This window comes from Chanodichthys erythropterus, chromosome 18 (assembly GCF_024489055.1).
Source record: "Chanodichthys erythropterus isolate Z2021 chromosome 18, ASM2448905v1, whole genome shotgun sequence".
In the NCBI taxonomy this organism is placed as follows: domain Eukaryota; kingdom Metazoa; phylum Chordata; class Actinopteri; order Cypriniformes; family Xenocyprididae; genus Chanodichthys; species Chanodichthys erythropterus.
The window spans coordinates 14,818,826-14,963,004 of NC_090238.1; the positions used below are offsets into that span (position 1 = coordinate 14,818,826).

Sequence of the window (144,179 nt, forward strand, 5' to 3'; positions counted from 1 at the left end):
ATAATCCTGTGTAAGTCTGTCTGTGGCCTGCTTTTTGCCTAAATAAATCCTATGGATCTCTTCCTTCAGTTGCTTTTAAGTGGAATGTGTGCCACATTGAACCTCACGTAACGTACTGTATACAGGAAGACTGTCAGTGGGACAAATGTTTAATTGGTATTTCATACTAGCTCATGAAAAAAGTAATGTATGTTATGATCTGTACATATTGACTCATTGCACCGCAATGCTTCTGATCATCATCTGACTTTACATTTTACTGAAAAAATACTTTATAATTGCATGCATGGAATTAGAGTGGGATGTTTATCCAGCCCTGATAAATCTGTCTGAGATGTAAGATTTGTTTGATAATTAGTGCTCATTATGTTAATATTCTTGTAAGCTAATTTGATGTTTCTACTCAAATCAACCCTTGAAATTTGGCAAGACTTCCACCAATGAAATGTTTTTATCTAATATAACAGAAACTATTGTAGTGATTCAGAGTTATGGAAAAAAGCTTTGTGACAACATTGGGATTATTAAAGGGTTAGTTCATCCAAAAATGAAAATTCTGTCAATTATTACTCACCCTTATGTTGTTCCACACCCACAAGACCTTTGTTAATCTTCGGAACACAAATTAAGATATTTTTGTTGAAATCCGATGGCTCCGTGAGGCCTCCATAGGGAGCAATGACATTTCCTAAAACATATTTAAATCAGTTCATGTTAGTACAGTGGTTCAATATTAATATTATAAAGCGACGAGAATATTTTTGGTGCGCCAAAAAAAAAAAAAAAAAAAGGACATATATATAGTGATGGCCGATTTCAAAACACTGCTTCATTAAGCGTGTTATGATTCTTCTGTGTCGAATCATGATTCAGATCGCGTGTCAAACCGCCAAACTGCTGAAATCACGTGACATTGGCTCTCCGAACCGCTGATTCGATACGCTGATTCATTATGCTCTGAAGCTTCATGAAGCAGTGTTTTGAAATCGGCCATCACTATATAAGTCGTTATTTGTTTTTTTTTGGCACACCAAAAATATTCTCGTCGCTTTATAATATTAATATTGAACCACTGTACTCACATGAACTGATTTAAATATGTTTTTAGTACCTTTATGGATCTTGAGAGAGGAAATATCATTGCTGGCAATGCAGGCCTCACTTTGATTTCAAAAATATCTTAATTTGTGTTCTGAAGATTAACAAAGGTCTTTTGGGTGTTGGAACAGCATGAGGGTGAGTAATAAATGACAGAATTTTCATTTTTGGGTGAATTAACCCTTTTATTTTGGCATTCACATTTCTAAAATCAGCACAGAAGGATTATGTTATCTTTGATTTAACATTTTATATAAGATATATTAAAATTGTCTAATACTGTATAAATGTTAGTTAAATGATCAAATTATAGTCCATGTACAATATATAAATAAATGTAACTTAGTGTATAATGTATATTAACAAAGGCCTCTATTAATTTACAGACTTACAACCTTCTATTTTTATCTGTTTATGAGCAATGCATGTCATTAATTAATTTTAATTTTTAAGTGTGGTTTAAATGTCCAAATAGTTTTTGTGTCCACTGCCTGTGGCACTTTCCCTCACAAAGAGTAGGCTTACTACATTTCCCATATAAACATGCGGCCCTAACGTTTGCGCATGCGCAATAATTGTCAATCCCAAAGTCTAAAAGGGATGACGTCACCTGCCTGCTGGGTCGTGCTGTATTGTTACACCGGGGAATGAGGGCGCACGAGCTCAGAGCGTTCGCGGGGAGGATGGGACTGTTTACCAGGTAAGTTCTCAATCTCAGACGTCAAACTGACAGCTACATGACACGTCCAGAAAAACAAATAATATAAATACAGCCGACTTTGGACTTATTTTTAAGTGATTTGTCTTTAAAGGGTGGGACGTAGAGATACGCGAAATCGGCGGTTCAATGGACGAATGATTCTAGTCTGATTTATAAATCAAATGAAACTCATTTGTTTTCAGTTTCAGTACATTTGTTTGCATTCAAACGCTGCCTGTTTGTAATTATTTAACTACTTTGATCTAGTTCACTTAAAAAAACTGCACTTTATACCATGTTTGTCTTACCAACTCATGACAGTTTGATTCAATGTTGCCATTTAAACTCCTTTACACGCAAGATTTACTTCAGTTGAATTCACAGTATTTGTTACCGTTTTTCCAGCTGTTCTAGTTCATGAAGGACAAAGAAAAGTTAATGATTAAGCAAATGAAAATCTACTTTTCATGAACTGCAGAAGAAATGTTGAGGGTTTCTTTTGATGTGAGTTGTGTGTTAGGATAATGAAATGTTTTTCTAACTAAAACCCACAGATAAAACATTAGGAGAAAGATAGTGTTCATTCACAACACAGCAGAAGTATAGTGATTGTTAGTACACTAACTTGTGGTCTGGACAGAGTATGTATTGTTTTTTGTTTTTTAGCACATTGTGTTTCCTGTAATAAGCTTTGATACTGTGGTTGTTGTGACTTGTATAACTGAGGACAAAACTGAGGCTATGGTATTTTTTGGGACAAGATCAGATCCATGCACACTCCTGAGTTTTGTGGCATTTAGTCTGAGTTAATGTAATATGTTTGTGTGCTCCACATCAAAGTTAACATTTTGTAGATATATGCATTTAAACCTAACTACTTTTCCGAAATATTGATCTTATCCAAATTTTTGGTTCAATTAAACCCTCTCCCTGATTCCACCTGCCTGTAGCTACTAATATGTCCTTCTCAGTCGTCCTTTTTTTTTTCAAAAGTAGGCACGTAAATCTGGCAAAGACTGCTTGTCAAGCTATAGGTCGTTTGCATTACATGCAGTAGCTTTACCAAAAAGATCTTGGACTGATAGGCATCTGTGTGTGAGGTCTGTTTTCTGATTGTTTAGATGAATAAAATATTGCTCCTGGGACTTGTGTGGTATTATTTTCTCCTTTGTCATTAATTTTACACTAAGTTGAACGTTTACGTCTGCACGCGATTCACCTCAGCATTTTAAATTATTGCAAAAACAAGCAGTTATAGCATTCTTCTGTCATCAAGCTCACAAGCACAGACTTGCAGTGACAATGTAAGTATTAAAGCGTGAGTCTGATGCGACTGAAATTGCTGCTCGCTCATGGATGTAATGCAGGTTCGCTCGCATCGAAAATCATTGCCACATTCCTTTTATATCCGCGACTGCTCATCCAGGGCCGTCTGACCTTATTAATTTGTTGCATCGTGCAGTGTTCAGCGTCTCTCGTTTAGTCACACCTCTAGTGCTTAACATGCTGGGCGATCAGCCAAATCCCTCCAGCAGGGCCCAGAATTCCTGCCTGCAGTCCCAGCACTTTTTTTTTTTGGGAGAGGGTTGATGGTTTATGTGAAGGGCGTGTGAGCATGTATGTGGTCGAGCTCAGCAACGAGAGTTTGTTTTGCCTAATTAGGGAGGCTGGTAGAGATGCTGACATTAGACGTGTGGGAGATGTCTTTAATTACAGAGGTGGGGTCACATTGACACATCTTCAGTATCTCAGGGCTAGAGAATGTCAAAATAGTGCCAAGATGTGATACCGGGACTTCTTTCAGAGTGCAACCGATACCAGACGGAAGACTCCACCCTCCTGTGGACTCTGCCTCTGTCTGAGCTAATCTGTTTTTTTTTTTTAGGTTTTAAGTGCTGTTTATGTGTAGTTTCTGTGTCTCTTTGAATACGTAATGTATGATGAAATATGTTGTAAATAGAAAGATGTTAAATATGTGTGCTTTTTTTGGGGGGATTTGGAGCTGGTTTTTACTTTTGCTGTGCATACAGAATTGAAAGTAAGAGGACGAGCTCGTTTGGATATTCTGGTCTGATAATCACATGCGCATGTTTCTTTGATAAGATAGAGAAATTGTAATCTAGTTTCAAGTTTAAAGACAACACCTAAAACCCTCAGTCCATGACAACCCCTCTGCTGTATCCATGGCAACAGAGATGTCTCTAAAGCACTGTGAGAGATGTTTCTTGTTTGCCTAAAGTACTATGCTACACCTTTATTGTTTTTTTTATTTATTTTTATTTTAATTTTTTTTTATCCCAGATTGACATTCTTAGTTTGCCATATCTGCAGTAGGTAACTTTAAAAGATAGAAAGATAAAACCCGTCGAGAAGATGTCCGGGTCATATTTCACTTCAAAATCAAAAGAAATGTTATTTATTCTTACATTTATTTTATTTAAAGAAAATATATCTTGTTTTTAGGACCACTGTTAGCATTGTGACATGCAAAATAATGCATTTTTTTTTTGTCATTATAAATTATAATATAATATGATATAATAGATTTATTTATATTATAATTGTGTATAATCAATGATGGCTTTTAATAAAATTATTATAATGATAATTTATGCAATACAATATGCTTGTAATATTTTAATCAATATTCTAATCAATCTATATATATATATATATATATATATATATATATATATATATATATAATATGAGGGAGAGAGATAATTATTTAATCAATTTAATTTAATAATATAATGTAATATAATTTGTTGATTTATGCCATACAATTCTAATCTAATCTTCCTTTTGATTTGGTGGTAAAATAGGGTAATTAAATTAAATTTCAATTAAATTGAATTGAAATAAAATCAAATTTAAAATCAAATTTAAAATATAAAATCAAATATAAAATATCAAATCAAATATAAAACTAAAATAAAATAAAATATTAAATAAATAAATAAAATCTAAAATATAATCAAATATAAAATCAAAAATATTAAATAAAAAAAAATATATGTATATTTTAAACACATTTAATATATATAAAGAAAATATGAAATATATATTGAAATAAATATATATATATATATATATATATAGATATATATATATAGATATATATATATAGATAGATAGATAGATAGATATATTTAGTTTTATAGATAGATAGATATATATATAGATAGATAGATATATATATAGATATATATATATTTATATATATATATATATATAGATATATATATATATATATATATATATATATATATATATATATATATATATATATAGATATATTTATTTATTTATTTTTAATTAGATTCACCCTTTAGGTGATTTTCAGTCATTTCAGTTTCATTATGAGGTTTTTATATTGTCATTGTTAAGACACGTATTGTTTGTTTCTCTTTTGATCTGTTTTTTTATCAATGGTGGCATGCTTGTCTTCTGGTGCCAGCCTCTTCTTCATTGGGTTGTATTTGAGGTTGTACTGCACTGCACAAGCCTGCGGAAGTCGTGTGAGTGATTGAGTGTGTGTGTGTGTGTGGGTGTGGATGTGGATGTGCCTCCGGGTTTGTGTGCCTTGGATAAAGGAGGTGTTCTGGGAGGCCTATCCCAGCTCTGTCCAGTGTAGTGGAACAAAAGCCCAGTGTAGCTGTTTAAATTTGCCATTCTCTCCTGGATAAAGCTCGGACAATGCTCTGATCTCATGCTATTCATATTACGGTCTTGCTTGGCACCCCAGTGCTCCAAAAAGCATTGCACCTCTAACCACCCAGAGGCAGGAGGCTCTCAGCATGGGCAGGAGACACAAATACCATTGAGCTGATCTGTCCTTTCTACAGGTTCCTGTAGTGTCCATCATTGCCACAGCCCATGGCATCCTGTTGCAACATACAACTGACGCCCTAAAAGAGCCCTAGTGGCATTCCTTAATGGAGATCGACTAAAGGTTTGCTTCTTTGACTCATCTTAGTTAAAACCATTCAGTGCAGTTGTGCTTGACTTGTGTTTCTTGCTGTATAAGTATACCCAGATCTAGAGTTTGAGCTTGACGGTAGGTGGAAATGTGCCAGTATAGATGAACAAATCCAAAGCCATTTCCAAATGTGGTAAAAAAATTGCAAGAGTGTATCTAATGTTTACACGGGACAGGTGTGTAACACATACTGTATGTTTTTTTTTTTAAAGGTATGTAATCTCTCATATTACTTTATACAGTCCAAGCCATTAAAACATTCAAAGCATTTAGCCTTTGAATCTAATTGGATTTAATGTAGATTTTTATCCAAAGCCAGGGGTTTTCAAACGTTTTGATGCCACAAACCCTCAAATACTAAATACTAATACTAAAATATCTCTAAATATGCAGCTTTATATTTTTATGTATAAAGTATCATTAATAATTTATTTTATTTCATTTTATTCTATTAGATAAAATATTATTAAAAATTATATTATTTTATTTTTAATCATCTGTGGAAGTAGCCAAATATGAGAGAGATTCTTTTTTTTATAAATTTTTTTTTATAAATTTTTATAAATTTTAATTGTATTTAATTAAATTTTATTTAATTTTTAATTATCTGTGGAAGTAGCGAAAAGTGAGAGATTTTTTTTTCTTTTCTTTTTCTCTTCATTTTCTTGTTTGATCCATTGTAGGAGAAGCCGGAAGTTTTTATTTTATATTTTATTTTTTTATTTTGTTTTTTGTTTTATTTTGTTAATCATCTGTGGAAGTAGCCAAAAGTAAGAGGTAATGTTTTTTCTTTTTTTCTTTTTCTTTTTCTTTTCCTTTTCTTGTTTGATCCATTGTAGGAGAAGCCGAAGTTTTAATTCTATTTTTATTTTATTTTATTTTATTTTATTTTATTTTATTTTATTTTATTTTATTTTATTTTATTTTATTTTATTTTATTTTATTTTATTTTATTTTATTTTATTTTATTTTATTTTATTTTATTTTATTTTTAATCATCTGCAGAAGTAGCCAAAAGTGAGATATTTTTTTTCTCTCTTCATTTTCTTGTTTGATCCATTGTAGGAGAAGCTGGAAGTTAGAGATTTTATTTTATTTTATAATTTTATTTTGCACTGTCTTTCTCCAGCTTGAAACCCTATGTCCTCAGTGACACATGGGAAGGCGTGACAGTGCTTCTACATGGAGTGGGTTTTAAGTGATGGATTCGCCAGATGGAGAAGGTGGTGGCCAGCAGCCATTGTCCATTGAATCCACATCAGAGGCTCAAGTAATGTACCAAAGCAGCAGAAACGGCGTAGCCTTGAACTCTTCTTGCACCAGGAAGACAGGCCGACATTTAATACGCTTGGGGATTGAAACAAAGATGTTTTGGAGGTCATTGTGTTCAAGAGCTGAGGGCGCTAGCTTGCATTGCAGAAGGGAATGCCTGTGACCTGCCAGCGTTAACTAAACATTTCAGTGGGCCATGAAATGTGTGCAAATGTGGGTTTAACTTAAGTGGAAATGCAAGTTCCCAACAAGACCGCTGAGGCTGAAAATGCAATCAAGTCTAAAGGTCTCTAATTGGCTCTGGATTGGTGCCGGCACATGCGGTAGGGTGTTTCCAAACAGTAGCCAGTGGCAATGTGATTCTCGGGGGGAATTTTATTGCCCTTTTTGTTACCAGGGTGAACCAGTATGCTTCTTCTGGTTTGGCAACGACTAGAAGCCCTTCGGGCACACATTAGAGCAATAATGGTGGGGAAAACTGACTACATTTATCCTGCGGCGTGGAAGAAAGGCCACAGAGCTCTCAGCTTCATCCCCTAGACTACGGACAAAAGCAAGACTGTTTGTGCCACCAGTCTTGCCAGAACTATTTCTGAAAAAAAAAAAAAAACTATTTATTCACTCTCTGCTATATTTAATGAGGCCGATAATAGTTGCGGTAGGGTTAGGGAATGCTAGGTCATGTCTCGGACTTAATTATTTCCATGTTAGCTACCACTAGCTGTCAGAATGAATGGTTAAATGGTGGTTGTCAACACTTGCTGTCATGTGCAGCTATATGTTTAAGTACAAATAAATCACATCTTGTTTCTTAAGGGCGAGGCTCTGAGTTGTCACACCTTGAATTCATCCGCCTGTGTGTGACACACCTACTGTATAATGGAAAAGAAAAAAAGATTTCATGGACCCAAAACATTGACTTTATTGTCCATTTAAACATTATAGACACTTTGAATAAATTCTACCCCTTTTACATTAAAACAGAAAGCTCAGGTTGTTTTGAACTGCTGTGGATTAGATTTGGGTCATATCAAATAAAGAAGACAGGACACTGTGTCCGATTTGCACTGGCTGCTGTGTTTTCAACAGCTTTCTGGCAAACTTTACTATTAGAATTTGACTTTGTCTGTTTGGACAGTGACTTTGTGCGTTTATTTTGAAGAAACAGGATATCCCTTCTTTTATGGCCACAAAAGAGGTTTGGTTGCTGTGCAATGAGTGGGTGTGTTGATATGACTCTTGTGTAAATGAAATGAGTGATTTCTGCTGGCCTTTGTAACCTTGATACTTTTTCTATGCATCCAGTCCTGATTTATTAGAGCCAAGCTTTTATCCATTCCGTCATAAGCGGTTTTTGGCCGAAGCGAAAGTTTCTATTTCTTCACTTTGTTCTAGTATTTTGAAAAGAGCAGGGGATAATCTGGGTGAAGGTCAGTGGTGGGTGGTGGAATAGCCCTCCGCAGATAGTGTGTGGTCATACTTTAAACACTTTCCCATAGGCCCATAGGTTTACATGATGCACATCCTGTCATCAGGCACACCCACTTCCCACACCCGTCGCTTTACCTGACAGTCTAAGGGTGTGTGAAATCCCTCAGAGAGGATATGGCTGTATTTTCTGAATGTTTACTCGAGACACGCCTCACAACCTGAAGAATCAGATCTGGTTCTTTATCATACTTGAGTTTGTATCTGATTAAATGCTTTGCATTTTGTGCTGCACTGATTGAAGAAAGAAAGTAAAAATATTAAAATGGTGTCCTCGTTTCACAGTGCTGGTGTTCAGATATGTTGAGGCATAATTAACAGGATAGTTCACCCAAAAATGAAAATTCTGTCATCATATACTAGAATTTGTTCTAAACCTGTATGAGCTTCTTGGTTCTGTTCAACACAAAAGAAGATATTTTGAAGAATGTTGGTAAGCAAACAGCTGCTGGTCCCCATTGACTTCCATAGTATAGAGGAAAAAACAACAACTCAATCAATGGGGACCAGCAACTGTTTGGTTACCAACATTCTTCAAAATATCTTCTTTTAATTTCCACAGAACAAAGAAATGCAGATTTAGAACAACTTGAGTAAATGATGACATAATTTTTAGGTGAACTATCCCTTTAAAAGCTGGTGATGTGATGCACTGTAGGCTGTACGTGACGAACGTCCCCTGCAGTTTGTCAACCAAGTCTTTTTATTAATGTAAGATTAACTCATAATATATATTATTATTATTATAATTTTTTTTTTTAAATCTAGTCATCAGTGACTGAAAGTGCAAAAGGTCAGCAAGAGCAAGAGTGTGTGCACATGTCATTTCTGTGGAATTAGCATCATTAATCATGAATACATTTCTGAACTTTATGGGAGCAGTCATTTAATTTAATTTAATTTTTTATTTTATTTTATTTTGACATGAATAAAGATTTGATACAGATATGGCAAAACAAATATAATGAATTTACAGTGCTTGCAAGGCGAGCATGTAAACACCTTTATAAAACCTGGCAATTTCAAAATCTCCCAAAAAGAAAAATGACCCCATGATTTACTCACCCTCAAGCCATCCTAGGTGTGTATGACTTTCTTCTTTCAGCCAGACACAATCAGAGTTATATTAAAAATAGCCTGGCTCTTCCAAGCTTTATCCACCTGTTTCCGCGGGGCGCTACTGTAAAAGAGAACGTGGGTACAACTTCCGGTGAGGCGGCGGAAATAGCATACCAATGGTATTTTGTGTTCTAATTAGCGAAGAGGCTGTTTTTTGGATCATTGTTTACTTTGTAAAGTTGCAAATCTTTATGAGAGATGTCGTTACGGTGTTCAGGGACAACATCTCAGTTTACTACATTATTAGTTAATAATATCACAATACAATAAACAGTTTTCGTGTCCTTAATTGCTCTTTACTTTACTGACCTTCCACAAAAGTGCTGCTGCATGACTAGAGCATCCTGACCCTGCAATACTTGAACAACCCGCTGTCTGTACTTCCGTCACTGATGCTAGCACAAAAGCCTTATGATGTTATATTGGCTCCTAATGTGTCGTGCGTGCCAGAGCCAGTCGCGTTTCCACAGTATGCGATGCTAAAAGGCTACACACGTTTATGGGAAATATCAGAGACTGCTTGAGGAATGAAGACAGTTCTTATGTGATTATAATCGTGTATTTATTTGGTTTAATGTTTTATCTGTCTCTTCCCTGTGCCTGTTGATTCCTGACAAATGCATATTTCACAGATTCACACTCCGGTTAACTCGTATAACTCATAACTCCTGTTGTCTTCTCATGAGCTCCCTCTGTTGCTCTGGCTGAAAGGATCAGGATCAGGATAGATAGATAGAGAGATCCCGCAAACATCCTCGGATATCAATCATCGCATAATTTAGAGGAAAATAAATAGAAAGTCTCAGAAAAGTGACGTAAACATAGGGTATGTTATCAATATATTTCTAAATGTGTAAGACTTTGGATTTAAAAGCTTTAGTGGAGTTGTTTTTTGCATTCTTGTGATCGCAAATAAATGGAAGCAGGCGTAACTGAATAGGTCTGTGTTTTCTTTTTATGTCAGTATAAATATCAGTTAGATTTAGCATGATTGATGTGCACTCCTGACATAAATGAATACATTACTATTACTGTAACATTTTTTATTGTAAAACATTGTTCAAATATTGATGCCGGAATCTTAAATCTTTAAGTAAAAAACAAACGTTCGCAAGTTTGGATCGTTAAATCTTGAATGACTGTCAACTGTTGAATGAATGAGTGTCACGTCCAGCTTGTTTACTTCGAACCGGAAGACGCTCCCACGTTTGACGCAAGGCCTCATGGGGCGTAGGAAACTTGTGGATAATGGGAGTGATTGGAGGATGAGATTTTAAAGCCCCAAAAAAGTGCATCCATCGATCATTAAACGTAATCCACATAGCTCCGGGGGGTTAACAAAGGCCTTCTGAAGCGAATCGATGCATTTGTGTAAAACAAATATCCTTATTTAAAACTTTATAAAGTAAAATAACAAGCTTCTGGCACAACATATGCATACGCATTTGACTTGCATCTAAAAAGCACTAACTTCCCTTCCGTGTCAGTACACAATGACATGACTATGAACGATGGATGCACTTTTTTGGGCTTCAAAATCTCATTCCCATTATAAAGCTTGGCAGAGCCAGGATATTTTTAATAACTCTGATTGTGTTGTTTGGCTGAAAGAAGAAAGTCATATACACCTAGGATGGCTTGAGGGTGAGTAAATCATGGGGTCATTTTCATTTTTGGGTGAAAATCCCTTTGGGTATTTATTTATTTATTTATTTATTTTTTACTACCTGGTTTATTTAGACTTAAAATCCTTTATTGCATTCTGAATTGCACATCGTCGCTATTAAATTTATTTGCATACTGAACATCATCTGCACTGCTAAGGAACAATAATGTGTTGATTCTCATCAAAGACTTTATATATAGAAAGAGAAAGTGCAATGTCAATATGGCAGAATAAGTCCCACCTTCTAAATAAGAGGCAATCGCTGATTGGTAAAGTCATCGCATCACTCTAGCTGCCTGTAGAAACTGTTCCTATAGAAACAGTCAGACGCGCGCTTTCTATAGAGACGCTTGTTTAGACTGCGCGTTAGCTTGATCCAGCCTGAATTTTATTTATTTATTTATTTTGTGATGATTTGGGAGTTTAGAAACAAAATTTATAAGACAGTTGTTGTCAGATTTCATTGGTGATTTCAAATATGAATTTTAATCGAAAGCTTGGCGAACAGTTTTGGAGAATTTGAACTTTTTTTTTGTTGCCTTGCAAGCACTGCTGTTTCCATCATAAAATGTAATTGTATTTAGGAGAAATATTCTAATATATAACCAAGAGATATTGCAGTTAGATATTGTATTAAAAATGTTCATGTTAACAAAATTGGCATAGACTCTGACCTCAGATGATAGCTGTTGTTGTGCTGATGGAGTCAAGTGAATGTATTTGTCCTCTGATGCAAAAGAGCAAAGTTCATGATCAATAATTGCTGTTGACAGACATAGAGCCCCATTAGCACTACCCACACTTCCTGACAACGACCCTAACCTGACCTCTGTGACCTGTGCTCAGCACAGAAGAGGAAAGAGCCAGATACACTCTGGTTCGTGTCCTTTAAACAGAGGAAATTTGATCTGCTCTTGGAAACCAAGGCTTTCATTATTGCTTCCAAGTGATATTCTGGGAAAATAATGGCATTTCATATCTGAAGCAGATTGCTCAAGTAAGGTAGACACTGTGTACGTGTTTTTGTGTCTGTGTACAAGAGCACAGCTGATTGGTTGATGGAGATCAATGGAGTGACGTGAATTAGTGATTAATCAGTCGCTGGAGTGATATGGGCTGATGCTAACTGAATGATCAATCAGTGTGTATTATGTGATCAGATGTCTGCTGTGTGAGTGTCGGACAACAGTTTATGTCAACATGAAATGAAAACTTTGTGAACTTTTTTAATACATGTTTCTGGTCTTATTGTGCATGATTATATTATTATTCCAAAGACATTTTTTTTGGTCTTCATAGCCTTTAATAAAAGTGTAATAAACTGTTCAGTCTCTGAAACAACTTTCCTTTTCAGCGGGTCAGTGTTAGACAATGTCAACAACCAATATCCGGAAATTCTCATCCAGGTCTGGCTCCATTCTGCTATTGAACGCTTACTTTTCACAATTTAATCAATCCAGTTTAACGCAAAAATGTCATTACGGATGTAAAATTAGTTGATGCTTTGCCATGTGGAATTGAACATGTTTTTTTTTAAACAAATAACAAAAAGTATTAAGATTTATTCATAGTCTATGCAAACAGTATTTCCAGCATTCCGCCAGATAGGATTTGCATGATATGCCTGAAAGCTGGTAGTTCTTTGCTACAAAAGGTCAGAACCAAAAAATGGAAATAATCTCTAGCATTTCTGCAGTAAAGATGTTCTGTGACAGCTGTTCAGCTTTTTAATCGTCGTCTCCAGCTTTTTTTTTTTTTTTTTTTTTTAAGCTAAATGTTTGTAAACTGGAGTTAATAGACAGAAGGCATTCAGAATTTTGATGATTTCAAATCAAGTCTTGCATAATCTGCTTTAACTTGTTTACTATCTTCACTGAACCCACTTTAACAAAAGCAGGCTTTATTTGCAGGCACGTAGAGAAAGCTAGTAAAGAAAACATCTTTATTTGTGAGGATTAGTACATTGCTGGCAGTGGAAAACATTTTAATATGTTTATAAAGGGTTTAAAGTTTAAACAGTTCTAGATTTTTATGTTTTCCAAAGAAAACGTGTGGTGCTTGTTTACGCAAAACTTGCCGACACAATACTAGTGTGCTGCTGTGTGGTTTCTAATGTGTTCTGTGTGGTTGCTAGTGTGGTTGTCTATTATCTTGAGTCAAAAGAGCCCCCAAGTCTTTAAGATATTCATGTTAATAGTATTGTTTTGCTCATTTTATGGCCGCTTATTGAAAATCCTAAATCTAATTGCTTTTAAAAAAAATAATAGCACACCTCCTCCCCAGTAAACATCATAATTTGTGATTGTGACAGTTGCCTTAGTGTTATTTTAGTATTATTTATATACTCTTATAATATTTATTCATATTTGGAATTAGCTTTTATTTTTTAGATTTTAATTTTAATTTTAGTTTTAGTAAATTTCTTATGTGCTCTTGTCTTTTTCATTTGTTTTTGGTTTTTTTAGCGTTTCAGCTGTCATTTTTTAGTAATTTTAGTACTTCAACATAAACCTAAATTTATATAATTTTCATTTGAGTTTAATTTTTTATCCAATATTTATATTTTATTTAATTTCAGCTTTATTTAAAAAAAACAAAACGTTTTAGCTAATGCTGGCTAGTGTTTGGTCCTCCAATTCATGTTACCGTTTTAACATCTTAGATTCTTTTTCACTGTACACTTGTCAGCTCTCCCAGTGGACAGTGCAAAAAGGAGGTGTGGCATACAGGAAGAGGGCGGTCCCAGTTAGACCGGGAACATCTGTCTGACTGTGTGTGTGGACGGAGCACTTATTCAGACTCTGAGCTCAAGCTTACAGTTGTAGTCAGATATTAAAATATTCAAACTGCTTCTACTGTAAATCCAGTGGAGAATTAAACCCGAGGCTGTGCTGTTTCAAAGAGTGCTTTTTTGTGTTGCTCTTGTGGAGTAGAGGGAGTTTCATCCGCTATTTCAGGACCAGCTCTCTGATTTGATGGTGAGAGATGTATGAGCCGTTGCGGTCTGCGTGCTTCCCACACCGCAGCATTCAGGGCTGAGATCAACACGGCTCTCGCTGCCTGGATTTCACGTGACAATGTGCTCTTGATGTACCTTTCTGCCAGGTGAGCATGCTTTAGAGAAATCAGAATATGATGTCACTTTAACATTGACGCTTTAGGGTTTTTTTCTGTATTTCTCAGCTAGTGTAGCTCAGTTAGAGTTTGTTGTGTGGGTTGCCATGTGAAGATACATGGATCACTGCAGATAGATAAGCTTTATGCATACTTACCCTTTGGCCCTAGGGTAGGGTTGCATCAGCCATTAGTAATTTCTTACTTAAGTTGAAACGTAAAAGTCCACACTAGAGTAAAGTAATGCATAGTCGCACAAGATGACATTTACCCTCAATATTCCAATAGCAGCTTTCAAATATATGAGCAGAAGTTGTGTTGAAATGCAGTTTCATTCTAACCTTTGCCTTGTGTAACTAACGGTAAAAATAAGTTAAGTACGATACTACTTAATCGTGATCATAATAGGTATTTTTATATGTAATAGGCTAAATTACATTCAGAAAATGTATTTGAAATGAATAAAGATCAATAAATAAATACTGATACAAAGAAAAAAAACATTGACATTTGCACATTTGACAGCATTATCATGTCTAAAGTTCAAGTGCTAGTGCAACCGGCCCCAGATGAACTGTTGTGTGTGCTTGTCGTTTTTGTCCCATAGCTAAGTGACTCAGATGAAGCAGCCGTAAAGTTTTGACCTCAACTGAGGAACTATTGTGAATGGAATGAGACTGGTGTGCATTTTTCCTGTGGGTGTGCCAAGTGACATAATGCTTACTTAATCAGCTATACGTAAACAGCCTGTTGATAATTTATTTATCTAATATGTTACTGTCCTCTCTGATTCATGTTTGTCCATTGTGTACTGATCTGTTTTTGTTGGATGAGGGTCAGGGGTTGGGCATCTGTGTGTTTGTGTGTGTGTGTATATTATGTTTACTACAATTCACTCTTAGAAATAAAGGTTTATTATTGATACAAAAGGTCTTTTATAGTGGAAAAGTGTTCTTTAGATTATTAAAATGGCTAAGAAAGAAACCGTTCATATTAGAATTGTTCACTGAAAAGTTCTTTGGGGAACCCAAAATGGTTCTACTATGGCATTACTGTCAAAACAAGTAGAAGCTTTATTCCTTTGTTGTTTTTAGTAGTGTTTTGCATTGTGATTTTTCACCATGGTGACATTTGGACTGCGTTTTTGTTGATGACCCTCTAATATTAATTAATAACAAGTACCAGCATGTGCTATTTGCTATTTGCTCATCCAATCACAGTTGAGCTTGAGGAAATTCATTATATACTCAGTGCATCTGCAATCCCCAGTATTGAAGCCACAGGATTATCACATGTAATGCGGCCTGCCGAATCACAAACAGGGCTGGCAAAAACAGACAGTGTGCATGTGTTGGATAATACTGGTTCTCTGGACTCTGGAGGAGTCTGACCCTGGGGATTCAGGCTTAAATGTGGCTGTGGAATGAAGTTAATGTGGGTCAGGGGTCTGTATTTTGAAAACTATTTGGCTTGTCGTCTGCCTGATGGACAGCATTTTTGCCTCTTTCCTCTCTAGTTGACTTTCTTGTTTTGTCTAAGTGCTCAGATCCCTGAGGGGTGCGGCCTGTGACCCCTATGGGATGCCTCTGCTACTGTCCTGATGTTATTGATTACACATAAAGTCCCATTGAGATACCCAACAACCTTACTATCTCTAACTTAACAGGGACATAGATAATGTTCTGTGTACGTGTTTAACATCACTTGTTTTTGGACGTTATCTTATTTGAATGTATACATGCATAGATAAGGTCTTAATATTTTCTCTCTTAAATCTTGAATAAAATCTGGAAAATTAAAACCTAATGATAAATTAATCTCTTTTACCTGAAAAGAACAAGGAAAATGTTATTATTTTTTCATAATATGTCCTCTTTCACTAATTTCTGTTCCCATTTGAGGCCCAGCTAAGAGGCTTTCCCAGTCTTTGAGTTATTATTTTTAAATTGGTTTAAAGGTGCCATCGAATTGAAAATTGAATTTATATTGGCATAGTTGAATAACAAGAGTTCAGTACATGGAAATGACATACAGTGAGTCTCAAACACCATTGTTTCCTCCTTCTTATATAAATCTCATTTGTTTAAAAGACTTCCGGAGAACAGGGGAATCTCAACATAACACTGACTGTTACGTAACAGTCGGGATCATTAATATGTACGCCCCCAATATTTACATATGCCAGCCCATGTTCAAGGCATTACACAAGGGCAGCCAGTATTAACGTCTGGATCTGTGCACAGATGAATCATCAGACTAGGTAAGCAAGCAAGAACAATAGGGAAAAATAGCAGATGGAGCAATAATAACTGACATGTTCCATGATAACATGATATTTTTAGTGATATTTGTGAATTGTCTTTCTAAATGTTTCGTTAACATGTTGCTAATGTACTGTTAAATGTGATTAGTTACCATCGTTTATTACTGTATTCACGGAGACAAGAGAGCCGTCGCTATTTTCATTATTAAACACTTGCAGTCTGTATAATTCATAAACACAACTTCATTCTTTATAAAACCCTCCAACGGTGTAGCATTAGCCATTAGCGGAGCACTATCAAACTCATTCAGAATCAATGTAAACATCCAAATAAATTCCATACTTATGCGATTAGACATGCTACATGACGAACGCTTTGTAAAGATCCATTTTGAGGGTTATATTAGCTGTGTGAACTTTGTTTATGCAACGATAGAGTCGAGAGCTCGGGAGGGGGCGGAGAGCGCGAACAATTAAAGGGGCGGCAGCCTGAATCAGCGCATTTCTAATTATGCCTCAAAATAGGCAGTTAAAAAAATTAATTAAAAAAAATGGGGGTATTTTGAGCTGAACCTTTACAGACACATTCAGGGTACACCTTAGACTTATATTACATCTTGTAAAAAAAACGTTCGATGGCACCTTTAAAGTTCTAGTATTGTTGATTAATATCTTTTTTAATTTATCTGTTTGTAAGTCCTTGCAATATACAAGAGTTTATCCAAAATAAATATCTAAATAACTAACTACACAACTGTATCTAATTTTAAATAAATAACTACACAACAAACAATTACATTCGGTTTTTGTTTTATTGAATTTAATTAATTTTAATTCATTCAAATTTAAAGTTAATTTTTGAATGTATTATAAAAGGCGTTTATATTAGAGATGCACTGATACTACATTTCTCTGCCGATACTGATAGCAAGTTATTCTGAACGATATCTGTTGATACAGATAGTGTGATTTTCGTAAGGGGAAAAAAAACATCTCTCTCAACTAATGCTGTTAGGGGAACGGTCTCATTTGGTACATTACTATATCATTATGACATTATGCTTTGAGTACTGTTGAGTGGATTCATTAACACCTCTGATTGGACATTGTGTTCACGTGCTCATCAGATATGGCTGTGATTGGCTACAATGATCAATGCATGGGATCGTGTGTATCTGCGTAAGTGCTTGGTGATGAGCATCATTGATGTCTATTTACAAAATGTTTTTGAAGTGTTGATCATTGTAGCCAATCACAGATATATCTGATGAGTGCATGAACACAATAGCCAATCAGAGGTGTTTACGAATACGCTCAACACCGCTCAAAGCATCACATTTTTTAAATTTCAGTACCGACTTGGTATTGCGGTTGGTACTTTTGACAATACTATTATGCATATTTTATGATTTAAAAATTACGATTAAAGTTGTTTAACATACCTGAACTACAGTTACATTTGATCACTTACAGATCAAACATAATTTTAACAAAAATAATTCACATTATTTTATTTCATTTTAATGAAACGGCCACAAATGTTGAATTACTACTCATACAGGTCACTTTATTTGAAGAATTAAAATTGTGGGGTAACCCAGCGCTGTTTTAAAATCATTCTAAAACATGTTTGAATGTGTTGAAGTATGTTTAATATATTATTAATTTCATTGTTACATATAATGTGATTCAAAAACCAAGTCATTCCGTTTTGTTTTTTTCACCTTGTTTACTCGAACGACAACAACAGATAAATCTCATGGTTGCATATGCCAACAACGGACATAGCATTGCTTTGATTATTTCAGTAGGGATCAATACTGTAACTTGCCATTAGGAAAATTGGCTTGTGACTGCTAGACCAAAGGCCAGGGTTTGTTTTCTAGTCGATCCTAGACTGGCCTGAGAGCTGCACTGGCTGACCTCCATTATGTAAACTCTAAAATGGAAACCCATCCACTCTTCTGCAGCCCCACTGATCAAGGCTTCTAGAGTAATGGATTAGCTTTTAATGAGAGAGGCAGAAAAATTACAGACAATGTTGCAAGCCTGCGGAGATGTTGGTTTAGTGTTAGTTTCATGACTGCATTTGATATCAGAGCACTGATGATGGATTTTTTTCCATTCCAGATGACACGGGCACAAAATAAATGGTGCAGGGAGAGAAAATGTCACACAGCAAATAAGGAAAGACAGACTAACAGCCACACATTCATTAGATTATTTAGTGAGGTCTGTTGAGAGAGTCTGGTGTTGAAGTGCTGTTGTCTTTCCCAGGGAAAAAGCTCTTTAGGTCACATCCTGGAAGAGATATGACTGCTGACTTCATCATGGGACCTCAAAATCGTGCCTCATCTGTTCATACAATTGCTGTGCAATTATGCTATTATGGAGCGCCAGGGCTTGAGTGATATTTGCTCTGGGATGTATGCATTAGTTTTGGTTTGGTTTAAAGACACAGTATCTATTAGGACTATCTATGAAGGTCTTTAGTATGCTCTTTGCAATCAACCTGCATAAGAACACTACTGTTACATTATTCAATTATTATTCAATTATCACAAATTTTTTTCTATTGTAATATATTTTAAAATATCATTTATTTCTGTGATGGCAAAGCTGAATTTTCCGCATCTTTACTCCAGTCTTCAGTGTCGCATGATCTTTCAGAAAACAGTTGTGCTGCTTAATAATTTTGTGGAAACAGTGATACCTTTTTTTTTTTTTTTAGGATTCTTTGACAAATAGAAAATTCAAAAGAACAGCATTTATTAATTTTTATAATAATGTAAAAGTATTTACTATAATTTCATTATTTAGTATTTATTTGTAATTTGATCAATTTAATGCATACTTGCTGATAGGGCTGCACCTATATTTTATATATCGAAATATCGCAGATGTACATATCGTGATATGCGTATTGCAACGGCTTGCGATAAATTAATGATTTTAATACTTCAAAAGGTTAGGAAAAGTGTAATTTTTATGTCGCTGCAGAACAGAATGGACATGTGACAATGTTAAAAACGGTTATTGCAACAGTGCAATGAGCTGCTTAAAAAAAACTCAATGCGGTACTCGCATGCACAGAAAGCCGAATCTTGGACAGGTTGTGTATTGAAGTTGAATATTTAAAAATCTTTACTATAACTCTATAACTGGTACTGTTTAATACAACAGTACAATTAATATTTTACACTTTTTTTAAGCTAAGCTAAAATATGTCTTAAATAAAATGGAATAAAATACAAAAAATGTCCAATTATTGGCATAAATTAACTTAAAATTAAGACTACTCATCCAAATATCTTGTTCCTGTCACAACCGTTGCAATAGCAAAGAAAGAATATGCAAATTTCTCATGAGCAGTACATATCCCATGACATCACTTGAGTTGTGTGCCTCTTTGAGAACTCTCCCCTTTATAAATCCAACCGCCTAAACTCTTTAGACGGTGCCTAAATGTGGTGAGACTTTTAATGAAACTGATTACAACTGTTTAGTTTAAGTACACAAAGCTGAAACAGGCACGTTTGTCTTCCCATGTATTTGAAGAATGCACATATTTTATTAATCTTTAGAATGCTTATCTTTGCTTTCAAGCTATGCATGTCAGATTTGTTCATTCTATTGGCGATTGACCAATAAGCCGTTTGCAGTGAAAACCAACAAACAGGACAGATACAATTTTCTGTAGGTTCCAGACATTCTGTTGACACTGAAGACAAAGCAGTCTGTGATCTGAAGCTCAGGAAGAGTTTGTGACCACAAGTAATTACCAGTATTTTGTGCAAGATTGGTATAAATTCTAGTTGCTTCTTTCACTTTATTTCTCTTAAAGGGATAGTTCACCCAAAAATAAAAATTGGATGTTTATCTGCTTACCCCCAGCGCATCCAAGATGTAGGTGACTTTGTTTCTTCAGTAGAACACAAATGATGATTTTTAACTCCAACCGTTGTGGTCTGTCAGCCGTATAATGTGGGTCAATGGGAACTTCTTTTATAAGAGTAAATAAGGCATGCACAGACAAGTCCAAATTAAACCCTGCGGCTCATGACAACACATTGATCTCCTAAGACACGAAACGATCTGTTTGTACGAGAAACTGAACAGTATTTATGTAATTTTTTACCTCTAATACACCACTATTTCCAACTGCATTTAACACAACAGAAGTGATGTCTAGCATTCATTGAAGTATACGCGCGAGACATCACTGCCATTGTCAGAGCGCGATCAGACCGCACTAAACGAGTTTTTTCACAAAAAATAAAGTGCAGATGATGAACGAAAGACAAGGAAGCACAAAAAATGAACATACAGTACACAAGAGTAAATGCAAACAAGTGTTCGTTGTTAGTCTCAAACAGCACAGCAACTTTAGACATTCAATGACATTCAAACTCAGTGTTACTCACTTGTGGAGCGGAATCAAAGCACGGAGGGCGTCTGTTTTCAGGCCAATATTGAACTGACTGTATTGTATAAAGTGCTATATAAATAAAGGTGACTGGACTTGAAAGTGTGGCTAAAGTTGTCATATATTTTTTTATGGCCCACTGCATCATATTTGCTTTTGATTTTCATTCTGAAACCATTAATTTTAAGCAGGAGTGTATGTACAGTGCTTTGTGATTTTGTTTTATTCTCTTTTACTCCTGATCCAGCATGAATGGGAATTGCTTCCTGATGCATGATACAGCCGTTCATAAAGATAGAACTTTGCTTACATAATGAGGCCTGGTGTATCAGATCAGAGAGGTGGTGTAAACGTGTGGAGTGAATGTCAGCACATGCCCTGCTGAAGTGCGGTCACCAGGGTGGGGCACGGAGATACATGGGCTGGGCTGGGCTGTCATGGATAAGCTTCACTGGTGAGAGAGAAAGAGAGAGAGAGATTTCATAAGACAAGTGTGTTATGGAGGCATTTTCATGCCAGTTGCTGCACAGACATGCACATCACTTGAGATGTACCTTCCTTCAGGTGTTCCCTCCCAATTCTTTTATGTGCTTGTTGTCATTATTTCCTTTTATACTCTGTTTATACTTTTATAACTGTTGTGTGCATGTTTTTTTGTATTGAAATATCAGTCTTGTCGTGGATAGCCCTTGATTTTAGTCTCCTGGGCCTGACCTTTAATATAGACTGTACAAGGTTTGCAGAAATTGATACTATTCCCCTCCAACAATTTGTCTGAATTGCTTTGGAAGAGGATGTTGAGAGTATCTGGACAAGTATTTAAAGTGTAACGTCACTGATTTTCAATCCATTTTGTATTGCTACAATGTCGTTAGTATATGTAAATAAACAATGTTTACTCGTTCTCCGTGTAAATGTGAAATTCACATTTATTTGTCACCAAAAGTCCACTGGACTATCCTTGAACACATGCAACTGAGGGTTAACGGAAGGTAGGTTTATCACTGAAAATTGTAAACAGGATTATAGTATGACTATGGCAACAGCTTTCATACCTGTACTGACAGAACAGGGAACTGACAGGACGGCAGTTTCTTTTAGTTTTTACCCTCTGTTTTACACTGTGTTTTTGTTGTCATCCTGTTAGAAATGGAGACTGCAGATGCTATCACAGTTGTGAAGTTCACTGTGGCTCTCACATTATATGATGTAGCAGACAACTAGCTGTCCAGGGGTGCGTTTCCCGAAACCATCGTTAGTTAACTATGATCGTAAGTCCCATTGACCTCTATTGGTAACGATGGAACTTGCGACCATAGTTCGCTTTGGGAAACGCACCACAGTGCAGTTCTGTTCATTCAGCATGGGTTTGCTGAAAATGATGTTGTGAGTCCTAATAATGTGCAGGTGTCTGTTTGGTTATAGAATGCGGTTGTCACGCTCATAAAAAAAACAAAAAACAAAGCGCTGTATGAACGCAACCATATTAAGCGGCGCTGCCATACTAGCCATTAGCATCTGCTCTGGAGTTTTGTGTGAAACATGACAGGGGATTAGGGATGAACATAAACCGCGCATAATCGACATAATCGGTTATGTCGATGCGTCATTCTAGCCCTACTAAAAAGTATTTCCTACTAAAGGAAGGCGGTATTTGACTCTGGTCACACGTATGCATAGCAGACTGGTGGGAGAGGCCTTGGATGGCAACATGGCCAGTGCATTATGGGGGTTGAAGTTTTCCTACCTATTTGTCAAAGACAATAGCGTTTTTTTCCCTCTGTTTTCTCTAGTCAGGTTGCACTGATTTCAATTTTAGTACGCCTTTAATGCTGTGAGGTAGGGCTGAAACGATTCATCGAGTTACTCGATTAACTCGATTACAAAAATTCCTCGAGGCAAAAACTCTGCCTCGAAGCCTCGTTAAATTCCTATGGCGCGCACTATACGTGCAGGGATCTGGTTCACACAGACCGTGGTTCAATGTTCAGGAAGCACACCATAGCGCGTGACATTTTGAATTTAGTTGGCGCAATGGCGGAGAGTAAAGATAGATGTTTAGCTTTGATGTTTTTAAGTAGTAAACGTATTCACGTTCAATTTTAAGAGAGTATAGCCTAAAAAAAAGAACCCCTTCACACACACACGCATGCACCCTCGTCTCTCTCACGCGCCAGTCAGACCATCACACATGTATCACATATGCTTAAACTCTTAAAATTTTTATATAGCCACGCAACAATAATTTCAGCATGCATTCACTGAATACACAGGGACGTGATGTTGTGACGCGATTTTTCGAATGGATGCTTCACCTAAAATGCACCGGAATGCATGTGATGCAAGCCAATTGCAGCGTTCTATTGAAAATGATTGTATGTAGGCTATTTCTGCCGTACCAAACTGCAATGAAGCAACTGGTCTGACTGGGGCGTCACTTTTCCTCACACACGGCATGTGTTTTTGTTCTCAGGTGGGTAATTTGCAGAAGGTGCAATCCTTTTTTTGTAATATTGTATTAAGAAGACAAAACTAAGGCCAAATGGTTCATTCATAGTTTTACATGTTATACATGTTTGCATTGTTATATAATTGTTGGCACTGGCACTTATAAACACTAAATGGGTAAAAATTGCAATAAAAAGGCTTAGTTTTGGAGCCAAATGTTGGAGTTGGAACCAATACCTCTGTTTTTTTTTTTGTTTTTTTTTTAAAATAAAAGCCAAATGCTTGATCATTTTACAGCCACATCATTTTCGCTATGCATTATTTGTTTGGGTTGTAAAAAAAAAAAAAAAAAAAAAAAAAAAACAGATTACCGGTAATCGATTAATCGACCGATTAAGTGCTAGATTAATCGATTACAAAAAGAATCGATAGCTGCAGCCCTACTGTGAGGTAATATTAACAAGATGTCCATTTTCAAGACCAGTGTTATTTTACTATTATAGTATTTATTAATATTCTGAATTATTTAATTATTTAATTATTATTTTTAAATTAAGATTCAGTAATTTTTATGTGCTTTCTTGATTTTTATTTGCTATTTTTTCCCACATATTTCTGTAGCATCAATTTATTTTATTTTACGTATTTATTTTAGCTAGTTGTCAAGGCAACATTTTTTTTTTCATCTAATATTTATATTTTATTTAAGCTTTATTTTAAATAACTTTTTTTTGTTGTTGTAGTCAACAATAACAGCACTGTCAAGGATGCATGTTAAATGAAATGGACTTGAACCTGTGACTTTTTTCAGTTGTCAGTTGTCCATTCAGTAAAGACAAGCTTATACATAAACCGGTTGTTTTATGCATTTTACAAGCACAGCGAGACTCTTATTTCATTTGGGCTTTGGGAAATACGTCATTTTTTATTAGGGATAAAATGTTAAGCTCCGTTCATAGCACATGTTTGCTTTCATTTAGACTAGCTGCTGATTCTTTTACTATTTTAGTTGTAAATATTTTAGTCACCTGTCTCGGTGCAGACTGCGGTATCCCATAAGCCTGTGAGCTGAAAGATGAGGAGCAGTCGATCTTTTTTTTTTTTTAACATTCACACATTTGTAGGTTTTGTAATAATAACTTTCCTGTTCTAGTCTTTTTTATAATGTTTACATTTTAGGGGTTTCCCAGGATGTAAAGATTATTTTGCTCCCAGGTGATCCCAGTGCTTTGTTTGGACAAGATGTGGATTTGGATTACCCATTTTTATTTCGGCATTTGTCGGATAAGCTCCTGCATTGTATTGTGTTTGAATTGCAAAAGGAAGAGAATATTTGCTTAGCGGTGTTTTGTGGGTCATAGTTTGGATCAGACCTTGGGAACAAGGACATCCAGCAGTGGCACGTGGGATTAAAATCTGACGCTTGTGAATGATTTACAGTGACATATAGTAGTAAGTAGTAAGTAGTATTTGTTGTACTGGATTTAATTTAATTAGAATGTAATTGTCAGGTTTATGTTCTGTTTTCATGGACTTTTAGTTTGTATCATCCTGTGTTCTGTTCCTGTTTGCTTTATTCCCTTTGTTCCCCACTTTCCTGCTCTTCATTTGTTTCTAAGGTTACTGATTTCATTGCACACCTGTTTCTAGTCTGATTTAACCTGTGTATATGCAGCCCTTAGTTACAGTAGTTTTTTCTTGCATGTTTTGTAATTTGGTTATTTTGTAAATATGTAAATAAACACATTGTGTGTGTGTGTATATATATATATATATATATATATATATATATATATATATATATATATATATATATATATATATATATATATATATATATATATATATATATATATATATATATATATATATATATAAAATATATAAATAAGTTTCATGATTTAGCACATTTTTCTTTTGTCAAATCACCCTAATGTGGTTCAGATAACATAATAGTTTGAGTTTCTGTTGGTTAAACCAATCACCTTCATTGTATTAACTCAATTTTTTAATTTCAATGAACTAAAAATTTTAAGGCAATCAGGTTTCTTTAAGGTTGCTTGAAGTTAAAGGGTTAGTTCGCAAAATGAAAATTATCCTATGATTTACTCACCCTCAAGCCATCCTAGGTGTATATGACTTTCTTCTTTCAGTCGAACACAATCTGAGATATATTAAAAAAATATCCTGGCTCTCCAAATATTTATAGTTGTAGTGAATGGGGGGTGTTTTTTGAAGCCCAAAATTAATGCCTGCATCCATCCATCATTAAAAATAATCCATATGGCTCCAGTGGGTTAATAAAGGCCTTCTGAAACGAAGTGATGGTTTTTTTTAAAGGGTTTTTTAAAGAAGAGTGAACTCTGACCTGACGCGTGCGCAATGATGAACACGGACGTGCAGAGGAAAGAGCAAAACAAAACACCGGTCACAAATTAGAAGTCTGCAAAGAGAAATTTTAAAGAGAAATATTGGAGGATTCCGATATAAGAGAAGAGGAGCTTCAGTTTGTTGCACAGTCCTATTTGTTCGAACCGCGAGAGGTGTCTAAGCTTACGATACTCCTACATCCTGCGTCATACATCGTGTCAGAAGAACCCTTTTGGTGCAAGTCGACTTGCGCAATATGCGCACAGTCGTCTGGTGGAAGCTAGTTATTTTAAAGTTTTAAATATGGATATTTTTCTTACGAAAACCAGCTCGCTTCAGAAGGCCTTTATTAACCCCCTGGAGCTGTATGGATTATATTTATGATGGGCGGATGCATTTTTTTGGCTTCACTACCATTGTAAATCTTTGGAGAGCCAGGATATTTTTGAATATATCTCCGATTGTGTTCGTCTGAAAGAAGATAGTCATATACACCTAGGATGGCTTGAGGGTGAGTAAATCATGTGATAATTTTCATTTTTGTGTGAACTATCACTTTAAACTAACAATTTATTTTTTTACAGTGTATATCTGCTGCAACTAGATCCAGCATCTGCTGTGCCTTGCTGTATCCCACACTTTGACCCAAATGAGAACTGAGTATGAATCAGTATGATGGGAATTACAAAATACAACTCAAAATTAAAATGACTAAATGCATTACAGTAATGAGAATTTGGGAGGAATGTGCTTAAATGTGATTATTTTTTTATTTTATTTTTTTTAATGCCATCATGCAAAACTAATGGGCTATTAGGCTTCATTATCATTATGTAAAATGTTCTTGTCATGTTTTCGTGAGATTTACCCATTTTCTAAATGAATAAAAGTAATATTAATAATAGGATTATGCAATATAAGTTGCTCTGAAAAAGAGCACAAACCAAGATGCTGTTGTTTCGTGTTCAGACTGATCTAATAATAGATCTGGAATCCATTTTTTGTGGTGTGAAGTGTGTGGTCTTTGCCCACTGATCATTTGACCAGCTAGCCAGGCCGGAGCTATTTTCACACCATTAAATAAACCCAGCGGTGAGAAAATTCCCAGCCATGCTCAGAGGAACAGCTGTGTCTGCTCTGCTGGGTTATCGCTACTAAATGGTTGCAGTGTGAGAATCGAGATACTCTTCCTTGTTGGAAAATTACTCAAGGCCGTGTTAGTGTGAACATCCACTGCAGAGTGAATCATTTGTTTCAAGGCTCAGAAAAAAAAACAGAGTTTCCTCTGCAATTTTGCTTTCTCTTAGCTTCCTTCTTTGCTTCCTTCCTTCCTTTTTATCTTCCTCATCTGGATGTGACTTTGTAGGTCCTGCATAGGCCTATTATGAGTTTACAGAAAAAAGCATTAAAATGTCTGTACCTTGAACTTAATTGTTTGAAAGATTTTGCTTACCTAAATTAATGGCTTGAAATCATGGTCTTCTCTGAAACTATAAGTATGCAAACAAAGGCTTTCCTTCCTTTTGAGATAATAGTTTAGGATTGCTTAAACTAAGTCGCATCCATACTAATTTACTGTATTTTAACTACATTTCTCAGTAGCATGACAGTCTTTTAGATATTTTCTACTGTAGCTTTTTCAGCATCATTCGGTTTTCAGAAGTGTAGCTTAACAAAATGCTGACAAACCATTTTTTTTTTTTTTTTTTATGTTGAACTGTGTATGTAGCCTGACAACCAAAGTGGAGGCAATCAAACATGCACACAAAGCCATTCTTGATTTCAAGAATCGTTGGGATGTCCTATTGATTTTAGTGAATCATTGTGAAGATTCATTTTAAAGAACCAGTTGAAAAGAAATGATTCACAGATTCATTTTTATAATCTCTCAATGGTGTTCACGGATGACCCTGCATGACACTGTGTTTTTAGTTGTATTAGTTGTCTTTAAAAGTTATTTGTTCACCCATGAGTTTGCGTCCAGCTTGAGTAGGGGTGTAACGATACACTCATGTCACGATTCGATACAAATCCCGATAATGAACTCATGATACGATCGCAATATTTTAATAAAAAATAAAGAAGAGAATAAATTAATATTAATGAATAACATTTTTATTATTATTACTTTATTATTATTAAAATATTATTATTATTATTATTATTTTCTTTATTATTATCAGGACCCACAAATATTCCCCCATTGCATTATTATACGTTATATTTAGTAATTTAATGTAGTAGTGTGACTCATTTTTTTCCTCATGCAGTACTCATGCTTTCAATGCAGGCATTCGTTGGATCTCTCTATTAAAACACTATACATATATGAATAAACCATTAAACACTTTGAATAATCATACTTCTAAAACTTAATGTGATGGTGATTTAAATCAATGCAATCACATCAATCACAGTTCTAATCGAAAGAAAGCATGTCAAAATGGTTAGTTCATCCAAAAATTTTAATTCTGCATTTGCTCACTCTCATGTTGTAAATCTGTTCATCATATAAAGCCATCATGTCTCTTCAGAATTTGGATTAGACTGCTCAATTGATTATTTTCTTTTACAATTATTGATTATAGATGCCTTTATGACATTTTTTTTTTTTGATCTTTTAAGTTTTAGAGGAATGGACAGCAATCTCTCAGGTTTCATAAAATATATTTTCAGTTGTGTTTGGAAGTTGAACAAAAATCTTATAGGTTTGAAACTGTGTGAGAGGGAGTACATGATGACAGAATTTACATTTTTGGGTTATAAATACAGTAAGCTGAGCCTTGGATAAAACTATCGCAAATCATAACATTTACATCAATGATGCATATTGTCGCACTTTTATATCACAATGTATCGTTACAACCCTATGCTTGGGCCACTTTTTGGCCCATTTTTCTTGTCATGTAAAAATGACAAAAGCCTCCAAAAATTGCATTTTATATTCTAATTCTGATGGTTGATGGTCTGAAACTGCTCCTTTAATTATTTTGTGTCTCTAAATTGATAGAATGATTTTCAGCAGTTTCTTAGATGAGCTGCAGACGAACATTCAGAGGTCAAACTGCATAGCAGATCATGTTTGGCATCACCATTTAAGTCTGTGTTTGGGTATGATGGCACTATAAACCTGAGCTGCAGGGTCAAGTACACTGAGCAGATTTTACACAAACACACATACTATAAACTCCAGTCTAATCCTGAAGCCATTTAAGCCTTTATGTCCCTGTTCTTCTAAAGGGAAACATCTGGTCACTTTGAGCTTCTGGGTCTGATCATAAATTCAGAGTGAAGTTTATGTTTGACGACTTCTGGGTCATGATGGCCTTAGCTTAGCGCTGGAGCTAAGGCTGGTGTACTCATTAAAGCTGGACTGGATGAAGATAAAGTTGGGCATGGTAACTTTCTGTTATTCCTAATATGGAGAAAGCGAAGATTCAGTCTTTTGAGAGACGAGGGCTAGTTTCATTGTGTGAGGTCTGGGATATAAATTACAGACAGACAAATCTTTGTGTCTGTGTGTGTCTTTTGTGTGTAATGAAATCTGGGACATCTGGGGATCTAGATCAAACAAGGTGATGTTGTGGTTAAGTAGTAAGTAGTCATTTGGCGGGCGCTTTTAATATGAAAACACATGAAGGACAGCTGCCTTGTAGTAACCTGGTGTTAAATGGATTCAAAGAATCATCCAAAAAAATTTTAATTTCAGTCATCATTTAATCACCCTCATGACGTTCCAAATCGGTTTAAAAAGAAGAAAGTTCATTCAGCCCAAAAAAGGATATAAAAAGCACTATAGAGTTGGTTTATGCACTATTTGTCAAGTCCTCTGAAGTCATACGATAGCTTTGTGACTAAGTAAAATAAGTCTTATCTTGATATGCAGAAGCTCAAATTTTACACTTTGGTCTGTTTCTCACACAAAGCTATCCTATGGCTTCAGAATGCAATGCAAACCCATTTTTATGGTGCTTTTAGGAGCTTGTGCAGCCCCTTTGTCATTTTGGTTTCACTGTAAGTAAAAGAGATGTGTGAACATTTTTAAACTTTCTTCTTTTGCAGTGGTTATTGTTTAATGTATTGGCCTTTTTGGTGTTCAAACATACATTTCGGTTGATATTCACACATAAAGCCACCACACCTTTAAAAAAACGAACTGTTGTTTACATGATATTTTTTAATAATTTCATTGCGTTTTTGATTAATCCTTGTGAAGAGCTTCTCTATTTTCCCATGCAGTTGCCTTTCACTGACTGACACAGACCCACTTAAATACTAAATTATAGGCTAAGCACATTATAAACAATGTTTAGTGTCAACGTGGTTTGCTTTTTTCTGTAAAGTGATTCACATATAAAAGCACCAAATAGTGTAATGCTCATTTCTTTTATAGCTATCTGTCTACTTGACGCTCTGCATGTCAAATCATGTTGCTGTGTGTTTCTAGAGTTTATGAGGCTTGAGTGATTGTTGTAATGGGTTATAAGATCATACATTGCTGCATATTATGAGTATCACTGCATGGAGACACAGACAATCCCATTTCTCATTTTTACCGTTCAAAAGTCTAGGTTTAGGAAGTCGCTTATTCTCACTCAGGCTGCATTTATTTGCTCAAAAATACAGTAAAATCAATAATATTGTGAAATATTATTAAAATATATTTAAAAATAAACAGAAAATGTTATTTATTCCTGTGGTGGCAAATCAGCTTCATTACAACAGTCTTCCTCTTCAGTGTCACATGATCCTTCTGAAATCATTCTAATATGCTGATTTTGGTGCTCAGAAACCATTTCTTATTACTATAAATGTTGAAAACAGTTGTGCTAATATTGTTGAAACCATGATACACCTTCTTTTCGTTTTTCTTTTAGGATTCTTTTATCAATAGACATTTTAAAAGAACAGAATTTGATATGATTTTTTTTTCTGTCACTTTTGATCAATGTAATGATCAACTGAGTAATCAATGAGTGCTGCATAAAAGTATTAATTTCTACATAGACCCCAGACTATGTACCTTTGCAAAATATGATGAAGTATAATCAAAGCTTTGATTGTTTCATTGCAGTAAGATTTTATACAAGAATACGGATACTTTGCAATGCATATCACTACTCGTCTACAGTTGGAGGTCCAATGTAACCTGTTAGTCAAGAGTGTATACTCAATACATTAACATTTTAGTACCTCACACTTCTCATGTGACATATAGCTGCAAATAGCCTTGGGTGAGGATATGATTTTCCGCCTTGTTGTCATGTTGTCATGTTGTTCTGTTTTTTGTTGAGCTGCATCCCAGTACAGCCATTCACGTTTTCAGTGACCTAAGAAAATTCCCTGTATCCTTTTTTGGTAGCTTTTGATTGCACCCCTTTTCATTTTCCCTTTTTGTTTTCTCTTGGACAGGGGGTCGTAGCTGAAGCGAGACATATTTGACTGGCTGGGGCTCTGGCTATGATGGCCCCACGTAAGCGAGGAGGGCGGGGCCTGTCGTTCCTCTGCTGCTGTCTAAAGGGGCGTGACCATCCCGAGATCACCTACCGCCTCCGCCATGACAGCAACTTCACACTGCAAACCATGGAGCCCACCCTGCCCATGCCCCCCACCGAGGAACTGGATGCCATGTTCACTGAACTGGTGGTATGTGCCATGACCCCAAACTTTTTCTTTTGTTTTCTTTCTTTTGTTTTATTTATTCCCCATACTCTCAGATAGATAGATAGATAGATAGATAGATAGATAGATAGATAGATAGATAGATAGATAGATAGATAGATAGATAGATAGATAGATAGATAGATAGATAGATAGATAGATAGATAGATAGATAGATAGATAGATAGATAGATAGATAAAAGCAAACATGTTATTAATAACTTATTAATGCAGAAAGGAACTTGTCTTTGTATCGGATGGATGGGTGGGTAGATGGATGCATTGGTGAATAGATAAGAAGTGGGTTGATGAATGGGTAAGTGGGTGGGTGGATGGATGGAAGGCTAGATAGATGGGTGGATAGATGGAGCACTCATTATAGTCTAATTTCCTCTTAGTTTGCTATATATTTTATTAAACTGATACTTTAGGTCTTTGGACCCAGGCCACTTTGAAAGTCAAATCTGGTCTTTGGTTTTGTCAAACATTATACTAACAGACATGTTAAGGATAACTTATTAAAGCAGAGAGGAACTTGTCTTTGTATCCCATGATGGATGGATGGGTAGATGGATGGATGGGTAGATGGATGGATTGGTGAATAGATATGTGGGTGGATGAATGGGTAAATGGGTGGATGCGTGGGTGGATGGATGGGTGGATGGATGGCAAGATAGATGGAGCACTCATTGTAGTCACATTTTCTTTTAGTTTGTTATATAATTTATTAAACTGATACTTTAGATCTTTGGACTCAGGCCACTTTGAAAGTCAAATCTGGTCTTCGGGTTTGTCAAACATTATACTGACAGGCATGTTAAGGATAACTTATTAAAACAGAGGGGAACTTGTATTTGTATACCACAATGAATTTTCACCATTGCCTTTTTGATAAGACAGAACATTCAAAGTTTGTAATCTTGCACACCCACATGGCCAAAAATCACAGAGTCTGTTAACTGGGTTCACTCAAAAGAATCCCATCAGAATAGTTAGAAAAAAGCTTATTCTTTATTTAAGAACTGCTTTGCTCGACCATTCCTCCATTTGTGGAGTGAATCAGTGCTTGTCTTGGATTCCATAATATGGGGAATCCAAGCATTCCCTGCTAATGGTCCAGTAAAGAGTATGTTAGACAATGCATGTCCCCTCATTAGCTCTGCAGACTTCATTGAGTAGAAGAACGTCTGTATGTCTCATGCCCACCAGCGCATGACCAGCAGGCATTTGGCACAGATGGGCTCATGGATGACTTGCATGCACCAGACTCCATCCCTTACGCAGCCTGTCCCCTGCTGAGCCTTTGAGCTTTCACACAGAGACACAACTGAGGTGTCAATCAGTGTCATGTTAAGTTGATTTAAAAGGAAAATACTTCTGGCAGCTTTTGATTCTGCATCGATTTGAGGTGAGAAAGCTGTCCTCTTCATGAAGGAATACTGAACTTTATCTTTGAAATTTTTTTTGGCCGAGTCTGCTTTCACTGCAACTTAAACAGAAAACTGGTCTCATAGTTTAACACTGTCACAACAATATGCAAGAAGTGTGCAAGTACACTGCTGTCACTGCTTGAAAGCATCCAATTATCATTTGTTGCAGTTTTGCAGAGCTGTTTCTATCCAAATGGCTTTCATTGAACAACATCTTGGGTTCAGGTTTGTCTGCAAAGACATAAAGAGGGAGAAAGTATGAGAGAATGTTCTGGAGAAGATCAGATTTTGACCTGCCTACCTCTTCAATAGACGTGGTGTCTGGATGTGATGTTCTCTCTCTGGAATCTCTGCTCAAATATACATGAGTACTTACGAGTTGGATTAAACGATTTCCCTGTATTTTTCATTCTTTTTATCCTCATTATTTCCTTATGCAGCCTATTAAAGTGGTCTCTGGACCTGCTTGTTGTGTGTCTCTCACATGATGTTAATTAACTTGTGCCCGAACATCTGGACTGAATATGACCAACTTAGTCCAGAGCTGCATCATGGGAATGCACAGAGGTCACAGGAGTGTGCAGGCATTAATTGATGGTTTACGTGGCTAAATCTTTTCTTTGCTGTGAGGAAACAAGAAGTCTCTCTTTCACACAGAATTGTGAGAAATTAACCCCCGCTTCAGGGTCAGTGATATCCAGAGGCTGATGTCAGACTTTAAGACATGTTGGTTTTGTCAGTTCTCATGGCTGACTTGATAGGATGCCTGTGTGTGTCACTGCCAAGCTAAATATTAAATGCAACAAATAAATAGGCAATAAAATATTTTGTCTGATTTTTGCATGCACAAGGAGTCTGACAACAGCTGGTACAGAGATCTGATCTCAAAATCATCGAGTCCGTCTCTGATTACATGAAAAAAACAGAAAAAAAAAACTGCAGCAACGTCTTCAAGACACTTGAAAAAACCTACCTCCAGAGCTACCTGAAAAACTATGAGCAGGTGTACCTAGGACAAAAGCAGTTTTAAACGCAAAGGGTGGTCACACCAAATAATGATTTGAAATCTATTTATGACATTATTTTTGAAAGCCTCTTCACTTTCCAGCAAGTGCCTAAAACTTTTCACAGTACTATACCTTTGGAGGTAGGATTCTTCAAGTGTCTTGAAGACGTTGCTGCAGTTCTTCTGGATTTAGTCTCAGTTTTTTCTGTTTCTAAATGTAATCCCAGATGGACTCGATGATGGTGAGATCAGATCTCCGTGTGAAGCATACTGGCTGTTGTCACTCCTTGTGCATACAAGAATCTCAATGGATTATTACAATTAATGGCAAAAGGAATGTTTGGAAATGTAAACTGATTTTCCTGTCTCATAGATGTTTAATAAACTTCCATTTAAAAAAGAAAGAAATATATATATATACAGTGAGTACGGAAAGTATTCAGACCCCCTTAAATTTTTCACTCTTTTTTATATTGTAGCCATTTGCTAAAATCATTTAAGTTCATTTTTTTCCCTCATTAATGTACACACAGCACCCCATATTGACAGAAAAAACACAGAATTGTTGACATTTTTGCAGATTTATTAAAAAAGAAAAACTGAAATATCACATGGTCCCAAGTATTCAGATCCTTTGCTCAGTATTTAGTAAAAGCACCCTTTTGATCTAATACAGCCATGAGTCTTTTTGGGAAAGATGCAACAAGTGGATTTGGGGATCCTCTGCCATTCCTCCTTGCAGATCCTCTCCAGTTCTGTCAGGTTGGATGGTAAACGTTGGTGGACAGCCATTTTTAGGTCTCTCCAGAGATGCTCTATTGGGTTTAAGTCAGGGCTCTGGCTGGACCATTCAAGAACAGTCACAGAGTTGTTGTGAAGCCACTCCTTTGTTATTTTAGCTGTGTGCTTAGGGTCATTGTCTTGTTGGAATGTAAACCTTCGGCCCAGTCTAAGGTCCTGAGCACTCTGGAGAAGGTTTTTGTCCAGGATATCCCTGTACTTGGCCGCATTCATCTTTCCCTCGATTGCAACCAGTCGTCCTGTCCCTGCAGCTGAAAAACACCCCCACAGCATGATGCTGCCACCACCATGCTTCACTGTTGGGACTGTATTGGACAGGTGATGAGCAGTGCCTGGTTTTCTCCACACATACCTCTTAGAATTAAGGCCAAAAAGTTCTATCTTGGTCTCATCAGACTAGAGAATCTTATTTCTCACCATCTTGGAGTCCTTCAGGTGTTTTTTAGCAAACTCCATGCAGGCTTTCATTTGTCTTGCACTGAGGAGAGGCTTCCGTCGGGCCACTCTGCCATAAAGCCCCGACTGGTGGAGGGCTGCAGTGATGGTTGACTTTCTCCAACTTTCTACAACTTTCTCCCATCTCCCGACTGCATCTCTGGAGCTCAGCCACAGTGATCTTTGGGTTTTTCTTACCTCTCTCACCAAGGCTCTTCTCCCCCGATAGCTCAGTTTGGCCGGACGGCCAGCTCTAGGAAGGGTTCTGGTTGTCCCAAACGTCTTCCATTTAAGGATTATGGAGGCCACTGTGCTCTTAGGAACCTTAAGTGCAGCTGAAATTTTTTTGTAACCTTGGCCAGATCTGTGCCTTGCCACAATTCTGTCTCTGAGCTCTTCAGGCAGTTCCTTTTACCTCATGATTCTCATTTGCTCTGACATGCACTGTGAGCTGTAAGGTCTTATATAGACAGGTGTGTGGCTTTCCTAATCAAGTCCAATCAGTATAATCAAACACAGCTGGACTCAAATGAAGGTGTAGAACCATCTCAAGGATGATCAGAAGAAATGGACAGCACCTGAGTTAAATATATGAGTGTCACAGCAAAGGGTCTGAATACTTAGGACCATGTGATATTTCAGTTTTTCTTTTTTAATAAATCTGCAAAAAAGTCAACAATTCTGTGTTTTTCTGTCAATATGGGGTGCTGTGTGTACATTGAGGAAAAAACAAAACAAAAAATAAATAAATAAATAAATAAATATTATATATATATATTATATATATATATATATATATATATATATATATATATATATATATATATATATATATATATATATATATATATATATATATATATATATATATATATATATATATATATCCTTTTGATCTTTAATTCATAAAATTAGCAAAAGTCTAACCTTTCATTGAAGGAAAAGAATTGAAAGTGGGGGGAAATCACATTATGAAATATGTTATGTTTCTCCAAAACACGTTGGCCACAATTATTAGCACCCTTTTATTCAATACTTTTTGCAACCTCCTTTTGCCAAGATAACAGCTTTGAGTCTTGACCTATAATGCCTGATGAGTTTGGAGAACACCTGACAAGAGATCAGAGACCATTCCTTCAGATTCTCTCCAGATCCTTCAGATTCCAGCTCCATGCTGGTGCTTCTTCAGTTTACTCCACTCATTTTCTTTAGGGTTCAGGTCAGGGGACTGAGACGACCATGGCAGAAGCTTCATTTTGTGCTCAGTGACACATGTTTGTGTTGGTCTTGATGTTTGTTTTGGATCATTGTCCTGATGGAAGATCCAACCACAGCCCGTTATTGGATTTATAGCAGAAGCGGTCAAGTTTTGATTTTTTTTTTAAATTTGTTGGTATTTGATAGAATCCATGATACCATGTATCTGAACAAGATGTCCAGGACCTCCAGCAGAAAAATAGGCCCACAACATTGAAGATCCAGCAGTATATTTAACTTTTTTTATCCATGTGTGCACCGAAATCATCTGGTGGGTTTGCTGCCAAAAAGCTATTTTTTTTTTTTAGTTTCATCTGACCACAGAATCAGGTCCCGTTTGAAGTTCCAGTCGTGTCTGACAACTGAATATGCTGGAGATTGTTTCTGGATGAGAGCAGAGGATTTTTCTTGAAACCCTCCTGAACAACTTGTGCAGATGTAGGTGCTGTTTGATAATTTTTTTTTTTTTTAAGGCTTTCTGAGACTCAAGACTCAACTAATCTCTGCAGTTCTCCAGCTGTGATCCTTGGAGAGTCTTTGTCCACTCAAACTTTCCTCCTCACTGTGCATTAGGATGATTTAGACACACGTCCTCTTCCAGGCAGATTTGTAACATCTGTAGTTTATTGGAACTTCTTAATTATTGCCCTGATAGTGGAAATGGGGATTTTTCAATGCTTTAGCTATTTTCTTATATATATATATATATATATATATATATATATATATATATATATATATATATATATATATATATATATATATATATATATATATATATATATATATATATATATATAGTTGACAATATATTAAATATGTACAGCCATTGTAAGATATTTATTTATTCGCATAAATATAATAAATATTCAGTACTACAGTATTATTATATTGTATTGTATTGTATTAATTATATTAATGAGAACTTTATATTATTGTATTATATTTTATTATATTGAAATCAAGGGACTTAAAGTCTAAATTTTAGGTATTTAACTGTATAAGAATGTGACATTAAACTATTTATTAGGCTTGAAATTATGGAGTATACACTTGAAACCTCTCATCATGTCTCCTTCTACAGGATGAGCTGGATCTCACAGAGAAACACAGAGAGGCCATGTTTGCTCTTCCTGCTGAGAAGAAATGGCAAATCTACTGTAGCAAGAAAAAGGTAAGACATTGCCACTGGATGGGACTGGGCAGGGACCTTTTCCATTTTCAGAAAAACCTGCATGTCAAAGCATTTTCCTGGCTTTAAACATCCATAGCAGTTTCCTAAAACCAGTTTAATCTGACTTGACCATAGAGCTTGAAAGTGAGCAGCTAGATGTATGAACACATCGCACTCTTACTGTACACCCAAAAAAGGGTGTAATGTAAACGCTGCTTCTCTAGCATAGGCTTGGCTTCGGGACAGAGAAGTGGTGTTGAGTAAAAGGGTTTATTTTCACAGTATGTGTGATTTGGGTCTGAGGAGTGAGAGGTAACAGAACCCAGGCTTGCCCTGACACACTCTGTAAACCCTCATTTATAAGAGGCATTTACACCTGTGGAACTAAAGAGCAAACCACACAGCGGTGGCCTGGGGATTGTCTACGGCTGCTGGAGTTCATGACCAGTTACCTGGTCACAACCCACCAGGGGACTGCTCTTCAGCTGCTGACCTAATGTACTCCAAAACCCTTAAAAAAGGAATACTGTCAATCATTATGATGTTAGGAATGAAGTTTATTCTCATTCATATATTAAAGCAAACATTTATGTTGGTATTCTGTATGATGGATCAAAGCTTTGTAAGCTTATATTCTGGTAGAGATGGAATTTCAGCTGGAAATCTTAATAGCTTATGTCTGTCAGCTCTCAACTTAAAGGGATAGTTTACCCAAAAGTGAAAATTCTGTCAATTATTCACCATCATGTCATTCCAAACTTGTTTGACTTTTTCTTCTATAAAACAAAAAAGTATTCTTTATTCTTTTTTCTTTTTTTCTGTTTTTGGCCATACAGTGAAAGTCAGTGGGGTCCCACAAATGTCTTTTTCTCCCCATTGATGTTGTCATTGTATGGCAAAAACTCTACAAAAATTAGTGCTGTCAAAATTGACGCGTTAAGGCATGAGAATTTTTTTTTTTAGTTTAATTTTAGTTTAATGTGTTTTAGTTTGTGTTAAAAATATTTAACGCAATTAACACAGCATCTATTTTTTTCATCCTTTAGCTGGTATTACAGTATATGATCAAGTTCTTATTCATGCAAATGCTTTTAAACCATTCAAGCACAACAAGACACAAAAGAGAACTCAGTGCGGTACTGGAGCGCTCTCTGTAAGTCTCCTGTCTGTGTGACACACACATGACTCATGCACACATAAAGCTGCTTCAATTCGACAGCGAAAAATGCTACCTATCAGATTGTGCTACCAACATATTCATGTGGTTTGTGGCTTTAATAACATCAATACCTACCCCTACGCTAAACCTACCCTTAAAATAATGCTGGTAGCACAATCTGAGCCACACCAGATTATGTGAAAATGCCCATTTTGTAGAGTGTCTTAAAGGGGCGGTTCACTGTTTTTTTTTCTAGGCTTAATTGTGTTTTGGGGGCACAGTTTTTTTTTTTGAAAACGCTGTATTTTTCATATATTTTACCTTTATATTCTACACCTCTGTTTCCATTGTCATATGAACGGCTCGTTTGACTTCCTGCTTCTAATTAAGCCACTCCCTCCGAAATACGCAGTGTGCTCAGATTGGTTAGCAGGTTGGTAGCTGGCCCAGTGTATCGTGATTCACTGAAGCGTCCGGAAACGCCACACCCCTTACCGTTCGTAGTTAGTGCTTCAGAGGAAATGTAAATAATGGCGTCTATATTACTGTATCAAATTGAGCCGAATCAGACCCAGATGAAGAGGGTAAAGCAGAAGCTCTGCAATCGCGGCTTTTAAAGGATGAATGAATGGTATTTCATTTAGTATTTGTGTCAAAGTGTTTAGATATGCTGTCACTGCTGTTTGTTAGCTTTCAATATACAGTTTTATCCTGTTTAAAGCTTTACTGTAGCCGAATACATGACTGAGTAGTCGCATTTTTGTAAAGGTATCGTTTAATTTATGGCATGAACAACTGTTTGTCTATGAACATAGACGTTTGTTGGTGTTTGTTGGAGAAGGATGCACTATAATACAGCTAACTGGCTAGCAAAGCAAAAACGAGTTGGTCTTTGTTTACGTCCTTGATTGCAACCAAAAATAGCAACAGAACTATACATTTAAAAGACATGTACAAACAATAAAACGTACTTACATTTTGAAGCCAATAAACAGCAGCTTCTGTTTTTAAAGTGGGAACTGCTCCATCTTTCAGTAGCCTTTGTGCAAATCCAGCATTGAACTCGTGTAGATTCTGGAAGCTGTCTTCAGCGCCGCATTCAGTGTAGAAAATATCACAGATTATAATGGGTTCCATTATCTTTTGATGCGTCGCATCGCGCCGCTCGTGTCCGGTGTACACAACTTTTCCACTTTCATTATGCTGTACCACATGGCCTCGCCCACTTTGTTCAGTGTTCCCGGGGGCAGTGTTTATGTTAATAGCAAGGGTTTATGATGTCTCCAACCCGGGAAGAAGCTCATTGTAGTCCATACCGCCCGTTTTTGTAGGCATTAAACTGCCATAACTTTAAAAAACAATATCTCCGTGTGCATTGAACTTTCAGCGCTGTAACTTCGCAGATACTGTTTATGCTCAACCAGCAACATTACACACTAACTAAAGTTAAAAAAGTGAAATCGCATTGAACCACCCCTTTAAAGGCCTGCTGAAGTGTCTTGGAACACGCAGCATTATTCAATGTGTTGACGTAATTTCAACTAAAACGGGAAGACGGCGATGTATCGAACAGCCCCGCCCTTTTTTTGAAATGGCCAATAGCGTTTTGTTTATATCACAGCTCGGCCAGAACCGTTAAACTCAGTAAAAACTCAGTTTCTCCTCCTAATCTCCTCTTTATCACTTTAAAATACAGCATTCTGTGCAGAATTGAACTGGGTCCGATACCTTTCGTGGTCTGAGCCGGCTCGCAGATATGATCCACTCTGTGCTCTCGTGTCTCTGGGCCAGACCAGACAGTGCTCGCGCTGCGGCGGTTCACATTAAACTAACGCGGAAACGGACTTCATTTGCGTCTAAGGAAAGCATATTTACACTGTTTGAATCGTTCTCTATGCCCTATATAGTGCACTATGACCCTGTCCCATATGGCACACTTCATGTGCACTTTCGGTCTTGTGGACTTACAATGGCCGCTGCGTGCACGTGTCCGTTAAGTGCACAAGACTGTAGGGTGTTCCATTCGTCATTTAAGCTTAAAGAAGGGTGCTCGTGAGCGCCCCCTTTGCGGCTGCTATGCGCCCTCGATGTGCACTTCTGCTGAGCCCGCAAAACTGAGCTACGCAGAGGATTCTACCCGGCAGTCAAAGTGGCATTACGTTGTGAAAGTGCGGACTCAGAGGAAGACCGTGAGGGTTTAGGGTGCCATTTGGGACAGGGCCTATGTGCCATTCACCATGTAGAACTAGTCAATGTGTGAACAAATGGCCGATTTCAGCTGAAGCTTCAGTGTCTGTTGATAGTGTAGGAGGGGGCTGGACTTCATTTTCTCGTCAAATCTTCTGTCTAATCAAGTGCTCTCTAGAATCTGAAGTGTGATGTGATATGAAAATCCGTGATCCATTTTAGCGAAAGTGAGAGACTGTAAGTTTTGAATGCTTAAATCTCATAAATGTGAATTTTGTCATTGTTTTGAAACACACCAGCTTATTCATAACATTAAGGCTAACATATTCATACTAAAAGCTAAAAAACTTAAATTTTGACTTCAGGGGGATTTTAAATGAGTCAAATAAAGGTTTAAATGTACACAAAGAGTTGTGAGAAAATAGTGTAGCAGGTCTTAAAGTGAAAGCAGCCTAATAAACCTGCTACAGTCTGCCAATAATTATAATCAAAGAAAAAAGAAAATCACTCACTGCTCTTAACTGAGTACCTTTTGTAGCTTTAATAAAAATTAACCTATTTTTTAATCTAAAATATGCAGTGAAGACTGAAGTGTTTGATAACTGCCTTGATTCCAGATATTTCCTACCTGTTAGATCAAATATTTAAAATACTGTCTTTATGTTGTTTCTACATTAATTTGGAGATTAAATGTGAAATTATTACAATAAACAAATATTAAAAACTTTAATGTTAGGTGCAATTAATCGCGATTAATTAAAGAAAAATGTAAAATTAGTTAATATTTGTAATCAATCAGTTGACACTATTAAATACATGTATGTTTGTGTTACCCAGAAGAAATACAGGTAACACTTTAGTTTATTAGTACTTATTAATGTTTTATTCTGCATGACCATATTCTACATCTCTTAATCCTACCTAAAGCATTAATTAGGAGTTTATTGAGGCAAAAGTAGTAGATAATAGTTAGTTAATAGTGAGAACTGGACCCTAATCTAAAGTGTGAAATACAGAAGATCCAGTCTGAAATACAGAAGTCTGAAATACAGAAAAGAAATAAAAAGACAATAAAATATTTTATTTATTTATGATAATTTACTCAATTTTTATTCAGTAAAACAGTATATCCATTTTTTATTTTATGTTATTTTATTTTGTTTTAGAAATACAGATTTGCAGAACTTTGCAGAAATGCTTCAACCCAAACTGTCTCAGAAAAATGAGTATGCTGTGTAATCCCAGCTCAATAAAACACTGCATGCAGCGTGTCAGCCAACTACACCTGCAAGGCCTGGATCAAATCTCCTCCCAGTGGAGTTTTGAGGTCTGAGCACATGTGGAACCAACACCGTGCAATATAATGAGTGCTAAAACTACTGTCAAGATGTTGAGGCAAAAGAACTTGTGAATGTCTGGTATGAAGTATTTGTGTTCATAATAACTAATAATGAGAACTTTCTCACCCCTTCTTTTTGGTTTCAAGCTATACTTTTATTAATCTCCGAGCCCCTATGGTCCAAAATAGTTTAGTTAAATTGTATAATTGCAGAATGTGGTTATAAAACAATGGGTGGACTTGTTAAATAAGATTCCTGGAAGCTTATCGGCTCATGCGGTGCGCGAAACCCCCCAAAACAACCCCAATTCCCAATTCCAAACTTACCCTGGCCAGCATAAGTCAATCTCAGTCTGAAAGAGCAAGCAGCTGTTATATTATAGACACTTGAGCATAGCATAAAACACTGTGGTATTGTTTCCCAACCCCAGGCTTTGTATTAAAAGCTTTAAAGAATAAGTTACTATGGGAAAAGGCATGTTTTGGACTGAATCGTAGCCTTTTAGCACTCTGCCAGAGCGTTTAACTCAAAATTGTGAGTGGAGTAGTGCCGAAGTGCAGAGTCTGTGTCTTTTTTCAGGTAACAAGAAGCATCTCAAACAAGGAGTCAGCTGTGGACACTCACACACACAAATCATATCCGTTCACAAACACTTTTGGATTGTTGGATGCGATTTCTCTGGGAATTGCAATGGTTAGATAAGCTATGTTCTCACACACCGTGGCTGTTGAAGTGCATGAGAATGTGGCGGTACAAAGAGATCTCTGTTGGTGTGGAGGACAGAACGTTGATGTTTTTGTGTCAAATGTTTGCAGTTTAAAATGTCTGTCTATCTGTCTATCTGTCTGTCTGTCTCTCAAATATGTGTTTATATGATTCCAGTATCCAAGCTAATCTTTATTTTTCCCATAGGAACAGGAAGAGAATAAGGGGGCGACCAGCTGGCCTGAATTCTACATCGATCAGATAAATTCTATGGCTGCTGTAAGTATGACTTGCCAGCTAGATGGCAAATACTGAACATTTCCCTGACCATACTAATTGGACATAAAAGAGGGAGTCATTAAACTCACATATGTTGCCTTGAGGAAGTCGTTTGGGATGTAAGAGTAGTAAACAACTGTAAATATTTCATAGGGCAAAGAGCGCTGATGCTCATCAAACCTGAGATAATTGGTGAAGCTATAAATTCCTTCACACATTTTTTGAATTATGTACTTTAACAAAACTCTGACCTGGTAAACTTTGGTCAGTCCATTAATTGCCTTTACATTAAATATCACCACCAGAGGAAGTCCCTGCTGGCCTTGGAGGAGGAGGATGTGGAGGAGAGGAATAAGACCATAGAAAGCTTGAAAACAGCCCTCCGCACACAGCCAATGAGGTACTGCCTTTAGCACACACTCACTATGGGTCATTTCATGACAGTATAATGTAATATTTCCTCAAATATTCATGTATACTCTGTGTGTGTGTGTGTGTGTGTGTGTGTGTGTGTGTGTGTGTGTGTGTGTGTGTGTGTGTGTGTGTGTGTGTGTGTGTGTGTGTGTGTGTGTGTGTGTGTGTGTGTGTGTGTGTGTGTGTGTGTGTGTGTGTGTGTGTGAGTGTGTGAGTGTGTGAGTGTGAGTGATAATACCGATACTAAATTTCTCCAGATACCGATAACCAATTATTCAGAATGATACCTGACGTTACCAATAGTTTGATTTTCTTAAGGAAAAAAAACTCTCCCAACTAACACTGTAAACCTTGCCGGGAGCCCTCTCATTTGGTGCATTACTATAATATTAGATAACTGAAAACATGATTAAAATTAATAACAGAGCCCAAACTATTATATTCAGCTGCTATTTATTTTCAGATATAATAATTGCACTCAAATAAAAACTGAAATGTTTGTATACAAATAAGGTAGTTTTCATAAACACTTATCTTCATGACAAATTTATTCAAACATACAAATATAATTAACAAGTTCCTCTTTGGAGTTTTTATAGCTAACTAACAAACTGTGAACACTGGACAACTTTCCTGATGTAAATGCAAGGTTAAGTGACATTGTTCATAAGCTGTTTTAATAATATCTTTCTATGGTTGAAACACTGATTGAGCGATTACATGAGACATGATATATTTTGGTAAGTTGCACTGTATCTTTCAAAATACCTTATGATGGTCATGCATGTTTATTCATGCTATAAGTTGTATTAAAGGGTTAGTTCACCAAAAAATGAAATTTCGGTCATTACTCACCCTCAAACCTGTAAGACCTTTGTTCATCTTCAGAACACAAATTAAGATCTTTTTGATGACATCCGAGAGCTTTCTGACCTCCCTATATAAAGGAACGTCATAACCAATTTCAAGGCCCAGAAAGGTAGTAAAGACATTGTTAAAATAGTCCATGTGACTATTGTGACTTATGTGACTTTCTGGGCCTTGAAATTGGTTATGACATTGCTGTATATAGGGAGGTCAGAAAGCTCTTGAATTTCATCATAAATATATTAATTTGTGTTCTGAAGATGATGAAAGTCTTACAGGTTTGGAACGACATAATTAATGACTTTTGGGTGAACTAACCCTTTAAAATGGAAGAGATGACTTACGCTCCGAGGTGCTACAGCGATCTGTCACATCACATTAAGAGTGTCAAAATGCCATTGTTTGAATTTTGTGATAAAATACATTATTTGAAATCTAAGAATTTGTTTCTTATCAGAAGTAACAAAGCACAACGCTCTTTGTGATTATTGGATGGGAGGCGCTACAAATAATGTTTAATTGTGGAGGGAAAAACTGAAGACCTGGCAACCCTGGCTTGAACTATGGGTGATTCATTGGGTCAAATAGAGCCTGCTTTAACATCGCTTTTTTTTTTATTTGTTTTTTTTATTGTTAATGCGTTATTGTCTCGTTAACTTCTGAATTCAAGACCAGAGACATTTTCTTCACATACAGTTGCAGTCTGACACATTTTTACATCCCCTCTTGATTGACAGGATATAATCGTCCCTGATCATCGGATAGTGAAAATAATTGCTTTCATCAGCAGGGTGGTTATTGGCAGACACATAGTGCATCCCTGATATATACAGTCAAACCAAATTTATTTAGACACCTTGAACATTTCATTCATTCAATACAGTTTATTCACTATAGTTTAAAAAAAGGTAATACAATATGACAAGATCTCAGAGTTAAACCGTGTCAGAAAAAAATCTTAATTATGTCAGTTAACACTTAAGCAAAACATGGTCAGGTCAAAGTGTCTGAATAATTTTTGGTCCCAAATTTTTATCAATTTTACTGTTAGTCCACTGTATAAAGAATATTTGGGTATAATATATCACAGTTTACTTTATCTTGCTATCCTCACTTACATAAATGAGCTATAGTGTCCTGCACCCACTAGTAAAAATATATCAAAAATGTATAAAAAATGTCTGAATAATTTTTTGTTTGACTGTATATATGCTTTGGCTTCAGCACTTTGTCTTTGAGTATAGGTCTACTTTCATGTATGCATTCATGAAATTTTAATTTCATACTATTGCATACTCTTTTAATGTATTCTATTGATTTGCATGTTTGTATGAAACTGCTTAAAAAAACAGATGTGAAATATTTGTAATCCAATAAATGCACACTAAAATTGAAATTGAAAATGTAAATAAAGCTTGTACAAAAAATGTTAATGTTGGCCTGCTTTTACGCATATTTAGTTGTAATAGTTTTGTTAACTCCCAGTTTTAGAAAGTAACACGTGCATTTAAATGCACTGTAACAGCTGCAGAAGTGATTATGAATTTCTATTGCTGTCCCCCAGAAACCGTTTACAGGGCCAGCAACCGTCTCTAAGCTACAACAGAAAATGCGCTTAAAATTCAGGACATTAAGTTTTAAATTTTCCATGTGTTCTCCTACCTATGATTTGAAATGTCTTTTCATGCGCTTGGCCTGACCTCTGTCATGCTCCTCAAGGTTTGTGACACGCTTCATAGACCTCGATGGACTGACTTGCATCTTGAACTTCCTGAAAACTATGGACTATGAGACCACCGAATCTCAGATCCACACCTCACTGATTGGCTGCATTAAAGCCCTGATGAACAACTCTCAGGGACGTGCCCATGTACTCGCGCATTCAGAAAGCATCAACATCATTGCTCAGAGCTTGGCCACCGAGAACATCAAGACCAAAGTGGCCGTTCTGGAGATCATGGGTGCTGTTTGCTTGGTGCCAGGAGGACACAAGAAAATCCTGGAAGCCATGTTGCACTATCAGAAGTTCGCCTGTGAACGGACGCGATTTCAGGTGGGCAAGAGAATTCAAGACTTTTCTCTCATAGTCACATTGGGCCTCATTATTCAAACACAAATCATTCATAAAAACCAGTTGTACATAAATTGTCCCTTTGAATTGAATGCAACAATTTACACAGAGAAATTCGTTCTGCTTGTGTTTCATGAATAAGTCCATTGAGACTTGTGAATGAAATATTAAGAGGTCTTTCTCCTTTGTTGTTCTCATTCTTTCTCCCCATCTTCTCGGTTTACACACAGACCCTTCTAAATGACTTGGACAAGAGTACGGGCCGCTACAGAGATGAGGTGAACCTCAAGACGGCAATCATGTCCTTCATCAACGCGGTCCTTAGTCAAGGAGCAGGGGAGGTAAGCGCTACTTTCTCCACATCTGCATCTCATTAGATTCAAATCATCCAAGAGTTTCTCCCTGACTTCCAACGTTTCATTTACAGACCAGTTTGGAGTTCAGAATTCATTTGCGGTATGAATTTCTAATGCTGGGCATCCAACCAGTGATTGATAAATTGCGGTCCCATGAAAACTCCACGTTAGATCGGTAAGTGCTGTATTTTGAGACGCGCTGTCCTCAAGTACTTGGCCGAGTTCTGTTGAACTTAACATGCAGTCGTCTTTTATTACTCTTCAGGCATTTGGAGTTCTTTGAGATGCTACGAAATGAAGATGAATTAGCCCTCGCTAAGCGGTTTGAAAATGTAAGCTTGCTGTCTTAATTTGTCTCTGAATATAGGCACTTTGTTTCAGTAGTAATTTCAAGATTGTCTCTCTGTTCGGTTCAGGTTCATATAGACACTAAAAGTGCCACTCAGGTGTTTGATCTCATCCGGAAGAGGATAAACCACACGGACGCCTTCCCGCACTTTATGTCTGTCTTACAGCACTGTCTTCATATGCCTTGTGAGTGACGTCAATTCCCTTAACCCCTCCATATCAGTGTGAACAAATAAACATCATAATGTTACCTCAAAATACACAAATAGTGCCACTTACAAAATAATACCATGGTAAATAGTTTTGGACATGCCACTACGGTAATACCATGTTTTATGGACATTTATTGCTCATGCACCATGGTAATATATTTTTTTAACAAATACAAGTATTAGTAAAAAAAGTGGTTCTCTTTTTGTGAATTGTAGTCAGCATTAGATTTTATTATGTACATTACTGTACAAAAGTTTGGGGTCAGTAAAAATATATATATATTTTTAAAGAAATTAATAGTTTTATTCAGCCGGAATACATTAAATTGATCATAAGTGACAGTAAAGACATTTATATAAAAGATTTATATTTCAAATGAATGCCGTTCTTTTGAACTTTCTATTCATCAGAGATGTACCACATTTTCCATAAAAAATATTAAAGGATTAGTTCACCCAAAAATGAAAATTCTGTCATTAATTATTTACTCTCATGTCGTTACTTATCTGTAAGACTTAGTTCATCTTTGGAACACAAATTATTATATTTTTAATGAAATCCGAGAGGTTTCTGTCCCTCCATAGAGATCCAATGCAACTACCACTTTCAAGGTCCAGAAAGGTAGGAAAGACATCATTAAAGTACTCCATGTGACTGCAGTGGTTTAACCTCAATTTTATGAAGAGTGCTTTGTTTGAGCAAAAAAAAGTTTATTTACAAAAACAACCTGCATGCGTTGTGATGCTCTCATGAACGCGTGTTGCAGATCAGTATTTTCGTAAATACAGTGATGAATAATGTTTATTTTTTGCGCAAAGCACTCATAAAATTGAGGTTAAAGGGATAGTTCACCCAAAAATGAAAATTTGATGTTTATCTGCTTACCCCCAGGGCATCCAAGATGTAGGTGACTTTGTTTCTTCAGTAGAACACAAATGATGATTTTTAACTGCAATTGTTACTGTCTGTCAGTCAAATAATGCAAGTGGATGGGAACTCTTTGATGTCTCGCGCATATACTTCAACAAGTGCGAGACATCACTGCCATTGTTAGAGCGCTATCAGACCTCACTAAGCGAGTGCTGAACGCAGTTGGACATAGCGGAGTATTAGAGGTAAAAAAAATTATATAAGTACTGTTCGGTTTCTCGCACAAACCGATCGTTTCGTGTCTTAGGACATCAATGAGACTTGTCTATGCAAGTTTTATTTACTCTTATAGTAGAAGTTCCCATCCACTAGCATTATTTGACTGACAGATGGCAACGGTTGGAATTAAAAATCAGCATTTGTGTTCTACTGAAGAAACAAAGTCACCAACATCTTGGATGCCCTGGGGGTAAGCAGATAAACATCAAATTTTCATTTTTGGGTGAACTATCCCTTTAAATCACTGGAGTCACATGGAGTACTTTAATGATGTCTTTCCTACCTTTCTTGACCTTGAAAGTGGTAGGTGCATTGATCTCTGTTGAGGGACAGAAAGCTCTCAGATTTCATTAAAAATATCTTCATTTGTGTTCTGAAGATGAACGAAGGTCTTACGGATGTGGAACGACACAATGGAGAAAAATTAGTGACAGAATTTTCATTTTTGGCTGAACTAATTAATCCTTTAAGCAGTAAAACTGTTTTGAACATTGATAATAATAAAATGTTTCCTGAGCATCAAATCAGCATATTAATGCTGAATAATGATTAAATAATGATTTCTGAAGGACCATGTTACACCGAAGACTGGAGTAATGATGCTGAAAATTCAGCTTTGATCACAGGAATAAATTACATATTAAAATATATTAAAATAGAATATAAGATAGCATAAGAGACTTCTTTCCAAAACATGAAAAAGCCTTACAGACCCCAAACATTTGAACAGTTGCGTATATATTTGCATTGTGTGGGCCATTGCCCACTTTGCTCTCTACATATCGGCATCAGCCCTTAAACACATATTAGTTGATTACTATAGTGAAGGCTGTGTAGTTTGCTTAGAAGTGTTGACATCATCTTTGCTTTTCTAACAGACAAAAGAACTGGGAACACTGTGCAGTACTGGCTCCTTCTCGATCGAATTGTCCAGCAGATTGTCCTACAGAACGATAAGGGTCATGACCCCGATGTGGCTCCCCTTGAGAACTTTGACGTGAAGAACGTGGTGCGAATGTAAGTGAGGCACAGTCCAGGAATTTGTGTACCCTGGTGTCCTCAGTTACTCTCATTTATTAATATCCTGAGCTTTTAATACCATCCAAAACTGCCTGCCATTTGGTGAATTTTGCAATTTCAGATATTTAGCTCTGCAAATTAAAATCCCAAATACATAATCCAAAGTCTCAAAGTCATTTTGGAGCTAGCCACCCATCCACCTGTATCTCATCACATTTTAGGAAAGCGCCAGACCGTAGATTTTGGTGTCTTACGGTTTTAAACCTAGACCCTTCCTGGATATGATTGAACATGACAATCATAGAATGTGTACAGATTGTACAAAAGTTGCTTCTTTTTGGTGGTACAAGAGTTAAAATAAACACAAATTTGTGTCATCTTTCTGCATGGGATTAATTATAAGTAAGACACAACTTCATTCTAGTTCAAACAAGTTGAAGGCTAAGAGACGGTCTGGGACAGTTTCAGTCAAATAAAAACAAATATGCAGAATGCATATGGAAAACATTTGGTGGTTTGATCAAATGTTACAGAGCTGAAGTTTGACTCAAGTTTTAAGGCGACAGGGCATCTCTGATTGCTTAACATTTCGCACCGAGGTTCCTTGGTTTCCTGCTGGTCCTGACAAACTAATATGAAGACATCTTTGTGCTTTTTTTAAGAATTATGAATGCCAAGTTTTGTGGTTTAGAGTCACATGGTGATATTTAAAATGATACTTCACCCAAAAATGAAAATTGTGATCACTTACTCTCCCTCATGTCATTCCAAAACTGTATGACTTTCTTTCTTGTGTGGAACACGACATTCTTGATTCCTTTAGAAACATAATCATATGGTTTTATGATAATATGAAGGTGATAATGAGAGGATTTTGTGTGAACTATCCCTTTAGCCAATCATAAGTGCCTAACACTATTCTCATTTTAATTTTACAGGTTAGTTAACGAGAACGAGGTGAAACAATGGAAAGAACAAGCGGAAAAAATGAGAAAAGGTACATGAACTCTCTATGAGGCGAATATTGATCTAAGTGACTGTTTACCCACAGTAGGCCTTGAATGTATTTACACGTGCCTTCGTCAGCATGGGAATCAGCGATGACATTGCTGTTGTTGTCAAATACTGAAGCCTTTGTGCATTTAGATTTTTTTTTTTTGTATGTGTATTTTCTCTGGCTTGAATCGTAGAGCATAATGAACTTCAGCAGAAGCTGGAAAAGAAAGAAAGAGAGTGTGATGCAAAAGCCCAAGAGAAGGAAGAAATGATGCAAACACTCAATAAGATGAAAGAGAAGCTGGAGAAGGAAAGCAGTGAACACAAGCTTGTTAAGCAGCAAGTGGCTGACCTTTCTGCCCGGCTACATGAGATGAGTAATGTATGTTACATATGTACATAAGCACAAAGTACCTCTTCCAAATCCTAGTTTTCTCCTGTTGGCAGCTACATTTTAAGGCAGCAACCTAACTGAAAAAGAACCTCATATGTCACTGAACTGGAACAAGATCTTAGATCCTTGGCTGCTATTTATCCTGCTAGTTAGACTGATCTGGTGTCAGAGGAGACCAGATAATCCAGCTAGACCATCTTACTATCTTAGGATGGTTTACGAAAAAAAAAAAAAAAAATCATTGCACACATAAAAATTGTGAGAAATAGTTTATTTTTAATTAGATTTAACTATCTATCTATCTATATATAATTAATATATATATATATATATATATCTTCATATACATATTATCTTCATACAGTGGACTACCAATAAAACTGATAAAAAAATTTGGAACCAACAATCATTCAGACACTTTGACATGACCATGTTTTGCTTAAGTGTTATCTGACATAATTAAGATAAATTTTTCTGACAAAGTTTAACTCTGAGATCTTGTCATATTTTCCTACCACTTTTTTTTTAGTTTATAGTGAATAAACTGTATTAATGAATGAAATGTTCAGGGTGTCTGAATACATTTTGGTTTGACTGTGTGTGTGTGAATATAATTGTAACAAGGTTAATAGTTGTGGGAAGGAGGAGGCGGGAACCGGCGAACATTCAAACAAACTTTAATGTAAAATAAACAAAGAACAAAACGAAAGTAATGCCGGCAGACCCTCGCGGACGTCTGCCGGCCACACAAACATAATAAAACATAAAATAAAGTCCAGGCCTGGTCCTCTCTCGTCCTTCACGGTAGTCGCTCCTCCTTTTATGCTCCCGGAGCTCCTCCGTGAGGGACTCAAGGCCGGTGCGCCTCCCAGGTGTTCCTCGCGCTGTTCCCTCACGGCTCTCGCCCGCCCTGGTCGCCACAATAATATAATATAATATAATATAATATAATATAATATAATATAATATAATATAATATAATATAATATAATATAATATAATATAATATAATATAATATAATATAATATAATATAATATAATATAATATAATAAACTGACATTTCCCTTGCCTTTCATAGTTTGTTGCTTTGATTTTGCCTTAGAATGAGGTTCCCTTACAAAAAACTACTGTAGTTGTGAAATGGTATTGAATGATTACCACATTCATGTACTGTGGCATTTCACAGTATACACTAAGGTACTTCAAAGAATACTATGGTAATGTCATGTCCAAAATAATCATGGTACTGGTACCATTCCAGTGCATTTGTTTGTGTATAAGCCAGCATAGCTGAAACAGCCTGGAGCCTTCGATGCCTAAAAATGCAGTGTCAACAGCTCATGGGGTTTGGAACAGACCAAAATGTTTTGATTCATAATTATAATAGAGCCAAAGCCTCACAACACTTTTGCTTCATTTTCCTACTGTGTCTTGCTTTTTAGAGGACAAATATCCCAGGTGGCCCCCCTCTCGTCCCATTGGCCCCTGGTAGCATCCCACCTCCACCACCAGGTCTAGCTAGCATTCCTCCTCCACCACCTCCAGGTGGAGCACCACCACCCCCTCCCCCTCCCCTTGGCGGACCACCACCTCCACCAGGCCTGCCTGGCTTTGGTGCTCCTCCTCCTCTTGGAGGTCTTCTGGGCTCCACGCTGAAGAAAAAGAACATCCCTCAACCTTCCAATCCGCTTAAGTCTTTCAACTGGACCAAACTCAGTGAAGTGAGTTAATAAAATTGTTCAATGTTTATGAAATATCTTACATCAATGTTTTTTATTTTTTTTATTTTTTATTATTATTAAGAAGTCACAACCAACTGTTTTTATTAAAACAAAATAATATGATATGCCATTCTTCACAACCCTGGTAAAGGGGTGTTGTTAGGCATGACATGAAGCAGAACAGCAAAACTGTGGCAGCACTAATACTGTAAAAGACACCAATGTTCAATGAATAGTGACTTTTATTAATATTAATAAACAACATGTTTATTTTCATATATATATATATATATATATATAACTGTTAGTCTTTATAAATGTTTCTCTTTTTATATTTTTATTAATTAATTGATTGATCTATTTTCAATCTATTTAATTTGAATTTATTTTATTATTAACTGAGTCCACTAAGGTGTATTCATAGTTTATTCATTGCTCATCTCTGTCTCACAGAATAAATTGGAAGGGACATTGTGGCTGGATTTGGATGAAATCAGAGTTTTCAAACAATTGGACTTGGAGGATATTGAAAAAACATTTTCTGCTTACCAGAGACAGCAGGTATAAGATATTTTTTGAGAATTTTTACCTGTCTGCTCCTGTATTGTAAATATCATGCACATTGTTCCAAATGCATTTTATGAATAATACTGGAGTGTCAGGCTAAAATGACTAAAACTTCACTCTTTGAATTTCTGTACCTCCCCTCTGTGTTCTCTATTTTTCTGCCTGATGTTTACACCTGCCCTTTTATATATTTTCTGATCTAACTAACACTTTCCTGCTCCCTGCTTGCCATAAAGGATTTTCTGTTCAATAACTTTAGACAGGTAAGTGGTCTCTGGTCCTGACTCATGGTGATGATACCATGGTACTGACATGTTTTTTGGACATGTTATAGTTGATGGTATTCTCTAAAGTACTTTGTAGTACCATATGAATGACTGAATCTTAAATGTCCTGATACATCTCACCCCCAAAATCAACAGAAATATAAAGGTCACAATAAAAACAAAACAAAAAAACAACACCACTAAATAAAGGTCCTAGATCACATAATTTTCACAACTTTGTTTTGCAGTTTTACTCAATCTTAATTGTCCTAAAATAGATTTTATGTTTGGTTCTTAAAAAACAAAATTTCTCATTTTGATTTCTGGAATTGGATCTCATGAAAACCTTTTAAGAAAACGAGATTCACCCAAATACCATATATAAATAATAGTAATCAATAAATACATTGGTATATATTAAAGTACCGTCTGATGCTATCACTACCATGGCACCACTACAGTACAATTTTATCAGCATTCTTATCACCAAATTGTTGCCTTTTGTATCCTAGCTTAAAAACGCAATGAACCAAATGACCTATTTCAGTTTATTAGCGAGCATTTCAAGATGTCTCTGTTCGTAATTAGCCAAGTTGGTTATGAGGCATGCAGTTGGTTTTGAATGCATCTGGAGTTTATGCAACAGTGAAGGAGACAGATTTCCACCAACTAAAAAACAAATATCCCCCCCTGTTTTTGGACCAATTCCCTTCAACTCCTTTCACCCTCTCCATCCTCATAATAAAACCCGGCGTGCCATTGTCTAAACACGCAATTTCTTGCTGTCTGCTCCCCAGCTGGCACTAAAAAAGCGGAGATGACTGTTTTCAGCCTCTGTTGTTGTGGATGTCTGGTGTGTTCAGTCATGGATGTGTCATGAGGATGTTTTCCTTTGTGTTTGAAAAATCATTTTGTTTGGGTTTTACTTTAGAGAGCAGGTGTCTTGTTGGTATCACATTCAGTGTATTTGCTAATGACTGTGGTTTTGATTTTAAACTATGTTATGACGTTCAGAACCACACAACATTTGAAAAATGCTTCAGTCTCTAAATATCATCCCATCCATGACAAGTACATCGACTTTGAGGACAATCAAACGCTGATTTGCACCAAAACCAACTTTAGCCTGCTCTCTCTAGTTTTTGCTCTTCATTTCAATGTGGTATTGATGCTGACCTTAACTCCAATTGTCTGTCTGCAGAAAGAGTCAGAGGATGACACTGTCACTTCTAAAAAGGTTAGAGAATTGTCTGTCATCGATGGTCGGCGTGCGCAAAACTGCAACATCCTTCTCTCCAAGTGAGTCTGTAGCTTAGGAACCATCTTTGACTATTTAAGATTCGTTCGCAGTAATGAACATTCCTTCATGACTCACAGTAGAACAATTCTTTGTTTATTTAAGCCATTTTGGATGATCCTAGCCAGGATTTTTTCCTGTTGCATCACAAGTCGCCATAGAAGTGGCACTAAACATCTCCCCCACAAGCTCACTCAATGTGTTTGATTTAATTGTACAGCTGTGAACGAAACCTGGAATTCAGCTATTTTAAACATTTACTGCGTCAAGAAACATTCATTCAGTCAGTTCAGAACTTTTTTGTGCTTATATTTGCACAATATGCACAAAAAAACAAAGGAAAAATTATATATATTTACCTAGTTTTGGCATGAAACTCTAGATGGTGCAGTCTGATAGGTCTTTAACTCATTTGGTAGCAGTCATGTCATTATCTACATATTACAGCTGATTGGTTGCTGTTGCATCAGCACCCGATGAGCTGCGGCTCAACATTCAAACAAATACCGGTAGCGTTGCTGTTAGCAGTGTGCAGCGCGCTTTCAGAAACCCCCACCTTCCCCAGCTCCACCTGTATATATATCTGCTATGTGGGTTAATTCATGTATGTTACTTGTGTAGCAGCAGCAGCATGTCTTACATGCTCACAGCAATGTCTGTGAATGTATTGGCAGTAGCAAGTCTCAGTACTTTAACATTGTCATATTCATTACCATGCCAATCTCATTTACCATAACCAATCTCCTGAGGTGTTGTCATGACAGAAATATATTCACTCATGAAAGCCAAACTCAAAGATTCAGTTAAATCTATTTTTTGCAGGTTAAAACTCTCCAATGAGGAGATCAAGAGAGCCATACTGACCATGGACGAGCAGGAAGACCTACCCAAGGATATGTTGGAGCAGGTGAGATGCATCACCACATACTTCATCAATTACCTCACACTTTAACTCCTAAATCCAGATGGCTTATGTCCAAAACAAACCTGTTTTACTGCAGTGGATTGACGTCAAACATTTCAGAACTGTGATTAGCCGATACAGCGTCTGCACAGGCGGCGAGTTTAATTACATAAGCCCGGCAGTCCAAGCCAACACGTAATTATTGTTTTGCAGAAACATTTTTGGCAGGACACCAATATCGTCCTTGCATTTTTGTCATTCTGAATGATAGTGAAATTTGTTGTAGTTGGTAAAAATATAAACTATACCAAAGCCTTTCCACATGCCTGAATTAAATCCATTGTGTATATCCTGCTAATGGAGGCTGAAATCAAGCACATTTAATTAAAACCCGTTTAAGCCATGTAGCCATTTTGGTAATAAAATGCAGCTTTGTATACCTCACCCTATTATAAGAGCAGCAAGTAAATGGTCATAACATTTTCCAAATGGACTTGAAAAGCAATATAATGGCAATCAGGTTTTATAAGTTCACTGATTGCTGTTGTTTTAATCTGAACAATAATCAAACAGTTATTGTAGTGTGACAGGAATGCATGTTCACCTAATGGATGTGTTTGATAGGGCTACATTGCATTAAAGAACGTAAAAGGGCTATAATATACGAATTTTCATGCTTTATCTTTACATTTTATTTTATGAATAAACAGGCTTTTTTTGCTACTGTATCTTTAAGACTTCTCTTTCAAAATGACCTCTGATTAGTTGGCCCAATTTAGTCATTAAAATGCTTTCTCTCTTTCCCTGCAGCTGTTGAAGTTTGTGCCAGAAAAAAGTGACGTAGACATTCTGGAAGAACACAAACATGAGTTGGAGCGGATGGCGAAGGCAGACCGCTTCCTTTATGAGATGAGCAGGTAACAATCAAATTTAGGTCACTTAAGTTTGGGATATAATAAATAATGTTCATCAGACTGGACAGAGCTGTCAAAACACACAATATCTCCTAAATGGTGCTGCCAAACAACAGCTACAGGTGATGTAGAGGTCAGTATGTGGAAAATAAACTCTTTTACAGGATTAACGTTCTTATCTTGGTCTGTCTAAGTCTCTTGCTATAATAATCTTTGACTTCAGTTACCGAATGCTGTTTCCCTCAGTCTGGCAGTCTGAAACAGGGCTGGAAACATGTCGTCATTTCTCTGACCTCTTCATTGTGCAGCTCATAATGTCATTAATCTCTGTGGACTGACAGCCAACAAAGACATAAATATAAAAGCCATGAAGAATGGGTGGCTCCAACAATTAATAAAAAATAAACAAGTTGCAGGTGTTATTGGGCTATTTTTTTATTATTTTAATATGGGAAACAGGACCCGTGTCTCACGAACAGGCGTGCTTCGACAGAACAATGAAAAACCACAGAGGAATATTTGGCTGTTAATGTTACAAACATTTTGTAGCAATGCATTATGGGTACACCCCTTGTAAATAAATGTTATTTTTTACAGTTAGTTTTTTTAAAGATATTCTAGTATGCATTATTTCATGTGCACCTCCAGTCAAAAGTTTGGACACATTATTCTTTATTTGAACTATTTTCCACATTTAGAATAAAAGTCATCAAAATTGTTAAACGATTCAAACTTATAGCAGTAGAAATTCAAACAGACTAACTAATCAACAGGTTTTCATTCAGACAGTTTCCTCAGAAATGGGAAACAATGCAAATGTTAATGTTAAATGAATCAAAACTTATATTTGATGAATTTAGATCAATTTTATATTTGATAAATTGTGTCTGCTGTCTAAAGTAGACACAATTTATAATTGTCACCAAAACTAATTTCAAGCATTTAAGCCTTTACTTTTTTAAGAGTATAAAGAACTGGTAGTGTAAATGATATATTATCAAATATTAATGGTGTTTTATTCAATTTTCCTTTTAAATCGCAGAATCAACCACTACCAGCAAAGACTGCAGTCTCTTTACTTCAAAAAGAAGTTTACAGAAAGAATAGCAGAAATCAAGCCGAAAGTGGAAGGTAAATCCTGAAACCTCTGTCAATCATCTACAGTTATGTTCTCTACTAGACTTTTGTGAAATAAAGCACGCAAACACCTTGTAGGTTATGTAAGGTCAGGTTTAATATTAAAAATGCTATTTTTTCCCCCCCTCCACAGCTCTCAATAAAGCATCTAAGGAGGTTCTTCAGAGCAGGAATCTTATACAGCTTTTGGAGGTGGTGCTGGCCTTCGGGAACTATATGAACAAAGGCCAGAGGGGCAATGCCTATGGCTTCAAAGTGTCCTCTCTCAACAAGATCGCTGATACCAAGTCCAGCATCGACAAGTAAGACAGGGCTTTGGTTTGTGCAAGAACTGTTTATTAAACTCTAACCAGCCATGTAGTTACACAAGTTGTGTGTGTTTCTCAATAGGAACGTCACTCTTCTTCACTACCTGATTACCATTCTTGAGCAGAAGTACCCTAAAGTCAGCCTAATTCATGAGGATCTGCACAATGTTCCAGAAGCAGCCAAAGTCAAGTAAGCACTAAAACAATCAAGTCTCACTATTGCACCCACTTAAGCGGTTTTAAAGAGTTTCTGTTCCTAAGTGTATGTAATGAAATAGGAATGTAAGAAAATGCTTAGGATTTGGCTAAGTAGGATAAATGTCATTGTTGGTCCAGGAAGGAGTAAAGGAGTATTCTGGGTTTATTACAAGTTAAAAGATTAGTTCACTTCAGAATTAAAATTTCCTGATAATTTACTCAGGCCCATGTCATCCAAGATGTTCATGACTTTCTTTCTTCAGTTGAAAAGAAATTAAGGTTTTTAAGGAAAACATTCCAGGATTTTTCTCTATATAGTGGACTTCATTGGGGTTCAACCGGTTGAAGATCCAAATTGCAGTTTCAGTGCAGCTTCAAAGGGCTCTACGCGATCCCAGCCGAGGAATAAAGGTCTTATCTAGTGAAACGATCAGTCATTTTCTAAAAAAAATAAATAAAAATTTATATACTTTTTAAACACAAATGCTTGTCTTGCACTGCTCTGCCCCACGCATTACGTAGTCACGTTGGAAAGGTCACACGTGAAAGAGAGAACACAATCGGAGTTATATTAATAAATATCCTGATGCATCCTGACTGCCTTCCGTATTCAGCATAGGAAGAAAGTGTAACGCCTCTCGCAGTTCAAAATGCTTACGCTACGTCCTACGCCTTCTGTATTCAACTTAAGAAAATCACTTAACTGACGGAAGTGAATACATAAGGCGCTCTGGCGGAAACTAGATATTTTATTTTATAACTTGTTAAATATGGATTTTTTTTTTACACAAACGTATCGCTTCACTTCAGAAAGACTATTAACACCCCCAGAGCGTGTGAAGTATGTTACTTGTTTATGATGGATGGAGGCACTTTCTTCAGCTTCATACTCGTTGTTTCCCAATCACTAAAACTTGGATGTGTCAGGATATTTATTAATATAACTCCGATTGTGGTCATCAGAAAGAAGAAAGCCATATACATCTAGGATAGTTTAAGGGTGAGTAAAGCTTGGGGTAATTTTCATTTTAAAGTGAACTAATCCTTTAACAACCAATCAGATGTTAGGGATAAGGTTTGGGCTGAGAGCTTGAACAGTATCAGCCTATCATTTCACTCTCATTTTAGGGTAGTTTATAGTTCGGGATAGGTTTAGGACTTTGTTGGAATGTTGTTCCAGGACCAACAAAAAGTTGTTGATCCAGGAACATGTCCTATTTGGCAAAACCATAGTCACTGTGTGAAGATACTGTTTGATGTGATTCATTCCTCAGCCATTCGAAATGGGATTAAAGGGTCTGCAAATTGTCCAGTGAAACATTATCTCTCATTATCTCCCTCTCCAACTTATTTTTCTTCCTTTTTTCTCAGCATGACTGAACTGGAGAAAGACATTAACAATCTGCGCACTGGCTTAAAAAGCGTGGAGACGGTGAGCGACATTCTCTCGTTTTGTCTACAATTACAACAAGCTCTAGAGCTTATAAGGTTATCCAGTGTAGCAAATGTATCCATTTATACAACAGCTCAGTAATATAATTGGCTAAACATTATTTATGGTTACAAGTTTTGTAGGCCTTGCTAGATTGCTAAGGTGTTTTGAGTGGGTACTAGGGTGTGATGATTTTGGCAGTTTACTCTAAATTGAATGCACTTTTTCTATTATTTATCTATTAAGTCATGGCCTGCCTTGTGTCCATCCCTTCATCTTGATAGCAGCCTGTCTCTTTCTCAACAGGAGCTGGAGTACCAGAGGGGTCAGCCTCAGATCCACGGTGACAAGTTTGTGTCTGTTGTGAGTCAGTTCATCACTGTTGCTGGTTTCAGTTTCTCTGAAGTAGAAGACTCTCTTCAGGATGCCAAGGAATTGGTAAGATCGAAAGCACACCACAGTTCGTTGAACCTAAGGAGATTATAGATGTTAAAGGTTTATGAGAGGTTTGAACATAGCGAGGCCTGTCACTCTATCTGGCTGCTTAAATGTGAATGCTCACATAAAGTTGCTCCGCTGCAGCTTTGAAGTTGCTGTTAAACGTCTGAAATGACAGATTTTTTTTCCGCCTGCTCCATGCTGGCGAATAAAACTCAGACATGTAGAAGTTAAATCACTGTTTTCGTTGGAGTTTATTGGGCTTCTGACCGTCTGTGTGGACATTGGAACTGCTGGAAACATGAACCTTAATCTTTAACTGCAATAGGCTGAAGATCAGTTTCAAAGGCAGGTTCTTCCAGTCTGATCCTACTCATGAAGCTGCGTGAATTTGACGGCGCTGCAGCTGTCGAGTTTTCTAGCTGGTTTTCTAAAGGGTTGGCAAAGGGACAGATGAGGGTTTGATCTTAGTGAGTCATGAGAATCTACTCATGATTTCTGCCATATCTGGATATCTGTCTCATATTTCATTACATTCATACTGTACTGTTCAAAACTATGGTGTTTGTACATTTTTGTTTTTTGAAGAAAATTAATACTTTTATTCAACAAGGATGCATTAAATTGATCAAAAATGACAGTAAAGACATTTATAATGATTTTATTTCAAATAATTGATGTTCTTTTTATCAAAGAATCCTGAAAAAAATTATCAGTTTCCACAAAAATATAAAACAACTGTTTTCAATTTTGATAATAATAAGAAATGTTTCTTGAGCAGCTAATCAGCATATTAGAATGATTTCTGAAGGATCATGTGACATTGAAGACTGAAGCAAAATGAAAATTCAGCTTTGCCATCATGGGAATCTACGGAAGAGGATTAAGGCCAAGCAATAATAAAAAAATAAAACCATCTCGAGATTAAAGTTGTTAAATTTTGAGAAAAAAGTCAAGATAAAATGTTGAGAATAAAGTCATTAAATTACGAGAAAAAACACGTTAAATTTAGAGAAAAATGTTGAGATAAAATGTTGAGAATAAACTCATTAAATTATGAGAATAAACATTAAATTATGAGAATAAAGTCATTAAATTACGAGAAAAAAGTTGTAATTTAACGAATTTGTTCTCGTAATTTAACGACTTTTTTCTCATACTTTAATGACTTTATTCTCAACATTTTATCTTAACATTTTTCTCGAAATTTAACAAGTTTTTTCTCGTAATTTAACAACTTTAATCTCGAGATGGTTGTATTTTTTTTATTATTATTTTTATTTTTTATATTATTTTTATTTATTTATTTATTTATTATTATTGCTTGGCCCTAATCCTCTTCTGTAGGAATCAATTATACTATAAGAATATATTCAAATAGCAAAAAGTTTTTAAATTGAAATATTTCACAATATTCCTTCTTTTTCTGTATTTTTGACCAAATAAATGCAACATGAACATTATAGACTTTGTTCAAAAATATTTTTTAAAAAAACTTACCGACCCCAAACTTTTAAACAGTAGTAAACACTTAATATTCAAAAAATATTACTGATCTGCCTGCATTGACACCATTGTATGTGAACTGAACTGAGCTGGACGATGACATCACTGTTTTCTCCAATGAACTAAATAAATAATAATAACTAATGATTTTTACAATGGAAATGAAACAATATTGAACTTACTTAAACTTGAATTACACTATTTTCTTCTAGAGCTGCTGTACAGCCAAAATTATGTTTCCTGCTATCACTGTGAAGTTGCTTTGAAACGATCTGCATTGTAAAAAGCGCTATATAAATAAAGGTGACTTGACTTGACTAGTGCGTATGGGAAGCAAGGAGATCACTAGCTCATTCTAGTGGCCTGGACCCGATCAGTGTGTTTGAGTTTGACGTCGGTTTTTGTAATACTTTTATTGCTTACCAAGTTCTAGTGCCAAAGAAGCTCTCATAAAATAATGATTATATGACATCATTATCATTGTGAAAGAATCACCCTCCTAAATGTCCTTGTCTTTCATTCTTCGCAGTTTGAGAAGTCTGTAAAGCACTTTGGGGAGGACGCCACACGTATGCAGCCCGAAGAGTTCTTTGGCATCTTTGATCAGTTCCTACAGGCCTTCAATGAAGCTAAACAGGACAATGAGAACATGCAACGACGCAAGGAGGAAGAGGAGCGCAGAGCCCGCATGGAGGCGCAGGTAATGTGTCAAGAAGAACGTAGTGTGTCCATTTAATCACATGTACATACATTCCCTCTCAAAAGTGTTGTACTAACACGTCATTTTATACACAATATAAACAAATTGTTTCACCTTTCTAAGCAAAAGCAATTATGGGTATGTTCAGGATGACATTGTGTTGTACAACACAGCAGTGTTTCTAAATGAATTCATATTTTAAACAAATCAGGGAACCAGTGATTCGATGACCCATTCATAAAGAGAATCATTTACTTCATGAATGAATCAGCCGTTTGAATGAATCGAATGAATGAATGACTCAATGATTTACTCATTCAGAGATTTACTGCCACTTACTGGCAGTTTTAGTTTCTTATTTAGAGTATTATTTCATAAAAAATAAAAAAAATCATATTCCATATTAATAATAATAATAATAATAATAATAATAATAATAATAATAATAATAATAAAAAAACATTACAGGTATAGTTCACCCAAAAATAAAAATTCCGTCATTTACTCACTTACCTAAGGGTGCGTTCACACTTGTCATGTTTGGTTCGATTAAAACAAACCCTGGTGCGATTGCTCTGTTAGTGCGGTTCATTTGAACATATGTGAACGCTGCCATCCGAAGCCTAGTGCGCACCAAACAAGCGGACCGAGACCGCTGAAAAGATGGGCCTCGGTCCACTTCCAAATGAACTCTGGTGCGGTTTGAATGATATGAGCGCAATACGGACCAAAGACATGTAAACGAACCAAAAACAGGAAGATGAGACCCTAAAAAGGACAGGATTCTCACACATATTGGTTTTTCTCATCATAGTCACGAGTTTGCCCTTCACAGGCATCAGATGTGTGTCTCCACGTGTGTGGATTCCCGCCACTGTTTTGTCTCCTTTACACATTTTATAAGCTCTTCACAAGTTCCCAGCTGGCCAAAATACCATCATCTGCAGGCTACGCACACTCAACAAGCACATTTATCTCAGCACGCAGCATTCTTTTGAATGTTTGGTGAGTTCAGTCTCAAAATTGTCAATACGTCATAAAGTCAGGTTGGGAACGTGTCCCTGTGCCTTTAGGTTTGGTATCTTTTGGTTCAGTGATAAAATTGCCAATCTGAACTCTAATCTAACCAGGACTAAATGTTTTTTTCGTCTGGACCAAACAAAACCGAACTACAAGTGTGAACACACCCTAAAAGTTTGTATAATAAATTCTATATTGAATCAAATAGGCTATAATATTTCTTTCTAAAGCAACTTTGTGTAATGTCTATTTGTTGCTTTTCTCATTTAACACAACAATGATTTTAAATGATCTTTTGGGGGTAATTTCGAAGCCAAATTTGATGTGCAATTAATTTGCTGTTAATTTGATTAATTAATTGCCACATTGCGTAATTAATTAGATAAAATATTTTAAAGGTGCCATCGAACATTTTTTTACAAGATGTAATATAAGTCTAAGTGTCCCTGAATGTGTCTGTGAAGTTTCAGCTCAAAATACCCCATATATTTTTTTTGGGGGCATCATTAGCAATGCGCCGATTCATGTTGCGGCCCCATTAAATGCTTTCGCTCACCGCCCCCGGAGCTCGTGCTTGCCTTTAACAGTGCATAAACAAAGTTTACACAGCTAATATAACCCTCAAAATAGATCTTTACAAAGTGTTCGTCATGCATACTGCATGCATGCGTCGGATCATGTGAGTAAAGTATTTATTTGGATGTTTCCATTTGATTCTGAATGAGTTTGAGGTTTTTGCTCCGTGGCTAAAGCTAACATTACACACTGTTGTAGAGATTTATAAAGAATGAAGTTGTGTTTATGAATTATACAGACTGCAAGTGTTTAAAAATGAAAATAGCGACGGCTCTTGTCTCCGTGAATACAGTAAGAAACAATGGTAACTGTAACCACATTTAACAGTACATTAGTAACATGCTAACGAAACATTTATAAAGACAATTTACAAATATCACTAAAAATATCATGTTATCATGAATCATGTCAGTTTTTATTGCTCCATCTGCCTTTTTCCACTATTGTCCTTGGTTGCTTACCTAGTTTGATGATTCAGCTGTGCACAGATCCAGACGTTAATACTGGCTGCCCTTGTGTAATGCCTTGAACATGGGCTGGCATATGCAAATATTGGGGACGTACATATTAATGATCCCGACTGTTACGCTGCATTCACACGGGCGTGTCTGAATCTTGTGTTGACGCGACCGATTACAGCCAATCACATTACTTTCCGGTGTTGCATGAAAACGGTGTTGGCTAGCGACTGCTCTAGGGAATTTGCATAGGGCCATCTGATTGGATGACGCCTGCGTTGGCACTTGAAAATTTGAGAAATCTTCAACTTCTGCCGCTTGCAACACGGGTGAAGCAACACGACGGAACCCACAATTCAGTTAGGCAACGCATGATGTTACCCATTCAAAGTAAATGAGAAGCGTTAACGCCGGTGCCCCATGTGAATGCAGTATTACGTAACAATCGGTGTTATGTTGAGATTCACCTGTACTTCGGAGGTCTTTTAAACAAATGAGATTTATATAAGGAGGAGGAAACAATGAGTTTGTTTAAGAATAACTCTTGTTATTCAACTATGCCAAGATAAATTCCATTTTTAATTCTAGGGCACCTTTAATCACTTGACAGCCCTAATATATACACACTATTGTTCAAAAGTTTTCGGTCGATAGTTTTTTTTTAAATTGTTTTTGAACTAAGTCTCTTATGTTCTTATGTTCATGTTGGATATAACTGTTTTTTCCCCCAAAACTGTTTGAATTTACTAGTCGAAATGCAACTGTACAATTTTTTTAAAATACTCGTGTTTAAGCAAACTGAGAATTAATCAAAATAAAGACATGCTACAGACTGAGGGGACGAGAGTAAAGAATATGTCCCTTAAAAAAAAAAGTATGCTGCATTATGCAGTCGGTAGTACTGTACTACTCAATTGATCAAACTAAACACCCCCACAGTGACAGACATTAAGACAAAAGGAAATCTTACAATCGTGATTAATGGAAATATGTTTGTGAACAGCTCAAGGAACAACGTGAGAAGGAAAGAAAAGCCCGGAAGGCCAAAGAGAACTGCGAGGAGGATGGAGAATTCGACGACCTGGTGTCTGCACTTCGATCTGGAGAGGTGTTCGACAAAGATCTATCGAAGATGAAGCACAACCGCAAACGTCCCGTCAAACAGAGTGCAGAAAGCAGCAGAGAGAGGCCCATCACAAAACTCAACTTCTGAGGAAGCTACGCATGCGAGCGCTGCCTCCTGGTGGTAGAGCTGAGACATTACACGTGCGTGCACAATGCTCTACCGCTGTTTATAACGAGAGGATATCCAGGCCCCATTTGTGCTGACTGCCAAAATACTTCTGAAAGATTTATAAAGGCTTTTCTAAACATGTAAATCAGTTGACAGTGTTTGTGTTGAAGATGACAGGAGTTGTGCACCAAGGAAACCATAGTTCTCCCCACGGAAAGAATGAGCAGAAAGGGCTACATGCTTTATAAAGCATTAAAAAAAAACTGGTGCTGAAATGTACACCCATTTTCGTAGTTTTGTTTCCCTGACAACCATAAACCCTGTTTATTTCTGTCAGGTCAAGATACTGCATATGTTTTAGTTGAATTTTTGGTAGTGTTACAAACTGAACTTTCAAGAAACAGGCCTTGCTTTGCAATATGTGGTGTGGTAAACACTAAAAGTCAGTTTTTCAGAAGAAAAAGTGATATTTGCCAAATCTCGGGACTCAAATGACAAAATCAGTGATACTTGTATGGTGTGATTGGCCTAAGTAATAAGTATTTCCTTTTGTTACACTTGTAACTCAAGCACAAGTGATTGTTTGGTAATAAACAGTCCTTTCCAGTCCCGTTAAAGCACAATGCACAACTTTAGAGAAAACCTCTTGTATAAAATGTTATTGAAATTAAAGTGTTTGTTATAATCTATCGATGCCATGTATTAAATGTACTGACAGTTTTATAGTGGAAAAAAATATGCTGAGGTCAAATTTTGATTGAAAGTATTTTGTAGAGAGACAAAAAGACACAATGTCCTTTTTTGCGGTTACCAAAAACAAGAACATTCATTTAAAAGAGCTGTGGATGCGAAACATGCATCTTAAGCAAACCAAACTGTCTGCCGTGCATGTATATTCTTGTAATTTTTTTGTTTGTGTTTAAGGTTGTATATATGTACATATACCCATTTGTTAACTCTTCTGACAAAGGCTTTTTCTTAGTCCTTTACGCAATTTTGTGCTAATAATTTTTCCTGTTGATCAGATGCTATTAAACCTTTTTTACTAATAGTTCTTTGTAATATTGTATTACTTTGTAATAGTTTCCTTTGTTGGTGGGATTGTTTCATTTTCTTTATTTAAGAATCCATTTGGATGTAAGATAAGTAATCAATAAACAAAACCCTGAGGGTCAGTCCATTGGTGTATGACTGCTGATTTGTGTTTCGCAACCTGAATTCATTCTTGAACTGCAACAAAATTCAAGTGCTTCATAGCTGTAATTACACACCATTACTGTAGTTAAAAATGAATTTAATTAATTAAAGTGTCATCTATGAAGATCTATGAAAAGTAATCAAACATAAACATAAAACAAATTCAAACTTTATTTCAGGCAAACAGTTTTCAAAGACATATGGCAATGTTTAATGTCTGATATTTCAAAAATGAATAATTTGAGTATTTGAAAATGATAATGCATTTCTGCACTGTTATTGAAAACAAGGTAAGCTTGTCTAAATGGTAAAAAAAAAAAAATTATATTTAATATGATCATTCTATGCTTGCTAATAATACCATCTCAAAAAATACATCCATTTGAAGGAAGGTTTCGCATATAAAAGACCCTGTGCTTTTGTATGATTGGATTATCAACACAAAAATACCTCTCTAGATCTGCCAGACTGGTCTTACATTGACATAAATACTGATGAATGGTTGAGGAAAAAGTCATATATATTAAAAAAAATAAAATAAAATTAAAGACACTGATATATAGAAACATAAATGCTGGTTTAACCCCTCACATCAAACTAATAAATGGCAGTCTGATGCTACAGTGATAGACATTTATAAAATTTATAAACTCATGCTCCAATGTGACAGACTGAAATAATGGCATTGTTCCAAATATTAAAACTGATATGCATTCAGTAATCTGTAAACCATGCTACATCCAACAATTAAGGCAGTTTATTGGTTATAAGTTGATCTTCCAAAACGTCACACATCAGAGAAAAGATTTAATCTGCATGGTTGCTTTCAAAAATATGATTAATCATTTGACAGTAATATAATATAATTGGCTTTTTTAGATTAATAAAAGGAAATTATATCCCATCCCTATTTTATTTGACTTGTATATAAATGCAGAGTGATTTGGAGTCTTTTTTTTTTTTTTTCTGCATTATAGAAAGTACAGTCATGGTTCTGGATGCCACAGCATGCTTTAAAAATGTATGTGTAAAGGGTGTGAACATAGGCTACAAGCAAAGAAATATATTTCACAAATATAGGATATGAAAAGGTTATAGCCCTATTTCTTAAACGACCATGTCAATATGACTGATCGTTTAATTAGTTATAAAATCATCTCAACTCTAAGTTTGACTGTTAAAGGGGCTATATGAGAATTTTCATGTATTAATCTTTTTTTTTTATTGCCAATTTGTGAACAGCTTGTAACGAAACTTAAAAAACACGACCTTAGATTGTCTATGAAACTTCCTAGATTGTCTATAAAAGCCTGAATTTTATGTTAAGGACTCCGGGAAAATAAAAGGACGTGACGTTTCATATTAGACACATGAAATGAACGCTTAAACAATGTTTAGGATAAAAAGCAATTCTGTACTGTAATGTCAATGTGTCATGCAAAGAAAATGAATCAATTCAGACTATAGTCTCGCATCAAATATACTTTATAATCAAAGTATCATAACAGTGTAATTTAATTACCTTATCATGATGCCAGTAAAGTGCAGAGCTTCTGCAAACATATCACTATGATCAGATGCTTTCTTAACTGCTGCTTTTTCACCGCTGTTACTTTATTGAGAGGAAAGTGCGCATTTATCTAAACGTCGCTCTCGGCATCGTGGATGGCGTCGGGATGTTATTGCTGCAAAGGTATTTCCAACTTCTTTTTACTTCTTAGCAAAGAACAAAAAAGAATGACGTGAGTATATCAAGGCCTAGTATCATGTTCAGGCTAAGAAATGTTGCCAATATGCGGTTTTCCCGCGAAATTGGGCTATTTTTACACTGTTGTTTTTCATGCCTGCGGATTGAATCGACCCAAAATAACGTGATATTTAGCCCCTGAAATGCAAAATTTCCCCCCTGGAACGTGATTTTTACCGTGGGACACCCCTGAAATGCGATTGGGCTAATTTTGAGGAGCAATTGGGTGGATTTTGTTGTGAAAACCTGGCAACCCTGAGGCTAACATAGGTGTGCACGAAAGCAAGCACGAGCAGTAAGGTGCCGGCTGCAGTTCACTTAACGGCCACCGGTGTCGCTAATAATAAGGGTTTCTGTGTTCTACATATAACCCCTTTAATATTCCAGGCCAGCAGATGATGAAGATGTAGTTTTAGGCTATGCGAGAGATTTCTGTAAACCCTTCGGTTCTTTCACAGTGTTGTAAAACATTTGCATTAGGCTCAAGAGTGCCTTTCATCTTGACACTTCACACACACATACGCTAGTCTACACACTTTATCTGCTGATTCATTACACTAATTCAGTTAGCTTGGAGAGTTTGGCTTCAAATACAGGTTGGTGGTAGCAAAAGTGTCGAAACACAGCAATGTTTTATAATGACTTATAAGTAAATCATAAACATTATTAGAGTATATAATGCATACCAGATCTTAAATTCATGTACATTCATTCAATTCTAAATGTCATGGAAACTCAGACATTTTATAGGCCTATTTATATTTAAAGCTGCAGAACGTAACTTTTTAACACTGTGTCACTATGAAAATAGCCCTGTTTGTTTTGAGCGTCCTCGACCAATGGCGAGAGTTGGGGGCGTGGTTATCTGCTTCTTTTCTAAGCTTCGCTTTTACATCTTCACTAGATAGCACTAGTGACGTAGAAATGACATAGGCTACTTCAGCTTCAAAAAAACAAAAAACAGGCAAAATAATGCTCTTCTAAACATTATATCATGTTATAATGTTAGTTAATATACATTCAAATAGTTGGAACTGCCATGAAACTTTGATTCATACAGCAGCCTATACTCCATTTATTTGAATGCACATGATTTTGGCTACATCTGGTGACACTTTCCTTGCAGCAAAATGAAATGTTGTTGTAATAAAATACATAAGAATGCACAATTTTTGCATTGTGACTTCATCCCTAATTAAATAAAAGTTATATATAAAAAAATCTGCAAATTAAACATAATCTTGCATAGCCAATCGCAAAATTATATAAACCCTACAGAAAATATCAAATGTATTTTTTATTAAAGTGATTAACAACTTAAAGGTGCAGTGTGTAAATTTTAGCGGCTTCTAGCGGTGAGGTTGCGAATTGATATAGAAGCTACGGTGGCCAGCACAGGAACAAAAATGTTGTAGTCTGAGACGGCAGAGAGAAGCCAGTCAAGCAAACGCGCTCTGTAGAGCAGTTTGTCCGTTTAGGGCTACTGTAGAAACATGCTAGTGCAAAATGCCGACTTAAAGGGATAGTTCACCCAAAACTGAAAATTTGATGTTTATCTGCTTACCCCCAGGGCATCCAAGATGTAGATGACTTTTTTTCTTCAGTCGAACGCAAATTATGATTTTTAACTGCAACCGCTGCCGTTTGTCAGTCAAATAATAGCAGTGATTGGGAACTTGAACAATAAGAGTCGAAAAAACTTCCATAGACAAATCCAAATTAAACCCTGCGGCTCGTGACGACACATTAATGTCCTGAGACACGAAACGATCGGTTTGTGTGAGAAACCGAACAGTATTTATATAATTTTTTACCTCTAATACACCACTATGTCCAACTTCGTTCAGCTTCCGGTTAGTGAGGTCTGATCGCGCTCTGACAACGGAAGTGATGTCTCGCGCTCATTGAAGTCCATGGGCGAGACATCACTTCTGTCTTCAGAACGCGTTTTTTGACCTCACTAACAGGAAGCTGAACGAAGTTGGACATAGTGGTGTATTAGAGGTAAAAAATTATATAAATACTGTTCGGTTTCTCGCACAAACCGATCGTTTCGTGTCTTAGGACATCAATGTGTCGTCATGAGCCGCAGGGTTTAATTTGGATTTGTCTATGGAAGTTTTTTCGACTCTTATTGTTCAAGTTCCCAATCACTGCTATTATTTGACTGACAGACGGCAGCGGTTGCAGTTAAAAATCATAATTTGCGTTCGACTGAAGAAAAAAAGTCATCTACATCTTGGATGCCCTGGGGGTAAGCAGATAAACATCAAATTTTCAGTTTTGGGTGAACTATCCCTTTAAGGCCTGTACACACCGGGACGAATATCGCGCACGATTATCGCCAACGTTTAACGTCTCGTGACTAAACAAAGGCAAAAAAATGACGCAAAAAACGGCAGGCGTAAAAAAAAAGCTCGGGTTTGCTTTTTTGGTTTGATGCGCCGCGTTAAAAACTGGCCGACCAATGAGATTGGCTCTTTCAGATTCACGTGCCTGGAGCTGATACCAAGACGACGAAGAGAAAGTAAGTAGACGAGGAAGACCCCTACAAACTTGTGCTTTGCCAGTTCTTGGCCACACCAATAGATGTGTATTTTTACTGTTTGTTTTTTTCTTTTACGTTCAAGAAATATAGTTGAGAATGTCTATTTCATAAATATGTTTATTTGCATTACCGTTCACTTGCACTACCGTTTCTGACTACCATCTCTCATATGTCATGTATATGCCATTTTATATCTGTATTTTTATCTTCTTTAACTTTATTAATATCATAAATATGTTTATTTGCACTATCATTCAGCACAAGCGCCATATACTGTCAGGGAGTGAATTTGCAAGTTCTCTCTGTGCATCACCAGTAAAATTCGCTTGGGTATGAACACAATTTAAAAAAAAAAAAAAAAAAAAACGCTGGCGATAAGCGTGTGCAATATTCATCAGCCTTAAAGGATTAATCCACTTATAAATAAAATGTTCCTGATAATTTACTCACCCCCATGCCATCCAAGATGTTCATGTCATTCTTTCTTCAGTTGAAAAGAAATTAAGGTTTTTGATGAAAACATTCCAGGATTATTAGTGGACGTCAATGGTTTCCAGTTGTTTCAGTGCATCTTCAAAGGGCTTTAAACGATACCAGACGAGGAATAAGGGTCTTATCTAGCGAAACAATTGGTCATTTTCGAAAAAAATACAACTGTATATGCTTTATAAACACAAATTATCGTCTTGCACGTGCTTCCTCTTTACGCATTCTTCAAAAAGCTTACGCCGTATGTCCTACGCCTTCCCTATTCAACTTACAGAACGAACGCTTACTTTTTTTCCGTAAGTAGAGTAGGGGAAGGCATAGGACATACGGCGTAAGCTTTTTGAAGAACGCAGAAAGCGGAAGCATGTGCAAGATGATAATTTGTGTTTATAAAGCATATACATTTACATTTTTTTTGAAAATGACTGATCTTTTCGCTAGATAACACCCTTATTCCTCAACTGGGATCATTTAAAGCTCTTTGAAGCTGCACTGAAACTGTAATTTTGACCTTCAACTGTCTGGAGTCCATTGAAGGAGAAAAATCCTGGAATGTTTTCATCAAAAACATTAATTTCTTTTCGACTGAAGAAAGAAAGACATGGACATCTTGAATGACATGGGGGTGAGTAAATTATCAGGAAAATTGTATTTAAAAGTGAACTAATCCTTTAATGCTGCCTTCACATGCTCTCGGAAATTATCGTAAATACGAGTTTGCTAGGTAAAAATTGCACATGAACACCCTCCCATGCATTTCGGCTATTTATTTAAGGGGACCCGCAGTGTATGTAGAAAGAAATGGCTCATAACAGTTCATTATGTAAGGTCTTTATACACCAATGAAAACATATTTATGTGTATTATATTGCATTTCTGTCAGTAGATCCTCCTAAAATTTACACACTGCACCTTTAAAGGCTTGTGATTGTCAGCTCCTTCTGCCAAAATCTTAATTGTTTAACTATATACTTAAATACACTTTTCATGTAGGCTATAAACATGTTTTTAAGCTCGTTTAAGATGACCCACAGCAAAGGAAGACCTGACTATTACCAACATAAATATAATTTAAGGAGAAAATCTGATAGGGTTTCTATTATATTATTTTACTGTATGAGCAAAAGATCAAGAAACGGCCAGCAAACAATGTGAATGTGATATAAAATCATACCAAATACATGTGAAAATAAAACTGGTCATTATGTTGCATGTTTTTTTTTTAAGTAAATGTATTGCAAAAAATCAATTGTTGAATCCTTCCATATTCATATCTTACAGCTTAAAAGTGTAATAATGGATGGCGGCGCACATAGAAGCTTGTTGTAGTTTTTTGTATAATGACAAATAAAGATTCTGATTCTAATGTCATTGCATTAGACAAGTAAATCAAACCAAGTGGAATCTCCAAACAAATGCTCCACTAACGTCCAAATCAAAACGGTTTTTTTTTTTTTCATCTGAAACCTTGTTTGAGCTATAATGTTTCCTTAAAATAAATTCCACTTGACTTGATTTTGTTATCCAATACAATAAATGTAATTTTAGATTTTAAAGTGTGACCCAAGTAAAATGTTTGGGCCCACCTGTACCTCCCGTCGTTTTCATTTAAGTCATCATAAAGTGTGTCCGGATTACAAACTGGTGTCAGCAGTCTCAACTTTGGGCACCGCCGGTTCAGTGATTGTATCCGGATGCGCATCTCTGCAGAAGAACACAGCCGGGTTTTTACAGGCCCACATGGCCACATCTCCCCCGTTGGCCGGGCTGGAGGAAGACAGGCGGCTGTTTGCGCCGTGCCGGCTCACGTACCGGTCCCGAATCCGGTCGGCCCGAGTCCGGACCGCGTCCCTGCGCTGCGTCTGCGTGGACAGGTACGCAGCGATGTTTCTAGTCCTGTATCCCTCCTCTCTGCTCCGCCCCAACAGCATGGATATATTCGGGTTCCTTATGGCATAAATCAGCGGGTTGATGGCACCGTTAGACCACGCCATCCAGATAGCCACAGTATCCATAGCGGGATTGAAAGAGTACCTCCCGAGCGCGGTGATGATACCCATCAGGCAGTAGGGCCCCCAGCAGAAGATGCTGAACACGATCATGATGAGCACGGTGGTGGCGGTGCGCATCTCGCTGTAGAAGCGCAACAGGTGCGCGTAAGTGGTCACCGGCCGCACCCTGATCTCCGACAGCCGGACGGTTTTGCAGATGTTATAGTGGCAGAAGCACATGAGGGCGAAGGGAAGCAGGTAACACACTACTATTAAAGCAATACTGTAGGTGGTGCCCATCCTGGAGGTGCCCGAGTGGAACACATACATGCAGTGGTAAAAGCCCTGTTTGTGCACCACCAAGCGCCCGGAGGTCTCCATAAGCAGGTACCAAGGAAACGAGAAGACCACCGCGGAGAACCAAACGGCCACCAGGAGCTGGATCGCTCTCCTCCGGCCGATTTTGGCTTGCGGCTGCCTGACGATAGCATAGTACCGGTCGAATGAGATAAGAGTCATGGTCAAGGTGGAGATAATGCCGAAGCAGGTGTTAAAGAAGCCGTTGGCGATGCAGAAGGGCTCTCCAAACATCCACTTGCCGTTCTTGCTGAAGAGCATCATGAAGGAGAAGGGCAAACAAAGCACGGCCGTGAGAAAATCAGACAGAGAGAGAGACATGATGAAAGCGTTAGTGACCGTTCTCAACTGCCTGTGTTTGATTATAACCACCACAACCGCTGAGTTACCCAGACTGGACAGTAAAAAGATGGCCAGGAGGAGCAGCGCCTGCGCGGCCACCGCGATGCCCTGGAGAACCGAGTTCCGCTCCGAACTCCACACTGGGGTGTCGCGGTTCATCTCGCCCCCGGCTGTATAGTTGCTGGCCTGAGTGCTCAGGCTGTTTACAACTGGTTTGATGGTCACAATCTCTAAAATGAAGCCCAAACCTGACATGTTGCCCACGGTCGTGTTGCTGATGCCGGGGAGATCCATTGGACACGGTTAGGGCGCATCCACAGGGTGGAAGAGAATTCATCCCTTGTCAGTATCCCCCGTGTCCGTATCACAGTAAAATAAGTATGCGCTACGATGTCACAGATGGTCCCTATGTAGTCATTTAATGCCATGCACTGTGCTTGGGAGTAAATAATGCACCCCTCGCCCTCCCTGTTACAGATTGAGCTGACAATGCTGCTCGCTTGCTGTTAAAGAGAGACGAAACGCGCTCATTCCTCTAGGGGGCGCTTGGAGGCCCAGAAAGCCAATTCACCGTTGAGACGAATTCAGATTTTAAGACAGTTGTGTTTTACTGGAAACATTATATGTCTAAAGTTTTTAACATTTTTAAGTATTATAATTTAACGGATTAATATCGGAAATGCAAATGGAATTCGGACATATCAATGTCTATAAAAGTCATTTAAAAATGCCTCCTCGAATCTGCGATTGGTCCATTCTGACAAGCGCTGAGAAAAGTAACAGGCAGAGCTGAACTCAGTAGTCTAAACGTGTAAACCTGATTGAATAAAATTCTCAAAAAATACTCATTGTCAGATGAATTGGGAATAGTTTACTAACATAAACATAAACCTAATAAACATAAACATCAGCCTGAGTGTATTCGAGCGAACAAACTGTGATTGGAAAAGTGACAAGTATCACGTGACACAGCCGTCTACTTCAGTAGCGACCTGGAAAATGTTTAGGGTAAAACTTGAATAATCAATTAATTAAAAAAGTGTTTAATTGTTTGTCTAGCCCGTTGTATCTGACCAACGACCAGCCCATTTTCAGACACAGTTTCATTGTAATCGCCGCTCTACATGCTTGCTTTATTTCTATTATACAGATGCAGACCCCCGCACCTCCCCGTGACGTTTAAAGCCGTTGCCATGACACCGGAGCAGATTTTTTTTCCAGCTGAATTACGCACTTTCTTATGAAGATTGTTTCATCTGTTGTGCTTTGTGCGGTGCCATTAACGTACAGTGTATATTTTATATTATGCAGTTTAATTTTTGTAATTTGTTTAATTATTTTAAATCTATCTATCTATCTATCTATCTATCTATCTATCTATCTATCTATCTATCTATCTATCTATCTATCTATCTATCTATCTATCTATCTATCTATCTATCTATCTATCTATCTATCTATCTATCTATCTATCTATCTATCTATCTATCTATCTATCTAATGTGTCTGGAAAATTCCCTTGAAGATGGTTGAATCCTTTCAATATTATAATTTTATAAATATATAAATGGAAGACACAATCATTCAACTTAAAAAATGAGGCAGTCTCTCATTGTGATTAAATGTTATGGTGATGCATATATACACCATGGATCTGAATGACTGTAATACATCTGGCCAGTGAGTGGCGCTGTTAGGCGATTCAGTCTTTAGCAACACGTCCCAAATTCACGCGAAGAAGACGGATGTGTTTATTCTTCCGGTTTCTGTTACGTCGTTTAGATCGGTGCGGTTTAAAATCACTAATAAAAAAACTGGGCATATAGATAGCTTTGTAATGCTACATATGACATGGGTATGTAACAACAAACAATATTAAATGCTATCAGCTAATGACAATATCTAATTCTGCCATAATTGGTTTCTTGGTGTTGATCGAATCGCTAGTTTATTGGCATAACAACAACATTCAAATATGTCTTTACTTTGAATTAAATTATGTTTTAATGATGTTTCTCTGGCTCTAATGCAGCTGTAGCAATGAGCTCCACTTGTCCTGGGCTGTACTGTGGAAGGACCATCATAAATGAGTCTATTGAAGGAGAATGTGGGGTAAGTGACTCATAATAATTTAATGTGTCCGAATAAAACAGACACAGATTGTGTAACTGTCTGATTACAATGTGTACTCATGCAGGAGGTCATACTGACAGCACAGTTGTGTATATATGCACCATGGTGTGCATTTTACTAGTTCACAATTGTTTCTATCGGCAAAACCTTGCATTAAGGCTTCATTTATTATGCTAAGCTTAACTACATAAGTTAACACGAACAATGAACAATACTTATACAGCACTTATTAATCTTAGTTTATGTTAATTTCAACACTTGCTAATATTGTTGAAATCAAAAGTTGTATCTGTTAATATTAATGCACCGTGAAATAACACAACCAAACAATAAATAATTGTATTTCTATGAACTAGAGTTAATCAACATTAATAAATGCTTCAAAAATATGTTGTTCAATGTTACTTTTTTCAAACTGGGGCCACAGGGGGGTCAGTGGAAAAGTCAAGAGAAAAATAATCGAGATTAAAATAAATAAATATTTGGATTTTATATATATATATATATATATATATATATATATATATATATATATATATATATATATAAAATATATAAATAATACTTAAACGATACATTCTTACAGTGAGTAGAAAAAATATGATAATGTAATAAACTCATTTTAGATTTATAATATTCATTTTTCTGTGCTGGTGTTTATAAAAGATATATGCCTTTTTAATTGGTAACACTTTACAACAATGTTTCATTTGTTGATATTAGTTAACAAATTAGCAATGAACAATACTTCTACATAATTTCTTAATCTTAGTTAATATTAATTACAACATTTACTAATACATTATTAAAACCCAACATTGTTTTTGTTAACATTTGTTAATGCACTTTGAACTAATATGAGCAAACAACGAACAGATGTATTTTTATCAACTTACATTAACAGAGATTAATAAATACTGTAAGAAATGTATTGATCACTGTTAGTTCATGTTAGTTAATACATCAACTGATGTTAACAAATGAACATTATTGTAAAGTGTTACCATTTAATTTAAGTATGGGGGTCCCTCACACAAGGATGATCATATTTGGGTGTCTGTGGGATCTAATAGATTCAAAACCAAACGGAAAGTATTCAGACCCCCTTAAATTTTTCACTCTTTGTTATATTGCAGCCATTTGCTAAAATCATTTAATTAATTTTTTTTCCTCATTAATGTACACACAGCACCCCATATTGACAGAAAAACACAGAATTGTTGACATTTTTGCAGATGTCTTAAAAAAGAAAAACTGAAATATCACATGGTCCTAAGTATTCAGACCCATTACTCAGTATTTAGTAGAAATCTAATACAGCCATGAGTCTTTTTGGGAAAGAAGTTTTTCACACCTGGATTTGGGGATCCTCTGCCATTCCTCCTTGCAGATCCTCTCCAGTTCTGTCAGGTTGGATGTCAAACGTTGGTGGACAGCCATGTTTAGGTCTCTCCAGAGATGCTCTATTGAGTTTAAGTCAGGGCTCTGGCTGGGCCATTCAAGAATAGTCACAGAGTTGTTGTGAAGCCACTTCATTATTTTAGCTGTGTGCTTAGGGTCATTGTCTTGTTGGAATGTAAACCTTCGGCCCAGTCTAAGGTCCTGAGCACTCTGGAGAAGGTTTTTGTCCAGGATATCCCTGTACTTGGCTGCATTCATCTTTCCCTCGATTGCAACCAGTCGTCCTGTCCCTGCAGCTGAAAAACACCCCCACAGCATGATGCTGCCACCACCATGCTTCACTGATGGGACTGTATTGGACAGGTGATGAGCAGTGCCTGGTTTTCTCCACACATACCGCTTAGAATTAAGGCCAAAAAGTTCCATCTTGGTCTCATCAGACTAGGGAATCTTATTTCTCACCATCTTGGCAAACTCCATGCGGGCTTTCATGTGTCTTGCACTGAGGAGAGGCTTCCGTCGGGCCACTCTACCATAAAGCCCCGACTGGTGGAGGGCTGCAGTGATGGTTGACTTTCTACAACTTTCTCCCGACTGCATCTCTGGAGCTCAGCCACAGTGATCTTTGGGTTCTTCTTCTTTATAGCTCAGTTTGGCCGGACGGCCAGCTCTAGGAAGGGTTCTGGTTGTCCCAAACGTCTTCCATTTAAGGATTATGGAGGCCACTGTGCTCCTAGGAACCTTAAGTGCAGCAGAATTTTTTTTGTAACCTTGGCCAGATCTTGCCTTGCCACAATTGTGTCTCTGAGCTCTTCAGGCAGTTCCTTTGATCTCATGATTCTCATTTGCTCTGACATGCACTGTGAGCTGCAAGGTCTTATATAGACAGGTGTGTGGCTTTCCTAATCAAGTCCAATCAGTATAATCAAACACAGCTGGACTGAAATGAAGGTGTAGAACCATCACAAGGATGATCAGAAGAAATGGACAGCACCTGAGTTAAATATGAGTGTCACAGCAAAGGGTCTGAATACGAATATGAATTAGGACCATGTGATATTTAAGTTTTTCTTTTTTAATAAATCTGCAAAAATGTCAACAATTCTGTGTTTTTCTGTCAATATGGGGTGCTGTGTGTACATTGAGGAAAAAAAAGAACTTAAATGATTTTAGCAAATGGCTGCAATATAACAAAGAGTGAAATTTAAGGGGGTCTAAATACTTTCCATAACCACTGTATAGCTAATGTTAAAGGCACAATATGGAAAGATTTTTGGATTAAAATGTTATATATTTTGTTGAGTTGTGTACTTACATTACCTCAGATGTTTCCAACTATGCTTAAATCCAGAGAAATCATCAGTTTTAACTAGTGACATGGTCCGTTTCATTGCGTTGCCTGTCAATGACATCATATATCCACGCTACCCTCAATTTCTGTTTTTTCTTCTGTAGAAACCATGCAAACACCAAAGTCACATTGATATATTGTGTTTTATTTGACAGGTGAACAACTGTTTTTAATACTTTTATCGACAGAAAACTAATCATTGTTATATAGTTCAACAGGTTTAGTCTTATTTGTTTGAATCTCTTGTTTTTTTAATTTAACATATTTGTACCATGCCTCAGAGATAACACTATTTTGTCAAGTGGCTAACATAGCAAAATCAGAAAGAGCTTTATCTGTAGAAACAGTAATACAGCATTTTCTCCACCATACAATATATTTAAAATGAATTACCTGCCATTTAGCAACACCAGTCATCCAGCTTTTATTAATGATATTCTAATATCAATCTAGTTTACTGCAATGTGTCTCATATCAGCCACCGAGCGAACGCACAGAGTATCAATATAACTTTCAACACACATATTTCAGTATGATTGTTTTGACCAAGTAAAACAGCGTTGTGTTACACCACAATTTTAATTAGTCAGATAAAGTGAACTGTATTAGTTGTAATTCAACATTTGAATGGAATAAAATAATGTGAATTTAAAGGATTAAACATAACTAACAATGTTCAATTTGACGGACGGAGGCGGTGAACATTAAACGCAACTTTAATTGCAAACGAAAGGAGCGGCACTATCGACATATAAACATAATAAAAACCGCAATGTAAAATGTCCTGGGCTCTCGGCCACGCCCTGCTATATACCACAGAAACATTAATAAAACTTTAATACTTTAGCTCACCCGTTAACATGATTTATGAGTCCGCTGGATTGATTTTCATCAACTGGAGGTGAAGACGACAACTACCATGATTCCATGCTCATTCATGGTGTCATCAAGCTACGCCTTTGTTTTTTGTTTTTTTTAAAAAAAACAACCTCTAGTGGTGAAACTTACATTCTGTGCCTTTAACAATTGAGACCTTATTGTAAAGTGTTACCTTTATTTCTTTGTAAGTCCATTAGTTCCTAACTGCAACAGCTGTCACCTGGTCATTCAAGAACAGTTCTGCTTGTACTGATTGTACAGTTGTTGGTGTTTTGTGGACTGTATTTAATTTAATAAGCTTTACCATTCTCGTTATAAAGGTTTGTCCTCGTGGCCAGAGGACAAACATAGAGAAGATCTGCATGAAATGCACTGGATCTCCTGAGCTGTATGACTGGCTGTACCTGGGCTTCATGGCGATGCTTCCTCTGGTCCTGCACTGGTTCTTTATTGAGTGGTATTCTGGGAAGAAAAGGTAGATATGTGAGGCAATAATATTGTGTGGATCTGATTTTGTTTTGCAATACTATGCCTTTAACTTTGATAATACATCTTTAAAGTGAGCTTTCCAAACTAACCTATGCTCTCTTAATGTCATCTCCAGTTCTAGTGCCCTTTTCCAGCACATCACCGCCCTGTTTGAGTGCACGGCAGCTGCCGTAGTGACTCTGCTGCTCAACGATCCCGTCGGCCAGCTGTCTATTCGTTCCTGTGAGGTTAAGATGCTTTCTGACTGGTACACCATGTTGTATAACCCCAGTCCCGACTACGTCACCACGCTGCACTGCACACAGGAGGCTGTCTTCCCTCTGTGAGTGTCCTTTACATTTGATTTGATCTGAAACACCAGTTATTTCTGTTGCTTTCTAGGGGTGTATCTAGAGCTGCATGGTTCTGGATAAATTGAGAATCACAGTTTTTTGTTTGTTTAAGTTAGAGATTACAATTCTCCCACGATTCCGAATAGACAAGCGATAAGCAATAACGTAATTTACTAGAGGTTCTGACAAAATGTTAATTGCTATTTAAAAATATTAATTTGAATTATTTTTTATATCGGTTTGAATCAATAGTCCATTTGCAAACTTCATTTGCATCATTACTGAATGAATCAGCATTTTTGAATGAATCTCTTGAATGAATGATTCAATGACTTTTTTTAACAGTCACTAGTCGCCACCTACTGGTGTAATGATGTAATTATACAATCTTTATTTGAAGCATCAAATTACTTTCAAAAGGGGATTTGCGCTATTTTGATAGCTACCGTAAACATCAGTGTTTATTTCCGAACTATAAACTTATATCCCATTACTTCTGTGTTAATTTGAATTATTGTCACACAGAATTAATGATACTGTGTGTTGAAAAAGCAGTTTTATACCTATACATGACAACTGCTCTCTCTGGATCAGTGGCAGCATCAACATAGATCTGAATGTTTGCTGTGTTTGTGAAAGTTTTAATAGACATTGCCAGAAGCTAGTTTTTTTTTTTTTTTAAATATTTTTCTTAGACAAACACATCGCTTTGCTTTAGAAGGCCTTTATTAATCCCCCAGAGCTGTGTGGTTGTCTTTTATGATGGATGGTTGCACTTTTTTGGGCTTCAAAATCTTATCCAGGACATTATTTAAAGGGGTCATGACATGAGAAATCAAATGTTCCTTGATCTTTTGGCATATAAGAGGTCTTTGTACCATTAAAACATCCTGCAAGTTCCAAAACTTAAAACGTCTTCGTCATTAATAAAAAAGTGTTTATATAATCAAGCTGTTAAAATACTTAGTTTGAATCCGAGGTGGCATGTGATGTCACAGAGGCACAAACATTTGCATACGACTGCCTCTGGAGTAAGACAACAACACCTACTTTTACATCATCACATCGTTGTCCCCGCCCACTGGTGTTCAGTCCATGAGCAGTCAGTGGATCTAAAGTAGGCCTAGTTGTTTACGATAAGATTGTGATAATAACAAGATTGCGATGCCACGCAGACATTGCACTGGAAAAACATAATTTTCGCATAAGCCGCAGATCAGATCCCGATATCAGAGAAAAATGGATTCAGTTTATTTTTACACTTCACTGAGAATTATTTGGTAATTCAGCTGCAATATCGACACAGGCTTTGCAAACAGACTTTTACGATATGGAATCGATATGTAAGCAAGTAACAGTGTTCATTCTAATGCCTGATCTGTGATCAGTGATATTTAATGTGTAATTATACAAGTTCAGGCAGATTTTCTTTGTCCCAAAATCGTTTAATACTGTTTATGCATCAGTGAATCAAGCCAGTGACTAAACAATCAACTTGGCATTGTTTCTCTTAGTAACATGAAAATAATCAGATTTTTAAAATTGTGATTAAATTACATTCAGAAAGCGATCCAAGAATGCTCCCTTTACAGTGACTGAAGCTGTCAATCACAGTGCGAGTTTATCTGGACACTTGCCAAAACTGCCATCATAATGAATGACGCTGTTACACTGCACAACGAAGCTCTTGGGCTGACATTACTAGTATTTACATTATTGTAAGTTGTGGTGAAAGCATTTTATGAGAGTGCAGGAATCGAGTTACAATGATGAGATCACTGCTTTCATGCGATAAACAGACTGTTTGTCATCTGCTCAATGCTCATCACTGCAACCTTTCATGTGATGGGAAAAGATCTAAATATAATAAGGCTAAGCTATAGTCAATACTTTTCAGTAATTTGTTAATAGTAAATGTATCTGAGAGGGTTCAACATGTAATATGCATTTCAAATGCAAAGATGTCTGCCAATCACAGCAGTGGGCGTTTATACTGAAGTCTCACAGCAGACACGCCCCTTCAAACAGAGCCTTCAAGCCAGAGGGATATAATCAGGATAGAAAAATGCCTTTTATTTCTAAATTATGACAATTTGTGATGTAAAATCATACTAACATTATAAGTGCACCTCAGGGAACATAAAATAATAAAAAAAATCCACTTCATGACCCCTTTTAATATAACTCAAATTGTATTCGTCTGAAAGAAGAAAGTCATATACACCTAGGTTGGCTTGAGGGTGAGTAAATCATGGGTTAATTTTCATTTTTGGGTGAACTATCCCTTAAAGAAATAGTACTGTTCATTAAAATGCTAAATTTGGTATTGCATCAGGGGTGCACTTGAACAGACTTGGTCTTGGTCCTTTCCCCCATTTACAGGGCAATGCTGACACCAGAATAGAAATATTCATAGCTAAAAATACAGAATTATGTTACACACATGATTTCACTCTGTCCCTGACAACATGTATGGTAGTTTGTTTAATAATGTATGTAAATTTTAATTTATTAATATTAATTTAAAAATATGTAAGCTCAATTGAGTGACCTTCTGGGTTTACCAAATTTGACACATCCATAATACATATTGTCAGGCTCCCGGAACTTCCAGGGGAGGTGGGATGTTTGTATTTTTGTATTGCATATTTGCAGTACATTGTGACACGATACATTGTTACACCCCTATGCTCTCTGATACCCTATTTTTTCAGGTACACCATTGTGTTGATCTACTACGCCTTCTGTCTGGTTTTCATGATGCTTCTGCGGCCACTTTTGGTTAAAAAGATTGCATGTGGCTTAGGCAAGACTGATCGTTTCAAGAGCATCTATGCAGCGTTGTACTTCTTCCCAATCCTCACTGTCCTGCAGGCGGTTGGAGGAGGACTTCTTTGTGAGTGTCATTTTTTAATTTATTTATTTATGTTAAATGAATGTTTAAAAATGTACCGAGTTGACATTTATATTTCCCTTTCTTATTTTATCAGACTATGCATTTCCATATATTATTTTGGTGTTATCGTTGGTCACGTTGGCAGTTTACATGTCCGCTTCAGAGATACAGGTAAATATATTGTGTACCATATGTTTTTTTTTTTTTTTTTTTTTTTTTTTTTTTTTATTTGTCACAGTGCTTTCTATCTCATATTCAAAGAAAAATGTGTTAAAACGGTTTGTGTCTTATCTCCCGCAGTCTTTCAAAAACCTTGTGGCTAAGAAGAAACGACTTGTGGTTCTCTTCAGCCATTGGCTCCTCCATGCATATGGAATCATTTCCATATCCCGACTGGATAAACTGGGGCAGGATTTGCCTTTGTTGGCTCTGGTGCCCGGACCCGCTCTCTTCTACCTGCTAACGGCCAGGTTCACAGAGCCGAATAGAATTCTGTCAGAGGGTGGGAATGGACACTGATGTCACTTCCTTTGTAGGAGAATCACCTTCCCCACAAACTTGCATGTTAGAACTCTATACAGATGCTGTGGACCGACTTCACGACACCTTTTGCATGGACACCAAAAAGCCATAAACAAAACATTTAGTTATTGCTTATGATATAATATGTTGCCATAATGTTTTCGGTTAAGTCTATGAAAATTTTTGATTGCTTGTATTGAATGGAAATCAAATGTAATGCTTTGTAAAGAATGTTCTTCTTGTTTCTTTACTGTTTTCCTTTGAATCCTGAAAGTGAGTTTTGGAAAGTAGTCAGTTTTTGTAAATTTATGGTAACGTATATTATTCATTATACTTTGCGATTTGTATCTGTTGTCAAGAATAGTTACAAATCAAAAATTGGTTGTAATGTACAATGTAATGGACATTTTTGTGTGTTATATATATATATATGAAACAGCTGGTCTGTGAATTTCCTGAGTGCCCTGAAGTAATGTTGACCATTTTCGTATGACAAACTTTGATGTGCCAAATATAATTGTATGTATTTCTGCTTTCTATTCATGTGCGGTTAAATGATAATAGTTTAACACTATGAAATGAATATTGTGACAAATTGTATTTGCATGTGGCATTATATGCATGTTTTGCTGCTGAATATGTAAATCTGCATATACATTGTATTGTGAGAATCTATGTAGTTTTTAATGTTCTCAGACACTCATCCTTTACAACTTGACTAAAGATTTTTTTTAAACGTATATTTATAAGTTCTACAGTTATGTGTGGAATATAACAAACTGATTAGAGATATTAATGTTTTAAACAGTTTTATTCAACATGTAATATGTTGGTGGCGAGTTACATCCATGCCCATCAGATCTATGGAAATTAATGTTTCACAACCGTGTTTGACTTGTTGAATAAATTATTGTGACAGATTTTTGGATAGATGTGATATTTTTTATCTCAGATTCATGGAAATTAATAACATGTTAGGTCAAGGAACTTGCAGTAAAAATTACAGTAAGGTTCCATGTTTCTGTAGGTTAGGTAAGTACATTTTTTTACTTATTAATATAAATCAATGCATTTTGAGCTAAAATCAACAAACGATAAACAAGTGTATTTTATTAAATATCATTAAAGGGTTAGTTCACCCAAAAAATGAAAATTGTCATTAATTACTCACTCTTACATTGTTCCACACCCGTAATACTTTCGTTCATCTAAGGAACACAAATGAAGATCTTTTTAATGAAATCTGAGAGCTTTCTGTCCCTCCATTGACAACCTAGCAACTACTACTTTCAAGCCCCAGAGAGGTAGTAAAGACATCATTAAAGTAATCTATGTGGCTCCAATGATTTAACCTCAATTTAATGAAGTAAAAACATAATTTACCACTTTTTTTTTTTTTTTTTTTTTTACAAAATATTAATCTCAAATGTGCGTTCACGAGAGCAGACGTTGCGAGAGCAGACGTTGTTGCATGAAAGCGCGTTGGAGATTAATATTTTGTAAATAAAGTGAAAAAAAAATGTTTTGCCTCATAAAATTAAGGTTAATCCGGATTTACATGGATTACTTTAATGATGAAAGTGGTAGTTGTGAAGGCTGTCAATGGAGGAACAGAAAGCTCAGAGTTCTTTAAAAAGATCTTAATTTGTGTTCCGAACATGAACGAAAGTCTTACGGTTTTGTAACGACATGAGGGTGAGTAATTAATGACAGAATTTTCGTTTTTGGGTGAACTAACCCTTTAACAAGAATTAATACATGTCATGCTGTAAAAAAATACTTTGCTCATTGTAAGTTCATGTTACCTAATGTACAGAAAAGTCATTTTTACTAATGCTAAAAATGAAACCTTATTACCAAACTTTCTATAATCATTATAAAAATGTTTCTAGTAAGACTGTTCTAAAATCAGTCGCTCTTAAAGATTGAAATCTCTGTCAAATATGTCAGAGGATATTGGAAATAGTGGAAATGCTGTTCCATATTAATGTAAAGTGTAAGTGTTTATTTCCTGGCTTTTCTAGTTTGGCTTCTCTAACAAGGAACTTATGCCCACTAACTCTTTCTCCAGCCTGTTGTTGATGTCACCGATGTGATGTTTTCTTTCCTGAATCCTTACTATGAGACTGTATATGTTCTCCACTATCTTCTGGTCTTGATCTGCAGATTCCTAATATAAAAGAGTCCTGATTATTTCAAATATTATTAAGTAGCATCTGATAAAGTTTAGGTCAGAAAAGACTTTTCAATAGCCACAACATAAAACATGCAAGTTCATCAGTTTAAAGGAACGTTCCAGTTTCACTGCGTTAATCTTGATGAATAACATCTGTCGCCTTCCTTCAGTTTACAGGAGAGTTAATATGCAGCTTCTCCTATTAGACTTTCATTGTAAGTGCATTACTTTAAACACAATTTTGTATTTTTGTAACAAATCAAGGGACAAGTTCAGTAATATTTTGCTGTTTGCTTGTACCTCAGTAAGCACCTTATCTGTGGTCCAGCTGTCTATTAGACACTCTGGGGATAGAAAAGAGACATGATTTGTTCTGGATCATTATACTAAGAGCACAATACTTTAAAATATTAAGTGGTTGGCAAAAGACTCACTGAAGAGGGACTGTGTTTCCTCTGTCATCCACTTGGCCTCCTGCATATATCTTTCCTTGTCTTTCTCTGCATCCAATATTTCCTCTCTCATTTGTTCAATGTACTGCAAGTACAGAGCTGTTAGAAAGCACTGTTGAAAAACATCTCAAGCAATGTGCAAATGTGACTGTGCTGATTAGCGTGAGTTTTCACCATATGCAGACGACTGTTTTCCATCGTAACTTGCTCAAGCATGACCCTGTTCTCATAGATGCTTTTTTCGACTGCACTGATGTCTGCAGCATTAGCAGTTAACATCTCCATATGCTTGGCCCTCGATGTCATCAACTTTTTCTTCAGATCATCCTACATATCAGCAAACATACAAATGGACTCTTAAGGGTATGTCTAGTAATCTGTACACTAATCCGGATACATTTGAAAATGTATCTTTTTCTCTATGTCCTCTATGTTTTGGCCTTCCATATACTGAATTTTTGAATATATTTTGAATAGTTTTTGCCATTTCCAGATGTTGTACTTTAACAAACTCATCCTAGAGGTTTTATTCACATGTTTTATTAGAGTCCTGACCTGAAGACATCTACATGACAATATTCAGTTACAGTCATAGTGCCACCTGTGGGCAACAGGAAATGGTATGTTTTACACTGTGATTAACTCCTCATTGAGATTGAACCAGAATAACATCATGTTTGGTCAGTCTAATCTTAAGGCCTTATCGATGTTAAATTTAAAAGATCTTGAATTTTCTTTGAAGGGTGTGTCCGTGCCGACTGACAAAGTCTGATGTTTCGCCATGAAAGAGGAAGCTGTTGTAAGTCAGGCATACAATGTCCAATCTTCCAAAACTTCACATGTTTGATAAGAGTTCTGGCTTGAAGACATCTACATGCCAATATTCAGTTAGTCATAGTGCCACCTGCTGGCAACAGGAAATGGCATGCTTTACACTGTAATTCACTCCCAGAAACACATTTAAATATACCATGAACTACCAAACATACTAGAAACCCTTTAAATCATGCAACACTTGGCTAAGTGCTAATGTGTGCGATTAATGCCAAGAAACAGCAAGTTGTTGTAACTCAAGCATACAAATCTACCCCAAACTTCACATGTTTGATAATAGTCCTGGCCTGAAGACATCTACATGGCAATATTTAGTTATAGTTAAAATGCCACCTGCTGGCAGCAGGAAGTGTGGCACATCAAAATGACTTTGCCATATTTATCCTATATTTACCCGCTTAAATGCATGTTGCAGAGTTTTCCTAAGACCACCGGGTGGCGGTGGCCCCGGGTGCGAGGGCCCTTTCAATGCTGCTTACAGCTTTAATTGAAGATGCTTTTCCAAGTGGACAACTTTGAAAATGGCATTGTAGTGTGAAAACAGAGGTATTTGAAAACAACTATATGTGTTTAGACATGAGACGCACACCCATAGATATCTCTTTTATATTTTTATCGTTTATACCGGTATGTGCCTGCTATTCACTTTCACTGTGTTGCTAAAGATACATGTTTCATTGTACTATCTTCATATTACATTTCTGCAAAGATGACAGAAAATGTACCCTCAACTGCTGTCCTGCAGCAAATCATGAGGGCAGTTGCATTTTAGAACATACATGGAGTGGCGATTGAGTGTGACCTGAACACACCAGTAAGAGATGAGATGTTTTGCTAAAGAGATAATTGCAGATGAATAGCGTGAAACTTTACTGGCTGCGTTCAAAATCTTAATAATGCTGCCTTCAGAGGATACTTTCAGGAAGATACCTTTTAGGAAGGCATCAAGGCATGTTTGAATCCAATGTCTTCCTGAACTTCCTGAAGAACTTCCTGTCTCAGGAGATATCTGATCAATTTTTGAAGGCAGCATAGATGTATCCTTCACTGACTTTGCTATCCCACAGTCCTGTGTGACAGTTGAGCTAAAAGTTAGGCTTCTTAAAGTTGCAGTTGGTGGTCAGTTTGTGTGTAAAAAATTTACATAATTGATGTTTCCCACATTTGAAGTAATTTCGTGAAATTATTATTCATGAGTTCACACTTATGTCTGGTCTCTCTGTCTCTGTATCATATCAGTGAGCTTTTATTACGTTTTAAATCGCATACTGTATAGTAGATACTACATTTGGTTTGAAATATACTTCATGACCATTAAAAAAGTACACTGTATAGTATGAATGCGAGTAGCATGAATGAAATTCGGACGTACTATATCTACTATATGTACTATAACGTACTATGTTGTCATTGTCATGTGACCACTTGTGTGAGTTGCATCGCTTCACCTCCATTCATAAATTCTCTCCCATGGCCTCAAGGGATAGAAAAGTGTCCACTGAATGCACACTTCAGAATCTTGCTGGAAGTAGGTCATCCTGGTATGTCTTGCCTATACTGTTTTATGAATACTACGAATTCGGACATTCTACTCGGCTCACATACTGTTTTATGGCTATTATATTGTATGGAAGGCATAGTAGGCATATTTGTATGCTGCATCAGTGTGGATGAAAAACTTTTGAAAAACACTTGAAAATGCTAGAGTGGATGGGGAGAGTTTTGAAAAAACCTTGAAAAAGCTGTTTTAAAATCTATCCGGATTAATGTAGACATAGCCTAAAACCATCAGGTAATTTAGAACACAATTGGGAAAAATGAAATGCTGAGTAAATATTAACCTTTGGTTGTAGGAGAGCCACGGTCTGCCTTGTGACCTCCTGAATAGAGAGCTCAAGATCTTCTTTTTGGGTTTCCAAATCTGGTAAAGGGAGAAAACTCAAAATCCTTACAAAAACTTAAAAAAAAAGTTAACCTACAATTGCCATTGAATTTGACAATGCAAAACCCTCAAAACATCAATTTACTGTGCTATGTTAATCTCTATTCTTTCTCATTTCAATAATTTGCAATAAAACGACTCAGTATTGTAAATAATATCTCATACAGAAACTGACATTTGAAACACACTAGCTGAGAAACAACAGGTGGCCAGTTCATGACTCCATGGTTCAGTGCAGTCTTGAGCTACATGAGAAGAATAGAAATGAAGCCTGTACCTGTTATTTGGTTCTTTAAAGTTTGATGTTTGAGATGGTCAGTGTCTAACTGAGACTCCACTGTCTCTAAAATTGACTCCTGGACATTGAGCTCCTTCTCTTTCTCCAAATGACTTTGAGCGATTGATTCTGCATCCCTCTTTTGAATCACAAGACATACATTTTTAGTTTGCAGATGCAGTTATGCATGCTTAGATAAACCACATCCAGCTTAAAATGTTTTATTAGGCTTATAATAATTATATTAATATGGATTTTTTCTTGTACAGTAAGCTGTAGAATTTCAGACTGGTAGTTCATTTCCATTTGTTTTCCTTCTTCCTCAGTGTTGGCCAGCTCTTCTGTAAGATCCTTTATCACTGAATTCAATAATATATGGTCTTGGAGTTTCTTCTCCTACAAAAACAACAACATGTCTGAGATAGAGTTATGTCCCTTTTGTATTGCCACCACTACTGCCACCGACTAGTGATTCTGTCAGACCTCCTCGAGAAGCTCTCCATATGTCTTCTCTGTTTGTTCGATGGATGCATTCATCTTCCTTACATACTCCTCATGTTCCTCTTTAAGAGTTTTGAGAGATTTACATATTTTCTCTCTCTCAGCTTCAATTGCTTCCCTGGGTACAAAAATGTTAATGTCATAAAAATGACCATGTTAACTCTTTCCCTGCCATTAACGGAATTTTCCGGCAATCCATGTTTTCGCTGTTATGTGGTAGGGGGCACTATTACACATTTTTGGAAAGAGTAGAGAATGTCTAGATCAAAATAAGATAGAAACATTGCTTATGCATATGTAATCTTTAACAAAGAAGCAATTTTCTCATCTTTTTGTTTAAAATGTTGCTTTTTTATGAAACCTACCAAGTGTTGATAAAAAAAAAAAGAATGCATGAAGACAGAATAAGGTTTTTTTTTTTTTTTTTTTTTTTAAGCAGAGGCTCTGTTCTTTCTTTTGATATATTGATTGGCAACTTAAAAAAAAACGCTGGTGGGAACAATGATTTAACAATGAGAGTTAACAATGATTTGAGGAGGGCTAACATAATTTCTTGATTTCTCATGGTCAACTGTCTAATGACATTTAATTGAATTCATTAATTTATAAACCTGACATAAATGGCTAAAAGGTTTTATAAAAAAAACAAAACAAAACAAACAAACATAAAGAGAAGCTTTATTCAAGATGAACTGCTTGTTGTTTTCAGAGAATATATCTTGAATAAAGTTTATCTTTAATATGCAATTAACATTTTTATTTCTCAAGTACGTTTTGAAGGTTAGTCCTCAATAGAAGATAGATATCATAAGTATAAATCATCATAAGTAATATTAAAATAAAAATGTTATACAGACCTGCTCATGTTCTGTTTGGCCAATTCACTTTCCAGTTCCTCCAGAGTTTTTCTGAACATATCTGCACTGATTCTGAGTGGCAAGCATTCAAACCAAGGTATAAAACAATTTAGTTGTAATGTAGTAAGACAATACCATAAAACAAAAGACAGGGCCATACATGTTAGCCTCATGAAGCTGTCTCATCTCTTCTTTCATGTTTTTGATTTCAAATCTACATTTGGCAATGGATATAATGTCTTCATCGTGTCTCCGTTTATTCTCCTCTAACCTGGAACAAAATGATCATTTTAAATATACATTTCAAGTTAGTCATCATGATGAAGCAAAGAAGAAAGAGTACTAAAGAGACAAATGTACCGTTTGGACAGACTGTGTTTTTCAGCAATCATGTCATCTTCCTTTTTCCTCTGAGTGTTGAAGATGTCTGACAGTTTAGCGTGGGGCTCTGATAGACCACTTTTCACTTTCTGTTCTTCCTTTATCTCATTTTCAATCTGAGGAGAAATCACAGCTCCTTACTGTGTCTCAGACCCAGGTTAAAAATTTCACCCTGCTCTTTACAGATGGCTTAGATGGGGAATCCAAGTCACTCCAAGAATTGATCTATTATGTTACATACTATATTACAATAATATAATAAGTAATATTATATTCAAGAAAAATATATTAAAATAATATTAATATATTTTTGCATGACAACCAAGCACCCACCACTAAAATATCTGTTACTGTAATACATGAAAAAAAACCATCCTATTGATATATATATATATATATATATATATATATATATATATATATATATATATATATATATATATATATATATATATATATATAAAGTGAAATAAGGTTGTTCTCCAAACCTAACAACACCAAATAGAGGTCACTCTTAGATACAACCGCAATAGGAATTATTTTGTTCCTCTGGCAACAAGGCTGTTGAATTCAAATTCAAAGGACATGATTGTGTGATTGTTATTGATGGTAGTGTTCTGTTGTGCAGCTTTACCTGTATTGCCCAAGACAATTTTCCCTTAACAGGGACAAATAAAGTATAAAGTAAAGTAAAATCAATGTTCAGTCAGTCTGATAAAGGCCTGGCTTCTAAATGTGACTAGATTGCAGTGTTTTGTTTGCCTGTTTAATTTTGATACTTTGGTAAAGTATATATGTTGGTAAAGAGTTGCAAACTCTTCATTTTAGACAACTATTAATAGGCGCATGACTAGCACAGAGACCTGGAAGGCAGAACATCTATAGAACTGCAGCACAGGTCTGTCAATTTTCCATCTCAAAAGAAGAAGAAGAAGAAGAAAAAAAATGTTTTGGGCACTTGTGATCCATATACAGTACAGCATCTGCTGCAGTGTTTCAATCACTAAAAACAATGGGACATTTTAAAATGCTTAACGTGGAAAACACTTACAGTAAAGTATCATTTTAATGTACTAAAACAGAGATATTAAAAGATCAAATTCAGCATACACCTTATTGATGATGCATATAAGCAGATGAGCCCAGAATATGAATGCAACGAATAGATGGTTTTCTTTATAATGGTTTTTGAGAAACTGTGTGTTGTATTTATATTCAGGGTTTATCTGCTTGCCTGTACATAGTAAGCATCATAAATAAGTTGTATATTTAAAGCTGCTGTCCACAACTTTTTTTTGTGTTAAAAATTTACAAAAATACTGCTCAATAATGCTCAAAATACTTCACAGATCATTTATTTTACCCATTTTTGAGCGCATGCAAAATAAATAAATAAATAAATAAATAAAATGCATATGAGATGCTGCTCCCCACCCCCTTTCCAGGAAAGCACTTCCTTCAACAGCTCCTGCTTGCATTGGATACTCTGCCAAATACTAACAAAATATCTGCTTGGTTTGATTATCATCTATATCGCAATACGCTCAGGGACATTGCACTTCTTCATCATGAAAGATTTTATCTGCATGTGTTTTAAATCTTTATCAGTTTAAACTTCTAATTTATAATTTTCTGAGCACACATGCACAGCATATCCTGTGAGTATTAAAATAACTTCTCTTTCATGTCTTAAGCCCTATTCGGACAGGATTAGTTTTACATGGGGAGGTGGGGGTAAAGTAATTATTACCAGAGCTTCTAGGTGATTTTAGTCCTGTCCGAATGTGCCATCTCGGTAATCATTACGGACAATGGCAGTAAAAATTACGGCGACTTTTACCTTCTGTAAAAAGATCCAGAAAAATTACCTCAGGTAATACTAATCCAGTTCGAATAGACCCGCTGTAAATATGTACGGTAAAATTCCATGATTTCCTGTTTAAAAGTAGTTTTCCCCACATTTTTCAAGTATGGAAGCACTTGAAGAAACATTCATTTGTGTTGTAGGTGGTGGGACAAGTCTGTGGCAAACCTCAAGTATTTTCTTCATACCGTTCAGAACAAAAAGATTTCATCTTAAGCTAAGTGCCTATTATCATCATAATCCAATCAGAATTTAATTAATACATTGGATCTAACTGTTATTTATAGTTTATACAGTAGTCAACATTTGAAGTGGATCAAAACCTTTCATCAAAGTTGTCCTAAAACCTTCTTCTTAGGACAAATGAGTTCTTAGGACAAATTTTATTAACTTTTTTGATCCACTTCAAATGTTGACTACTATATATTTAGATTATATGTGTTTTCGCACATTGTATCAGGAAGCAACGTATACCCACATGACGACAGGGAGGTGACGGCAGTGCGTAAATCGAGTTACCCCTCCCACTTCTGCTAGTTTTACTGAGATGTCTTGTCCCGTGCGAATTGGCCAATTAATATTACAGACATCCTGTGGTAAAATTACTTTACTCCACCTCCCCACGTAAAACTAATCCCGTCCGAATAGGGCTTTATTGTGTTTAATCTGTCAAATACACATAAGGTTATATCAAAACACACAAAGTTCACATAAACACAGTTGGTTATATCTGTGAACGTAAACAGCAGAGACAGAAATCGTATGTGTATATTAGATCTGGGGCGCATTCCTTTGAAAAACAAAACTAATCCACTGCGTCTTCAGTGGCTCAGATGTCAGGAGTAAATCGCTTCCCTGCTGAAAAATCCAGCATAAATCCAGCATGAATTCCAGGTCACAAGGTCTCAATTCACAAGTAACAATATTGTTTTAGCATTGTTTATATACTATTATTTTGAATTTGTTTGTATTTTTATATTTTCAATTTTATATATTTTTTATTTCTATTTCTCTTTATTTTATTTCTCAAGGTAGGTAGGTAGGTAGGTAGATAGATGGTTAGAGAGATGGATGTATCAGGACCAGGCGCACACCTATTGACTGCTTGAACTATATAACATCTAAGTGCAGTCCAGCACTCAGCTGTATTAAAGGTCATCTATGCACATTGTGTCTTTGAAGGAAAGCATTTTAAAAGCTCAATGTGATGGCGGCTCAGCGGGACCTGCCAGAGGCAGGAAATCGATGCTTCAGATCTGACATCTAAAGACTGAGATTTGAGGGTTTTGATCCCTTCCGAAAAGAGTGCATTAAACACATAGCAGCCATTCGTTTAGTGACAGGAGTTTCACAAATATGTCTGCCTCTACTTACCACTATCATCTGCTCCTGAATGGCCCGAACTTTCTGTTCAAATGCTTCTGCCAATTCAAGCTGTTCTCGCTCAAGAAGCTCCCTGTTGATTATACATAACAAAGCTGATTTCTGTTGAACAGAGGTGAAGAAAACAGAAAGAGACAACTGTTTTGCAGTGCAAGTTACTTTTGTTGATCAAGTTCTTCTGTCTTACTGATCTCCTCATGAAGCCATTCTTTGCACTTTATTTTAGATGCAGTCAGTCTAGCGATGTTTATCTCCAACTGGGAGATATTCTGAAACCAGATGAATGAATTATGCAGGCCATATAAAATCATCCCATACCAACATTATTGTAATATTGTATTGACATTTTATTGTGCATAGATGCTTACTTTTTCACACTGTGTGACTGTTTCCTCTTTGTCTTGGAGATCTGATGTAATGATATCCAGCTCCCTGCGTGTCTCTGCATTGATTTTTCTTTGTTCTTTCATCTTAAGAACAGTTTTCTCAATCTAAAGAGGGAAAACATTAATTAAATCACAGCTTTTGAGTGAAAATCTATACCATCTGAAAAAATATGCTCAGACTACCTCCTTTCCCACAGCGCGTTTGCTTTCAGCAAATGTTTTCCTCTTCTGAATCATGTTTTCTTTTAGGTCCTGTTGGGCAGTTTCCACCTGGACAATTTTGTCCTTCAATGATTGGATCTCATCCTGTTTTTCTGTAAGCAGTATCTGTGAACCAGCTTTCTTTGACATCTGCTGATTCATCTGATTAACAGCATCTTCATAGTTTCCTCTAATGTTTTCTCTCTCCCGACTGAAATATAATGAATTTATCATTTGTTTGTGAGTTTTTAATGCTTAAGTATGTCATTTCTACATTACCAAACTGAATTGCAAAAAGGAACAGGTTTCTCAAACGCTTCCCATTGGTCAAACAAAAAAGATGTGGTGTGTTCGACTTGATGTGGTGCTGTGAAGACCGATCGGTGTCTGACTTGAAGCAGTGCATGCTGGTTAGAAATTTTGTCTGACTTAAATGAAGAGTTCACCCAAAAATGAAAATTCTGTCATCATTTACTCACCCTCAAGTTGTTCCAAACCTGTATGATTTTTTTTCTTCTGCTAATCACAAAAGAAGATATTTTGAAGAATGTCGGTAACCAAAGAGTTGATGGGCCCCATTGACTTCCATAGTAGCCACAGCTCAGCGTCTGTTTATAGTGTAGGAGGGGGCGGGACTTCAGATTCTAGAGAGCATTTGATTGGACAGAAGATTTGACGAGAAACTGAAGTGTGAAGTGATGTCATGAAAATCCGTGATCCATTTTAGCGGAAGTGAGAGACTGTACGATTTGAATGCTTATATCTCCTAAATGCGAATTTTGTCTTAACACACCAGCTTATACATAACCTTAAGGCTAACATATTCATACTAAGAGCTAAAAAACAGGGGGACTTTAAACAGTACAGGCTTATGTTGAACTTTATTCTATATAAGGCACTGTATTAAAAATGACTGAATAAACAGTGTTTCTGTTGCCACTACATTTGTTTTAGAGTACACTGCATGAGCGCCACTTTGGGAAGCAGAAAGTCTCAAACTTCATTTCTCTGTTTTCAACTCATCCCCGACTGCAAGTGGTAAATCTCACCGATAGATTACATCCAGCCACAGCCGAAGTCGAACACACCTGTTGCTTTTACGAGAAAGTTAATGTTGAAAGAAATGTTCACACTTCAGCTTTAATTAGTATGGTGTAGCTTAATGGTACAAATAATAATGTGAACTAAAATTACATTTGCCATGATCCCATGGATCAACATGTTTGAATACTCACAACAGAACAGCATTTTCTTGTTCAAGGAGTTGTTGCTTCTCCTCCATGGATTGTATGTCATCTACTAGAGATTTCAGCTCAGTTTTAAGTTGATTCAACTTTGCTGCATTGACTTCTCTAGCTGCAGTTACACAAGCTTCAAAAACAAACAACAAACAACTTTAGGAAGTTACCTGAGCAGTTTCCTATCCCCCACCATGAGTTGTTGCCAGAGATGGCACAGCATTTAGACTTTTATTTCATGGATTCATCAGGTTTCCAAAGATTTGTGGATGAACTCACCTGATATTTCACTCTTGATGTCATCCTGTAGGTTAACTGTTCGATGTCGAAGCTTGCTCGTCTCAATGGTTTCAACCTCAAGTTTCTCACGCACTGTTTTTCTAGATGATTCCTAAATAAGTTTTCCACAGTGATATGAACACATACATCGATCATTCCTGTCATGTGTTATCATTTGAATTTGATAAAGTGTAACTTTAACAGGAAGGAAAATGATATTGAGATTTGATTGATCACCAATTAAAACTAGGCTATTTTTTGTTTGAAGCACTTTCACTAGAGAAAGGAAGAAACACTTGGAATATTAATAAATTTTTATTTTTTCCCCCATTTTTTCAATTATTTGAATTCACCCCTGTTGAATTCACTGTGGTTATGAATTCCATCTCTTAAAAATGATGAATTTAATCATTTATATTATTATTATGTAGGCTACTGCATAACAGGAATTACACATCAAGTACTGAATATTCATATTTGGCCCCCTTTTTTGAAAGCCACAGTAAAGATTGAATCAGTTTTAGATGATGATATGATTCAGTTAAGTAAATACTAGTAAATACCAGCTCTTTAATGGCTTCAGCTGTCTCTCTCAGGTGGTGACTTGCTTCTTGACTAAATGAAACACCTTCTTCCCTCAGTCGTTTATCTGTAAGGTGTCAATGAATCTATATTATTTCACAGATAAATTAGAAAGCGATTCTTAGTATATATATATATATAATGACATAGGGCTTATTGAAAATGGTGTGATCGAAGTATTTGCCACTAGTTGGCGTATACATTTGTGTTTAAAAAGACTCCCCCTCCCTTACAAAGACAGTTTCTTACCTAACTCGCCCAAATGTTCTAAGGCAATCCTTACAGCTGGAAAATCCGGCACCAAACAAGCCGCCATATTATTAAATATTATTTTATTTTAAAGCACGACTGGCAGAAGAGACAGGAGTTGAAAACAACAGTTTGACTCGCAGTTCATCTGTGTACTGAACACGTTGGCATGACGACCGTCACAGCAAGTTCACGAGACTCCATATGATCAGCAGTTTTCCTCAACTTTGGTGAATGTAAGATTATGAAGTAAGCAGATCTCAAAAAAAGATTTCAAGTCTTGCCCTGAATACTTTAGTTGTCAGGTGTTTACATGAATTCCCTAGCTGTCCCTATTTATTTATTTATTTGAAGGATTTAGCTGCATTGTTCAGTTTGTATAGTATTTTAAAGCGGAACTAAGTAAGATTTGCGAAGCTCCCCCTACAGTTTCCTTCAGTGAATCACACTGTAGTAAATACTCCAAGCGCAGCTCTGGACTACAACGACTAACGTTACAACGCTCACCAACGCAGTAGTTTTGCAAATACAGTAACGTTACAAGAAAGAGGAGGTGGGTAATTTGCAAATACAGTACACTCGATGGAGGTGGGTAATTTTCGAAATTGTCTTATAAAGTCATAATATATACATTTGTTTTTGAATTACCGTAAAGCATTTTCTCACTCTCGCGTGAACGTGAACATGAGGCGAGATTGTTTCGGGTCGGTGCAGCTCATTGAGCTCAACTTGCAAGTGCTGTATTCTGGCGTAGACGTGCCAGAGGGGGTTAGTGCTCGCCTCAAACACACCACTACATGTAAATTAACCATCGTAAGGACTTAGAAAACTATATTTGAAGGTAAAAAAGGTTACTTATTTCTGCTTTAAGAAAGATCATCCTTCGCCGGGAGTTTGATTGACAAGCGATCTAAACAAACAGAACGCCGAATCCGCCATTTTGTCCGACAAAGCAGTCAGGAGTTAGAAGATTAACCTCGGTGGACTTGAACTTGAAAAATGGTGTATATTTACGTCTTTCCGCGTTTTAAACAACATCCCTTATGTTCATTCATGTTTATTTGATGCTAGAAATTAACTAGTAAGAAGAGATAATCGGTTCACAAGCCGCTTGAGCTGAGGTGCTACAGCGATCTGTCACAACATTAAAGAGCCACAAAACGTTTTTTATTGTTCAATTTTCTTAAAAAATTACACAATTTGAAATCTGGGACTTTGTTTAATATCATAAGTAAAAGAAACCTGCTCTGTCTTGTCTGTCGACGTGTTGTCAGTGTCCACTTTGCTCCGCAATGTGTGTGGAGTGACAGCGCTATGGCTTGTCAGACAATGCAACAGTAACTAAGGGGGACTGGTATATATATATATATATATATATATATATATATATATATATATATATATATATATATATATTGTAATTTATTCATTTAAATTCACAAGATTTTTTGTTTGTGTGTGGATTTTATGTCTTATAGAAGTGATATAACAACACTTATAAATATACTATGGCAACTATAGTTTCCACCAAAATACTATTGTTGCTATTAAATTCCAACTTGTTCTGTCCTTCAAACAATAATTTATTAATTTGGTTGAAACTATGGTTACCATGGCACATTTTTTACTTTATTTTCTCATGCGGCAGCTGGTCAGAATCAGGAAAAGCACCATCATTGATATGATTGCTAATCCTTTGTATTACAGCTCTGAAGACAGGAAGTGCTTTGATGGATCACAGAAGCAGCTGAAGCAGTCCTTCTTCTGAGGGCCTGTCTGAACCTGATACCCTTTTGTAATCTTCTGAGACAGTGAAAGGAAACGAGGTAGTTGATGTGGTTCACCAACTCCCGGAGAGGCTGTCCTTTTTAAAATGTCCATTAGAGAGCGCTGTTGGTCCTTGTAAAACAGTAGACAGTAGCCCAACATCCCTAACTTGAAATGCAATTAGAATTGGCTAGAACTGCAGTGTTGCTATTGATTTCCTTACCACAGCATCTAGAAAATATTGTGTGTATTTTTTTTTTTTTTTTTTACAATATATGGAGTTTCTGTCTGCGTGCAAGGCTGTGGATACTGCCGTTTGAGTCTACGAGTTCATACTCTTAGCCCACTATCAGCAAAAGTCTATTAAGCATAAAACTATAATTGATTTTCACTAGATAATGTTTATATTAGTGCTGAGATGGCAATCCACAAGTTGCTACCATAATCTCTGTACCATAAAAGGATGATAAAAACATACTCTGAATCATGTCAAACACTAGGGGTGGGTGATAAAGTAAAAGTAATTAGCACAATAAGATTCTTCATATCAGTCTTTATCAATGATAATCATCACGATAAATGTCAAAGTTTTATTTCTTACAAAAGGCAGATTTTTGCTCCTGAGTGAAAGTTGTAGAAACCAGACAGATAATTGTAGTTTTAGCATCAGAATCTTTCCAAACATAAACATTTCACAAATATTACAAATATTACATGTTTGTCTCTTAGAAATGCATATTTGACAGTAGCTTGAGTTGGGATGCAGATGAAAATGTATGTTTTTATAAATTAAAATTTGGTCTTCCATAGTATTTGGATCAAACCACAGCCGGTAAAAACACACATTGCACCTCACTACCATGGTAAAAAAGTAACTATATAGTTTCTATGAAATTTGTTATGAAAAACAGTAGCCCCAAAACTGCTATAGTCTATTAAAGGCAGGGTATTTCACTTTTTTAACTTTAGTTAGTGTGTAATGTTGCTGGTTGAGCATAAACAGTATCTGCAAAGTTACAGTGCTGAACGTTTAATGCAAACAGAGATATTGTCTTTTAAAGTTATGGCAGTGTATTGCCTACAAAAACGTCTGGTTTGGACTACAAAGAGCTTCTTCCCGGGTTGGTGACATCATAAACCCTTGCTATTAACATAAACATTGCCCCTGGGAACACGCAACAAAGTGGGTGAGGCCATGTGGCGCAGTATAATGGAAGCGGAAGAGTTGTGTACACCGGACGTGAGCGGCGCGATGCGACGCATCAAAAGATAATGGAACCCATTATAATAACCATTATGAGAGTGAACTGAATCCCTTCACGAAGGACCCTTCCACAAGTCTGTTAGTGAAGGGCACATGCAATGGTCACATTTTAAGTAATTTATTCGTTTATGGTCATGTGACCCAGGGTGATGAGTCCTCACTTCAAGGGTTCTGCTCTTTGGAGTGAGTAGGGCATAGGGATGCTCATTTCCGATTGGAATTTGCCCATTATATCGAACACTTATTGAACTTTTGTTATAATTTATCAAGGAAAATTATTTTGCGATTATTATCATTTTATCGCCCATCCCTAACTGAAATAATTTGTTTCCAGAAAGTCTAGTGCTTTGTAATAATCTTCACCTTTCAAAGTAGAAACATCGATGATGCAAGTCTGGCTGAATGAGATTGCACTCGTTTTCATCTTTCCCAGTCTGAACGTTAGTGCTCTCTGCCAATGCAGTTGAACTGGGAAACGGTCCAAGCAGAGTGATTTTAATTGGACAGAGGTTCAGTAGCCAACATACTAGCTGATGTGGGCAGCAGAGTGAAGGGAAGAGCCGAGGCTCATAGTTTAGTTTGTGATGGGAGCTTCAAACTGTCTGCCGCCTCTTCACAGCTAGTAGCCTCTTAGGAGAACTTTAACAGGGATCACTGAGGTCTTGAGTAAAGCTTTTTAAAACATAGACTCGTAATAAAGCCTATCTAGTGGAACACATCAAATCTTTCTTTTTGATTCTGACCCCAAGGGCCACAAAAAGCCTCTAAAGAGCCCCAGCCTATAATTTCTGACAGCTGCAACAAAATGGACCAGACCTGCTTACAGCTTGCTTTTTTCGTTGGTTCAAGGCAAGCACATCAACACAACTCTCAAATTACAGTCATCCCTCCACATGCTTGTTCAGGTAGGCCTTTGCCACACAGTTAGAATCCTGTGCGTCCTTCCCTTTGTCCTTGTATTCATTGCTGGGGTGCCACATCCAGGCCAAAGAGTGTTCGGTATCACACGTGGCTGTCTCCTGTGTTGTTTGCAGACAGGCCCATTATGGAGGTTGATTGTGCATAATGGAACAGGTAGTGCTGTTACGCTGTTAAAGTACTTGGCTTTGCTTCGGACCAGGCTCGTGTTACGATTCATGTGCATAATTTATCTATGATTCAAGGTCAAATGCCACTGCAATTGAATGACATCTAAAATACCAGTTCATGAAGTGGGTTTAATGTTTCTCATTCCGGAAGTGAACGTCTAGGATTCATTTCTCAAATTGCTGTTTTTAATATTGTTTTGTGAAAAATCAGCAGTTCTTGGTTGGAAGAGGAAACGGGGAAAAATAGATTACGGTGTAATGGTTGCATATAATGGGGCTTAATTCTCTGTCTGATAATGTAGCAGGAGGATTAACTCAATGAGGGTACAGTACGCTGTATTAAAACATATGACTCATATTGCATAATCCATTTATTCAGTATTGCACATTCTGTCTTTATAAGAGCATTTAGATTTTCTTGAATCAGCATGCAAACAGTCGCACCTACATTACTGAAGAAATTTATCAGCTGGGGTTTTCTATGTTAATGTATTTTAAAATGTCAATAATTTCTGTGCTGGAAAGCTGTATTTTCAGCAGCATCATTCAGTCTTCAGTGTCACTGAATTAAAAATGGAAAAAGAGAAGGATCTAATTGCAGCAGTTGTAGATTTATTAAATTCCAACTTAAAACAAAACACAGGACTCCAAACACAAATATATACTGTGATTAAAACAGACAATGAACTGAAAGAAACACAGAGCTTAAATACACAAGGCAAGCCAATCAACGAAATAGAGAACAGGTGCAACACTTAATCAATCAATCAATGAGAAACCATAGAAACAAACTGAAACACAGGAAACTGAACTAAAGCACCTATCAGAACCCGCCCAAAACAGGAACAGATGCTGCGTCTCAATTCACATACCATCCATCCTAAATATTTGAAATTAGAATTAGTGTGTCCCAAATTGTAGTATGTTGAAATAAGTATTCCAAAGATACCCGAATGGTCTACTTTTTCCAGTTAGAATCTGAAGTGGACATCTGCACCCACTCTAACGGCTAATATTGCCCACAACCCATTGTGTGTTGGACAAGGATTTGATTAGAACTACAAACACGAATAAAAAGTGTTAAAAAACTACAAACATGACTGATGTGCAAGTCCGATGATTAAAGGGTTAGTTCACCCAAAAATGAAATTTCTGTCATTATTTACTCACCCTCATGTTGTTCCAAACTACTAAGACCTTCGTTCATCTTCAGAACACAAATTAAGATATTTTTGATGAAATACGAAAGCTTTCTGCCCTCTCAATAGACAGCAATGTCATAACCAATTTCAAGGTCCAGAAAGGTAGTAAAGACATCATTAAAATAGTCCATGTGAAATATGAACTAAAATGTCCTTTTAACATACTATCTCTGTATTAGAAAAATATATTTAGTATCCTCAAAATAGCACATTTGTGTACACTAAGATGTTCTTAAGATTATCTTAAGAAGTACTAAAGAATAATTTTTAGTACATTAAGTACAAAATTAGTGCATGAAAATAGAGCACTTTAAGTACATTATAGAAATGTACTTTTTTTCACCTGGGTACAGTGGTTCAACCTTAATGTTATGAGGCAACAAGAATACTTTGTGCACAAAAACAAAACAAAAACAATTTCTTCTTATCCCTGTCAGTCTCTTACACTGTTCACATTGTATACACAGTGCAGCATTTCCGTGTTATACATCAGAATGCCGTCTCCATATTGGCCAGCTCCTGCGTCAGCAGAACACACATGCATTGTGGTGCTCACATGTACAGCATCGGCCAATACTGAGCCAGCATTCTGACGTATAACCTGGAAGCGCTGCACTGTGCACATATCTTAATTTGTGTTCCGAAGATGAACGAAGGCCTTGCAGGTTTGGAATGACAGGAGGGTGAGTAATTAATGACAAAAATGTCATTTTTTGGGTGAACTAACCCTTTTAGTAGAGAGGTTTAGATAAAGAGGTTTGAGGGATTAATAATCAGTTTCTAACCCGACGAAAAGATATTTATTCAAAGTTATACACATTATATCTGCAAAAGCATTGTGAACTTAAAGATAAGAACGATATTGTAGAGATGCGTTCGGACATTAACTTTTAAATGCATCATTGCAAATAGCAAACACATGAGTTCTCAGCATGATTGTAACTGTGACAAGATAATTAACAGGGCATTTTTTTAACAGTGACAGGATGCACATAACTAAACAACAGAGCTGTCCGTTAAAGACACATTTATGATGAATTAGTATGTCCTAAAGGATCCATAGTATGTCCCAAAGGATCTATTTTTTCAGGATCTTTAATAAATCAAAAGTTCAAATGAGCAGTTGAAATGGAGATCTTTTGTACTATTATAAATGGCTTTAATGTCATTTTTGATGGATTTAGTCTGTCCTTGCTAAAGAAAAATATTTAAAAAAAAAACACACTTTTGAATGGTAGTATGTGTAGTTATACACCAAATAAAATTATTAAATAAACATTTTTAAATATATTTATTTCAAAGAATGCACTCGAGCCAAACAATATAAAGCAACTTAATTAATAACTAAAACAGAACTCCCATGATTGATGTTTCTTCTGAGTTCTTGCAGTCATTCCCATTCAGATTCCAATTCAACATCCAGTGGGGCATTCAATTCAAATGTATACTCATGGATTGAAAAAACACCCGTTTTTAAATTCAGAATTTTGCCTTGTCTCATCATCACCAATGTGCATCGCATTGTAGCTGACACTCTATTATTTGTGACTGATGTGAATAAAAGATTACAACACGACCACGTCTCTGATGCAGACAGTACAGAGAGCTAAGACTGTACAGGGATCTTGAGCTGTCATCATTTCCCATCTGCTGCGCCACGGTGCTGCAGGCAAATTAAAAAACCCTTCCTTCTCTGTATAGACTTTCTATACAGCTATTCAAATGAAATACTTAATGAGATTTTAGGGAAGGGTTGGTTGTTGAAATCAGATTCTGGGCGAAAGGATGAGTGGAGAGGTTATGTATACTAATTATGAAATCATTATGATAGGAATAATTACACAGAACTATAGGATGCTTAACACACATGGCATGCAAAGATGTGTTGGGAACACAGAATGTTTGCCAGTAAACTGTTTGCTTCAGTAATTTCTATTGCTTCACAGATGGGATCAAACAATTAGCATAAATGTCAGTGCAGCAGGTGAGCAGGTGTTTTCATCACTTGCTGTGTGTTGGAAACCTCCTGGTTCTCTACAGCTCTCAGATGGCTGATTACTCTTAAAAGTGTGATAAAACCACTGTATGTTGCTGTTGTTTTCTCATTATTGGCGCTTAAAAGGCCTTCCTTTATCAAGAACACACAGAACAGAGATTCATGCAGCATGTGGAACTGTCATTTGAATGCTGAACTTTTTATAGTGTCTGACATTTCAAGTGCCGGTAGCACTTTATTTTACAGTACGTGTACTTTCCTGGTACATATATAGTAATTATGTTGTACATACAGGTAAAAGAGTGGTAACACAAGGTACTTACCTGACATGTATGTACATGGGAACTAATAAGAAACACTGCTGTACTTTCCAATGGTACATACATGGTAACTACTTTGTACCTATAGACAAGTGTTGGGTAATAACAGGTGCTTACTTATAGTGTCCGTATATGGTAACTAACAGACACATTACTGTACTTACTATTGGTATGTACATGGTGAATATTTTGTACTTACAGACAAGTGTGGGTAATAACAGGCACTTATGTGCGGCAACTAGTAAGACACATTACTGTACTTACTAGTGGTATATACATGGTAACTATGTTGTACTCACGGACAAGTGTGGACACAAATAACAGACACTTAACTACTGTGAAACAAATGTGCTTACCAAAATGATACACTGCAGTAACTATACAGCACTTCATAGTGTTAATACTTATCAAGTAGTCCTTTTAAGCAAGGCTTTTGACACATGACAACTGAGTATACCAAGTACAGTAGTGTTACTGATCTGTATGTATGTCATCAAAATACCCCTATTAAGTGAATTATTGTCCTGTAAAGATTAGGCAAGTTGAACCGCAAAAGTATATCATCCAGTACTCAAGACATATCTTGAACCATGCTTGTACCTCACCCTAAGTAATGTGTAATTTACGCATTAACTAACTGGTATATTCACTAGTACGTTCAGAGTAAGTACATGGAAATAGGTCTGTAAAATAAAGTGAACCCTTGTACATAACCATTACATAGGGATTACCAGCTCTTACCAGGTGTAACTTACACATTAACTAACTGGTATATTCACTAGTACGTTCATAATAAGTACATGGAAATAGGACTGTAAAATAAAGTGCATCCTTGTACATAAACATTACAAAGGAATTACCAGCTCTTTAACCTTTGCAATAATAAGCTTAAGCATTTTAAACAATTAGTAAGTACAGTAATGTGTCTTACAAGTTGCCATAAATAAGTGCATGTTATTACCCACACTTGTCTGTAAGTACAAAATATTTACCATTTACATACCATTAGTAAGTACAGTAATGTGTCTGTTAGTTACCATATACGGACACTATAAGTAAGCACCTGTTATTACCCAACACTTGTCTATAGGTACAAAGTAGTTACCATGTATGTACCATTGGAAAGTACAGCAGTGTTTCTTATTAGTTCCCATGTACATACATGTCAGGTAAGTACCTTGTGTTACCACTCTTTTACCTGTATGTACAATATAATTACTATATATGTACCAGGAAAGTACACGTACTGTAAAATAAAGTGCTACCCAAGTGCATTAATTAATTGTGCAGTTGTATCAGTTGACCCTTCGCAAAGATCCGCCCCCCCCTTAGTTACTGTTGCTTTGTCCGACAAGCCGTGGCGCTGTCATGCCATACGCAGTGAAAAATACATTGCAGAGCAAAGAGGACACTGACAACACATCGACAGACAAGACAGAGCAGGTTACTTATGATATTAAACAAAGTCCCCGCTTTCAAATTGTGTTAATTTTTTAAGAAATTCGAACAATAAAAACCGTTAGGGGTTGCGACAGATTGCTGTAGCGCCTCAGCTCAAGCAGTTCGTGAACCAGCCATCTTTTCCTACTAGTTGATTCATAGCATCAAATAAACATGAATGAACATGATAAGGAATGTTTAAAATGCAGAAAGACGTAAATACACACCATTTTTCAAGTTCAATTCCACTGAGGTTAATCTTCTAACTCCTGACTGCTTTGTCAGACAAAATGGCAGATTCGGCATTATGATTGGTTAGATCGCTTTTCAATCAAACTCCCGGCGAAGGGTCAATTCGTATTTTTAAACAACAAACCTAGAAAGGTTCATTAAAGGTGCTCTAAGTGATCCTGGGTGGAGTAACGTCCTGTTGACGTTCGAAGTGTTGTCAAACAAAACAGAGGCTAGCTAGACCCTCCCTCCTCCTCCCCCTCCCCTCCGTGCTTCCTGAAACAGTCATGAACTCGCATTTAAAATCATTCTTGTTGGTTATTGCCTGGAGCATGTTTATTATGTTTCGTGGTCCAGGTTGCACCAGTTTGTTTTTATTGTCATTTTCGGAGCTTGTGGCGACTACAGAGACCGCGTTTTTTTACAGTGTGTTCAGGGGACAGGCAGCTAGCAGATAGTGAGGAGATGTTTGCTGTATGTGACAAAAAATGTTTTGGCCTAAAAACGCGTGACATTGCTTAGAGCACCTTTAATATAGCTATATTTTTCCATTTTCTAAAACAATGTGAGTGGTGCTTTCTATCTCTTGTTTCTGTAGCTAGTGGTTGCTGAGGTTTTTAGGGTTGTTGCTATGGCATAGCTAAGTGATTTCGATGATGTTGCTTACTTTTGAATATTGACATGATATTCTATCTGGTCTTAGATATGGCTCTAGACCCTCCTTTGTTTTAGATCTATGAAAATGTTGTTCACTTATTTAAATCATCCACCAGATGAAAGTCTTATCACTTTGGAAAGTAATAGCGCAGTTCTCTACAGCAAAGCTGCAGGTTATTCAAATCTTGAATTCATATCATAAAACACAATAAAGTGACAAGTGGTAAAAGCTCTTCCGTGTTAAGTTGTCCTTATAGTCCAGGTAATATGTGAAAAATTTTTCACTTTTTCATAAAAGCATGAAATTTGGTACACTTGTACTGTTTGGGGCCCTGAACATTTTCAGAAATGAGCCATCACAAAAACGCCTCATTGTCGCCATGGCAACCATTTTACTTTCCGCCATAACCAAATTATGTATTTTGTATCATATCTTCTGAATCAAACATGATAACACAGAAAAGGTGATGTCTACCCCTATGTTTTGATGGTCAAGGATTACAAAGCTTGCAACATGCATGCAACAGACATGATATTATAAAGTCTAGCCTAGGTTCTCTGATACTGTGATTTCCTTCTCATGTCACAGAATTCACCATTAACTATTCATCTGAACAGTTTATGATGTTTTAAATGGTATCACTGTAATCATTACAAAATAACAATACAAATCCCTAATGTGAACAATTCATTTGTGCATTTGTTTCATTTTGACCTCATACTTTTCCATTTGACCTTATAATTCTTCATCTCAACGCGGTCTTCCGGTGAAACTTCTTTGTGGTGACATATTCCGTACTTCTCCAATCAATTTATCCACAAAAACACATAACAGTCCCTATCCTATTTCGATAACCCATTCAACTAGGGTGTATGTTACAATATAGAATGAATATTTTGTTTCATTGTGACTAAGTATAACAATAGTAACAGTGTCACTTGCAGCCACAGTAAAGAAAAATTAGTGTTTTAAGTGTGTCAGTGTGTATCTTGCATCAGTTAACATGTCAAATTGCTAATTTGTTTTTCATGATTGAACTACTTCAGGTGAAACCATTGCACAGTTTGCTTAAGGCTTCAGGAGAGAGAAGTAACCCTTTTAGACTTCTTAATCTGCTTCTGTTGCAGATGCATACCATGTGAAAATATGATTCTAGGAAACTTAGACGTACACAAGGGGGTCTTTATAACATCAGACACTACAATACTCTTGAGTTCCGCAGTCACCAGGAACGGCTATGCGGGCTGTGCCGTATACTACCAGATATGCTGTTCACTTGATACATTATTGAGCCTCTTTCTTGAAATGGGGTCTGCATAATGCATGATGTAGTAATAAATACTACACTTCACATAAACTGCAGATTCCTTGCTGAAGAGACACTCTCGTCTGTGGGGAACGGAGAGTAATTTTTTCTGTTTGGTGAAAGGGAACGAGAGGCGACGACTGGGGAAAAAGTAATTGTGAACAATGGAGTGAGACGGCACGTGAATGAGTGGACAGATTGGGGAGTGAGGGATTGACACAAAGCTTTGTGTTCATTTCGAAATGGCAGAAGCTTGAATGGAAAACCCCCCTGCTGGCATAGACACTCCTAAATTGTAATTGGTGCTGGAAGGGGTGTTGGAAGTCTCGCTGTGCCCGTTGCCAGTGGAACCCAAGCACCAGAGGTAATACATCATCATGTCTCTCGCTTGGGTAGCAGAGCTTACGCGTGTAAGAGCCTTTCGTCCGGCATCCCATCTGATCAGAGTTGGATCCGTCCCTTCGGCCAAGTCCGACTTCACCCTCCCGTACAAGATCACAGGACTTTGATATATACCACAAAATCACAACTCAATTTTACCCTTAACGAGTTTGTTTGACGGCGCTTTTCGTCACGGTGCATGGTCAAGATTTATAACGTGGCTTGTATAAGTGAGAAAGTACTTGCTGACAGTGAGGTTTTGTCTACTAGTGTTAGTACAGCATCTAAATCAGACATGTTTTAGGACTTTTTCTTTCAGGACACCCTGTCATCCAGAGGCACAATAAATGATCCACTCTGGGAGGAAAGAACAAAGTTGTCTTCCTCTTTGAACACCCTTTGTACTCTCACCTTACCTTGACCACATACTGCGCTGGTCTGATTTGCTGATGTGGGACTGTTCGTTGGCCCCAGAAACACATTTATCACATTGCAGATGGTCTCCTGTGCCAGATCAAAGGCCAACTGTTCTGTTATCCTTAGCATTTCTGTGCTAGAGACTCTTCAAATCATAGGAATCTTTACCTTTGACTTGTGTTCATCTGTTTTGGTTTTCTCCAGCCTTGTGATGGACAGCAAAGCACACCAAACTCCAGGCGGCATGTTAATGTCATCTTGTGGGTAACGCACAATCACCCCCAATTGATTTTCCTTCCTTTTGAGAGTAGACCTTGAATACACCAGGTTGTCAGAGTTTAACTAACAATGGTCGAATGACTGGAGAGACAGCACATAGACCATAATCGATGTCTTACACTTCTGTGCCTGCGCAAATGAAGGCCTGTTACAAGCAAACAATGGCGCTCTGAGGGAAAAGCTTGGGCCGTCAAAAGTGAACTGTCAAGCTAGTTGTCCTCAGGAGCGTAGCCATAACAGTTCTGCCAAGTCTAATCCTGTTTGTGTTTACCTGTTATACAGCCAAGTGTGCAGCTGCTGTCTGATTGTGCTAATAGCCTCACAGAAATACTGCATAGCCTGAGAGACCGAAAGAGAATGAGCGAGTGATTGTGTTCGAGAGAGAGAGAGAGAGAGGGAGAGGTTTTAAAGGGTGGCAGAGAAAGCAGATCAAATCCTGTTCATTTAAAGCCTCTGCACACGTTCTTACTTTCGGTCCACCGTGTGCTGTTAAAAATCGATCGTCTACCTGATTCCAGCCTTACAAATCCACCTAAAATGAATTCCTTTTGTCATTCTCAGAGTTGCCATTTTGCGTTGAAAAGAGATGAAGAAAGTAATTGTTCACATATAGGGGTTTTCTGTGTGAGTTTCCACCATGATGTGCTTGAAACAAAAGGTTTAGCAGAAACTAATGTTCTTGATATGCCTCCCCAAAGTTTTATTATATTTGTCGCTACGGTACATGAAAAGTAACTGTATGGGACCATTTTCAAAGGAACAAGCACACAGTGGCTGGATTGGTTAGGTGAGAAGATATTGCATTGGCTTGATCCATTTTCACTGTATTTTGTTGAGGAGTCTGAAATGTGTTATACTTTTAAGACTTTTTATATCTTATCTTAAGACCTGAAAGCTTTTTTAGAGGTTTTTTGTTCTTTTTTTTTTTTTTTTTTTTCTGAGCGACACACACAAAATTAAAGACTCATAACTCCAAAACTGTAGCAAGGAGAGTCAAAAAGTAGTTATCATTTGATAGAACACTTTTTAAATTTTAATAAAATATAAATTACATTACATTTGGACATTTTCATCCGGAGAAACAGCTGATAAAAGCATTTGGTCTGCATCCGGTTCAAATTTCGTGGTGATAGCATAAAGTTTAGTTTAATAAATTGTTATTCATTTTTTCCACAGCCAGGTGGCGCCAACGGGCGGTAAACTCCGGTTTAGAGGCACATGGATGGGTTTAGAGGTACATGGATGGGTCCGGGAACATTGGATACACACTGCATCCCGGAGAGATGAGAGACATGTTAAATCATTCCGTGAGTAATATCTTGTGATCAATGCATCATATTATGTTGATTTCATAATATCATTATTATTTTTATATGTATGATTATTTATTTCATAATAAAACAATTTCATTATAATCGTGAGAATCTGCTTTAAATATTGATGATATATTTTCTATGATCTGTGCATTTTTCATGAAGTTATCAGCATGTGAAATATACATATTTGTATTCAGTTAGCGGCTGTGCTGTTTTTGTTTTAAATGCATATTACTCAGACTCATTAGAGGGTGAAAAGAATGCAACAGAAGCATGTTGGAGGCTTGATATGTTAGCTTGAAGTCTCTGTTTTTGTATGCATAAAGAATTTTTGTGCTACCTATATGGATTCAATTTTTATTGGCTCTTAAAAAGAGACGCAAACGGGAGCGCCGACGCTCCATCCGGTCTTAAAGGGTTAATCATTCTTTGTGGGAAAAAAAGGTATTTCAGCTTTCACATAATGTAATGTATAATGTTCAAAAGTTTTTTTTTTTTTGCATAATTAATACTTTTATTCGGCAATGATGCTTTAAATTTATGAAGTGACCGTATAAGACATTTATTATGTTACAAAAGATTTTTATTTAAAATAAATGCTGTTCTATTTGTCAAAGAATTCTTTACAAATGTATCATGTTTTCCACAAAAATATTAAACAGCACAACTGCGTTCAACATTAATAATAAGAAGAAATTTTACAATGTATTAAATCAGCATATGCAATGCTGGCTGTTACACAATCCAGATGTTTAATCAGATGGTTGCTTGTAAAATATCCACAGTTGCCCACCAGCTAAAATTGCCTGAGAAAATAGAGATGAGTTTCCCTCTTCCTAGCTTAATTAACTATCTTTCTTTATCACAGCTGATCCAATGTGAAAAAAATGAAATCGGAACTGCAGGTGCGCATGAGTAGAAATGCAGAGAGCATTGATTTTACCATCAGCAGTTTTTGTAGACCTGTTTGTAGACATTTTCTTTGCAATTGCATTTTGTTACTATTTACATGATGATTGTCTGGTCACCAGATCTTGCAGAAAGTAATGTTTGTTGTAATTGGGCCTATACATTTTCAGATAGTTCTTCCTGAAACATTTCTCAAACCTGCTTAACTGAGTTTGTGTTTGCTTCTGTTTCCTCTCTCGGTTATGGACCAGGGTTTTATTAGATTTTTTCCTCATAAGGTCCTCACCAGTGCAGCGTTAGATTTAAAACCTTACTCTGAGTGTCTCTAAAGACAACATGGAGAATGTGTAGATGAAAAAGCTCAGTGCTGCCACCGCACATGAGATAAAAGATGTACTGTTACAATCTTTTTGGCAGTGTTTTCTATGCCGTTCACTCTATGGGTAGATTGGTAACACCTCCAGGCAACTATTTTCTGTGTAGGTGTACAAGTACAGCTCATATGTACTTGAATGGATAAAGATGGAAGTTTATGAAACAGCTTGTCAAGATTGTTTCAATAGCATTTCGAAGAAGTATTATAAATTTAGCTCATATATAGCTCATATCTTCTCTTCTGTTTTTAACACATTTGTTCTCAGTCTCATTTAAAAAAAAAAAAAAACTGTTTTTATTTATTGATATTTCCTTCATAAGCAAATCAATACCTTAAACATGCTGAGCTCTGTGGGACATTGAGTATGAGATGGGTTTTATATGCCATAATTGAAAAAAAAAAAAAAAGAACAAAACCTTCTATCTTTGTATTATATTTTTTTCTTTGCTTCTGTCTAACCTTGCTGGGCCAAATCATCATTCTCCCAGCAAGAACACAGTCATGCACTCCATGGAGATCTGCTTAACCTGGAGAAACACTGGCCTCTCTGTTTACCCAATGATAACAATTCTGTTTACAAAGGTGTTCAGGGTAATGGTGAGCCGGTTCTTGGCTGAAACAAGGTTGGACTTTGATCTCAAAAATAGTTTTGAATTTAATAATGAATAATGATGTGGATTTTTTGTACCTTGTTAATTGGTAGTCTTTTGAAGTATCATTTAAATAATGTGGCAATTGTTCAGTACCATGCATATTTCAAAATACATTTTGTATTCACTTATGATACCGCCATTTTTTTTGTAAGGGCCACATGCACAGATAAAATGAGCTATTATTCAAGTTAAATATTTACTGACGTTTGCTTATGAAAGCATATTCATCACCGTCATGTGCAGTCTGTAACGTCCCTCATCCGTGTAGTTTCCTACAATGATTTAAAATTCTGTTATTTATATGTGACATGAGCTGACTCAGGTTAGGGGTAATTCTACCACATGGGGGCAGAAGAACATTAATTAATAGTGTGTGAGTGTGCGTGATAATGGTGGAAAGCTTTAGAGATTAAATCTTTCTTTCTGGAGATCCATTACTGTTTTCTAATGAAGGGAAACTCTCTGTTTAGCTTCAGCACAGCATTTTGGGATCTTGTAGAATAATCATCAGTAATTACAGCAAATGTTACCATATTTAACTTAGGTGAATGGTACTTGGCAATAGAGAAGAGACCCTTTTTTATGTGTCTGACTAATTCTTTAAACTGCCATGTGTGCAAAATGAATCTGTTAGACGGTACAATATAACAAATCTTAAGAGTTGTGATTTTTGCCAATGGCATTTTGTACATATGAACAAAACATCTGACATTCAGTGTTAGCATCTGCTAAGGAGATGTTTGCCAGCAGCTATAATTTCTTCTTGTGTCCTGTTGTCATGCACGATTGTACGACAACGTACATGTATGTAAAGTGAAGTGGTACCATTTATAAGAATTGCTGACAGGGAGATACATCAGGTCGCATGACATGATGGAAGCAGAAAGGTGTCACGGTCCATTTACTGAGTGCAATTCAGGGATGTAAAGGATGTCATTGTTCTTGAATGAAAATCTGGAAAGCAGTTCTACGTAGCTGATCAAGTTATCTCTCACTGATTCTTATAGCTTAAGTTAATGCATAAACGTAAACTTTACAATAGCGACCAAAGGTTTGGATTTAGTTAGATTTCTTTATAATGTTTTTGAAAGAAATGTCTTATGCTTACCAAGGCTGTTTTTTTTAAAAAAATGTCATGTCATAGTAAAGCTGAATTTTCAACATCCATTGCATCTTCAATGTCAAATGATTCTTCAGAAACTATTCTAATATGCAGATTTAATGCAAAATGTTGAAAACGGTTGTTGTGAAGTGAATAGTGAAAATGCAGTGTAGCCCGTAGCACGTACAAGGTGATCATTTGTGTTTATAAAGGATATACAGTTGTATTTTTTAGAAAATGACAGATCGTTTTGCTAGATTCCTCGTCTGGTATCGTTTAAAGCTCTTTGAAGCTGCACTGAAACTGTAATTTTGACCTTCAACAGAGGAGTCCATTGAAGTCCACTATAAGGAGAATAATCCTGGAATGTTTTCATCAAAAACCTTAATTTCTTTTCGACTGAAGAAAGAAAGACATGAACATCAGATGACATGGGGGTGAGTAAATTATCAAGAAATTTAAAGTAATACAGTAGCTCACCTCTTCTCAACCAACCGCATATTTTGAGGTATCATTCTTCTATGAGGCTTCATTGTCATTGCACAAATAGTGCGATAGCTTAGTTCTGCTGTAACAGAGATTGTCGGAGTGTTTGGCATGGTCATGGATATGACAATGTTGATATGTATTGGTGGAATAGGCTATATCTGCTACGCTGCTGCTGTTATTGCTGTTGCAGAGCAAGTACGGGACTTGCTGCTTCCAATGCAACATGCTGCTGTGAGCAAGTAAGACATGCAGCATACATTAATTAGCCATAGCAGATCTATAAAGTTGGGGCTGGGGAAGGTGAATGGTTTCTGAAAGCACGCTAACTGCTACAGTAAGTGCTGGCCAAGTATTTGAAAGCTGGACAGCAAGCTCATTGGCTACTGATACAGCAGGAACCAATTAGCTGTGCCCTAGTGAATGATGTGACTCCAAGCAGATTCAGTTAAGGGCCTATCAGCCTGTGCCATCTAGAATTTTATGACAGCTTTCAACTTTATATGTCACTTTATATATACTTTGTATATCTCAGTATCTTCATGAAAGTTTTTGTCTTTTACTTTGTGTTAAAAGGCTTTAATGCAACTCTGTGCTGATGTTCTTGCTGTAATGATGCTGAGGTGACTCCAGTAGCTGACTTTTCTTGTCATCTGAGTCCCTGAGCTTCATCTTGGCCTCCAGCTGCTGATGGGGACCTGTGGTTAAAAGCCTGGCCTGCCAGTGCTGAATAATGAATAGGTAATACAGTGAGCTTCCTGTCACCAAACACCTGTGTTGAGTCTGGGTGATGCCACCCTGTCACCCTGAGAAAGATTATGGCTGTTATGATTTACTCTGCCATGGCTGTAGGATAGAAGCAGGTATGTGTGTTTGTGTGTGAGGAGGTCATAAACTTTTGACCATAACTGTCAACCTCCTGCTGGCTGAACATGTGGCAAATGGTTCACCATCTCATCACATGTCTGTATAGTAAGTTTAGGTTAAGATTTTTCTTCAGTTACTTTCCAATCCAGTGTTGCTTTTGACTTAATTGTTAATGTTTAATGCTTAATTTTTTGTTGCTTGTATCCCATTTAAACCTAAAAATAAACCCAGTTTTTGGTTTTAGAAAAATGTAAAACAAACTAATTAAAGAATATATATGAAACATTTATTAATTAATTATAATTATAAATTTATTTGTAATTATTTTATGTATTTGTTTTTTAATTATTTTTTATAATTAATGTTTTTCAATGTTTTATTTGATTGTATGTATTTGTTTTTAATGATTTTACGTATTTATTTTTAATTTTTTTTTATTCGTTTATAATAAATTGTTTTAAATATTTACTTGTTTTAATGTTTATTAGTTTTAAAAAATATTTTATTTAAATTAATTTTGTGTTTTGCATTATTATGAAATAAAATATGTATGACAATTTGTGGACTCAAACTTTTGGATCCCCCTGTACAAAAAATTGTTAAAGTACAATTATGTCTGTTTGATTCTGCAATAACCATTTTTCAAAGGCTAGACTTTGCAACACCATTTTTATGTGCCTATGATATCATATTCCTTTTAATAGTTTAGCTTTTTTGTTCTGTTTTGATCAGTAAGTCCTGTGTTATGTTGACTACAATGGTTCATAGCAACCCTCTTGCATTTGGATTCCTGTTGATGTTTGTTTGTGCATGGCTCAGTTTGTGAAACAGCATAAATGTGTCGAGAAGCTATTTAGCCACAAATGGGGGTAAATGCACAACCAATAGTGGAAATGTGCTGGTATCGTGCTGCTGGTGAGGGGACATGTATATCCGTTAGGACTTAAATTGTTTATTCAAACCAGTTTGTGGCCTTTCAATCATACCTCATGCAGAAGAGCAACACTTTGAAGCTCTCAGGATTCAGAAACAGTAAAATCAAAATCCACAGGCAGTACGACGCATTACAGAAAAAGACAGAAAGCCTGGCATATCCAAAGCAAAAGTTTGTGACTTCCATTTGATTTGCCAAGCCTCCCATGAGGAAAAGCAGCCCACATGATCTGTAGTCATCTATTTATCAATCTGTGGGAAGTGAGAGGTAGACTCATTAAATCCCACGCTGCTGGATGTTCTAATTCCGTTCTCTCATTTAAGTCGATGACTCAAATTTTGGACAGACTTCAAAAAGTGTATCTGTAAATGTGGCAGTTGGGAGGCCATTAGTAGTACTGCAGTAACAATCCCTTGCAAACAATAGCCCTCAATTATTCTTGTTTTAAAGAAGCATAATGATACTCATTTTAATGCATGTTCGCAATATCCATTAATATAAAAAAAAGTCACTGCTGTACACAAATGACTCATTTTGGATTGTATTAAATGTATTTCATGTGCAGTATATTGCACTGCTTGCTCGAGCACATATTTTATTATTTGTTTGTATTGCATTGGGGTATCTGTGGGTGCACGCTGCAAATTGTCCTATTCTTAATCACATATTTTTAGTGAAAAACAAGACAAAAATACTCTTAAAATATTTTTAAAATATTAAATTAAAATATTCTTAAAATTAGATAAGTATACCAACAAAGGTTTTCAGAGAATGTGTCTTCAATAACTTATTTGGATAGTATTGATAAAAAAAATGTATATATATATTTGTTTGATTGATAACAAATTGGTTGATTTTATTAAACCTATTAGGGTTTATTTCATGGGAACTTCATTTCATTCTTCATTAAAGGAAGACTTTTTAATCAGAGAATAGCATCAAGTCACTTAAACTCCTAGGATACTGATCAGTCAGTTAAGTAGCAGAGGGGGTTGTTAATCAGTTTCAGCAGCTTTGGTGTTAATGAAATTAACAACAGGTGCACTAGATGGGCAACAATGAGACGACCCCCAAAACAGGAATGGTTTTACAGGTGGAGGCCACTGACATTTTTTTCCCTACTCATGTTTTCTGTCTGTTTTTCACTAGTTTTGCATTTGGCTAGGGTCAGTGTCATGGAGTAGATTCCAGGAGACAGGCAGTTACTCTAGGGGAGCTGGACAGGGCCATAGAAGGTACTTAACCCATCAGCAGGACCAGTATCTGCTCCTTTGTGCAAGGAGCAACAGAATGAGCACTGCCAGAGTCCTACTGTGGCGAGCAGGGCGGGCGAGAGCCGTGAGGGAACGGTGCGAGGCCGGTGATAATGAGCGATAATGAGCGTCACCTGCGAGGCATGCCGGCCTCGAGTCTCTCACGGAGGAGCTCCGGAGGCATAAAAGGAGGAGCGACTACAGTGAAGGACGAGAGAAAGTCCAGGCCTGGTCCTCTCTCGTCCTTCACTGTAGTCGCTCCTCCTTTCTCCGCCGTACCCTCACGGCTCTCGCCCGCCCTGCTCGTCACACCTACAAAATGACTTCCAGCAGGCCACTGGTGTGAACAATCAGAAACAGACTTCATGAGGGTGGCCTGAGGGCCTGTGCTCACTGCCCGGCACCTTGTAGCTCCATTGGCATTTGCCATCGAACACCAGAATTGGCAGGTCCGCCACTGGCGCCCTGTGCTTTTCACAGATGAGAGCAAGTTCACCCTGAGCACGTGACAGACGTGAAAGGGTCTGGAGAAACCGTGGAGAATGTTATGCTGCCTGTAACATCGTTCAGCATGACCGGTTTGGTGTTGGGTCAGTGAAGGTCTGGGGAGGCATATCCATGGAGGGACGCACAGACCTCTACAAGCTAGACAATGGCACCCTGAATGCTATTAGGTATCGGGATGAAATCCTTATACCCATTGTCAGAACCTACGCTGATGCAGTGGGTCCTTGGCTCCTCCTGGTGCACGACAATGCCCGGCCTCTCATGTGGTAAGAGTATTCAGGCAGTTCCTGGAGGATGAAGGAATTGATACCATTGAATGGCCCCCACGCTTACCTGACCTAAATCCAATAAAACACCTCTGGGACATTATATTTCGGTCCATCTGACGCCGCCAGGTTGCACCTCAGTCCAGGAGGAAATACCCCAAGACACCATCTGTCGTCTCATTAGGAGCATGCTCCGACGTTGTCAGGCATGCATACAAGCACGTGGGGGCCATACAAACTACTGAGTACCATTTTGAGTTGCTGCAAAGAAATTTCAGCAAAATGGACTTGCTTGCTGCATCATTATTTCACTTTGATTTTCGGGGTGTCTTTGAATTCAGTCCTCTGTAGGTTGATAATTTTAATTTCCATCAAACAATGTGGCATCCTTTCGTTCCAAACACATTACCCAGTCCATATCAGTATAGATATCCAGCATGATATATTTCCCCAATAAGATCGGATTTGTTTTCAAAGTGTTCCTTTAATTTTTTGAGCAGTGTATATACAGTATATACAGTTCCTGTGGTGATACTAGCAGAATATCGCATGGCTGGAAAGACCACTCAGCCAATCAGATATACAACAGTTCGTTCTAGTTCTTGAATTTGATTGGCTGAGTGGTCTTTCCAGCCATACAATAGACCCCTTAAAAGTTTGTAAACATTACAACGTTTCCTGTTGGGCGGGGCTTAGCTGGAGGCAAAAAGAGATGCTGGACTCAATGTTGACAAGCGTAAGCTAGCATGTTTTAGGAGGGATTTATTAAACATAGATGTTGTGAGCTGACCCAGGCCACAGCTAAGACTGCGTCCCATGGCGCCGGAGGGAGGAGCCATGGAGCGAAGATCATTGGAGCCGCCATGGGTACGACCGGAGGTGAAGGCGACACTGATGATGAAGCCCACCGCAAAGCCAGAGAGCCGATGTAGTGGAGGGACCCCGAAGATCTAGGCGGCCACGACGTAGCCGTAGTGACGATCCCCCGAGATAATGGTAGAGATCCAGAGGGCTGAAGGTGAGCAGGAGCGACCGAGGGCGGAGGTGGAGCCTGAGGGAGGGATGAGCTGGCCGAAGACGAAGGGGTGGAGGGCCGGAGTGTAACGGCCGGCCCGTAAGTCCATGGCGTAGGTGTAGCAATGCCCGACCCAGGTGGAGCCGACGTACTGAGGGAGTCCTGCGAGGCTGAAAGTCCGACGATCTCTGCCGGCATCGAGGGAGGAAGGAGCGTAGGCGCAGGAGTTGGGACGCCGGATCGAGGAGGACTGGAGCGTGCAGAGGCAGAGGGCGGAGCCAAGGGCTTCTCACAGCCGTGTTTAGATGACTCCCAGAGGGCCCGAGTTGTAGCCTCATGTCAGTGGCCTCCACCTGTAAAACCATTCCTGTTTTGGGGGTCGTCTCCTTGCCCATCTAGTGCACCTGTTGTTAATTTCATTAACACCAAAGCTGCTGAAACTGAGGAAGGAGCGTAGGCGCAGGAGTTGGGACGCCGGATCGAGGAGGACTGGAGCGTGCAGAGGCAGAGGGCGGAGCCAAGGGCTTCTCACAGCCGTGTTTAGATGACTCCCAGAGGGCCCGAGTTGTAGCCTCACCACTGAGAGGAGGCACAGAGGGACTGATGGGAGGCATCAATGAAGGGATGACAGGAATAGCTGGGGACTGGGGCAAAAACTGCGGAGCAGACGAAGGTCCAAAACAAAAAACAGAGTCCAAGGTGTGCTGGAGAGGAATACAGGGCTGGACGGGACCAACGGGGAGACGGACAGTTCAGGGCTGGACGGGACCAGCGGGGAGACAGGAACATAGACTCAGGAGATAGAGGGGAAAACAAGACTACCTCTTCAACATAAAAAAAAATTATCTCCAGTGCGGTGGCCGAACACTCACTCTCAGTGGTGGGGGGTTGGGCGGGGCTCGCTTCCATCCCGTCGAACTCCACTAAGACTCCCTCAGCGATGGTTGAGGCAGCCGACTCACACACCTGGTCAGGCACGCGTTGCTCAGGCTCCATGGCGATGTTCAGCTCGGTCGCTCTTGTGTGCGCTGGCGTGTACGTCGCGGCGGAGTGGCTCTCGTTGCCTGCAGTGGGCTCGGGCTGTAGATCCTCACAGTCGGGATGTTGCTGGCTGGTCACTGGGTAGCTGGTGGGGCTGGTGTTGTCGTTGATGATGTTAACTGTGAGCGGCGAATCACAGGACACCAGCACCCACTCGACGTATTCCATGAAGCTCCCTCGAGGCCCCTCCCCGGACAGCAGCGCTTTGGTGGCGGTGTTGAGGCCAGCATACAAGAAGTTGCAAAGGCTGCTGTCTGGGTAATGTGTAGATGGTGCTAGGAGCAAAAAATCCTTCAAATGTGCCTCGAGGGAGCGGTCCTTCTGCTCAAGGCAGAGCAACAGAAATGCAGGTGAGTACATGTGACAGGAAAAAAAAAATTAAACACGAAAAAACACAGACACGGAAAAAAAACAAAACACTGACGACAAAATAACGCATAACGACCCTGTATTGGTCGGGTCTTCTGTTACGGATGCTGGTATATCAAACACACGACGAGGAAGAGTAACTTATAATAAGTCTTTACTAGATTATCCACAGGGAGAAACACAGAATCCAGAGTAGAGCATACACTAAACACATCCAAACACAAACGAGACCCGACAAACAACTGACCACAGACAGGAACTTAAATACACTAACACAAACAAGCTAAACAGGTTAACAAGGGGGCGTGGTCCAATGAGTGTCCATGGTGACTGAATGTGGCGGGAAACAGAACAAAGGAACACGTGACAATGCAAACAAACAAACTGAAAGTCCATGTGACTGTGACAGTAATTTGCATTGCTGTAATTTTTCACTTGTGTTATTAAATAGCACATATTTTCTAACAGACATTTTTTTTGCAGTGCACAATGTGGATGTTACATGCTTATAGAAATTAGGTCACCATATAAAGACACATTGAGGTCTCACAGCTAGAAGAACCTGTGTCATGTTCATGTGAAATTACCATTCTTAAATATGACATGAAACCCATGTGCATTCATTTCGACATATTGATTGCTAAAGTGTAAAATGCTTAAACACCTCAGAATAGTCTCCAAAGGATAACTGACTCCTTTGTAGTTGTAAAACTATTAATGAAAAATTGTCCCCAATAGTGTGGAGTGATGTGTCCTCCTCATAATGCAATAATGAGCTCTCCAGAGATCCAGGAATCCCTGCCCTACTCCTTGGCTTTGTGTCTAAGGAACAATGCAGAGCAGTTCTTGGCCGTACAGCCATTGAGAACCCTATCTGATTGCCTCTTGATGGATGACTTTCTCTAACAAAATCCTCAGGAGAGTTAAGAACATGACGTAGGCCCTGGATAGTCCATTGTATCACACTGTAGCTCTGTATCTCATTGATGCTGGACTGTGGATAGCCAGACACTGACCAAAATTAGTAATTCCGGAAAATTTAGATAGATAAATACTTAAAAGTATAGATCACCTAAAAATGTACATTCTTTTATCATTTACTCACCCTCATGTCCTTCCAAACCTTTAGACTTTGTTTCTTCTGTGGATCACAAAGGGAGAAATTATGAATAATGTTGTTATAGTGAATGGGGATTAGTGAGTTGAACTTGAGAATCATCAAACTGAATCATCTGATTAATTGAAAAGATCTGACTTAAAAATTGGATGCTTTTATGATACTTGTCTTGTCCCCCCCCCCGCATTGTGATGCCTTCACTTTCATTATAATGAAAACAAGTCAGGATATTCATCACTAATTCAACTTTTATGTTCCACAGAAGTACTCAGTGTATTTTGAATGACATGAGAGTTGGGTGTGCTATCATAAGTCTTAAATCCCTTTGTTTTATTTTAGATAAAACTGTTATTTTAGTGATTGTGGAAGGCACAAGGGTTAATGAATAAAGTGAATCAAGAATTCTGTGTAATTAAGGTTAAATGTGTCTTTATCTCTTTAAAATGAATGACTAACATTACATGGGCCACGCACAGATGTGTGCTTATTAAAGATAGCATCCTTTGAGTGATTCATTTCATGATTCACACTGTTTTAATGCCAGTTGAGATCCGCCCACACGCTGCATTGCAGGTTTAGATCCTCACACCTAAGTTTGCAAAGATGCACACACACACCCATCATCAGTGGAAGATTAAATCAGAGGCTGTTTTGCTAATTTAGTTTAGATGAAAAGACAAAGCTCTGTGCAAGAACTGGGTGTACTGATGAAAATATTACATTAAAGTATGAGTCATTTTATATCATGGTATTGGTTTATATCACAATACTTGTGTTTGCTTTTGTATATTCAGCTAAAAATGTTTTTATTTGCAACAATCATGTAATAATATAACCTCTTTTAGGACAGTGAATATATATATATATATATATATATATATATATATATATATATATAGATATATATATATATATATATATATATATATATATAATCATCTTTATTGTTATCTGTCAGCACTGCTAATTATGGTGTTACCTTTTCTGTATCATAGATATCATGACTTCAGTTTGTGAGCGTATTGATTTTATCATTTTTCTCTGCTACAGTCCCTACAAAATGTACTTTATGAATGTGATTACATTATACTGTTACTATAATAGTTGGCAAAAGCAGCTTTACACCTCAGTGAATTTTCCTACGAGCCTCCAAACAATAGAGGATGAGTAGGAGGGACAAACATTATAATGACGATGGTGCTAATCTAATTGTGCTGGCTGGCAGGAACTGCTACTGAGACACTATAAGAAACTGGCTCGTTTTTCCACAGTGTTTGCCCAAACATTGTCTGAAGTGGCTGTAGTAAACAAAACTACAACTATGACACATTTAGAGATGAGAACAGAAGCTACAAGTGTTTTTAACTAGGCCTATAAGAGATCTGGGAGAACTAAGGAGGTCTGTAATACTTTTATGGTTTCATAGATTCTTCATACAGTAAGTCCACAATAAGATTGTCATCTTTTCTCTTGTGCACTCAGTTCTGGATAAAATTTGATCCAATGAGCTGATCCATAAATGTCATAATGTGAGTACTTTGACTATCATGAGCTGTGACATAAGACAGCAAATATTTTACACTACCCTACAAAAATGTCACTGAAAAAGCATTTTACATGTATAATATAATCTAATATAACACATTTCTGTCTGTCTGAATGAATGAATGCACACGCGAACGAATGCACGCAAGAATGCACGCATGAACGATTTAATGCATGAATGAATGCTTAGAAGAAGATGCTCATTGGAAAAATATGCTTTTTGCTCACTAAATGTGAGCAAGTGTGCTCTTACAAAGTATGCTATTACTTTTAAACTAAATATAAGATATAAGATAAAAATAAGTAGACTTTCAGTCTAATTTTTATGTACTTCTCAGAAATACTTAAAGGGGACCTATAATGTCCTTTTTACAAGATGTATTATAAGTCTCTGGTGTCCCCAGAATGTGTCTGAAGTTTCAGCTCAAAATACCCCACAGATCATTTATTATAGCTTGCCAAATTTGCCCCTATTTGGGTGTGAGCAAAAACACACTATTTTTATGTGTGTCCCTTTAAATGCAGATGAGCTGCTGCCCCTGGCCTGCTTTCCAAAAGAGGGTGGAGCTTTAACAGATCGTGCTTTAGTCGCTCAAAATCAACAAAGCTGGAGAATCTCACGCAGCCAAAAGGACGATTGTCAGTAACGGTGTTCAGCCGTACATTGTTCAAACCAGACACTAATGTCTAGATTCGGACACTAATGGAGAGACTCGAGAAGAAGTTACAACTTTTAGAATGCATCTGGATGTTTCTGAATGGTTAGTGGATAAATGTATGTAGATGCTGTGGAGTTGATTCAACTCATCTATTAGCATGTGCCGTCATGTAAATTTTTTGGGCAAATCCAGCGTTGAATTGATCCTTGTTTGTGAAGCAGTCTGGCATAAAATGACAGCATGATAACACTCTACTACAACAACTCTTCCTCTTCTCTCAAGCAGCCCAACATGGCCTCACCCCCTTTGTTGCGTGTTCTCGAGGGCAGGGTTTATGTAAATTTTAGGGTTAGTAATGATACTAACACAGGAAGAGGCTCCTTGTAGTCCCTACCAGCCATTTGTTGTCCTTAAACAGAGAATTCTTTAAAATAAAATATCTCCCTTTGCATTGAACTTTGAGCGTTGTAACTTGCAGATGTTGTTTATCTAATAGCAACATTACTAAAGTTAACTAAAGTTAAAAGTTAACTAAATTTAAAAAGTGAAATCATAATCAACTGCCCCTTTAAAATTACACTTAGCTATACTTGACTTATATTGACAGAAATGTCTAAGTATATTTGGCCTATACTTGTACTTGTAAAATGAAATTTTTGTCATTAAGTACTCATCTTCATATCGTCCCAAACCCGTAAAGACCTTAGTTTGTCTTCGGAACACAAATTAAGATACTTTTGATGAAATCGGATGGTATCTGATCCACATATAGCAACGACATTGCACCTTTTGAGGTCCAGAAAGGTACTAAAGACATTGTTAAAACCTTCGACATGACTACAGTGGTTCAGCCTTAATATTATGAACATATAAGAATATTTTTTGTGGGCAAAAATTCAAATACCCATATTTAGCCAAATTTACTTTTACCTTATGTAGTTTTTTTCATGGTTTTTGAAGATAAAGTGTCAAAACTAGCAGCTGTTAGCTGGCAATAGAGCACATACATGTGCAGTTGAGAAGTTGAGAAGCACTGTGGTAGAACTTTAATTAACAGTAACTTGACCTCTCTCTCTCTCTTTCTCTCTAGGCTTTTCTTTCCTTTGAGCAGGCCTTTTTTTCTTTGTAAATGTAGATGAGAGTCACCAGTCTTTTGGAACCACAGCCAGGGACACTCATTTGTTTGTGTACCAGAGGAGCGGAGAAAGGCATTTGTTTTTGAGAAGAGGTTGCTTTTGATGGCATGACGTGTGTGTGGTGGTGAAAAGCTGAGGGACGGACGCATAATGTTGAAGATGAATAAGCAAATGCGTAAATCGATGAACTCGGGCCCCGGTTCTCTTTATGAAGCTTGTCGTAAAGCCATCATTTAGGATTTGTGTCGGCATAAACAACCTGTCTTCGCTTTTTATGGGAGGCATGAAGGAATGGAAAGTGCCTATATTGCCGAGACAATTTTGCAGATGACCTTTAGTTTAGTGGATGTCAATTTATCCTGCTGAGTGAAACAGTGAAAAGGAAAAAAATGTAAGAGCAAATGTGCTCTGACAAGGCCGGTTTTCAGAGCAATCCAGAACGTGTTTAGTGATATCGGTCATTTAACCGAAGTAGCTGTTTCAGGTTATTGCTGATGGACTGACCTCTCTCGACTTCGCCTTTCTACGCTATTCTCGGGAGGGACCAGCATATTATTACTACACATTTAGGCAGGCTGAATAAAACACCCTAGTGTGGTTTGCAAGATTGGGGGAAAAATGTCAGAGTTGCAGCTATATTGTTATTTTTGCTCCCCATCAGGTTTCTTTTCAGTTTTGCCATGGCGAAATAGGCTCATTGAGATGGTGTGCACTTGTCCCGTAGCATAGCTGATAGAGAGACAGACATTTATGGACCCCCAGGCCACAGTTCAGCTTGGGAATTATGAAACTCATAAAACCAGCTTGACTCCGGCAGCTAGGCAGACATAATGAAAGAAGGGCCTTGAGACGGAGAAATCACCAGTCCAAGTTTGGAAATGTCACCCAGACTTACGATATGATCAAGAGGACGGTCTCTGGTGCCCAAGGTGTCCTCTAAAATGAGCACTCTGCATGTGGAATACCATGATAAGACAATGGCCGATAGAAGCATGTTTCTACATGCTACAACTTTTGCTTAGTCATCAGAATAATTCATCCAAATACATTCTCTCATCATTCGTTCACCTTCATTTTGATTTGTATAACATTCTTCCTTGGATCACAGAAAGAGACATTTGGAGACTAAAGAAATTCTGCTTTTTGAAGGTTCAAAAAGGTTGCAAAATTATCACAAAAGCAATTCATTTGAGTCATACGATATCTTTCTATGATGAACATGGAAATAGGTGTTATCAAAATGCTGACATACCTTAGCTCTCTTTGGTTGCAATGAATGGTTTGGTTTGTTCTTTTGAGTCAGATCTTTAAAACAAATCAGTTAATCCAGTTCACTAAATCATTTTCAATTTAAAGTTCAACTCACTGATTCAATGACTCTATCCCTGCAGTTGATGGCTCACTAGAGTGGAAGATTATCAGTGAATTTCAGTCTGTTTCCTCATAAAACACTATTATATGGACTTCAGAAGACTCAAATATAGCACACATACATTTTTATGATAATTTTAAGGTATTTTGTTTCCATTATGATGCTTGAAATCCAGTAATTGCATGAAAAAAGAGACCAGCACACTCTTCAGAATACCTATTTCTCAATACTGTGTGTGGTTACCTAATGAACTACGACTGTTTATTTGTTTTGTGATGGTGGTTCATGAGTCCCTTGTTTGTTCTGAGCATTTAAACTGAGCTCTGTTCTTCATAAAAATCCTCAAGGTCCTGCAGATTCTTCAGTTTTCAAGCATGTTTTGCATATTTGAATGCTTTCCAGCAGTGACTGAATGATTTTGAGATCCGTCTTTTCACACTGACTCTTAATACATCGTGTTTCCTTCTGGAGCGTCAGTGAATGTTTGAATTTTTTTAATAGTTGAGTTTGAGTCCCTCAATTGTCCTCAGTGTGAAAAGACGGATCTCAAAATCATACAGCCACTGCTGGAAAGAGTTCAAATATGCAAAAATCCTTGAAAACTGAAGAATCTGCAGGACCTGGAGGATTTTTCTGAAGAACAGAGCTCAGTTTAACTGCTCAGAACAAACAAGACACTCATGAACAACCATCACAAAAAAACAAAAATAAAACAGCCGTGGATCATCAGGTAACCACACACAGTATTGAGAACCAAGGGTTCACATACTTTTGAATGGGGCCATTTTAATAAATTCAGCTATTGTTTTGTTTTGTGAACTAAATGCAAACATCTTTTATGTGAAATATCTTACTCAGGACAGTACTAAACAAAACATAACATGCATTTTGTATGATCTCTCTTATTTTATTAAAATTATTCACATTTTCACAGATTCTGCAAGTGGTTCACATACTTTTTCTTGCCACTGTATATACACTGATCAGGCATAACATTATGACCACTGACAGGTGAAGTGAATGAAACTGATTATCTCTTCATCAAGGCACCTGATGGTGGGTGTGATATATTAGGCAGCAAGTGAACATTTCGTCCTCAAAGTTGATATGTTAGAAGCAGGAAAAATGGGTTCGACAAGGGCCAAACTGTGATGCTAGACGACTGGGTCAGAGCATCTCCAAAACTGCAGCTCTTGTAGGGTGTTCCTGGTCTGCAGTGGTCAGTATCTATCAAAAGTGGTCCAAGGAAGGAACCGTGGTGAACCGGTGACAGGGTCATGGGCGGCCAAGGCTCATTGATGCACGTGGGGAGAAAAGGTTGGCTTGTGTGGTCCGATCCAACGGACAAGCTACTGTAGCTCAAATTGCTCAAGAAGTTAATGCTGGTTCTGATAGAAAGGTGTCAGAATACACAGTGCATCGCAGTTTGTTGCGTATGGGGCTGCATAGACACATACCAGTCAGCGTGCCCATGCTGACCCCTGTCCACGGCGAAAGAGCCAATAGTGGGCACGTGAGCATCAGAACTGGATCATGGAGCAATGGAAGAAGGTGGCCTGGTCTAATGAATCACCTTTTCTTTAACATCACGTGGATGGCCGGGTGCATGTTCATCGCTTTCCTGGGGAACACATGGCACCAGGGTGGAAGAAGGCAAGCCAGTGTGATGCTTTGGGAAATGTTCTGCTGGGAAACCGTGGGAAACCATCCATGTGGATGTTACTTTGACACGTACCACCTACCTAAGCGTTGTTGTAGACCATGTACACCTTTTCATTGAAACGGTATTCCTTGGTGGCTGTGGTCTCTTTCAGCAGGATAATGCACCCTGCCACAATGCAAAAATGGTTGAGGAATGGTTTGAGGAGCACAACAATGAGTTTGAGGTGTTGACTTGGCCTCCAAATTCCCCAGATCAAAATCCAATCGAGCATCTGTTGGATGTACTGAACAAACAAGTCCGATCCATCGAGGCCCCACCTCCCAACTTGCAGGACTTAAATGATCTGCTGCTAACATCTTGGTGCCAGATACCACAGCACACCTTCAGGGGTCTGGTGGAGTCCATGCTCGACGGGTCAGGGCTGTTTTGGCAGCAAAAGGGTGACCAACACAATATTAGGAAGGTTAGTGATAATGTAATGTCTGATCGGTGTATGTGAATTGTTCTGTTTGTTTATAGGTAGTTAGTTCACCCAAAAATGAAAATTCTGTCATTAATTACTCACCATCATATAGTTTTACACATGTAAGACCTTCGTTCATCTCCAGAACACAAATTAAGATATTTTTGATAAAATATATATATGGCTCAGTGAGGCCTCTATTGCCAGCAAGATAATTAACACATTCAGATGCCCAGAAAGCTACTAAAGACATATTTAAGTTCATGTGACTACAGTCGTTCGACCTTATTATAAAGCGACTTTGTGCACCAAAAAAACAAATAAATGACTTCTCAACAACATCTAGTGATGGGCGATTTCAAAACACTGCTTCATGAAACTTCCAAGCTTTATGAGTCTTTTGTTTTGAATCAGCGGTTCGTGTATCAAACTGCCAAAGTCACGTGAACTATTGAAATTTCAAAACACTTATGATGTAACGAAGCTTCGTTTTCTGAAATCATGTGACTTTGGCGCTCCGAACCATGATTCAAAACAAAAGATTCATAAAGCTCAGAAGCTTCATGAAGAAGTGTTTTGAAATCGGCCATCACTAGATATTGTTGAAGTCTTTTTTTCTTTTGTTTGGTGCACAAAAAGTATTCTCGTTGCTTTATAATACTAAGGTACACTAAGTTCACACATCTTACCCTAGGGTGCCAAGTCTAGACTGCCACTGAGATGACTGGTGATTATTTTACGAAGGCAAAATTGTGTTACGAGTATTAAATTTAGTACTACAAGGGAACACTGTGTTAAAAAATCTAGGCCAAGTTAAAGGCCTCTAGTAGTTTTTGGTACTGGGCAGTAGTTGGCAGAAAAAGAGGTTTACATTAGAAATGTCAGTTTAAAAGATAAAAGGGTTTTGTGGATTTGATCGGCAAAGAGAACTTTTTTTTTTTCTTTTTTAATATATTCTTTTCATGTTGTAAGCGGAAATTGGCAATGGACAGATGGGCATTCCCATTGAAGTTGGGAAAGAGCACAGTTTTAGTGTAATTGAAGTTTTAATGACAGGTCCATGATCTTTGATCTGAAAGCCAGACCCCTGGAAGAGCAGGCTGAAGAGATCAAGGTAAATTCAGTGGAGAGAGAGGATTCTCTGAGATCACCAATACTGAGTGTGAACAAAAAAGAATCATTAAATCACCCAGCTGTTAACAGGAAGGAACAGCAAAGCCAACTCCAATATCAATCTGCCTTCTGACGCTTAACCCCCGTGTTTCCACCCAGCCCAGCAGCAGGATGTAATGAAAGCTAAGTGTTGCGGCATATATGTCAAACTATGTTGTTTCCCTGGTGTATTGTTGGAGAATAGGTTTAAAAAATCCTCCATCCTCTCCTGTGGACAGTTGAGAAAGAAAGCAACAGATGGGTGGGTGGTGGCTTCCAAAAGAAGATCGATTTTTAACTGATGCACTAGTTCATCTTTAGCTTGCCATGAGAAACTGCCTGAGCATAAGAGTGGGTATTGGTGAAGTCTTTATGAGCATATCCGTCATTTGAGATTGGATAATTAGGGCCCAAGCACCCAAAGTTTTTTTTCTTTTCTTCTTCTTCCAACTAGCAGCCCCTAGAACCATATGGCAATCTAATTTGAGCTCTAATGTTCTCTAATGTGTACCTTAACCAAATTTGTTCTTGAGGCAGTGCTTTATAAATGTAGCAGGCAACCAAAATGTCAAGTGTACCAAAAGTGAGTTCATATTTTTGCAAAACTTCACTGCCTTGATGTGTAAAATATGAATAAAATAAAACATGAATAATTATAACGTGAATAAAGACAAGAGTCATGCTATTTTGCCCCAACTCCCATTTTTTCCACCATTTTAAATCAATTCACATTCAATTCAAGTTTTTTTTGTCCGCTCTTCGCTTAGGGGTAAAAATTTGGTGTTATATACGATATACTGTTAGCGAATATTCTGACGGAGCCCGTGCTGCTGAAAACAGGGTTTTGATGAATGAATACAAATCTAAATAATAAAATAAACGTAAAACAAAAATGTCAGTGGTTAGACAGACTGAACAGAATGAACCAGGAGAACATTTCCACGTCAAAGTTATGCCACCTAATTATGTAATCAATAGTTTGATGTAAATTATAGTTTGAAGGTGTTTACTAGTCAGAGTGAACTTTTCCGTTAAGCTGTTTCAAACTCCAGTAATGTACTCCGAATTAACATTTTGGCCTGATTTTGTTCGACACAGCATTCATTCTTTGAGTTTATCAATATATCAGGGCCTTTACAGTCTCTGTCTAATCTTTTCCACAATTCCTGACTATATATTTATTTAAGAGCTTGTTGCACTTGTGCGTTTCTGCAGGAACTGAAATCAAGCATTTATTGGTGCTCAATGAGACAACATCTAGACATCAGTGTTTAATTTGTAAATTTATGAGGTCCCAGAACAAGAGCACCCACTCGACAGTGCAAGTAAGCAGCATGACGGGATGCAACAAAACTAAATTGCTCCCATTAAAGTCAATGAAGCTGTCTACATGATGAACACTGGACTTCTAAAGTGTAGACCTTTTTTTTTTTTTTCTTTAATGGCGGGAGCATGTTGATGCATCACTTTCAGTGTAGATAATATAGAGTATAGCAGGAGCATTTCCCAAACGTTAATATTGCATTACGGCAAATAAATATAACTTTGATAACAAAGATTTCTTTCTAAGGCATGAGGTAGGTGGTCCACTTAAATATGTGCTCCATCCAACTTAAGTGCTAGACATCAAGATGATATGGTCAGTACTACAGCAGGCAAACACAAAGACGTACTTGACATTTAAGCTGTAGTAGTAGGTTTGATAGCTTCTCTAAAGTGTGATAGGTGAGTTTGATGTCCAGACTGCCATGTATGAGGACATGTGAGTGCTAAAGGCCATGACTCCCTGAAGTGCTCTGTGCGGCATTATAAAAACCTCTTATTTAGACTTGATTCATAGAACAGTCATTCATGGATGAGTCATATGGCCAAGCTTGTATTTTTCTGTCAAGCTGCAAAAGTCTTATTTTTGTTGTGACTTCATTGAACATTTTGACAGTTTTTGCTACATTTTGACAGTTTCTTCTACATAAATTAACTCATGTTTTCTGTCCAGCTATCAAGCCTTTTGTCACTATAATAAATATGTTGTTATATAATATTTAATGGCTTTTCAGCAAAATAAGTTTAAAATTAAATTTATTATAATAAAGTATAACATCTGTTTTTATTAATTTATGTGAGTTTTGTTGAGTTCCCAAGGGTATTACAAAAATATGGGAAACAATATTAAATTAAATTAAATTTAATAAATATACTTTTTGTTTATAATTGTTAAACTTGTTTGTTTATAATTGTTAATACGTTAACTAGTGTTATTTTATACAACTTTACATGTTTTCTAAATATAATAGTATGTAGAAATTAGCATCGACCTAGAATAATAAATGCTGTAAACATATTGTTCATTGAATAAATTTAACCTTATTTTATCTAAAGTGTTAACACAATATGATATTGGAATTTTAATTTGAAGTAGTTATTTTATTATTATTATTATAGTATATACTCTTATAGTATTTATTTATATTTTGAATGACCTTTTTATATTTTCCATTTCCAATTTAATTTTAGTTTAGTTTTAGTAATTTTATTTTTTTGTCATTTTTATTAGTTTTTTATGTTTGTATTTAGCTTTAATCTATTTTTATTTCAGTTTTAGTAATTGTAGTACTTCGAAGCAAACTTATATCAGTTAGTTGCCAAGACAACAATTATATTTTTCATAAGTTTTCATCTAATAATTCTATTTTATTTTATTATTTTATTTTATTTCAGTTACTGAAAACGAGATGTAATAATTTTAGTTAACAATAACAACACTGGTTTGGAGGACAAAATTGATCAATTATATTTGAATATTTTTAAAGTTTCATTTGTATTTTAAAACAAATTTAAATCCGCTACTAAAGTAAACACAAAATTTAGACTCAAAACCACAAATTTAGCCTGTGTGACAACAAGCCCCAGAGCCCTCTACAACAGGCCTGTTTGCATATAGGCTTATTAATTCTTTGTTATGAATTTTTTTTTATTATAAATATCAATATCACAGAATTAAAGGCATCATTACATTTAAACTTGCATTCAGACACTTTAGTGTGTTTTGAAACAACCATCAGCAGCCAGAATTATCACATTCCTGTTTGTTCAGGTCCTCCCCTGTGGCGTGTGGAAATACAGATACTGGTCACGCTGACAGATGAGTTGTGTTTTACTCACAGAATGGCTTTGAATTCAAATACTGAAATTCTTGAGGGATATACAGACAAAGTGTACTTTGATATTGGCTATCCACTCACTTACCTCTTATTACAAGTACTCGCGATTGCTTATTAATTCAGTACCTGGACCCTTAGCAGGGGAAAAGGGAACTGCGACGCTTTGAGAACCAACTCCATTACTGCATTTGGCCCATTTTTCTTCATAAAAGCAGTTTACAGGTTTGAAAAATGCATGCTTTTATTGCTACGGAAAAGTGCATCTTTCTGTTATAGAAAAAAAGCAACAAAACAAAGGCTGATTCTGATAGAATGGCTTTTGTGTTTCTATAAAAAGACATAAGGACGAAAAGGCTCATGACCCATTTTTACAAGGGTTGGATGTCGTGTGTTTGCACATGTTGGATGTGAGGGTGCAGCGTCCCTGTGAGAGAGGGGCACTAAGATGAATTACTGTGATAAAACTGTCTCTCTTCTTAAAGAAAGCGAATGGAGGAGGTGCTTTTAAAGCCTCTGATAGTGAGGATTTTCCTCACACTAAAGAGACGGATCACTCTGGAATGAATGGTGTTGGGAAGAGATAAGCCAACCTGGCTTTTGATGGATATCTTTTGGCATGAAAAGCTGGAGAGGTGGGAGTTTCAAAAACCGATTTCAATGACCTTTTAAGGCACATTAGGGGTAAAAATGAGTACAAGAGTAAAATGTGTCCCACTCAGATTCATCATTGTGATGCGAGACGTCATTTCATTGCTGAAGTCAATATAATCATGGTCAGTACTACAGCAGGCAAACACAAAGACATACTTGACATTTAAGCTGAAGTACTAGGTTTAATGGCTTTACTAAAAGTGTGAAAGGTGAGTTTGATGTCCAGACAATCGTATTCGGGGGCATGTGAGTGCTAAAGGCCATGGCATTATAGTGTTTTTTGAGGCATCTCTTTCTGAAGTGCTCTGTTCTGTGTGGTGGAAATGTCTTATTTAGGCTCAATTCAAAAAACAGGATGTGAGCCATTTGTGGATGACATTGATCTGTGGTCAGTTTCATATTTTTGGCTTTGTTCACACTGCACTAAATTGCAATTCATTTCTTAAGTTATCTTATCACCCTTTTCCATCATGGAGAAAATGAATGGGATTTTTACTTTGGAAACTCGATAGTTGGACTCTATTGAGAAAAAGTTGTTACTTCTGTTTCACTTGTCATCTAGGAAAGTGAAGGTATAGAATGTGAAAACCAGTTTTTACAAACAGGTAAAATCGGCTTTCTGAAAATGCTGAAATGTTCCGGGCAGCATTTAATGTCATACACAATGATGCAAATACAGTAATGCGTTTGTCACTATTTCATGCATACTACCATACTATGTTACATACATTGTGTTGCATAGTGAATTATACCTCACTCTTAGATATAGTCAGTGTTGGGGAAAGTTACTTTTAAAAGTAATGCATTACAATACTGTGCTACTCCCTAAAAAGTAACTAATTGTGTTACTTTTATGAAAAGTAACGTGTTACATTACTTCTGCGTTACTTTTTCTCACCTGGGCTGGGCTTGTTTGTTTTTTAATAACAACAAAAAGGTTTTATTTTTGGCATATGTTAAGGCCTTTTCACACCAAAAGTGAAATGAATAGGCTGAAGGAAAAACATATGTACACTTGTACACTAGAGGGTGCAGCTCAAACAAACCTTTTAGCTGTGCTGCCATTTTGGATTAAAGAAGAATAGGATACAGGAGAAGGAAGTTCAAAGTCTTATTTCTAAATTTAATCTAAAGTCATTTTTGCTTATTAGTATGGTTGGATTGGATCATTGAAGGTCAGCAGCAAAGATATTGGTTAATAAAGTGAGATTAAATACATAAAGCATATTTGTGTAATTTAATATAGTGAATTATTACTGGTTTGCGAAAAATGTATTACACTTTATTTTTCTCAACATGGGGACAGGAGAGCTGTCAGTCAATAAATGTGAAAAAGTAACTTGCGTTACTTATTTGATCTGATTAGTTAACTCAAGTTATTTGTAATGCGTTACTCCCAACACTGGATATTGTGTTGTAGTATGCATGAAATAGTGAAAAACGCATTACTGTATTTGCATCATTGTGTATGACATTAAATGCTGCTCGGAACATTTTAGCATTTTCAGAAATCCGATTTTACCTGTTTGTAAAAACTGGCTTTCACACTCTATTTGCTTTTGAGGCTAGCTAAATAGAACTAAACACAGATTTGACTTGCAATAAAATGAAATTTATCTGTCTGTCTGTCTTTCAGTCTGTCTGAATGCAGCCATCATGAGGTTATAATACCACCGAAACAAACAAAAGTAATTAGTAAAAAGTTACTGAGGTGATTATGTCCTCTGTTGGGAAATGCACATGCCCTTAACTAGCCTGCCTCTATTTTAAGTTCTTCCAATTGAGTAATGATGCCTGTGCCTAAACTGGACATTGTGCTGCTTTCTATGAGCTTCATGTGTTCCTTAGGGGCCTCTATGTTGTAATGGAAAGTTGCTCAGCCAGCACAAACCCAAGCCCGGCTACTTCACCTCTACGGCCAGTGCTGCACAGATGTCACTGCACCGTGGAAAGCCCACGGTCAGCATCTTGGACAGTGCATCTTCATTCTCGTGTACTTATGATTACACTGCTAAAAAATCGAGGTCGACGATCGAAGACACAGAAAGGCCAGCAGAATATTGACATGGCCATAACACATCATGGTATCGTGTTGTTTAAGATTGATCTAGCTAGTTTATGTGCGTTGTTCAGGTCTGTCGGTACCAACACATGGCGTCCTTCATCCTCTTTGATTGCTTTACAGCTTAATTGGCTGAGATGGGTTCTGATGGCTTTTTAAATGAACTGCAAAATATCTCCATCCTCGTTACCCCTGGAGGTTCAACATGATGAATGACAGAGTTCTTGAAGTGGAAGAAGGCACCCCCCAAACTGCAGCTTCATCCATCAGAACAGGCTCTGCTGGATTATCTTCAAAAAATGGACAGCCGCAGTTGCTGCATTGATCTGTCTGTGTCTCCGCTTCAACACTGTGTATCGATTGCGAGCAGACCGGCTGAGATATGAGTTTTCTTTGTACAGCTGCAATGAAAGAGCTGCTCAGCAGCATAAGCAAGAAATCAAAGACAGGGTTATTATATTTATCTGCATGGGGAGTATGGTGTCTTTAAAATACTAAAGACTTATTGTATGTGGATCATGACCTGAGTCAGGAGTTTTCAAACTTTTGCCAAGGACCCCCAATTATGATGATCCCCTTGTGAAGGACCCTATTCCTAAAATAACTATTTTCATATTAATCCACATATTTACCCATATATGCATGCAGTATGATATTAAAAAAAGTGTTTAAATATAAGTGTAATGAATTATATGCATATTGATCAATATACATAATAATTTTTCTCCCCAAAATGCTTGTACAAAAAATTATTATATATATATATATATATATATATATATATATATATATAAAATATATTTTCGAACCCTATATTATATTATACTATATGCATATGTGAGTAGAAAAAAAGTCTAAATATGCACCCAGTATTTTTTTACGGATATATGCATATTTTGTTTGTTTTTCTTACTATTTAAATACAACATTTTTGATTCAGTAACATTTTTCAAATACAAACCCAATTCCAAAAAAGTTGGAACACTCTACAAATTGTGAATAAAAAAGGAATGCAATAATTTACAAATCTCATAAACTTATATTTTATTCACAATCGAATATAAATAACATATCATATGTTGAAAGTGAGACATTTTAAAATGTCATGCCAAATATTGGCTCATTTTGGATTTCATGAGAGCTACACATTCCAAAAATTTTGGGACAGGTAGCAATAAGAGACCGGAAAAGTTAAATGTACATATAAGGAACAGCTGGAGGACCAATTTGCAACTTATTAGGTCAATTGGCAACATGATTGGGTATAAAAAGAGCCTCTCAGAGTGGCAGTGTCTCTCAGAAGTCAAGATGGGCAGAGGATCACCAATTCCCCCAATGCTGCGGTGAAAAGTAGTGGAGCAATATCAGAAAGGAGTTTCTCAGAGAAAAATTGCAAAGAGTTTGAAGTTATCATCATCTACAGTGAATTCAGAGAATAATGCGTGTGGCATGGGCAGCTTACACATCTGGAAAGGCACCATCAATGCTGAAAGGTATATCCAAGTTTAGAACAACATATGCTCCCATCCAGACGTCATCTCTTTCGCAGTTTGATATGCACTCTGAAATACTGATTCAAAACAAAATATTCGTAAAGCTTCGAAGTTTCATGAAGCAGTATTTTGAAATCGCCCATCACTTGATATTGTGGAATAAAGTTGCTATTTTGCTATTTTTGGCACATAAAAAGTATTCTCGTCGCTTCATAACATTAACGTTGAACCACTGTAGTCACATAAACTGTTTTAAATATGTCTTTAGTAGCTTTCTGGGCGTTAATTGTCTTGCTGGCAATGGAGGCCTCATGAGCCATAAGATTTTATGAAAAATATCTTAATTTGTGTTCAGAAGATAAATGAAGGTCTTATGGATTTGGAACGACATGAGGGTGAGTAATTAATGACAGAATTTTCATTTTGGGTGAACTAACCCTTTAAGCAGCACAACTGTTTTTAACATTGATAATAATAAGAAGAAATGTTTCTTGAGCATCAAATCATGATTTCTGAAGGATCATGTGACACTGAAGACTGGAGTAATAATGCTGAAAATTCATCACAGCAATTTACATTATTACTATTTTTACTGTATTTTTTGATCAAATAAATTCAGTCTTCGTAAGCATAAGAGATCTCTTTCAAAAACATTAAAAAAAAACATAAAAAAAAATGTTTTGACATACATTCTTTTTTTTTTTCAGTCTCAAATTTTGAAAACTGCAGTGGAGGAAATACAGGTTTTAGAGGCCAGCACTTTTAGTTAGACTTGTTGGAGTACTTCAAATGCCACCATTTCCTGCAGTCTAATATGAGAAAAGTGCACCATGGACAATTTATAGCAGCATACTATGTACTTACTCAGGCAAGGACGTTCTCTAATTAACCATCCAGTTATGTAGCGGGCGAACAGACAATTTATTATGTGGTGTCTGTATACTATATGACGACATCCCATGCTGTGCCTTTTTTACAAGGATGATATTTCTTATAAATTAAGGTCATTCTTCTGCTGCTCTTCACTGCAGGTCTGAGCTAATGTGCTAAGAAAAGGCAAAAGGTTATTCATGAATCAGATATAGATCACTTCACGTCTAATTAAGATTAAAGAACGCTATCTCCTCCGACTGCATTGAAACAATATTTACGCTGCATCTTTTAGTTCCTTTGCATTATTCATGAGTGTTATGAAAACTGAAATTGATGCAATGAAAAAGTAATAACCACGGCATGAATATAGTGCCCTTTTTTTGAGCTGCTTTGACGTATTTACACGATTTCAAGCTGTTTGTTCACCACATATGTTTCTATAATCTGCTTTTCTTGTTCACAACCAGGTAATTTTTCTAATGGCACAATTCTCAACATAATTCAGATGGCCATCTAAGCTTGTACATCAACTGTACTTGAAAGTGATTTGTGTCTTTTTTCTTTTTGACGTTTATATATATATATATATATATATATATATATATATATATATATATATATATATATATATATATATATATATATATATATATATATATATATATATATATATATATATATATATATATATATAATTGACAGCATTATGACAACATATTGCTCTGATTAATTTAGCTCTTTAGAAAGCCCCCCTGGACATTAGTAAAATTAGGAACAGCCAACAGTCTCTGCATGCGGCTAATGTGTATTTGTGATCTAGAACTATTTGCTCTCCAGCATGCGGTTTCTGTCCACAGTATTCAGTGCCAGTTTTTGATGTCAAAGCTCTGATGTATTTGGCCCTGATTTGAATGCTTTGGTTTCAAATATTCATCATATACAGAGAAATTGGGTCTTTTAATGATGTTTGTCTCTCGGTTGGTCACACTTGCTAGTGACATTGAAGACACAGAGAGTAGAGGACAGAGAAACTGGGAGGAATAATAGATTTTAAATGAGTCCACTGCGAATAAACAAAGGCAAATTTCAAAAGGTCTCATTGTTACTTTTTCAATAATGCCTTTGAAGAAATTACACACAGCAATGGAGAGTCAGTAATTGGCAGCGGGGATACAGAAGAAAACATTTGAATTACCTCAAGATACTTTGAACTCTCTTTTGTTCCCTTGAGGGTTTCCTTTGTATGTCTTCTCATCAGTAGCATTAGATCTTTTGGGCTTGTGGACTGTAAAATCAGACTATAGTGTGAATATGACTGTTCTGGATGACATTAACGAGCTATTCAAGATGAATTCCTATACCGTTTGTGAATTCAGCAATACATATGGATTGTAAATCATGTTTTGTTTAGCACCGGGATTTTCTAAATGCATGGGGACCAAATAGAAAAATAGAGAGAAACAGTAGTAATCTATTTAAAATGTTAGTATAATATTGGGCATAAAAAAAGTAATCATTAACTTAAAATAAGTATTTTGCAGAATATATTTTAATTTGTTTTGGCTTTTGTACTGTGTACAATGACAACCAAAAAAACAAATTATTTAATTTTGGCATTAATGTTTTCTTTATGTCATTCTTAATTATTTTTCACACAGAGAGCAAATTGGTCTTTATACATGAAAATACATAGCTTCCTCACATAACTTTGGCATTTGAAAACCCATTTTCTTAAGTTTAATGGTTTTGGGTCCCTTATAAGGATGCTTAAAATGCTTTAGAGGAAATCTAATTAAAATAAATCTAAAAAATACCTTTTCCAAGCAATAGGAATTGTTGCACATTTATGTGTGTGGTTAACATAAGCAGATTTTAGTCTCTTATTTACACATCACACTAAGAGTTTTGTTTTGATAGAAGTCGCTTGGTTATTTAAAAACTGTCATATCGCAAATATTTGATGCTGGGCAGGCACACGGTGATAAATTAAGCTCTGAATGGGAGAACACTGCAGTATTCAAATGAGTTTTTATAGTGAGCCTGCTATCCAAGCCTGATATAAGAGAGTGGTGCCAACTCAGTAGACCTCGAAATAATGCCCTAGAAATGTTGCACTAAAACAAACAGATGCTGTAAAACAAGCATGCTTTTATGGAGCATCTGCTTGGCCATTTGAAAGCTTTTTTCAGTAGCTGTAAAACCATTCATATGGTGTGCTGTTTACAAACCTTTTGAAGAACTGTAAAGTGCTATTTACTCTAAATCTATGACTATGACTATGCAGTCTCTGCAGACCTAGCTAAATTGCACAACTTTTGGAAGATTTGATAAATTTAAGTTAATCCATCTTGATAGATTGTAACATCCTTTAAAATACTCTATTAAAAACGGCCAAAAATTGAATAAAGTGCTTTTAGTACTAGTGCTCAGGGGATGTCACAGGGTGGTTTTATTGTTAATAAATACATTGTTTAATATTTATCAAATCTGGTGACCACGTCTATGTCTGTGAAATAAAATACAGTATGTGTTGCACAAAAATGTTTAGTCATTAGTTGCAAATACTGTGGGTTCGTTCAAATGTACTAGTATAATTGTTTTAAGCACGTAAAACTGCGCAGCATTAGCCCACCAAATCTTTTAACAAATAGTCACATTTCAGTAACAGGCTAATATAGTACTAATTTTCATTTTCCTTGCAGCTAATTCATTACAATGACATAAAATAGTGTGATCAAATGTACAGATAATACAAAAACTAATTCATTACCTCATCCGTGAACATGATTTGTGAATTCCATTCTTCTCTGCATGGTGAAATAGTTTCTACTCTCCTTCATAGCGTCATCAAGCTTCGCCTTTTGTTATTGTTTTGAAAATATGATCCCTGGTGGCAAAAACTTACATAGTGTGCCTTTAAGTCAAATAATGAAGGTAGCTGTAAACCATAAAATTAAAATTTGTTCTCTGGACAGAGATATTTTCTTTCAAAGTGCCCCTATTACGCTATTTTAAAGGTTCCAAATTTTATTTTGGAGGTCTATTACAATAGGTTTACATAGGTTTTTATCCAATAAGAAGACATGCGCATAAACTACGATGGAAACACATTCACCAAATAAATCCTTTGATGCATGACTTGGCCTCAACAGTGGATATGATTGGATAACTAGACTAAAAGACCAATTTCATTGCACAGAATCTCAAATGTTGGTTTAATCATTCTGAAATGTATGACACTGAGCCAAAGTCTGTCATCAGAAAGACTTGGTTTACCTCCCTCCGAGAAGTATCTCACATGATTGCGTTCCTAAAACAATCTGAACGCAAGATATGACAGCATTTATTGCGTTTCGTCTGCGTGATCTGAGGCGCATGTCATATATGATGTAGGATAAAAGAGATACAGTGGCTTCCCTGATTTCAGCAACTTCTTTCTTTTGGGAGCCAATAACTTTATTTACCCTGCATGTTGATCTTTGAAACTTTACAGATCTTTTATAATATTCACTTGAGTAAAAAGTGTGACAACTGGCCCATGCTTCCCCTATTTAGTTTTAATAACTTTTAATAACCACTTTATGTGCTTTCGCTCGACACACTTCCCATCATGCCTATAGGGTGTCAGTCAGCCCTCTGGGCACAGATATCTTTTTTTCGGTGTCTTTTCTTCTTTTTGCAGGACTAAACCAAACATAGCATTTTAAGAAGAGGCTCACTGGTGGTCCCTTGCAGTTTACCATGCATGTATGGCCAAAAAGAGGTAGAAATATGATTTGCCTCCCTTAGGATTTCTTCAGGGCAGGTCATGCATGTTTATTTCTCTTTGTAAAGGAAGGTGTGGAATTTCAAACAGACCGTGAAAGCCTCACTACATGACTTTCTTATGGAACAGGAAATGGTGCACTGGTGTCCTCCTTCTAGACCACATCAATATTTTATGTTTACTGAAAAGCACTTCACAGAGCTTTCACCTATAATATTAGCATTTTTATATTCCTCTCGGAATTTGCCATTTTTATGATGTTGTATAGTTATACAAGTAAAGAATCTTTGACAACATCAAGTTAAGCCTAAAGATATTGTGAGCTAACTAGACTATATTTATATTAAAGCAAGAACAAGAAAACTTCCCACTGCATGGAACACTGCTAGTGTTGCAGTTTCCAAAATCTATCACTTAAAAGCACCTGGCATCTTGATGCTCCTCAGTCAAAAGTTTCCATGTGATCAAACAGCAGTGTTACAGCCATATGTTATTCAGAGAACAGCCAGATTAGAGAGAGATGACTTTGACTGGCAAGTGTGTGTTCAATGCCACTGTGAGTGGAAGCTTTCTGCAGTGCAGTGATAAATGAACATTCAATCTCAGGCCCACGTTCGTATTTATCAGATATGTCTTTATGCATCCAGGCAGTACACCAACCATCTGAGCTGAATCAGGAAACATTGATGGTTCTTGATTCTGTTCCCTTCATTTGCTGGAACTCTCGGCTTGTAAAAAAGCGGCACCTTCAGCTACTCTTAAAATTAAACCTTTATACACTGTAAAAATTATAAGCCAATTACTGACTCTCCAGATTATAAGCAATATTATTATTTAATATTGATATATTAATTAGAATTGAGTTAGAATTAATCAAATTAATTCCTCAAATGATAATTTAAAACAAGTAAAATTTAAACAAAAATATCTGAATAGACAGACAGACATCAAAGATGAATTAAGAACTCTTTATTTTTTATTGCCAACATTGAAGACACCTGATGATAACAAGCAGAATCATTGAAGGACAGAGAAACACAAGAATTAACAGAGGTTTAGATGTTGGTGTTGATTTTATTGAAAATGTTTGATCACCATTATGGTGTTCAGTGTTTCCTTTAGTTGGGCAGTTTGACTCTTTGCTTTTTATGTCAGTTTGTGGTTTTTGTAATGGTGTTTGCTAATTTTACACATTTTAAATGGTTGACTTTTAAGGAATTAATTTGATTCATTCTAACATCTCAATTCTTCTCATCTCAATTCTTATATGTTGAATTTAATTAACAAAATTGCTTGTAATCTGTTGCCACAATTTTGAGTACTGTAGATAAAGTGTATTACTTTTTACAGTGTATACCCTTTAGGTTTTTCTTTTGAGGCTGTTGTATCCCTAATGATTTTTGATGACATGTTTACTGGTGCAAGGACAAGACAACCTGTCACTCACATGGGATCACAGCA

At 36.7% G+C, this 144,179-nt stretch overlaps 4 protein-coding genes across 7 annotated transcripts; 2 read left to right on the top strand and 2 right to left on the bottom strand.

Annotated features, from left to right (window-relative positions):
* The first annotated feature begins 1,703 nt into the window (after positions 1-1,703).
* Positions 1,704-67,060, top strand: daam1a (dishevelled associated activator of morphogenesis 1a). 4 transcript variants are annotated; one of them, XM_067366500.1, is made up of 26 exons: positions 1,767-1,798; positions 5,647-5,753; positions 31,359-31,592; positions 37,621-37,710; positions 43,309-43,380; positions 43,686-43,780; positions 46,381-46,714; positions 46,963-47,073; positions 47,160-47,263; positions 47,354-47,420; positions 47,505-47,622; positions 49,677-49,815; positions 50,757-50,815; positions 51,009-51,196; positions 52,653-52,931; positions 53,385-53,492; positions 54,966-55,063; positions 55,884-55,968; positions 56,776-56,882; positions 57,922-58,010; positions 58,150-58,318; positions 58,407-58,514; positions 59,894-59,954; positions 60,261-60,392; positions 62,428-62,598; positions 65,656-67,060. In XM_067366500.1, exons 3-26 carry the CDS (start codon positions 31,407-31,409, stop codon positions 65,863-65,865), a joined length of 3,180 nt encoding a protein of 1,059 aa, XP_067222601.1. In that variant the 5' UTR covers positions 1,767-1,798; positions 5,647-5,753; positions 31,359-31,406; the 3' UTR covers positions 65,866-67,060. The 4 variants fall into 4 exon arrangements, with proteins under 4 accessions (XP_067222599.1, XP_067222601.1, XP_067222602.1 ...); XM_067366498.1 differs by lacking the exon at positions 5,647-5,753 and having other exon boundaries at positions 1,704-1,798; XM_067366501.1 differs by lacking the exons at positions 1,767-1,798; positions 5,647-5,753 and adding an exon at positions 6,937-7,050.
* Positions 67,061-73,474: 6,414 nt separating this feature from the next.
* On the bottom strand, positions 73,475-74,851 carry LOC137007088 (G-protein coupled receptor 135). The gene has a single exon (XM_067368386.1). The coding sequence runs from the start codon at positions 74,849-74,851 to the stop codon at positions 73,502-73,504; it is 1,350 nt and encodes a 449-aa protein (XP_067224487.1). The 3' UTR covers positions 73,475-73,501.
* Positions 74,852-76,280: 1,429 nt separating this feature from the next.
* jkamp (jnk1/mapk8 associated membrane protein) lies at positions 76,281-85,599 on the top strand. Its single transcript, XM_067367325.1, has 7 exons — positions 76,281-76,412; positions 76,590-76,669; positions 80,642-80,796; positions 80,926-81,132; positions 83,857-84,038; positions 84,133-84,209; positions 84,339-85,599. Exons 1-7 carry the CDS (start codon positions 76,409-76,411, stop codon positions 84,555-84,557), a joined length of 924 nt encoding a protein of 307 aa, XP_067223426.1. The 5' UTR covers positions 76,281-76,408; the 3' UTR covers positions 84,558-85,599.
* Positions 85,600-86,580: 981 nt separating this feature from the next.
* ccdc175 (coiled-coil domain containing 175) lies at positions 86,581-98,229 on the bottom strand. The gene is made up of 19 exons (XM_067366895.1): positions 98,163-98,229; positions 97,895-97,980; positions 97,332-97,443; positions 97,050-97,185; positions 95,797-96,025; positions 95,596-95,718; positions 95,387-95,496; positions 95,219-95,300; positions 91,960-92,096; positions 91,760-91,870; positions 91,600-91,671; positions 90,725-90,860; positions 90,509-90,637; positions 90,242-90,380; positions 89,864-89,943; positions 87,363-87,515; positions 87,171-87,273; positions 87,037-87,080; positions 86,581-86,730 (listed from the first exon to the last, which is right to left on the bottom strand). Exons 1-19 carry the CDS (start codon positions 98,227-98,229, stop codon positions 86,581-86,583), a joined length of 2,199 nt encoding a protein of 732 aa, XP_067222996.1.
* Positions 98,230-144,179: the final 45,950 nt, after the last annotated feature.

Excerpts from the sequence above, each read along its gene's own strand:
- LOC137007088 (XM_067368386.1), bottom strand. The coding sequence starts at position 74,851 with ATGGATCTCCCCGGCATCAGCAACACGACCGTGGGCAACATGTCAGGT.
- ccdc175 (XM_067366895.1), bottom strand. The coding sequence starts at position 98,229 with ATGGCGGCTTGTTTGGTGCCGGATTTTCCAGCTGTAAGGATTGCCTTA. Across the intron at positions 91,871-91,959 it reads AAACACAGTCTGTCCAAACG|GTTAGAGGAGAATAAACGGA; the intron begins GTACATTTGTCT and ends ATTTTGTTCCAG. Across the intron at positions 91,672-91,759 it reads CAGCTTCATGAGGCTAACAT|AATCAGTGCAGATATGTTCA; the intron begins GTATGGCCCTGT and ends CTTGCCACTCAG.
- jkamp (XM_067367325.1), top strand. Across the intron at positions 81,133-83,856 it reads CAGGAGGCTGTCTTCCCTCT|GTACACCATTGTGTTGATCT; the intron begins GTGAGTGTCCTT and ends CTATTTTTTCAG. Across the intron at positions 84,210-84,338 it reads TGTCCGCTTCAGAGATACAG|TCTTTCAAAAACCTTGTGGC; the intron begins GTAAATATATTG and ends TATCTCCCGCAG.
- daam1a (XM_067366498.1), top strand. The coding sequence starts at position 31,407 with ATGATGGCCCCACGTAAGCGAGGAGGGCGGGGCCTGTCGTTCCTCTGC. Across the intron at positions 56,883-57,921 it reads TTCCTTTATGAGATGAGCAG|AATCAACCACTACCAGCAAA; the intron begins GTAACAATCAAA and ends TTTAAATCGCAG. Across the intron at positions 58,319-58,406 it reads ACCAAGTCCAGCATCGACAA|GAACGTCACTCTTCTTCACT; the intron begins GTAAGACAGGGC and ends GTTTCTCAATAG.